General features: G+C 47.9%; 4 protein-coding genes across 4 annotated transcripts; 3 read left to right on the top strand and 1 right to left on the bottom strand.

The window, feature by feature from the left end:
• Positions 1 to 18,533: 18,533 nt before the first annotated feature.
• Positions 18,534 to 55,450, top strand: LOC119459232 (BTB/POZ domain-containing protein 3-like). Its single transcript, XM_037721051.2, has 4 exons — positions 18,534 to 18,596; positions 46,184 to 46,401; positions 52,545 to 52,836; positions 55,025 to 55,450. Exons 1-4 carry the CDS (start codon positions 18,588 to 18,590, stop codon positions 55,409 to 55,411), a joined length of 906 nt encoding a protein of 301 aa, XP_037576979.2. The 5' UTR covers positions 18,534 to 18,587; the 3' UTR covers positions 55,412 to 55,450.
• A 19,176-nt stretch (positions 55,451 to 74,626) lies between these two features.
• Positions 74,627 to 75,797, top strand: LOC119457353 (uncharacterized). Its single transcript, XM_049670068.1, has one exon. It carries the CDS (start codon positions 75,205 to 75,207, stop codon positions 75,751 to 75,753), a length of 549 nt encoding a protein of 182 aa, XP_049526025.1. The 5' UTR covers positions 74,627 to 75,204; the 3' UTR covers positions 75,754 to 75,797.
• Positions 75,798 to 82,984: 7,187 nt separating this feature from the next.
• On the bottom strand, positions 82,985 to 83,823 carry LOC125947230 (uncharacterized). Its single transcript, XM_049671637.1, has 2 exons — positions 83,683 to 83,823; positions 82,985 to 83,641 (listed from the first exon to the last, which is right to left on the bottom strand). The coding sequence occupies exons 1-2, from the start codon at positions 83,821 to 83,823 to the stop codon at positions 83,027 to 83,029; spliced, it is 756 nt and encodes a 251-aa protein (XP_049527594.1). The 3' UTR covers positions 82,985 to 83,026.
• Positions 83,824 to 89,305: 5,482 nt separating this feature from the next.
• On the top strand, positions 89,306 to 122,508 carry LOC119458501 (ubiquitin-like modifier-activating enzyme ATG7). The gene is made up of 4 exons (XM_037720339.2): positions 89,306 to 89,719; positions 102,100 to 102,391; positions 118,215 to 118,751; positions 119,120 to 122,508. The coding sequence occupies exons 1-4, from the start codon at positions 89,491 to 89,493 to the stop codon at positions 120,078 to 120,080; spliced, it is 2,019 nt and encodes a 672-aa protein (XP_037576267.1). The 5' UTR covers positions 89,306 to 89,490; the 3' UTR covers positions 120,081 to 122,508.
• The last annotated feature ends 21,671 nt before the right edge of the window (positions 122,509 to 144,179 follow it).

Below are 144,179 nucleotides of genomic sequence, written 5' to 3'. Positions count from 1 at the left end.
TAGGCACCTCGCTACTAGCCGCTGGCCCGCTGCGTTTGTGTTCGGCGTTCGCTTCTACGTCTCAGCGCCGCATGTTTGCTCTCGTGAATCTTTGCGATGGCAAAAGTCAGGAGCCCTGAATTTTGCCCTTTCTACACGAGCTTGTAGGGCCGACGCGGGCTCGCTACAAAGAAAAGGTCGGAATGTGCAACGGCGTGGACCCATACTAGCTGCACGTTGGCGTGGATACCACACCCGGCCACGACGTACGTGGATATTATTATCTTGTCCCGTCCACGAGCTACGTCACTCTGAACGAAATGAAGGCTTACAAATCGCTGAAGGCGCACAATTACTTCACGAGCGGTTGGGTGAGGAAGGTTGCAGCGAAGCGCCTGTCGTCGGGTCTTACCATCGTCCGCGGCGAGGTGAGTCAGTGAAAGCATATGTTCCTTGGCGTGCGGTTTTTTGTGCTGCTCCATTCAGGGACAGCTTTCTTGCCACAAAGGTTCACCGATATGCACTTTTTCCCCAAGCTTCAAAACGCGTGTTCGCTTCTTTCTGCGAGTTTTGGTTTACAGTTCGGTGCATGTCCGTGCATGTGAATTTTGTTGTGGTAAATAGAAGTAGCCCACTATATTGAAAGCATGCAGACATTCAAATATTGCTTAGCATATCGCTAAGCGAAGCACACATACCTAGAAATGACGATGCGAAGCAGTTTGTAGGCCGTTAAAAAAAAGAAAATTTGGGTTTTCGTTGCTAAAATCACGATCTAATTGTGAAACACGCGGCAGTGGAGGGTTCCGGGATAATTTTGACCGCCCAGAGTTCTTTAACGTGCACTACAACACAAGTACACGGGTGTTTTTCAGAGCGGTAAAGGCGACTATGCGTGTGGTAGCGGGCGGTCACCAACCAGTACGGGGCTTTCGCTGCCGCCCTTTTACGATCATGAGTGATGCGCAGTGTTTTGGCGTGTTATATACTCGCCCGAAACAAAGTGACGACACGCACGTTGTTCAGGTCCTTCCGATTTATTCGGGAAAGCCACAGGCACCGACGTTTCTCCTACAGCATTCTTGTGCGTTCGCACTGCCATGTTATTACGTTTGGTGTGGACCTACGCCCGGTTCTGCGTAGCTCGGCTTCGCGGCAGTGGTACTTGTTGTGCGGAAACCGAAAATCGCGCAGATTGGCATGATCACGACGCGAGAAGGAACTTCGGATCAACAACGCGTCAGCGCGCGCAGCCTGCCCCAGCACGCTTCCGCATCCCCGCAGGTGCCTAAAGATGGCGGACAGGCTCGCGGACCGGTGCGGAAGTGACGCACGTGCAAACTATGTATAGTGAAATGAGCGGATATATTATATATCCGCTCATATATTGCGCTTCCCGCTCACACGGAAGCGCACTTCTGCGAGGTTCCGTGTGAAGTCCAAACAAGGTAACATCGTCGCCGCGTGCCGGCGGTACGCTGTGTGTGCGAGTGAAAGCTTGTCGGCTTGCTGCTCAATCTCGCGCGCGCGAGGGAAAAGGCGGGACGGATGGGGGTGGGGGGGGGGGGGGGGGGGGTTGGGGGGGGGGGGGGGGCGTCGTAGTTGGCGGCGGTCGCGTGGGCTCGTATCTTGTAAGCGATCTGCACGTGAAAAGTGCGCGCCCGCGCGAGCCTCCTCTTCAAGCGATTCCCGCTTGGACAAATTTAAACTATAGTCGGGTACAACTTTAGAAGACAGGAGGAGGCCCCGCCCATATACCGAACGCAGCAGCAATTCCTCCGCGACTCAAGAAATAGTCCCGCTCAAAATTGTGACTGCTTCTCAACGCGTGATTTGTCGGTATAATAAGATTTGTATCTTGACGAGTGGTTGGTAAAACTATCATGATGGAAATGCTACCGCACATGCCGGATCGCGAGAGAAAATAACTCCGTGCCTTCTACAACGCTGTGCGTCGTCTGCTACGGAGCAAGATCGACGGCACCGGGCGGTGTAGTCGCTGGCTTAATAGCATAAGATTCTATATACTTTTTGTGTGTTTGCACAACCTTATTTTCTTAATGTGTTGGGCTTATTTTTAATTAATATTTTTTTTTTCGCGTTGCGCACCTGCGATCTCGTGATTTGCGCACGATCGCGCGGCATTCCGTGCCAGTTTTCAGCCATGGAGCCCAGCGAGGTGACATCGGAACGCGATCCTTTGTTGCCGAACGAGCCTTGTGTCGCCTCGATGACCACACCACAAGGAGCCTCGGCAAGAACAAGAGCGGCCACATCCTGAACAGCGATTCACGCAACATGATCTTCCACTGCTACACGTTTTGGCGTAACATCACCCTGAACGCAGCGTGGAGGACACGAGCAAGTTTGTCGCCGACAGCTCGTGTCAGCGAAAGGACTGTTGTTCAAGGTGAGGAGGAAGTTAAAGCTTCGCATTTTTCGGGTGGCAAACTGACGACGCCCCTCGCGAAGCGCCCACGCAATGCGGAGAAGAGAAGACGCAGCGCGAAGTTTGACAGCTTCACGTTGTGCGCGCTGAGGTCATTGTGCACGATTTCTTTCGCCGCAACAGATACCGACGGTCGAGAAGATAACTACCGAGTTTCCCCATCACTAAGGGGGTGTGCTGTGCGTCGCCTGCTTGCCGAGGTCGGCTTCAAGCACGAAAGAGAAGCCGCAACTAGCTGCTTATCGACCGGGATGACATCACCAATTGGCGGAATCGCTACCTCCGTGACGTGGAGCGCTACCGGGCGGAAGGCCGAAAGATATTCTACCTGGACGAGACATGGGTGACGGCGGGACACACTCGGTCGATCGTGTGGACAGACACCGTGGTGCAGAATCGCGGAACGCCTGTTCGCTCGAGCAAAATGGCCTGACGACGGTCTAAAACAACCTTCTGGGAAAGGTCAGCGCCTGATCGTGACGCACATCGGCAGCGAGGATGGTTTCGTCGACGGCTGCTTGGATGTATTCAGAGGCCAAAAGACAGGCGACTACCACGAAGAAATGGATGGCAATCGCTTTGAGGGCTGGTTCAATGACGTTCTGCAGAAGTTGCCAGCTGGCTCATTGTTTTAGACAATGCACCTTACCATAGCCGGCGAGAAGAGAAATTGCCGACGACAGCCTGGAAGAAGGAAAAGATACGGAGTGGCTCACAAGCAAGAACATCAACCGTACGTGAAATGATGATAAAGAAGCAGCTGCTTGAGCTGGTGCATCTGTAAAGTCCACGCTTTCTGAGCTAATCGTAGACAACACAGCTATAAGCGCCGGTTGCATTGTACTCAGGCTCCCCGGTACCACTGCGAATTTAATCCCATTGGGCTTGTGTGGGCCAAGGTCAAAAATGGCATCGCTGCGCACAACAGAGACTTCAAGTTGTCCACGGTTGACGTCATATTGAGGGAGAAAATCAAGCAGGTAACGGCGGAAGACTGGAGGAAGAGCATTCAGCATGTGATGGACTTGGAGGCAAAGTTCAGACTTTACACGTCTGGGATGAGCACAGTCAACCATCATCATCCAGCTGGGTGAAGATGACACTGAAGAAAGCGACTCCGACTGCGAGCTGTCTGGCATTGAGCCACTCGACGAAGCATAAAGTCTTCTTATTAACAAAAGAACAGCCCTTATTAGGGCTATCAAAATTTTGCCGGTGGGTTCGCACCAGCCAAAACCTCCATTCCGTGACCTCTCAAATAAATAAGCATTCCTTTGTGCATATTCCTTATAAGAAGCTCATTCTGATAAGCACACGTCCTGCACACATTGTTGCTCGATTTAAGAAGTGGCATAGAAACATTTAAATGCTGGCATATCTGAATTGAAACACTATTGTCAACCCTGATTCGTTGGCGGGCTCAAAATGCTCATTCGGGCAGCCACTGTCGAGTTTGACGCGCCCCATAGTGAAATAGCAGTAGTCAGAGCACGCTTTATGGTTCTGTTAGCAGTCTGCACTGCAAATCACAGTCATGTCATAGCGATGGTGGTGAAATAGCAGCAGACAACACGAAACTGACAGCCACTGTCAGCAGCTTGAATGCCAAAGCACATTCATGTAGTTGCATTGTTATTTTGTTATCTGGCTCACACAATATGCGAATAAGAGAACAATATAAGACATCATTAGCTAAGTGAGGCCCAAAATGCTCACTCAGGCAGCCACCGTCGAGTTTGACGCGCCCTTAGTGAAATAGCAGCAGTCAGAGCACGCTTTATGGTTCGTTAGCAGTCTGCACTGAAAATTGAAGTGTTGTCATAGCCAATTTTCAATTTATTAATCTGACTCGAGCAAGTAATGCGAATGCAAGCACAATTATTGTGATTAATTTTGCTAGCATTTTTTGTCATATTTACGTACCGGAAAAAATGCTCAGTAAAGTTGAACATGTTTTAGTGAGTCACTTTGTTCATTACAAGCCGTAGGCAAAGTGACGGACAGATTCAGAGAGTGGTATTGGGAAGTAATAATGGTTAAAGTTGCAAAAGCTCTCACAGCACTGCTTTGCTGGACTCCATTCACTAGAAAACTGCATTTGTAATGATGAAAGCGTCAAGACAGGAAATGATACCCCACTGCATAATGTTATATATGTGTACCACCACATGTGACGGGCAGCAAAACCATCTGTTTATTAAGACTGAATGCAACAACATAGCAAGGTGCTGTTTCACAATATGGCACCTTTTCATGTGCACTTCTGGCAAGCTACCGTATGCACTGATGCATAAACACATTACAGGGGTAAGAGACGAATAACTGTGCAAGCCACATGATGCTTTTAACATTTTGTATCTGTCATGTTTCTGTTGTCACAGCTGATAGAACTTTCTTTGGTGCAAGTTGATTAATCACGTTGCAACAACAGCACAAGAAGCAAGGTCAGAATAGTAGGAGAAAACAAAGCAAGGTGGCAGACTGAGGAGGCAAGGTAGACAAGAGAGAATAGCTTTAATGACATCAAGAGACCAGCCCGGCTATTCACAGGACTTGGTGCGTTGAATGAGACGAGTTAATGGAATTGTAAAGAAAGTCGTGGCTGCAGCATGCTTACAAGAACAAAAGCAAAGATAAAAGGATAGAAATAGGAATAAATACATACACGCACGGAAGAACTCACATATTCACACACATGAACACAAACGCGAGCACGAAAACCAAGATCTAAAATACAAAACAGGGCAAAATAACAAATATACATAACGCACAAGAAAACACGCACACACATTTAAAGCAGACGCGAGTAGAACTATTAGGAGTCAGTTCACAAGCAGCTGTGCCTACTTGTCGTACTTTTTTTTAATGTACATATTGGCTCTGTTGCCTTCACTGTCATGGGAATTTTTTAGTAGCGACATATCACGACAAAGCGCAAAGCTGTGTTGTGGGAAAGCAAGTCTAGCGCTGGCAGCACAACTTATGCGCGATTGTGTCCAGCAGGCTTTCTACAGCTGGCGGGTGCAGTGAGCGAAGAGTTCTAAGACACACAGCGACGCGAATTCATGCCAAGCTCCCTTGCAACGGCACCAGTGTATCAGTCATAATTTTATATTAGCATTCAGGCTGACATAAGGAAACAAACACTGCTTCCAAACGCCTGACCGTTAACTATCCAATGACATTCGCTCAAGCAGCGCGTGTTAGTCACTGATTGTTAGCATTGGTGGAAAGCAATCAATCGACGGTGCTACACAACACTCGAACGACGCCGCTAGACGCTCGGCTATCTTATCACACTGCTGCCAACGATCGGTCGTTTGCACGCTGAGCTGGCAGCAACGAATCTTTGCGTTGGAGGTTGCTTTCACAAATCTTTTCTGTTGAGAAACTCGCAGGTTGGTTTCATCCGCGCACGCTTTTCTCATTTATCCTGATAATGGTTTTGCTCCATCACTTCACCACGTCCGACGAGAAACGCAGGGGCACAGTACACAAACACACCCGCCGCTCACAGTAGGCACCAGACTTTGGCGAACTCTCGTCGTCGTAATTTCACTTAGGAGCAAAAGAACACCACGGAACAAACACGTACGATGTTTCTTTGCAGCGGGTATGTCGCCGCGGGATCCTGTTTCCACATAGGTGATGATGATGATGATTTGTTGGCATCCCCTTTGAAACGGGGTGGCGACAAATAGTCACCTAGCCTGCTTGATTTAATCAGGTATACTACACATGTTCTTTATCTCGCATTTTTGTATACCTTTTTCAAAATTTAGCTTGTACGCTGCCTATGATTTTAAGAGATCAGGTCGTATCCATCTTTTCCCTGCTTTTTTTCCACCAGTACTCTAATCGTCTCTTGCTGATCTCTACGGCTGATCTGTTTATGTTTCCTTCCACTTTAAACCCAAGCGCTTCTGGGAGTTGCACGTTACCTACGGTTCTCGCTGGGTTGATCCCGTCGCATTCCATTAGGATGTGCTGAGTGGTCTCTGGATCTTTACTGCAGCATACACATGTCTCATCTAGTTCCGAATATTTGTTCCGATATGTTTTCGTCCTTAGGCAACCGGCTCGAGCCTCAAATAGCAAGGCACTGCCCTTTGTGTTATCGTACAGATTTTCCCTTCTAATTTCTTTCTTCTCATTCTTGTAAATCTCCATTGCCCTTTTCGTTTCCATTCTTTGCATCCAATTCACGGTCTCTATTTCTCTCACTTTTTCTTTCTGATGACCCCTGGTTGTCTATTTACAGTTTCGATTATCCTGTACTTGGTTGCCAACTTCCTTGACCTCTTCCTCCATTCTGTGTCCACGCTTTTCATGTAGAGATACTTGTGCACTTTAGCCGCCCATTTATTTTCATCCATGTTCCTGAGCCTTTCTTCAAAACTAATTTTGCTTTGTGCTTCTCTGACTTCAAAAGAGGCCCAACCCATGTCTCCATGCACTGCCTCATTTGTCGTATTACCGTGTGCTCCCAAAGCCAACCGGCCTACTGATCTTTGGTTAACTTCTAAACCCGCCAATATCCGATTTTAAGCATATAATGGCATTTGCGAATGTTAGCGCTGGCACCATTACTCCTTTCCAGATTCCACGCACCACCTCATACTTATTGTGGCCCCACAGTGCTCTGTGTTTCATTAATGCTGCATTCCGCTTCCCTTTATTTTCAGATTATCTTGGTGGTTGCTTGAGTAATTCTTTCCTTCGTTTATGTGTACGCCGAGGTACTTATATTGCTTCACTATGGGTATTACTTGCTGTTGAATTGACACCACGAAGTTACTCGTGTGTTCATTAAAGATCATAATCCCTGATTTCTCTGTGCTAAACTTAAGGCCTAGATTTGTCGCTGCGTTCCCACAGATATTCGCAAGTATCTGTAAATCTTTTTTATGTCCGCTAGTAGCACAATGTCGTCTGCGTACATCAATCCAGGGACCTTCTGTTGCACCATTTGTCCATTACGCATGTAGGATAAATCAAAACCTAATTCGCTGTTTTCCAGTCGTCTTTCTATGCCCTTGACGTAAAGCGTGAACAACAATGGTGACAGAGGGCATCCTTGCTTCAATCCTTGGTGAATTCCCACCATTTCATTTCCTTTTCGGCCTTCCCATGCCACTTGTAATAGGGTGCCTCGATGCCAGCGCCACCGTTCGGACGGCGGCGCTGGGCATCGAGGCACCCTATTTCCACACGAAGCGCAGCGCAGCGTCACCGATGTTCGCTGCAATCTTTCTTCGCCGGCTCACGGCTCAGAACAAACGCACGCGGCACAAATTGTGCATCGTAAGCTCACAATAATATTTCCGGCATGACAGACCACCACAAACAATTCGAATTCACTCTGACGAAGGGAGACGCACAGAGCTGACGCGACTCAGCCCAGTTCGAAGCGAGGGCGGCCATGTTAGGCATTTCTCCGTCGGCGGGGACACCGGCCGTCCGGCTCATGACGTCACCTGAAGTGCGCACCTATTGGTGCCGGCTCGTATGCATCCGCCTTTGAGGGGCAAATGCCGCTGTCTTCTAAAGTTGTATCCGACTATAAGCCGGTAACTTCGTATGCGCTGTGTTTTCGACGTTTAGTTCGCTTTGAAGCGAGAGGCGGCAAGAAGTGCACGCCTCCTAACTCCAGCGTTCTGACAGCGAGTTTCCGCGGTCATCGAGCGAGATGTGTTCATGTTTACCTGTGCGCGCGTGACACCGTGCTTGTCTATTTAATGAATAGGCGAATGTTTACAAGTTTATACGGCCCAATAAACTACTATCCTTGCTTCGTATAGCTCTCTACTAATTTGCTAACGCAATCGAGGCTTCGCCTTTCGGGCGAAACTGCGACATTTTCTTTAATACGCCTGGGAATATGTATGGGCTGGAGCGCTGATTGCAGACATATCCAAATCATGACCGGCAAGTTTTGCCATGACCTCCACTGAGTGAAGACGCTTAAAACCACGTGATTTGCTACAGCTTCGCTCGTCATCCGCCTTCAGAGGGTGGATCGAATGGCTCCTCATTTTTTTTCCTCCTTCCATCTTCAACGTACACCTACAGGCTCCTTATATAAACAGGCAGAGCGGAAGAGGGACTAGCCAAGTTAGCACAGAGTAACAGACACGCACGCTCGCATACATGGAGAAAAAGCGAACATGCAATGATAGATACCGCTTTGTTCTCCCTTTTGTATGTGTTTGTTTCGGCGTTAAGTGGTTGACTAAGTATACGGACAGTCAATCTCTCCCTCTATTTCCCGCTATCTTGACTGAATCCGACCGAGGGGGAGCTTAGCGAGCATGGGCGGCAAGCATGAACACATCTTATGTCAATGACAGAGAGATATGGACAGACAGAGGTTGGGGTTGTAACGGTATTTATTAAAAACAGTGAAGTGGCCAGCGTTGAACTTCGGCAAAGGGAGATTTGGGTCATGATCTTTTTCATTTGAGTCGCGCAGCTGCAGCAGCGCCACTATTGCTCTCTTCGTCATTACTATGTCCCCACGAGAAACGAAAACAAATAGCCATCTTGACGACTCGGGCTGACGTGCACGCCGCTGGAACTCGACCAAGTACTTTGCCGGTGATCGTAGGAGTAGCAAGAGAGGGGGCTGGCTGGGGGGGGGAGGAGGGGTTCAACTCCCGACCCATTCCAAAAGTTTTGCACTGCTTTGTATGCACATACATTCACGCACACATGCAGACACACACACACACACTCGTATGGGAGGGTGCTACATGACATGTTCACGGACTCTGACCAAGATGTATCGGTGAGCTGGAGCTCCGAGCGCTATCATGACGTTTTCCCAAACTTCGCGCCCCGGAGACATCCTCTGTCGTTGAAATGATGAACAGCTCACACATGGCTCTTTCCGTGTATTTTTACTAGAAGCGAGAGCTACTCGCATATAACCATGCCTCTCATATTCCAACTGCCCGTGGCTATGTTGCCACCCCGAGGACACGCTTCTGGGAAGCTGCGGCCATGTCACATTATCGCCTAGGGGCCGAGACAGCGTCATCGAAGTGACGGATATTCTACCTCTGGCAGTCCAGCCGACGAGAGATGCTACTTGAGGGAAATCGGCTGCATTTTTAAAGGGGCCTGGTACCGAGTCGCGTGTTAAGATAAAGAACCTTGTATACCCTTCATAAAGACCGCATTCCGACACACCCCCAACATTAACCTTTGGTAGTTTTGGAGTGAACCATTTCGAAAGCAGATTTGATGGCAGATACAGCGATATTTCGAACTTGTCAGAACACAGCGACCGCATTTCCAATGCGAGAGGCGAAATCACAGGCAAACACCTCTGGCGTCTCGGAAACATTCACTGGAAGCCCGGAACAGCATGCTTGGTCTGTGCTTACTTGGACTGCCCGTCTAGCGACTGAAACGGTGGTCTCCGCCGCGCCGGGTGTAAGAAATCAGCGTCATGGCGCTAAGGACTCAAGCACACTGATATATCTTCGACGGAGACTGCAAAGCTGTTGTGACGCAACATAGCATTCGCGTATGCCCCAAAAGCTGTTATTGAATCTTTCTGGAAGTTAAAAGCAAGATAATTGCTTTTTGTTCATGGAATGCCTGGCATTAAGTCTTGAGTTATGTTGCAGTGCAAGCGGACCCATAACGCCTAACTGCAGTTGTGCTTGTCGGGAACAGCCATACTTCAGATGAGCAGCTTCGTCGGCAGTAAACACGTGGAAACAGTCCCGTCAGCCTTCTTCCTCGAAATGTTTGTCGAACATGCCCAACTGCGCTGTAAAGAGCTCGCAACCGACACAGGGCAGCGTCACTTTGTGGTGCGGTTATATTTTTAAAAATTCTTTCTCTTTGAATTAGTTTTTGCACTGCTCAAAAGATCAGAACGTTCAGGTAATCAAATAATGGAATGCTTAAGGAGAACTTGAGATCACGTCCTTATACCTTTATTAACCAGATTGATTGTAAAAAAGGGCCTTTAAAAGTATTTTAAAACTTTGGCATTTATGTTGCATGAATTACACATGATTGAGCGAACTTGACTAATATAATAATAATTTCCGGGGTTTTACTTGCCAAAACTACAATATGATTAAGCGGCACGCCGCAGTGGCGGACTCAGGATTAACCTTGAGCACCTGCGGTTGTGGCATTAGGCCCCCATCGAATTGGGGGACAAAATGGGGGCGTCCATTTGTGAAATAGTGAAATGAAATCTGCAAAATGTTCCAATTCACTAGTTTCATCGGGGCTGAAAAAAAAATAAGCACGGAGACATATCTCCTCATCCTGAACTCCTCGCGGCCCCGCTTCCTCTCGTCACTCGCCCTCCCAGTTTCGGCGCTTGCTCGGGAGGCGTGAAGCCGCTTCCATGGAGTTACGCGAGTTGGGACATTAAATAAGCTCTGCGGTTTGCGCATGGGTTTTGACCGTGGCTAAGGTTTCATACGTCCACTGGGTGGTTTCCAAGAACCTTTCAGGTCTCTCTTATGATTTTGGCGTTGATGATATTTGATATTCTGTAATACTTTAGAAACAACGAGAGAGCGCTGTTGACTTGCGTGAAGCAAGTGAGTTTAGTGCATTTCAGCAGAATATCTGCGCTTTTTTTTTTCGCATTGTGCTTGCTGTCTGCTGCAACTCGGAAGTGTTTGGAAGCCAGGTCACTTTCTGCAGCCCTGCCAAACTTGCGCGTACTACATTGATGTAGTTTATATTTCTGTCGTGTTCTCGGTATTTATTGTGCGAATGGCTCTTCCGCAGTATCCTTCTCGTTGTTAGGCGGGACAAGGGTGGGAAAATATATTTTTTTTTTCCTGCAGCGAAAAGAGCGCGGTTGAAATGCGCTCAAGCAGGCGAACAGAAGTCGCGTAGCGTTTATTTTTTTATTTTATGAATACTGCCGATCTCGAGGTCGTTGAAGGGAGGAGGGCATACATATAAATACAAAAGAAGCACAATCATGTAATTTATACATGGAAAGTACTAAAACACTTGCAAAATTAATACATGAAATTATTAGTAGCAATAAGCTTTGTATGAGTAAAAAAATAGCAATCGCGAAAATGACAGGATGCGCAATGATGCGATCAGATTACTCAACAAAAATCCCGATACAGGTTTTAAAAAGAATTGTTCACAGAAACTGCTCAGCATGTCCATTCGTTTCCACCATAGCTAATGTTACACTGTGCTTTTGTGGCAACCGTTAGCGCGAGCGCAAAGCGCTGACATAAAAAATCAGGCATCCGAAGACGTTTGCAGACGACGCCAAAGGGCCGTGATGCGTAAAGCCCAGACCACACGTTATGTACGCTTACAACGTACGCTTACAAACGCGCGCAAGCTCGCGTCCGCGCGCCCACGCATGCGCAGACGGTGCGGCACGGCTCGTACGCATCGAAACGAGGCGCGATCTCGGTGATCAGCTCCTCTCAGTTAACGCGCGCCTGATGCTGCCTTGCGTCGGCGCGCCTGGCTAAGCAGCGACTGCGCGGTGCATTCAACTCTCAGTTAAAGGGACACTAAAGAGAAACCGGAAGTTGAGCTTAAATGGTAGATTATTCTTTCACGATCACAGCCATACCATTTTTACTGCAAACAGATGTTTAATAAGCGAGAAAATAGCGAAAAACTGAAGGATAGGTGCTGACGCCCCTTCGAATTTCCCGCAGTACACGTTCGTGACGTCGGAGATTACAAATGCAGGCCGGTCGCGATTGGTCGAGAGCGATTTATCGCTGTTAATAAAACGCAAAATGAAATACACCTTAAACGTACATAGACAGCATTTGCCAACTTTTTAAACCGTTTCAAGCGAGGAAGTACAAGTTTAGCACAAAATTAAATAAGTAAGAAAAAATGACATGGTGATACATCCGGTCGTGATAGTTTCGTAGTTTCGTTTTTGGTCACTTCATCGTCGCGCGCGCCTGTTCCGCTCTACGGTGTTTGGTTGCGTGTTGCGTGGCTCGAAAAACGTTGACTTCGCGGGAAACAGCCGGAAAATGCCTCGTGTGTGTAGTGTTGAGGGCTGTATAAATGGCCCAAGGCGCTTGCTCAGGGGCAGCGGCAGTGTTGACTCGATTGTGTCCTTTCATGTGGTGTCGCGCGGTGAGCCCTGGCTCCCCGGCGTTCGCAATGGCACTGTGCTCTGCCGATGATAAAACGGCAAAAGAGCCAGAGAAACCGATGGTGTGCTCTCTGCATTTCTCGCCCTCGGATTATGTGTATAATCCTGCCCTCGGAAAGTATCTTGGCGTGCCGCAGAGGCCAGTCCTTTCTCGAGCTGTTCCCTCAATGCGGCCTTCATCAAACCCCCTTCCGGTGCCCCTGCAGCAGCAAACTGGCGGCTCGGTGAGTGCTTAATGTCATTAAATAAAGCCGCGAAATAACCATACCGTGTACGTGCGCAACTTTCTATATACGCTTGTTCTGTCGGGAACATCGTCGCCTGGCGGACCGGACGCTTCGCGTTCCGTCGACGAAAACGAAGCTCTGCTTTCCACCGGCGCGGCCGGCGGCTCACCGCCATCGCACGCGGAAACACCTACCGCTCGAGCACGGAGGATGATTTCGCGCTCCGTTTCACTGAATAACGCTGAAATGCAGTCCTGCTTCCCTGGCGAGCTCTTCGTTGCAAGGTTCAGCGGCAGCAATGGTATCCATCGCGGCGAACGCAAACGCAGCGACCATGCATGCAGCCATGATGCATCCAGTGCCTCGGCCGTTTACGCAAGCGGTGACGTATCATGGCGCATTCTGATTCGCTGAGAGCAATGAAATCTGTGATGACACTGCTTCAGCGCCAAATCTGGGGTGAGAGAAATTGAGGAAGAGATATTTGGTCTTTCTTTACGAATTTCTCCGCTAATAACTCATATTTCTGCACCCAACAAAAACTGCATGCATTCTGAAGGTCCCTCTTTTATTCCAGCTGAATTCCCGTTCTCTTTAGTGTCCCTTTAAGCAGATTTATACCATGCAAGAAAGTGCTTTTTCTTCACTCTTTGTGCTGATCTAACAGCTCCAAAAATATAACAATTACCTTTATAGATATCGAAGCATTTTGAAGCATGTCAACAACGAAATACGAAGTGGCGGGCTGCCAAGGCGTCAACGAGTGGAGGCCAGTGAGCGCGCGCTGTCGCGCGTATTTGTGGATACAACCGCCATTCCTCGCTAGGCGCGTAGCTACGCGCGTCCGCAAGCGTACGTGTGGTCTGGGCTTAAGGCACGTCGGGCTTTAGGGAGGCGCCGACAAGTCGGCGACACATGACCGTTGGAAGTCACGCGAGCTGTATGTGCGCGTGCGTGTGTGTACCAACAGCGCCTACTCCTCCTTTGAACGCTCACCCCTTCTGCCGACGCGACAAGTTGGCGCCGGGTGCTTGCAGGAGCGTGTATGGAGACGGTTGTGCCCATTTATGGTCCGATCTTGCGCCTGCGTTCCTGATTGAGCCAGACTGTCTCGTGTTCCAGACCGCCGTGGGAATCTCCGCATTCTCCCATTGGTCGCGTTAGTGCAGCCGCTCTTTCCGACGCTAGTGCCAAGGCGCCCTTAAGTTACGGCCCTTACAGGCGGGCGATACTGTATAAAAATGGCAGCGCACATGGTTGTTTACTTTGGCATGGCAACAGACAAGAAGCCGCGCGTCACCTCCTCCTCTATAGCAGTTCCTTTTTTATCTGTATGTTTTATTATACCGACTTGGCCGTCGCGCTACTCGCTCCGCCTCCCCCCCCCCCCCCCCCCTTGCGCGCGACAGGTTGTCCATGAGTTTTTTTTTTTTTTTTTTTTTTTTTTTTTTTTTTTTTTTTCCTGTGCTCGACGCGTTTTTTCTTGTGCGCGTGCGCTTCACCGCGAAATAGATTTTTTTTTTTTCATTCAAAGGAAACAGAATGCACGGAGCGCCACGCGCGTGCACACATATAATGCCAATCCGTCCTCAAAAGCATAAAGACGCATTGACATTGTTTGTTCCAGACTCCGTGCTGGAACAAGACAGAACTGAAGACAACCCCGGTCGGGATATAAAGGGAGAGCGCCCTCCACTGTAGATAAGAACTCAGCTTCACTTTTTTGCAGTTGCTGTCATGCAGTAGTCGCTCTGTTTCTCCATGTTCGCTCGCCCGTAGATGTATGAAACCAGTTCGTTTACGTCTTGTCTGCCTGCCGTTCCCTCGATGATCAGCGAGGGCAAACTTGAGCGAACGCTGTTCCAAGATGGCGGCGCTCGAAGTTATGAATAAGTTATTTAAAGATAAAGCGTTAGTAACGGAACTACTAAGTTCATTCCGTTCTCTAATTGTTTAAGGAAATTTGAACATTTAAAGCAATTTGAGTTAAAGGTATATTCTTTAGGTGTTCGAGAGTGCTTCTGGCGTGTGGACCTAGAATTATTCGAAGAACTTAGTACGGATACGTCAATGTTTATGTCACCATGAATAAATTGAAACAAAAACATTTGTCGTGCTAGTTTTGCTCTACTTTGCAGTGTTAATAAACCAGCTCTCTTTAATAATTCAGTCAATGACTCCGTTAACATGTATTTATTAAAACAGAAGCTTATTGCCTTCCTCTGCACCATTTCCATTCATGCAATAAGTTCATTTGTGTACGGAATCCAAGCAATATTGGCGTGCTCCAACACTAGTCGAACAAGCATTTTGTAGGCCAGCAGATTTGTATTTGGGGGCGCAAGACGAAGGCGTCTTCTCAGAAAGAAGAGTCGCTTTAGTGCTTAGCATGTACATTGGTTTCCACTTGAGGTTATTTTGTTAACATGGCTTTCCCATCGGAGAGCATATGTTAAAGCACCATGACCTTGACACCTAAGCACCTTGACACCTAAGTATTTACGCTGAAATGCACAAGTGAGAGGTGTGCCATTAATAATGTAAGTAAACTCAGATATCTGTTTCTACTTACTGTTAGCGTTACATATTTTTGGGCATTTAGAGTCATCTGTCACTCCTGAAGCAAGAATAGGCAGAATTTTGTATATGGTGATTTGTATATGGTGGTGAAATAGAATAGTCAGCGAATAGACGGATGTTACCATGTAATCGGGAAGGCAAATCTTTTATGTATATTAAAAGTAAAACTGGGTCCAAAACACTGCCTTGGAGCACTGCCGATGCAACAGGTGCTAAATTGGAAGCTTCGTTATGAATATACATGAATTGTGAGCGGTATAGATCGGCATAGTGACTCATGAGTGCACTCACTCACACTCGCACTCATTTCAAAGGGGTGAGTGCGAGTGCCAGGAAGTGTGAGTGGAGGTGAGTGCTTGTGAGTGTGAGTGGGGGGTGTGAGTGAGGTGCGTGAGTGAGTGTGAGCGCGAGTGAGTGCAGGTGAGTGCCAATGAGTGTGAGTGCAAGTGAGTGCCGGTGAGTGTGAGTGAGTGCCAGTCATAGGTCGGCGCACTCATGAGTGCACTCACTCACACTCACTCGCACTCATTTCAAAGGCGTGAGTGCGAGTGCGAGTGAGTGTCACTGAGTGTGATGGGGAGTGCGAGTGCGAGCGAGTGCGTGTGAGTGGGGGTGAGTGCGAGTGAGTGCCAGTGAGTGTCAGTGCAGGTGAGTGCGAGTGGGAGTGAGTGCCTGTGAGTGTGAGTGGAGGTGAGTGCCTGTGTTGTGAGTGGAGGGAGTGCCAGTGAGTGTAAGTGCCAGTGAGTGTGAGTGCAAGTGAGTGCGAGTGCCAGTGAGCGCAGGTGAGTGCCAGTGAGTGTGAGTGCGAGTGAGTGGAGTTGAGTGCCAGTGAGTGTGAGTGGAGGTGAGTGCGAATGAGTGTCTGTGAGTATGAGTGGAAGTGAGTGCGAGTGCTGTGAATGGAGGTGAGTGTGAACGTGAGTCAGTGCAGGGCCTGGAAAAAATTATGGTGAGTGAGTGTGAGTGAGTTTACTCCCACACTGCCGACCTATGCTCCTATATGGTGTTTGTGCCGTCCTGAAGTACACCTCAGAATTCCAGGACTTCAGAAAGTCAGACCTATCACCGTTTGCACTAAAACAATCGAGCTTGTTCCTGTTATACGAGAGATACAGTAGACACGTTCACGTCTATACGGACGGATCGACTACATCGACCAACTCCGACCTTCACCCGGGCTTCACCGATGTGAGGCATGGCTTGTATATCGGCTGTGGTTGGGAGTGGCTTTCAGGAAGGCGTACTGTGCTTTGATTGGAATGACCGACAGTGCTGCGTGCGAAGTCTGCGGAGGTGAAGAGAACATCGAACATTTGTTGTGTCACTGCCTCCGATTTCAGTCGGAAAGACATGCATTATCGCATTGCAACGAGTGGACGATAGGCCGTTGTCCGTGCAGGTGCTACTTGAAGACCGTCCCCATCGCTCGTCGGTTCACAAAGCTGTGAGGGCGTTTTTGTCCTTCTTGAGGGCGAGTGCCCTATGTGAACGCCTTTGACTTGTTCAGGCCCTCCGCGTGTGTGCGCGAGCTCACCGCGTCCTTCCTCCCCCCCTCCTCTTTTAAATGCAGAGCATTTCTTTAACTCACATGTAGCGTGCGCCGTCCGTCCGCAACAGCTCGAGCACAGGTGCGCCCTCTCCCCCACTCCTCTCTCCCGCATCACGCTTGCAGCACATTTGCAGCGCGCGAAGCGTCGAAGTTGAGTCGCGCTCCGGCGCTGCAAGCACCGTAGCAATAAAGTCCCTATATAAGAAAAGTACCGCCATCTACTCTTTCCTTCGCCGCCTCCTCTCCTAAAGTGCTTGCTTTTTCTTTACTTTTTGCTTGCGAAAGCCAAGTCGACGGTGGCGCACCTAGAAAGTCCACGTTGAAGCTTTCAGGCCGGGCGCGCGCCGCCACCGGCGACTGCGGCTGCGCAGAGGACTTTCAACATGGCTTTGAGGCGGAAAAATAGAAAATATAAAGAAGTGAAAAGCGCGCGCTATCATCGTCCAATAGGAGATACAGGATAACACAGGAGAGAGCGAAGCGGCATTTGTCAAAGGATGGCGGTACTTTTCTTATATAGGGACTTTACGTAGCCACAGCAGGTGCTGGCGTGATAGCGCGCCCTCTCTCCACCCCCTCTCCCTCTAGCGCGCGCGCTAGGAATATAAAGCGGGTTGGCGCGGGCTTCACTCGTCAACTCCTGCGCTCTCTTGCGTTCGTCGGCGGTCGCAGTTGATAAGCGATGGAAGCAAGACCTTCAACTAGTACCTCGATGCAATCCAACATCAGCGCCGAAGCACCAGTTCAAGACATCGTACCATCGTCTTCGTCCACGGCGGCAGAAGACGAGCCGGCGCGCTGCCGACGCCGAACTTCGTGAACGAGAAACCGCGGCCAGGCGTCAACGTCGACAAGCGGATCCCGAGCAGCGTGCACGAGAAGCCGCGGGCAGGCGTCAGCGTCGGGCCGCGGACCCTTCGAGTCGAGAACGACACGCGGCTGCGACACGTCAGCGTCGGGCCGCGGACCCCGGCGTACGGGAACGAGAGACGGCGGCGAGCAAGCGTCGTCGTCTGGAGGCCGCCGCCGCGTAGCCGTCGCCCCGGAGGGCGCTGGCGCGGAAGCCGTCGGGCAACGTCAACGGGACTTTGGGGGTGCCGACGCGCGCTTCAAACGCGAGTTCCTGGACCGGAGCTTCGGGCACAGTGATGCCAATAAAATAATAACAATATTACGTTACCTACCTACGATTCTCTCTTCTCTCTCAACCCAGACCAACACCACGGAACCCCACTATGCTCTGCATTTACACGTGTCCCTCGCGCGGGGGCATGCGACGGAGCTTTTTATCTCATCGTGCGATTCCCTCTTTCCCGTCCCCCAGAGTAGGGTAGCCAATCAAACGCATTTCTGGTTAACGTCCCTGCCTTCTCTCTTTCTTTCCTCCTCCTGCTATATTTTGCAATTTCAACAATATAAATAAAGGTTGACATCATAGATACAAAGCTTAACCCCTACAGCCGGTATAAATGAAGCTTTTCTTTTCGTGAAACAAGCTTTACGAAATCCGGTGCGGTAACAGAACGATTTCTCCATTCTCATGTATTCCGATATTGGAGTTTTTAAGGCGAAGCTTTCTCTTAACACTTGCACTTGCTTCGACGTTTGCAGGTTCGCCAGGACCAGTCATCTGTTCCAAGTGATCTTCTGAAAGGACGCTTACGAAAAATGTCTGTTGTAAGTGTGTTCATTTTGCTACTATACTATTCGTGTTAACCATGTTTTGTTGCAATATCAATTATGCGGGCGTTAGAGGCGCGTTTTCGCCGTCGTTGTTGCGGCGCGTACTGAAGGTCTTTAGAGACGCCTGCAAGAACGACGAATCCAAGTGGACGATCCACTCGTACGCCTCTTCAGCGGAGCCACGGCAGCGTGCTGCCTTCCGCTGGTGGTATCAGCGTTGTGTGCAAGAACAAGAGTCGTATACGTAAAACTATTCCATTGTGATTTTATTCCAAACTCCTGACGTCGAATTGATGAACCGCTGACGTCAGGCGCGTAGCCAGGGGACCCCCCCCCCCCCCCCCCGAAGTTTTTTCGTGCTGTCATGCACCGCCGACCAAAACAACCACCGGCGCCGGGAATCATTCTGGAGTTTGTCTACAATGTCTTTTTGACGCTCGAAAAGACATTTCGACGCGAAAATTGCGAACTCGGGCTGGATTTCGTGGCAACGTCCATGCACCTGGAGTCACATAACGTAAGGAGCCCCAGCTGATCACAAAGTTTCAAGGGCTTTTCGATAGCGAGCGGGCGCGTCGTGGCATCTTGCAGCGGCACCGGAATCTACGGAGCGCATGGATTTCAATTCCGAAACTTGATGGGTATAAAGTTCTCATACACTTTTGACGCGAAAGTGCACTGACATTTCCAAAGGCGTGCTTCTGATTTTTAATTCTGGAACTTTCTGGGTTTAATGTTTTTATAAACTTGGGCCAACATGCCCGCACTCGAACGCGCGTGTCCAAGCCGTTCCAGAAATCGAAGCACGCGCTCGCAATCTTGCACACACACGAAAATATTAAATATCATCGTGACTGTCAGCTGGCATCTGATAATTTTCTCCAAACATTTTCAGGAAGCGCGCCAAATATGATTGATCAGCTGGACCAGGGCAGGCCAAGTAAAGTAAGAGAAAATAGAAGAAACTTAATGGCCTATTATTGAGGCAGTTCTTTTTTGCGGGCGACAAGATCTAGCTCTCCGTGGCCATATAGGTAAAGTGGTCCTATGGATTGAAGCAAAGCCCCCGCTTAAAATATCGGTATTTTCAGAGCGATTCTTTGCATGGCGAGCTGATTGTGAACCAGTAGCGCACCCAGGATCTCTGCCAGGGGGGGGTTGACAGTTTGCCAATACCATCTAAACAGCACTAATTTCGATTTCTTCACGGGAAATTGTCAAAAAATGCGCTTTTTGCGAGTGTGCAGACGATTGCGCGTCTTACATCTTAGTTGCAGCACTCAAATGCGTAAGGAAAGAAAAGGGGTTAAACAAAAAGGGGGGTTAAGTCGGCCTCAGGGGGGGGGGGGGTTACAACCCCCGAATCCCCCCCCGTCGGTGCGCCACTGTTGTGAACATACATAAACGAAGAACCATTTGGAAAGTTGCCCCAATAATGCCTCGTATTTGAACGACACGTACAAAACAAAATTATAGAAATTTGTGGTGAAATTATCAAAGAAAGCCTAGATGCAAAAGTTAAATCTGCAGGCTGCTTCTCCGTACTTGCTGACGAAACGACGGATATTGCTGGAATCGAACAGCTTACTGTTTGAGCAAGGTACGTAAAAAAGGATGTCAACGATATCGAAGGAAGGAAGGAAGGAAAATAAGAGGTGAAAGGCAGAGAGGTTAACCAGGTTAGTGTCCGGTTGGCTACTCTCACAGGGGGATGGGGTAAGGGCAGAAAAGATTAGAAAACAAGAGAAATAAAAAAAAGAAACGTATCAGTCCGCACATTCTATAGTTTTTCACTAAGTCCTGTTTCTTTTAAAAAGCGTACTAGCGCATTTAAAGCAGTTCGTTCCGACGTCGGCTGGGACCAGGAACCAGGAATTGTGGCTTCCGTAAGAGGACGGCTGTCTACCTTGTCGAGCGTGGTGCTGAGGAAACGATATCGAAGTGTTTTTAGGTTTTAGCACAGGAATAGATGCCCCTCTCGTGGAGACTGCAGGTTATATGTAATGTGTACAAACTGCTGCAGATTCTAGTCACCCTTCCAGTGCCACTGCCAGGGCAGAAAGATTTGCAAACAAGAGATTACTAAAAAAAAAAAAAAAAAAAAACACTTGCGCTTTGCATGTCTGAGGAACGCATGGTTATGCTGGCGCTTCTATACACCACAGAGACGCGCATCAACGTGTCCGAGTTATTGAACGCTTCGCTAAACCTCCCCGATGAGTGAAGTTATCGTTTAGATAGCGAAGCAGCAAAAATCAATGCCTGTAAAAATGTATGTTCCTTCACGATCCTACATAAGCTCGTAATTATGAAAACGTAAACTGTTCATTAGCTTTTAAAACACAGAAGTTTTCACCGTTATTGTAACAGTTAGCATGATGATCAAAATTATCCTGGGAATACAAAATTACGGGGACATCAATAACCAATTTTGACAAAACTTGCTCATTGAAAGCCCGGCACACGAGGCGTTTCCCAAAAAGGCACTCGGATGTTGGTTAAATCAACTTACCGCATCATCGTGGCTTTCGTTGTCCTTTTCTTTCCTTTTTAGCTACATGTTCCTACTTCTTTTTTGAAACGAAGCCATACCCTTCTTTAATTTGGGGTGCAGAATAATTGTTGCCGCTGTGCAGGCAGTTAAAATACACATTTTCGTAGTCATTTCTGCATTGCGACATTTCTGCATTTCGATTTCTGCATTTCGACAGCCACATGGTGCTGTCGCGATCGCAGCATGGCCCAAATTCATATCACGATTCTGAGATCAAGTTTTGTTCTTCTTCAGGATCGTCTGTCTTTATGCTCGTATGCGTGTAGTTTACTATCTCTGACTGCGCAACATGTTATTTGTCTTGTTTGACGCATTATACAGTGATTTCCTTAGATACGTAGATTTATGCAGACTATACGTATATTTAAATATCTTGTTGCGAGGTTTGTGTACACAAGCAGTGAACTTGGTTTCACGCGACACTTTCTTGCCGTTTATCTGGCATTGTATATTCCATTCAACTTCGCTTTTAATGTATATTTTGCGGAACTTCTGCTTTTTATATTACTCACTGTGCGACTATAATTTCGGTGCAATTACAATATACGACGGTAACATTCTGCTGCTGCACAATCCATTGCAACGAAGGACAGCGTCATTTAGGTTTTTTCCTGGTCGTTGGATATGTACAAAAACGTAAACAAGGTTGTTGAATGACAAAGATTAATCAAAATATTTCTTCTTCTTCTTTCTGGGGTTTTACGTGCCAAAACCAGTTCTGATTATGAGGCATGCCGTAGTGGAGGGCTCCGGATTAATTTTGACCACCTGGGGTTCTTTAACGGCACTACAACGCAAGAACACGGGCGTTTTTGCATTTCGCCTCCATCGAATTGCGGCCTCCGCGGCCGGGATTCGATCCCGCTACCTCGTGCTCAGCAGCGCAACGCCTTAGCTGACTGAGCCACCCCGGCAGGTATCAAAATATTTGTCCTCAACTTGTTAATTTTATGGCCTCTACGTTTTTCATATCAGCTGCATGCACTGCTTTGCTGCTTTCGAACTGATATAGTTCTAAAGTTCGCTTGATATTTTCTTTACTTATTAGATAGACCAAAAAAAAAAAAAAACGCGGAAGCATTGATATCAGCTATTTCTGCCCAATTTTGGGACATACGAAGCTATTCTTTTATAAAACAAACACATAATTTACTTGTCTTGACAGTTCGTAGCGTTAAATGATTCGTTTTCAGTATCTAATATAGAATGGCATTGGCAATGGCAATGCAGTTATTATTCATGTATTTGATGCCTCGACAACTTTTACAAGGAGGAAGCCGCGTTGCAACCCCCCCCCCCCCCCCCCCCCCCCCGAACAAAATTTCTGGCTACGCCACTGGCTGACATGAGCATTATGCGGTGACCCGCAAAGTTCTTTTAACACCCCAATCAAGCACTTACCTCGTTTATAGGCGGTTACTTTCGTTTGCTATGAAAGCAAATAGCATTGCCTACCTTGCCAGGTGTTTCTTATCGAATTGGCTGACAACAGGCCAGCAGCGAGCATGTGGAGAGGGTTTTGGTGCGTCTGAGCTAGCGCTGCGAAAGTAGATAACCTGATGAGGGGGTGGTGCGGTGTCTGCGAATGGTCGCCTTCAAATGCGCTAAAGCGTATCCTCAGCGAAGGAGAGTTGGCAGGGCGATGTCGTATACCTGCGGAAGGGCCGAGAACGTTATAATGAAAACTAAAAAGTTTTGTTATATGCAGAAAAAAAAAAAGATCCATCTTCCATCAGCTACGAGTATTCAGTTCCACCACGATCACTGGGCAGCAATCGTTTATTCTTTTCGAAATTGGACTAAACAGGGTATATAAGGCTACGAGTCTACTATGTATGCGAGACCCCTTCATTCCGCTCGCACCAGCCGCCGCCGACGCACCTTTCCACCCCTCCACTCTATCCCGTCGGCGGCTCCTGACAGATATGGAGATCAGGCGGCTCACAAAACAACAGGGACGACTTCGGCCCGCGCTGCGCGCACGTCCCTCTGAAATTAACTCCGTTACTTGCTCCGAACGCCTTTTATTTCCGCTACCGCGGACATAACAACGATACATGTTACTGCACTTCAGAAACACTATCCAAAGCCATACGATGTCTTCAGCCGAGCTTGCTTCCAACGACGTGACCAGTTGGAGGGAGCGACGGCCGCCGACTGCAACTTCGGGACGCTACGCACAACAGATAAACACCAACAGCTACCGGATAGGACGGCGCCAACGGCATCACCTGTCAACGCAACAATGCTTCCCTTGAACATTATGGTGCGTGACCAATTACTGTGCGGACTAACGGGACGATCTCCAGCAGCAGAGACTGTTTGCTGAGAGTGACCTGACGTTCTCAAAGGCCTACGACATGGCTGTTCGAGCGGAAAACGCTGGCCAACAGCAGCGAGACATCCGAAAAATCCTCGAGCCGGTTCACCAGGCGAGTGCACATAGATCTAAGCCGCAACGCTGCTGGCTTGCGATGGGCAGCACAGCCCGCCGTCATGTAAGTACCAAGCAGCTACGTGCAATTTCGCCACAAGCGCGCCACATTGACAAAGCCTGCATCACGAAAAAGCAACAGGTGAAGGGGCCACCACAGCGAAACAAAAACATGAACGCCCCAAACACAATAACGCAAGTTAAAACGCATCACACTCCACCAGCATCAGCGGCGCTGTGCGACTTACATAACATCGTCAACCTCGGCACGCGACCAGGGATCATGGTCACCCTTACTGTCCACCACCAGCCCATACAATTTGAAGTTGATTGGGGAGCAGCGTGCACGCTCATCAGCGAGGATGCGTACCGCAACGCATGGCCACGGAACACGCCACCACTTTTCGATGAGAACACACACCTGAGAACATGGTCAGGACCATGGGCGTCGGCAGGATTTTGTCTTGGGGGGGTATGGGAGCTCGACAAGCTGGATCAGGGTATCATTGAGCCCACGCAACATTCAGACTGGGCCACACCACTGGTCTCAGTGAGGAAGAAAACAGAAGCCTACGTCATTGCGGGGACCACCGGCTCACCGTAAACTTGGCGACAAAATCGTCCTCGTACCCGCTGCCAACACCGCAGGTAGTCTTCAGTATACTACTTCGAGGAAAGATTTTCAGCTCCCTGGACTTAATCCAAGCGTGCCGGTAGCTGAAGGTGAGCGAGAAAACTTCAAAAGTGCTCACTCTTAACGCCATTAGAGGACTGTAAATGGTCAAGGGGCTACCGCTTGGTGTAGCGGCAGCTCCAACAATTTCCAAAAGTACATGGAATCCTAGCTTCAAGAAATATCTGCGTGTGCGTATACTTGGACGATGTAATCAGTAGCACAACCAGTGGACATGCAGCACGCCTAGAGCTTGTTCTGGAAAGGCTTGCTAGCGCAAATTTCCGCTTGAGCATGGATAAGTGCTGCTTCGCGGTGGCCAAAGTGAATGTTTTAAGTTACCTGATTTTAAGTTACCAGCGACAAGGGCGGGCCATCACAGAGGCACGCGCTCCAACCAACAAGCAGGCGCTGCAATCCTTTCTTGGGCTAACGTCCCATGAACGGTCACCGAGAAACGGTGGCCAGCGACTTTACGACATGCTGAAAAACGACGTCCCCTGGACTTGGTCGCCCGCCATCAGAAAGCATTTGAAGCCCTGAAGGAGCTGCTCCGTGACAGTGTAGTGCTCAGGCGCTACAACGAGACATTACCCTTACTCTTCGCATGTGAAGCGTCGCCCTACGGCGTGGGTGCAGTTCTTCACAAAGTGACAATCAAGGCAGAGAAACAGCGATCGCGTTTTCTTCCGCGCGCTATCGCCCGCAGAACGCAATTCTCAGCTCGGTCGCGAAGGACTGGCCGCCGTCTACGGTGGCACACATTTTCATCAGTATATCACGGACAGACGTGACCGTTCTGACTGATCACTAGAGGCCGATCTTTAGGCATTAAAAAAGCGCGCTTTAGGCGCCGAAAATAGGCAGGCAAAGCAACGTTTAGGCCTCCAACGTCGTAAATATAGGCACAATACATTTTTACATAAATGCAAATAATTTCAAACGAAGACGTGCGTGACCTGTATCTACGACAGGAAAACAAGAAATGTTATAGTTTATGATGGCACAAAGGCGCCAACAGTTCAACATAGCCGTGCAATTGTCCCATAAAACTGCGGGACTAATGACGATCATTTGGCGTAATTCAGCAAGCACACTGCTCATATTCATGTTCAATGGGTACTCGAGCGTTGCATAAAGTGAAACAAGCATGAAAAACAATACTTGAAAGCTGGGAATACTGATTAAAATAAGCGCTACTTTATATATGTCTGCCTGACGCAATTAAATTAAGACACAACAAAAACAGACAAATAATAAAAGCAAGAGAGACTACAATTTATTAAGAAATTAACATGTTCTTACATGAGGACTGTTAGGTACAACTCTGGCAATTTCCTCTTATACAATGACATTATTGGAATTGTACAAGCGAAACGCCCCAACACTGCCAAATACACTTCCACCTATTTGAAGTGCACGTGTTTGAAGAAAGAAATATGCTTGGAGAGCACGCGGAACGTAGTCTAAGAATCACTGTGAACATTGTGGAAACAATAGCAAACTACCACCATCTCCAGATTTCTGGATTCAAAATTGTTCCTCTTGTCACTGAGAATGATCTTGTACGCTGAGAAGGAACGTTCGACGGCAGTGAACACCTTAAAAGTAAATTACAAACAAAACAAAAGCCGCGTGCACATCACATTTTTCTTTCTTCTTTTGCTCTTTACTCTCCTTTCCCCTGACGGCTCTCCGCGGTTTCGCATTGCCAACCGCGGCGCAACAGGTGGATAGCAAAATCTCGGTTGTCACATGGGATTGTGGGGTACGGTGTATTCTGCTACAACTTCCGGTTCGGGACCACGACGCCATCTATGCCGCCGTCACTTCATGCCCGTGCTTCACGCGCTTTGTGTTTTATATACCGCGGCACTTTGGTGAAAAACCACGGTGCAAGCACCGCTGGCAGTTCCCAAACGTATAGGTGTGAGCTATCGCTCCTTCGTACTTATGTTGGCGCCCTTAGACTCGTGTATTTTTAAGTGGCAAGTATTTCATGCCCTAACGTGTTTGTGTCGCGTCAAAACGTTTATCTAGCGCAAACGTTTGTCGAGCGCAAATAAACGTTCGTTAACTTAAGAAGTAGTTTTTAATAAGTGGTAAGTCAACCTAATAAGTCGCTGTTTCTAACGCTTCCCATAACAAACGGTGCAGTCGATCGCTTCGTCCGCTGTTTTGTCTGCAGCGGTGCCCAGCGCGCGCCATGTCGTCGGCTGCTGTGCCTTCGCAGTAGTAGTAGTAGTAGTAGTAGTAGTAGTAGTAGTAGTAGTAGTAGTAGTAAACTTTATTATAATCAGAAACCGGACAGGCTCCTATCCACAGAGGGGGTAGGGGGTTAAAGACGGAGTTTGTCCAGCAGGGTGGTGCACCTATTCCAATTACCCACTAGCACGGGCCATCCGCTCGGTCGTTGGATCAGTCGTAGCTGATCTTCCAGGGCCGGGCTAGACGACAGCGCCTCCCATTGGTTCCATGTGCCGTTTGTTTCGTGTTCTTCTCCGTGTTCTGCACACTCCCACGTGATGTGAAAGAGTGTTGGTGTTGCTCCACACCACGGGCATATGTCTCTGTATGCCGTGGGGTAGATCAGGTGGAGTGTGTGCAAATTTATGTAGGTGTTCGTCTGTAATCTTCGCAACACGGTTGGTTCCGCAGCGCTGAGTTTACCGTGCGGGGGTGGATGCCTCAGTTGCCTTCGCAGTCTCCCGTTTTTTTTTTTTTTTTTTTTTTCTCAAGAGACGCATGTCGTGTATAACTGCAGAGACAAAGCACTGATTTAAGTATCTGAATAGAGCGTTGACGCTCTTTACGTTGACGTTACCTCTCCTCCCTCTTTTGTGCAGCCTCAGTTGCCTTTTCGTTGTACCGGAATGAAGACGGCACATAATCAATGTGCTGAGGATCCTTGCTGGGTGCACCTGTGCGTATTTAACTGGTTGTTAAAAAGGCGGGATTTGTACAAGAAAGTTAGTAGACGAAGTTATTCGCCAAAACACTTGCCTGTGACGAAATGATCTTCACATATTCTGGCTCCTACGTTCGGTATCCACAGCTCGCCGTTCACGGTCGCTCGTTTGACGGCAACTGCCCATTTACGTTTGTGCGCTTCATTCCATGGAAAACGAAACATTTTTTTTTCCTTTCACGGAAGAGTTCGCGCACCCTAATGCCGAGCAGCCAACCATAATCACGTTGCTGAAGCGTGTTTTCTTTGCAAACAGCGGGAAATCGCACTGTAGAAACTGCTGACAAGGCTGAACGAAGCAACAGAAGCGCTAACCCTCGAACCGGAAGTCGCTAGCTGACGTCATCGTCATTTTGCTATCCACCTACTGCTGCTAGCGGTTGTTTTCCGAAAGTTGGTTGAACTAGATGACTAGGTTGAACCCCATAGAGTTCCGAACCGTCAATGTTACCCAGTAACATGAATAATGGTCTCTTACTGCACTCGAAAGCGAAACTTGAGGCTAAATAGTGTTCATATAGGCGCAGGTATTGAAAATAGGAATTTATAGGCTTTTAGGCACAAACGCCAAAATAGGCATTTATAGGCACTATAAAAACACTATAAAAGCCCTTCTAATTCATGCTCATATATCAAAGTGGGGCGATAGGAGCGCAAGGAACAAAAAAAGCATTTGCCTAAAATCCGGTCTCTACTGATCACAGGTCGCTTTTGGGCATCCTGGGGCCCCGAAAGTATATTCCGTAGACACTGTCGCCCCGTACGACCCGATGGTGCATTAAGATGTCGGCGTATGACTGCGATCTCGTGTACCGCCCCGGAAGCAAGCACCAAACGCCGACATGCTGAGCCGCCTACCCCTCAGCGAAACCATCGAGGACCCACCTCAAGTTGGCATGGTCGCACTCAAGAAGTGCGCCCGCAGCTACGCGTAGCGGCCGGGAATAGACAAGGATATCGAGACACTTGCGGCCGAGTGCACAGCTTGCCAGACCAACCGACGCGCTCCGCCACGAGCCCCAGTTTCAGATTATGACAGGCCCAGCACCTCCATTTCGCAGACCCAATTGACGGGTCCACATTTCTGGTGGTTGTCGACGCCTACAGTAAATGGGTTGAAGTTCGCCATATGAACAAAACAACATCGACAGCTGTCGTCGATGTTGTTTGCAACGGTCGGACTACCCAACAAATTGGTATCAGAGAGCAGAACCAAATTCCTGTCGGCAGAAATCCAGAAGTTCTACAGTGACAACGGCATCAAGGCGGTAACATCTACTCTCTGCCATCCAGCCAGAAATGGACAGGCCGAACGCTACGTTGGACAGCTAAAACGCGCGCTTGCAGGACACCCTACAGGGTCAGTACACCAGCACGTCCAGAATACGACAGGCCATACCCCCGCAAAGCTCATGTTTGCCCGCGAGCTGCGAACGCGCATCTCGGCTGTTCTGCCAGAACCGTCTTCAAAGGCCGCACGAGAAATTCAAAACCCTCCGCGCTTCCGGAAACCCCAGAAAGGGCAGCAAATGCAAGTGCTTGCCAGCCAATTTCAAGGAAAGCCCGAGTAGGGGACTCTGCCACCGTTAAGAAACGCATCCGGCCTTAGATCTTGCTGGTCGACGTTAACGGGACAGTTACCCGCCGACACCTTATTCAGCTACGCCGCCTAAAACCACCTTCCCCGCAGTCTGACACCGTCGAAGGTGTCAGGCCCTGAGGATTATTTCAACATGGCTTGGCTGTCGTCCAAGTAACATGGCGCTGCTAAACGGACGCTCCCGACGCAGCCAGCGGCTCCGGAGGAGAAAACCAGCCGCAGGTGCGCTCCAGACAACACGGCGCCCTCCCAGCGAAAGTCGACGCGACAGCGACGCCTTCCACACTACTACCAAGCGCAGAACGGTGTGGAATTGCTATGTTCGTTGCGCTCGCACCCACCGTGGCTCGCACCAACCGCCCCCGTCCCCCTCTCCCCATCGGCGGCTCCCAACAGACGCGGAGAGCAGGCGGCGGTTCATGAAACAGGAGACGACTTCGGACCGCGCTGCGCGCATTTCCCTCTGAAATAAACTCCGTTCCTTGTTCAGAACGCCTTTTATTGCGATAGCAATTGTATGGAAACTCGCAAGCGCGTTTCTGCCGTCAGCATGGTCGTGGACGTCGCTGCGAGGTTCCGTATAAAGTCCAAACACGATAACATCGTCGCCGCGCGCCGTACGCCCAGATAGAGCTCTGCACGGGCCCGGGCCGTCCGAAGCGCTGTTCGGCAGGCTCGGGCCGGGCTCGGGCTTGAAGCCATGGGCCCGGGCTGGACTCGGGCCCGCTCATTAAAGGGCCTAACTCGGTCCTTCGAGCACACGCAAATGCTATGCATTGCATGATTCAAGGCATTCTGTGCCAAGCTGAAGTGACACGTGCAAAGGGCTGGCTCTTAGTATACCTTAACACAGAAAATCGTGTTGCGAGCCACCTATCCTGCGGACGAAGAAGACGTTTCGTTTCGTTTCCAAACACTGGCGTATACTTACTAAGACGTTGCATAGCAGACGAAAAAGAGGACGACCTATGCCCCGGCCCGCCATCTTTGTTGGGTTTCCACTCGCTGTCACTGTGTAAATATTGTACATAAACCCCCTTTTCACATCTCCCCGTAATAAGAGGATAACAGATGTTCTATTTCTTTCTTTTCCACACAAACGGACATTGTTTACGCCTCAGGAAAAATAAATTATAGAAAAAACCGCTCTTCAAACAATTTCCCTGTTACCGCTTTTGAGATTGCAATATGACTACTCCCGACACTATTATATTATTCTAGCGCTAACGCAAGGAATGCCTCTTTCTACTTGTGCGTTTATTTTATGTTGTACGCTCGTGAATTCACCGGTATATATACAATGGCATGCTAACCACATGTCCATTCTGATTATTGTATACGTTATCTATGATTGTACTCTACCCCCTTACACAATTCGTCTAGGGGCCTGTAAGGTATCTTAAAAAATGTGGTAGTTTCGCCCGAAAGGCAAAGCATCAATTGCGATTGCAAATTAGTAGAGAGCTATTCGGAGTAGGGATAGTAGTTTTATCGGCTGCATAAACTTGGACACATTCGCTTACTAACGGAATTACCAAGCGTGATGTCTGCGCGCACTAGCAAACGTGAATAGATCACACTCGATGACCGCAGACAACCACTGTCAAAACGCTGGCAGCAAGCGCAGCCGCCACAGCGAGCGAAGGTTCGTGCGGTATGTTGCTTCAACTCTCTGAGCGGCGAATGCACTGCGCATACAAAGATCAGAGCCGTGTGAAGATCGCTTTCGAGATACGGTGCGGGCGACCGCCGCAGCCGGGCAAACTACAAGCGCACTTGTTGGCAGAGTAGAAGCTGCCCCCCTCCCTCCCGCGCTGCCTTTCCGCTTTCTTCCTTTCGCGTGCGAAACTGAGTCGCCAGTTCCCCTTGCTCCCGGTTGCAAGATACGCATTTGGTGCCGCAGCACAGCGTTGCCCCTTCCTCCCTCCCTCCGATACCCCCACGGCCTTTCGCGTGACGGAAGTCGTGTTTGCTCTCCGCCGTGAGTTCGCTCTCCGTGATAGCGCGCGTCCCACGCGCGCTTTCACTCGCACATACGGCGCGCGGCGACGATTTTATCGCCATTGGACGTTATACGGAACCTCACGGCGACGCCGACGGCAGAAATCCGCTTGAAGTGTCCATATAATTGCTATCGCAATAATAAATAAATGACCTCGCAGCACCAGACCAGATCGTACGACCAAGGCTTGCGCACCAAGTAGAAAATAGCACAGGCTATGGGCCGGATCACCGATGTTCCCATGGAAGAAACAAAGATTTCGGTCTTATACACAGCAGCTGATTAGACCTCGCAAAGGTGAGGCAGACACGGTGCAATCTGTAAGTAAGAAATTGTATTTGATCCCGGCCACGGCGGCCGCATTTTGATGGGGGCGAAATGCAGAAAACACCCCTGTGCTTAGACTTAGGTGCACGTTAAAGAACCCCAGGTGGTCCAAATTAATTCGTAGCCCCCCACTACCGCATGCCTCATAATCAAATGGTGGTTTTGGCACGTAAAACACCATAGTTTACAAAAAAAATGAATTTTTTTTTTTTAGGTACAGGCCGGGCCTGGTCAAGTATACGCGGGCCCTGGCTAGGGGGGGGGGGGGGGGGGCTTTCTACTCCGGCGGCGGCGGCTGCTTACGGCGCTGCCGGAGCTGGCGCCGTATCTTGAAGGCGATCTGCGACGTGGAACCAGTGCGCGCCCGCGTGGGCATCTTCAAAGCGATCTGCGATATGGACGAAGTACGCCCAGTGCCGGTATCTTCGTATGTGCTGTGCTTCCGACGTTTAGTTGGCGCTGAAGCGAGAGACGGCACGAAGGTAAATTAGCTCGCTGCTGCTGCCGCGCCTCTTCACCAGAGCGTTTTGACATCGAGTTTCTGCGGTCATCGAGCGAGAAGTGTTCATGTTTACCTGTGCACTCGTTAAACCGTGCTTGTTAATTTAGTTAGCGAATGTTAACAAGTTTATACGGCCAATAAAACTATTACCCTTAGCTCGTGTAGTTGTCTACTAAAAAAACTACTAATTTGCTATCGCAATCGATGCTTCGCCTTTCGGGCGAAACTGCGGCATTTTTATTACGGCTACCGCGGACGTAACACAGGGCTCCAGTGGCAAAATTCAGTTTTGTTCGGCATATTATGTATCTTTAGTGCGTACACATACCCTTGAAGTGAGTTTGCGAGCCTTTAAAACGGCGCGTGACAGGCAGGCATAATGGGGCCAGCCCGAAAAATGTTTCACCCATCGCGGAGAGCTAGTGTCAGAAATGGAATAGAAACATGTTGGAATAGCTTTACGGCATAGCGCCCCACTTCTACTTCCTGCTGTGCATGCAGTGTGTGTATGCAGTGGCCGATTGGAACGCGCAGTAAACTTCAAGCTACAAACGCCGATGGTTTTACGAAAGGTGAAGTTCTGTCCGCGAAATATTTTCGCTCGGTGGTCTCCTTCTCCTGAACGTCTGCTGGTGGTGAGAGGATGGGTACCTGCTTCGAGAGAGTTTATTCAGACAAGCTCCTAAAGCTGGCAATATCAGCAATGTCAAAGTTGTTTAAAGAGTCGCTGTGATCTAAAAAAAGACGGATGTTTCGGGACTTTCCTTTCCGCCGCCGAACAGGCCGGACGTGTTTCGAGCGAGCTCCTCAACAACGACCACCACCAGGCCAGAGCAGGGAGCGAGCGGCGTCCGTCTCGGCTCCCTTTCTCCTCGACCTGGCGGCCGGCCAATGACTCCGACCATTTTCGACCTTTTCGAACCCTTGTGATCTGCTACGCCACCGACGCGCTAAGCATAGCGCGCAACGCTCGACTCCGAGCGCCTGCGCAACGCGCAGCTGCGTTCCACGCCACACCTGCGGCCGACGCCGCCCGTTTTCACCACCTCCGCCGAAACCGTTCGTGACCATCCAAGCCGCCGACATGGCATACCAAGTCGAAGGCGTCTCCATCACCCCTGCTGAGCTAGAAGCCGACTCACGATGGATCCGTGGCGTGAAAGCACACCGTGCCGCGCGGCCCACCAGGCCATCGCCTCAACGCCGCCTGCCTCGCCCCCATCCAAGACCCCTACTCCACCGCCAGCCATCACCCCCAGCACTACCACTCTCCGTCGTCACGCTCCCCTCCCTCGTCTCCCAGCAGAGGACTTCAAAATCGTTTTCAGACCGGAGGGGGGCTTGACCTCCGCACTACCACTAACGGAGCCCTGCTACAAATCCTCTGCACGCTTGCCACCATCGACTATGCCACCGCCCGCACCGCCGACCGTGTACGGATCAATCCGTACAACAACTCCCTGACTATCAGCACCCCATCTGAACCCCGCGCTCGTCTCTACCTTCGGTATCGGAACTCCGCCTGGGTCCCACCTCTTACCCTTTGCGTGCCTACATGGCAGCACCCGACAACGCCCTCCGCGGCATTATATACAACGCGTGGACTCCCAAACCCAGGACGAGATCGTCCAAGATCTACAAGCCATGAATGTCAACACCCCCTACGCCATCGCCGACGCACGCCAGATGGGGCGCTCGCAATCTATCCTAATCACCTTCGTCGGCACTACAACACTCCCCAGTGCCATCGTCTTCAACTGCGGGATCTACCGCTGCCACCCGTTCCGCCCGAAGCCGAGGCCTGCACTAACTGCTGGGCTCCCGGCCACCGCGCGGACGTGCACGAAGCCCAAATCCACCCTCTGTCACCGCTGCGGCCAGCTCACAAGGCAGTCGAGCCCCCGACCTGCGTCCCCTGCTGCATCTTGTGCGGGGAGCCCACGTCACGGGCTCGCGTCCGTGCAAGCTCCGGTTCGACCGGAACGGCCCGTCGTCACCTCCGGCCACCTCTAAGCCTCAGCCTCCCCCAGCGCCACCCACCGGGCCCATCCACAAGACCTCTCGGCCTTCCCGCCGCCGCTCTCCCTCCCGTGGTGCCCGGTCTGCCAGCCGCCACCGCTCCGTCTCCTTCCCGCCTCTGCCAGGTCCGAGGCGTCCACCCCCCCACCACACATCACCGGTAAGCTGGAAATCGCAGCCTCACACGTCGGACCCCCAAACCGCGGCCCTCAAGGCCACTATCGCTGCCCAGCAGCTACAAATTCAGGAGCTGTCGCGCCAGTTGCAGGCCGCGCTAGCGCGTCTGTCCTCCCCCGCTCCTTCTCCTTGCCCAGCTACCGCACCTTCACAAACGCCGCCTCAGCTGGCGCCAGCGAGGAGCCATGAACACGGCACCCTCGGCTGCGTCATCGCGCGCCTCCTCTCCCACCCGCCACCCCCCGCAAAACGCCGATCACCCTCTTCCGATGACGTAGCGCCCGAGCGTGACATCGTTCGCAAACAACCTCCTTCTTGGAGGCGTTTGAGCAGCGCGTCATGGCGCGCTTCGTGCGACTTGAGGAGCGCATCGCCATGTCGACAACCGCGTGGCCACCATCGAATCCCACCTTGCCGCCCTAGACACCAGGGTCGCGGTCCTAGAGGCCCGCCAGAGCGCGACTGAGGCCACCCTCGCCCCTCCGCCTCCCCGCCCCCCGGCACCTACCCCAACTCCGTCCGGTGACCCCGCCATCCATCATGGCCAGACACCCCCGCACCTTAATCTCTGGCAGTGGAACTGTGGGGTTCCGCGGCAAGCGGAGCACCCTGCAGCTCCACCTCCAGAACATCCCTCCCGACACTCTCCCCTCTGTCCTAGCACTCCAGGAACCCCTAGCTCCCGTGAAGCTGCGCGACTACACCTCCTTTCATCCTTCTTCTGAGACCCACCCAAACGTTGCCACCCTGGTGCACCGTAACCTTGCTGCCGTGCTGCACAGCTGGACGTTTCAGGCTGTGCCCATCTCCTCCTCGAAATCCTTCCCCGCCGTCGCACTGAGGCAAGCCTCTTTGTTCTCAATGTGTACAGCCCTCCCAAAGCCCCTTCAGCCCCTCTACTCCTCGTCCTCCGCAAAGCGCTCTCCTGCGCTGGCCGCAACGCCATGGTCGTTCTGGGCGATTTCAACGCACCTCATACTAGCTGGGGCTACCCCAGAACACCCGCAAGGGCCACTCGCTCTGGACTTTCATCCACAATGAATGTCTTTCCGTCCTTAATGACTTCGCTCGCCCCACCAGGATCGGATCCAGTGTCCAACGAGACACCAATCCGGACCTTACCCTCGCCAAAAATGTAGCCGATCCGACCTGGTCTAATACGGGAGTCTCCTTCGGTAGCGATCACTACATCCTCTGCACCACTTTCCCTCTCCCCTCCCTTGCTCGCACCTCTACTCGTCTCACCCAGATAGTTGACTGGGACCGCTTCCGTTCCACTCGTCTTTCTACTTCCTCCTCTGCTCCTATCACCGATCTCTCTGCCTGGACTGAGACCCTTTTGGCAGACGTCCATACTGCCACATCCACACTCCCTGCAGCACCACATTCCACCACGGCAGACAGCCGTCTACTGCACCTTTGGGAGGCCTATCACGCTGTCCACCGCCGGTGGCAGGCTCAGAAACACAATCGCCGCCTGCGCCTCCGTTTGGCCCGGCTCGCGTCGGACATGGAGGAGCACTGCTCCTCTTTCTTCGACAACAGTGGGGCCAGACATGCGACCGCATGGCCGGCAACCTGGGTCTCCGCGACACGTGGTCACTTCTCAGGGTGCTGCTAGACCCTACACACACCAAGCTTCCCAGCACAAGGATATATCCCATCTCCTTCACTCCTCCCCACTCACCGATACTGACTTCCTGGCGGCCCTCCGGGACCGCTACCTCTGCACCGACCCCCCTACAACTCTTCCCGCCTACACCGGTTCCCCCAACCCTGACCTTGAGGCGGACATCTCCCTGGGAGAGGTTCGTGCGGCGCTACTCACGCTCCGCACCACTTCGGCCCCGGGGGTGGACCGCATCACTAACAAGGCACTCCGAAACCTAGATACCCCCTCCCTCGAAGCCCTTACTGACCTTCTCAATGAGCATTGGCAGGCTGGTACTCTTCCTTCCTCCTGGACCCATGCACGTCTTTATCCCCAAACCCGGTAAACTATTGCCCTCGAGCACCTCCGCCCCATCTCTCTCACCTCCTGTCTCGGCAAGCTGTTCGAGCACGTCATCCTGGCTCGCCTCCAGACCTATCTGGATCATCATGACCTATATCCGGACTCTATGTTCGGCTTTCGTCCCCAGTTGTCCACCCAGGATGTCATGCTCCAGCTTTCCGAGATGTCCTACACCCCTCCCACCACAAACGCGCTCGAGCTCCTATGGCGCTGGACCTTACCAAAGCATTCGACAATGTACACCACACCGCCATTTTGGACGCTCTCTCCTCCCTTCATGTCGGACCCCGTGTCCATGCTTACGTGACCGCTTTCCTCGCCCACCGCACAGCCGAGATCTCGTACGGCCCACTTTGTTCTCCTTCTTTCTCCCTTGGCAACAAGGGTACTCCCCAAGGCTCTGTCTTGTCCCCTCTCTATTTAACGTCACCCTCTTCCCGCTGGCACGTGCTCTACGCACTATCCCAGCTCTGTCTCATGCTTTCTACGCCGATGACATCACCCTATGGGTGACCACCGGCAATCTTGGCGACATGGAGACCACTCTCCAGCGGGCGTGGACGCGGTGGCGACTCACGCCCGGTCTGTCGGGTTGAGCTGCTCCCCGGTCAAATCGGAGCTTTTGCTCTTTCTGCCTCGGGGGATGGCCCCCCTGTCGCCTTCTCCACTCACAGTCTCCCTTGACGGCACACCCATCCCCTCGTCTCTACTCTCCGCATTCTCGGACTCTTTTCTTCAGTCCAATGGCAAGCACACCACCCTCATCACTCGACTCACAAACACTGTACACCAGACCATCCGCCTAATACGCCGCATTGCCAACCGTCACCACGGCATGCGCGAACACGACCTCCGCCGCCTAGTCCAGGCCTTCGTTCTCAGCCGCTTCATCTATTTCTTCCGTATATTTTTCTTTCACGCACCGAGGAAGACAAAGTCACAGCCTCATTCGTCAGGCATATAAGTCGGCCCTGTCTCTTCCACATCTACTTCAACGGCTCGGTTACTGTCGATGGCGTCCACAACTCCCTTACAGAGCTGACGGAGGCCCATCGCACGGCCCAGCTCCTCCGTCTCTCCCGCACTCGGCTGGTCGCGCACTTCTCTCTACCCTTAAACTCTCCCTCTTACCCCTTTCCCACCTCACTGCCCATCCCTTCCCACGTCTACTCCCTGCTAACCGTTAATCCCCTCCCTAAATATGCACCCTGAACACCACCCTCCCGTAGAGCACGCGAGCCTCCGCGCTCTGGCGTCAGTACGAACGGCAACCCGCCGTGGCTTACGTGGATGCCGCCCCGTACCGCCACTACCCAGCCCATGCCCTTGCAGTCACTGACAACTCTTTTCGACCCACTCTTACTGCCTCAGTATACACTTCGACCTCGGTCGAGGCCGAAGAGGCAGCTATTGCCCTTGCCATCACGCAAACCTCCGCGGAATACATTTTCAGTGATTCCAAGCCTGCAGTCTACAACTACGCGGTTGGACGGGTGGCATCCCCGCCTCCGGTATCTTGCGTTCCGACACTGTTCCCTCTCGCCCAATCCAAATCATGGTGCCCGCTCACGCGGCCCATCCTGGCAACGAGGCGGCCAATTCCATCGCTCGCGATTCGACTGACCGAGCAAGCCCGCCCCCGCCGGGAATGGATACGCGCGATGCGCTCCTCACGTACCACGATATCACCTTGCACTACCGCCTATCTCGTCTCACCTTCCCCCCACCGCACAATCCCTTTCCCAGCACCACCAACACTTGTGGCGCCACCTTCAGGCCCACACCTTTCTTACTCCTGCACGTCTTGCCCTCTTCCACCCCGGACGTACTCGCCGGCCTGCCGCTTATGTGACAGCTCCCGCGCCGATTACGATCACATCTTATTCTCCTGCCCGGCACTTGCCCCTGCCTCTTGGCACCTAACCAGTCCGAGCAGTGGAGGCTGCTTTGTCCAGCACCGAGCCGGATCTCCAACTCCGGCTGGTGACCTGGGCAGAGGACGTCGCGACTAGGCACGGCCTGGACGCCAAACCGGCAGCCTGAAGGCCGCCCCAACGCTGTTTTAATTTTCATAACTTCGGGCCTTCTCAATAAAAGTTTTCCACCACCACGGATGTTTCGCTCGACAGTCTCTGGTGTTTGAAGTTTGCGGCTGCTTGTGTGCTGCGTCTAAAGGTAAAAAATTGTTACAGTAACGTGCGGTTGTATCCCACAAAAAAAAAAGAAAAAGAAACGTTATCAGGACAGCCCTAAAAGAACGCGTGCTATTCTGTAGATCTCCCCTCTCTCACTGCTCCGTGCCATGGCATGCCATATACGAATTTTAAAACATGCAGGTTGGCTGGTATCAGTAGAGAACAACACATGTGAGCCGACGATCCATTCCAGTAATCCGATATTTGGATTTGTAGTTGATGCTGATTGGCGCTATAGTCGACACCGCAAGTGAAGCCAGAGAGACGCCGATGGGGAACGCTCGCCCGGGGCCTAGCGGATTGCGCGATTACCTCGGAAGTCGGCCTCGGAAGTTTACTCGGAAGTACGCTACGGCCGAGGATGCTCGCCAAGCGAGAAACAAAGTGCGGCGGGAGCGAGGCGTTCGACAGCGGGAGCTGCTTTCCACTGCTGAGAGGATGCAACGTAAAGTCTGACCCCTCAGATCGTACAACTTAATGCATTACCAAGTGCGCAGCAGGCTTTCGCCTTCACGTGTTACAGGAGTGTAACATGTTGCCGATTTTGAAATATGAGCGGTATTCATGCTGCTTCTGCGAAGCCAGGACATTTGAAATGCTCACTGGGCCGACTCTGTTTCGAAAATTACATGCACTTAAGTGCACCACGATCGCAGCCAAAGAGCTGCATTTCATCTGCAGAATCGCAAGTCATAGTTCTGGAAATTTGACTACGAGTTACCCGAATCACTTACAAGTTACAGGATTGATGTGTCAAAGTAGACGAAGAGCGCTGCGTCTTCTTCTTTCCCTCTTTCAGATATACGTGGTCTGGTGACTGGAGTATGGACTGTATAGCCTCGACGACAGTTGTTTAAGGCGTGGCAATAGCTGCTGCTCTGCGCAAACTAAAACAAGCCTCCACAGAATGTGGTTCTCCTTACGGACTTAAGGCTTCGTTGCAAAAACTCTATTGCAGTTTACCGTCCATCAAGTTCCTGCGTAAATCACTAGCCTCGTGAAAGAACTCAGCAACAAAGGCTTCACAGTAAAGTTTCAGTGGATTCCTTCCCACATTGGTTTTGCTGGCAATGAAAAAGCTAATGATCTTGCATACGCAGTGCTCTATCATTCTCCCAAAGTCAAGGCCCCAAAGAGTAGCCAAGCTAAGAAATGTGACAATCGAAATCATTTTGGGTAACTGGCACGCTTCACGTTTCTGCGTGGAAAAAAAGTTCACGCAGAAACTCCACTGAAGTTGCTAAAGGCTCATTCACACCGGCGACTGACAGTGGTCGCGCGACCAAGTTGGTCGCAAAGCGACCAGTCGCAATGGTCGCAATGGTCGCTTTTCTCGAAAAGCGACCATTTTGGGCGAGTCGCTCACTGCGCGATTTTTCAGTCGCGCGACCGTGGTCGCAAAGCTGCTCAACCAATCAGCGCCGCGCCTTAAGTGATGTGTGTCGTCGTCCACGCCAAATGCAATGTCCGCGGTCACGATATGCAGGCTCAGGCCGGTAATTGGTGTCTTGTTTTGTGATTCTGGGACGAAGCAGTTGCAGCAACGTGTCGAATGTACGCGGTCGCATTCGCTGGAAGCTAAACAGCAGGAAAAGAAAGACACAACACAAACCCTTTTCCAGCTGCCGTTCGTTGGATGAGCACGCCACCCAAAGGTGAACAGCGGGTGAACAGCTTTGGTTTAATATTATGCACCGAAACACAATGCGAACTAGAAATTACAACTTGCTCTCGAAATAATCGTTGTCATGCGCACAAAGTTCGGCAGGACGCGGCTGGTGGCCGGTCACTTCACGCGAGCGGAGGCGGGCGCACCCACGAGCGTCGCGTTTCTCGGAGGCTTCCGCGCTGCCACAGCTGACACCCCGGCGGAGCACATCAGCACAGGGACGACGTCTTCCTGTTCGCTCGAATCAAAATCCAGCCATCGCTCGAATCAAAATCCATGGCTGTTGCCGGAACGCGAACCAATTTACACAGTGCCAGCGAAGTGCGCGCTAACTGCGTAGATCCCTAGAATTCTCGCTGAAGAACGAGAATGTCCGGGATTGCGACTTGCAGGTCGCGCTCAGCCGGGCTTGCCGGTGTGAACATCAGTCGCCTTCGGTCGCTTTTTGTTCGCGAGTCGCAAATGGTCGCGCGACCTCCTCAAGTCGCCGGTGTGAATGAGCCTTAAGTATGCGTAAGCATTGTGCAACTTGTCCATATCCACGCAGGACGGTGTCATTATCAATCTTATCAAACTTGATCAGACCACCATAAACGCTTATCAAGTTTATCGATTGTTGTCACCTTATTGGACTCGGTCCTACCCTTATCAACCTGTGATAGCGTATGTCCTGCGAAGCTGTGCAAAACCACCACTACAATTGTGAGGGCGGTATGCAATGCTTTATTGATGGTTCGGATGCTTGTTTTGTGCTTGTTCTTTATTGAAACGTATGCTGTTCTGTGTGTTCTACGGGTGATTTCAACGAGTCTATGCACTGCTCGCTTCACTTTGCTGAGCGCTTGTTGCCTCAGCCTTGCGGAGGTATGAGCCATTTCATTTTTGCTTCTTACGGGTACGAGCCATTGCATTCGTCTTACGGACAGATTTCTCGTTGGGTAGGCTTAGAAATACTTGCGCACTTAAAAAGGACCTTCCACATCGTGCCTGCAACACCTTGTGTTCCCCGAAGGATCAGTTTGTCACAAAAGAGCGCGTAATCGAAGCGCGCTCCGAGTGTCACGCAAGCCAGCAAGCCGGCCCCGCGGCTACTTCAACAGAGGGGGAGAGCGCATACGCCTCAAGCAACAACGGCGCCGAAGCGTCTGGAAGAGACTCGACGAAGCGACGTTAACCGGAGAGAGAGAGAGAGCACACGCGCGCGCCGAGACACGTTCTCACCCGGCGAGTCGACAGACATTACTAACGCGTGAGCATACACCAACAGGATGAGTCATCACCCCCCCCCCCCCTCGAGAATGCTCCGACAGCGGCAGCCGAAGGTACGAGAAAAGAGTAGAAGCTTCCTAGGCTTTGGCCATGCTACGGGATCACGACACCGATAGGAAAGTTCGAGAACGCCTGTGGAAGCTATTGACCCTTTTCGCGGAGCAGTTTGTTTTATGGCGAATTCCATTGGGAGAACAGGAGCACTCAAAAGCACGCTGAAAGTGCTCGTTCCAGAGGCGACGTGTTTCAGTGGTCGAACAGGAGTGGGAGCACCGTCATCCAGTGGTAGAACAAGAGCAGTTTCGCTGCGCCGAGAGCAGCCGGGAGCAGTCCGGACTGCTCTCGCCTAAAAAGCGGAGTACGGAGGAAGTCACGTGACTTAAACCGTCATATCCTCCTCATTTATTTTGCTTCAGCCGGCGCGCGCGGCGCGGCAATGGCGGCAGCCAAGTGTAGTTGGTGTTTTGGTACCGCTTTTTGACGTCGGTGATACGAGCGAGCTTCGCAGCGATTTAGCGACAGATCCTGGCATTTATAGTCCGCCTTGTCTCGTGGATGCGCGGGGGACAGCGGCAGCAAAGCGTCGTCGCCTTGCTGAAGTGCTTGAGACGCTCGACGGTGACAGCAGCGAAAGCTGCTGGAGCTCAACTTCAGATTCAAGTTGCAGTTTCAGATGATCTTCGCGGGCGGACGCTTTGTGGGATGCGTCGGCGCTGCACAAAAGTATGTAGTACGTGGCCGCAAACGGTGACATGATTACGCCCGACAGATTACAAGACGATCACGCGTGTTTTGCCGCTCTCCTGCAGAGAATGGGACGTCGATTGCTTTAGTCACATGGTGCATTTCCTCACACGTCCCCCTCCCACCTGCTCTCCGAACACGCCGTATTCCAGTGGCGGGTCGAGTGTGCCTGCTCTCACTGCGCTGTCGCCCGCCTCCGCACTGCGCGGCGCCCTGCTCCTGTTCTCCCAATGGAATTCGCCATTAGAGAAACGAGATGGCGCTCACGGCGGCGCACCATACGTCTCCTCAGCGACCGCACACGAATACGAAACCATTACCGCTTCTACCTTGTTTCTGTGCGATCAGCTGTCGGAAATGCAACTTATTTTTCGCTTACACACTGTGCTGCAATCATGCTAGATTAAATCATGTGGATTGAAGACGTGTGCAGTAGTTGGCTGCAAAAATAGTGACTGGCATGTTAAGGAATGGAATGAATCTGTGTGGCCAAGTTCGCGAACCGCTGCTGCAACTGTCCGATCGTGTTACCGGCACTTCCGAGATGTACGGCTTTCATCGAGGATACAGAAATTTGCTCATCCGCCAGCCTTGTATCGCTAACCTTCAAAGAAAGGGCTTCGTCCCCAGAACGTCGGCAAGAGTGAGTACCACTCGTTAAACAATGACAAAGACAGTAGCGTTGCTTCCTGTCATAGTAAGTTTCGCGCACGTTATCTATACCATCTGTGCCAAATGTCAGGAAAACTTATGCCCACTCTATCGCCGACGTATCAAGAATAAGTGATGGGCGCACACTTGAATATATGCGCACTGTATACGCACATAAATGACGGACTACACCGATGGCGCACGAATTAATGGTCGAATCTTAATGTTTCGTGACGGTCCACAAGGGTAATCGACTTTCTAGCTGTAATATATATTTGCTACAAGGTATTACAATGTACAAAACAGCTATCGTTTCAAGCCTTGTGCGCAGCAAGAACAAATCTATCGGAACTGAGCACAACCGCGAGCGATTAGACAGAAAATAATCAAATAGTAGCCGCACCGAGGAACTTCACTGAGTCAGAACTGACAAGCCACTGCTGCAAAATATTTCCCAAATAAAGAAGAATAGCAAAGCACACTAATACTGACTGAATTCATGAGCGGATGTTTGGATAGCTTGGATACATATTTAGCACCGCTTTTAGAACAAGCACCATATACGCAGCTTGCGCCGTTTGGACATAGCTTAATCAGCTCCGAAAGCCCTTTTGCATGTTCTCTGAAGCTGTGATCAAAGCTTCGTGTCTTCCACCTAGTCACCGTCTACGATATCTCCGAAAACAGAGGTTTTCTATGTCGCGCCGGCGTCATACACTTCCATTGTAAACAAGGAGGCAACGGAGGCAGTTGAGGCAAGCAATGGACACGTCACCACGTGATCAAACATGGTAGCGCCCACGGGATCGCCGCGAAAAGGGTCAATATAACCGCCGTGCGATAATCAAGGGTGGAATTCAGGAGTTCAGTCCGCCCGGTGAAGTGATGTAACGTGAAGACCGAGCTTCTGCGGAATAAGGGGATTCCTCGGCAAGCTAGTCGACGAGTTCATCGAGCGTCTGCATTTCCGGAAGAAGTTCTTTCTTCGAGATTTGCCCCCGAGTTACGCCGAGATCGTCTGACTCCAAGGCCAACCAGCACGGGTGAATACGATTGGACACTTAGTGTTCCTTTTTATTTTGTACCTTACGTGTTGGACTCTTAGTGGTTGTCGTTAATTATTTTCCTGTGTTTTGTGAATACCCATCTGATTTGTATTGTGTTGTGTCTACTAGCCTAAGTGTGCAAGTGTGTGTGTGTGCATGCCTTGTGTGAAGAATATATTTTGTTGTGTTTTGACAACTGGGCTCTGACTCGGTCTTTGGACAGGAACCGGCGTTCGCTGGCGCACCAGAGGGCCCATTCTTAATTGCTTGCTTTCGTGGGATTATTTTCGGAAGCTGATAATTCGGCTTTAGAATTTGGTCCGGCGTCTGCGCCTCGTTCACCGGGGTCTGTGACACAGTTATAGGCCGAAAGGAAGCTTCCCGTCGTCTTATTGCATTCTTAAGAGAGAGTATAGTCTGATGCACATGTGGTGAAGCACCACAGTGATACTGTAAGAGACGCTCGGGCGGAGCGTCTTAATGCGATTAATGCTGGCGATTAATGCCAGCATTAATCGCCAGGCTAAACCCACCTGTTACTACAACCCACCACCAAATATCCTCGATAACAATGTGGTGAGTTGGGATCTTTCCGATCACTCTCGTGAGTCGTAGTTCGATGTGTAATAAACGTTGAGGGTTTTTAAAGCCAAGCTTTATTTGCAAACTTTCGTTCGTTCAGCGAACTTTCTGTGCTTCCTGCTGTTAACACTAGCGCATGCGGACAACGGTAGCACTGTGCAACATTACGCGGTGGACTGCGCTTAACCGGTTCAGTGCTGTAAAGCTTTATAATTCTTAATTCTGGAAACCGGAACAAAATGGGAGCACGTTGAATTGGAACCAAACTGATATTTCTTTGGTTCGACACCCAACAGTTGGTCGCATCCTCCGACAGTGCAGTGACGTAGAAACCCTGAGTAAAATAAACTGGGACGCCATGATTTTGCATGCTGGCACGAGAACACCCCACTAGTGGTATAAGTCAGTGCTGCACGAGCACTGAGGCAGACAAAAGCCGATCACAGAGCGTGATCGCGCGCTGGAACACGGTAGAAAATGGCATAGTTTCGTTGTCAGCGCGCGCGTCTACCCGACATGGGATAGCAGATGAAACGGAAGTACATCTCTCTTGCTGCGGTGCGAAGTAAAACAAACATGCTGACATTCGGTTTGGGTGTTTTATTATTTCTGTAAACTTTAATTCGTCTATTGAAGCAACAGATTACACAGATAACAGATGCTGCCTTGAATAATTCTGGAAGTGTCACGTGTCAATGTGAAAAACGTCACCCCGCGTGGTTGCTTAGTGGCTATGGTGTTGGGCCACCAGGTCGCGGGATCGAATCCCGGCCACTGCGGCCGCATTTCGATGGGGCGAAATGTGAAAACACCCGTGTACTTACATTTAGGTGCACGTTAAAGAACCCCAGGTGGTCCAAATTATTCCGGAATCCCCCACTACTTCGTGTTCATAATCAGATCCTGGTTCTAGCACGTAAAACCCCATAGTTTTGAGCAACGTCACAGCAGATACTTGTACGTAGGCGCACTTGCGGATGTACGTCATCTATCCGTCTTGGAGCGCGGCTCCCGCGAGAAGGGCAAACGGCGTTTAGTTTGAAATTTCAGGTGTTTCTGCGGCGCGTAGCGATGTAATACTTAGCAGACACGATTGTGAGCGCGCATTGTATCCACTGCGCTTGTCAGCTCAATATGGCCAGATCTGGTGAGGGGTCCTTTAAAGGGACACTATAGGCAAACACTAAGTCGACGTGGACTGTTTAAATACCATTCCAGAAAGCTCGCAACGCTTGTTTTGTGCAAAGAAAATACTTAGTTTACGAGAAAATTGCATCCGAACGGTTCGAATACCCTTGTGGCAATTCAAATCTCCCGCTACGCCAAACTGGGAGTTGCATACGCCAACGCCGCCCTTTGCGGCCGTGGGTGGGTAAAACGGCGCCCGACAGACGGCGGTGCGTTCTGCCGCTGCTTTTGGTCAAGCGGCGTGGACCGTTCGGGCATCCCGCGACATCGCTTCTTTATTATATGATCACACGGAAGTGGAATCCTCTGCTACTTGCAGTTTGTGCGAGGTTCGCGAGCCAGGAAAACCAGCGCAGTACTACGCGATAACGAAACTACTGAAACGCGAAAGCGCGGGTGGCGCAGGGTCGAGCGAAAACGAAACCTTTCGACCGCCAGCGTCGTTGTCAACGGTATAATGTGAATGAGTTTTTTCCTAAAAATGAAGTAGAACTGGTCAATTAGCATTTTCTTTCGTCTTCTAATACAGTACAATGATGTTTTTATAACGAGTGTGTGGTTAAGTACTACTGACACAATTTAAATGAGGAATACCTTCGTCATCGGCCATGAAACTTGAATGTCCCGGGGGAGTCTCTAATCGTGGTCTGCATTTACCTCAATTTCTCGATTACTAAGGCTCCGTTCGCGATAATATTGACGCCATAGAGATACTCGAGCACTAATTCATCACTTTAGCTTTACTTGGTATTTATTTGCCTTTAGGTGTTCCTTTAAGACCTCAATATTTATTTTTGACACTACCCCACATATAACCAATTGGCATCAACACAACTGAATTTTAATTGAATTTGGTTGAGAAAATCTTGAAAAGTCTCCTTGTATATTGCTTCGCTCCGCGGTTATATTTCAGCGTTTTCATATGCCAAGTTATGTATTCTTAACGCCTGCACCCCATATACCGCAGTTCAACTTCAAGAAGTTCCTGGAAAGTGGCCAATACTCAGATGTGGAGTTCGCCGTAAAACCAGAGAAGTTTCCCGTCTCGAAGACCTTCAAGGCCCACCGGCAACTCCTGGCACTGAGGAACGAGGTGTTCGCCGCCATGTTCTACGGTCAGCTCCCCGAGAAGGACGTCGTGGTCATCACCGACCTCCATCCTGATGGCTTTTCCGGCCTTCTTAAGTGAGTTCGGTGAAATTGTGTCAAACAGTAGTCCATAGCCGAATCGGTTTGCTGAATTCACCCCGCGCGAATCAACAAATATACGAGGCATTTTTTAAAACTATTTTTAAAAAAAGAGCCAACCTAGTGTCAACATTGAAGAAGACAACGTCGACGTACACCCGTGAGTAAAGGTATACGGACCACAGGGTCGCCGAAAATTAACATGCATAAACTGAAACTGGCGAGTTCCCTGGAAAGTTCGCAATGACAAGTTTGGACTGTAGTACTCAATTTCAAGTTTCATTCACAGGCAGTTGAAAAAATCGGCTTTTTCGCGCAGTCCCTGGTACGTATACTTTTGCTCACGGTTGTACATGCATGGTGGTTTAAATGAATTCATGATTAAACGTTCACTATGCGCGGCCATGATACGATTCACGCATTTGGCCAAGAGACAGTCTTCGCGAGCTTCGGCCGTGTTCTTGGCGCGCGGTTTAGCAAGACGAGCTTCGCGCTTGTCGGCACTCTCACTTAACCCGTCGAGCACACGCAGCCTCGGCGCACACAGACCTGCAGACACGCGCAAAGCTACAGAGACTAGTAATCCCAAGGCTCCGGCCCGACGCACTCGGGCACTTCGCTTTATTTGGCGGAGGATGCGGCAGTTAAGTTACACCCCCTTTACACGGTCACCCTGAATGGCCATTGAAATAAACCGCAGTTGAACTGGCATTGAAGTGAATGACTGTTATGGCACGCGGAAGCGGCACGGCAGAGGGTGCCAGCTACGCAGGCAATCATGTCACTCCCCGTTTACGGCTAATATTTATTTATTTATTATTTATTTATTTATTTATTATTTATTATTTATTTATTTTTATTTATTTATTTATTTATTCAGTTACCTCACAGGCTCCCGAAGGAGTATTGCGTGAGGGGAGGGTACAGGAAATTAGCAAAAAGGAAAAAGGAGTACAAAGAAATTATACATTGTTAGCGGGTAAACATGAATCGTTCTCTTCTTGATTCTATGTTGATTATATCCTTAGCTGCTGTCTATAGCTATTCTCTATATGAGAGGCATCATTTCATATCATTCTCATGTTCATGCGACACCTACAATGTCGCCTTACCGACCGTTTACTTCTGGAAGTGATTACAAGATACCCAGACCCCCAGATATGCCAAACCTATGTGAAGCGAGCTAAGACGTTGTCTTCAAAAAAAGAAACATATCTTGATGGGATTTATTATTGAGATAGTAAATAAAAAAGGCGAAAGCTTGCACTAGGCCGCGCAAAGCTCAAGACACAGCGAAGCTGGCCGATTGATTGCGTCTCTTGCTTGTAGCTAGGTTGAACTTGGCAATGTCGAGGTTTAAACTTGGTTGTAGCTAGGCCTATAACTCGTGTACGTCATCTGTGCTAGTACTGGAAAGGTGCGCTGCGCCATCAATGCCACCGCCGCCGCCACAGCTGGTATGACGTCATGCTCCGCCGCACCTCCGCGCACCTTTCCAGTACTACCGCAGCCTTTCCAGTACTAGCGCAGATGACGTACGCGAGTTTAAACCTCGACATAGCCAAGTTCAACCTAGATACAAGCAAGAGACGCAATCGATCGGCCAGCTTGCTTCGCTGTGTCTTGAGCACGGTGTAAGTGGGGACACTTCTCGGCTTCTGGTGCTTGGCGGGAAAACCGAAATGATTGACTGACGCGCGAAAGTAGGTCACCGTGGTGAGGGGACAGCGTGGGGGAGAGGGCATCACCTTGACCACGGTGTAAGACTCTTTAGGTGGGGACACTTCTCGGCTTGCCTGCTAGACGCGATCGACCAGATAAAGTAGCAAGGGCGCGCGTCTATCTGGGGCGGTGACGGCAGCGGGTACCTATCGGTGGAACGACGCAACTTCAGTTAGAACGCAGGCGAGAGCTTGTGCCGACAAGGAACGCGCTCATGCCCTCTCCCCGGTCACCTACTTTCGCGCGTCACTCAGTCACTTCGGATTTCCCGCGAACCGCTGGTTGCTATAACAACGGGAGATTAAACCAATAAAAAGTTTTCTGTGTTGAAGTTGCGTCGTACTGCCGATAGGTATCCGCTGCCGTCACCGGGACGGTCGGCGCGCGCCTTTGCTACTTTATCTGGTCGATCGAGTCTGGCGAGTGTCCTCACCTAAAGAGTATATATCTTACACCGTGACCTTGACTAAGCAGATACGGCGACGCGACGCCGCTTGCGGACGTTGTTCTCTGGCTGCTTGTGGTATCCGAGCGTCCCTTGCCCTCGCAAGCTCTCGCCTTCGTTTTAACTGAAGTTGTGTCTTCCCGCTGACAGGTATCCGCTGCCGTCACCGAGCCGACAGACGCACGCCGTTGCTACATTATCTAGTCGATCGCGTCTCGCCAGTGTCCTCACCTAAAGAATATATATCTTACACCGTGGTCTTGAGCTTTACGCGGCCTAGTGCAAGCTTTAGCCTTTCTCTCTCTTTCTCTCTCTCTCTCTCTCTCTCTCTCTCTCTCTCCTGGCTCAGCGCGCCGCGGAGAGAAGACAGGCGGTGGTCGGGAAGGGAGGGAGCTGGGGAGGAGGAGACCGCGTGCGCTTGCGCCACGCCGCCTTCCTGGGTGTCGCCGCTCTCCTGGTTGCCATGGCTACGGTGCGGCAGTTTCTTGGTACGAAACACGAACCACACATTAAGGCTGGCTTAAACAGCTTCGCTGTTAATATGCGGACATTCCGGGCTCACTTTCGACGTCGACGTGCAGTCCCCAATGGAGTACGAATGCAGGAAAAAAAATGTCACAGTTTCGCCCTAAGGGCGAAGCAATGAATGCGATAGCAACACAGCAATGTCATACGAAGTAAGGTGAGCGGCTTTGGTAGCAATATGAATTGCAGTAAACATGAGCTGATTAAGTAAGCAGGTGTGCAAGTCGACCGACATGACGAGAGACTCGATGACCACGAGAAGGCGCGTGTGAAACGGTGGTGTTGATGAGAAGCGCTTCCCGTGGGCAGCGCGTGCGAAGGGACACACCTGTAGCGCTGCACTGCCGACCCGGGCAGCATTGCATGTGTAGCGTGCGTTGGAAAATGTGGCCCGACTATTACTGATTGAACAAGCGTGGTGTGAGCGCGCACAAACAAACATGAATAGATCACACTGAATGACTGCAGACAACGACTGTCAAAACGTTGGCAGCAAGCGCATACGCCGCAGCAGCGGGCGAAGGTACGTGCGGTCTATCGCTTCAACGAAAACTGAGCGGCGAATGCACGGCGCATAAAGGTCAGAGCCGTGCGTGTGGAGATAAGCGACGGTGCGAGCGAGGGACGAGCGCGGTTGTTGGCAAAGTAGAAGTGCGCCCCCCCCCCCGCTCCCTCCGGCGCTGGCTTCCCGCTTCCTTGCTTGCGCGTGGGAGATTGAGTGCGTTCGCTCTCCGTGATAGCGCGCGTCCCCGCACGCTTCCGCTCGGGCATACGGCGCGCGGCGAATATTTTATCTATAGGGAACCTCACGGCGACGACGACGGCAACGGCGACGCCGACGGCAGAAATCCGGTTTGAAGTGGTCCATATAATTGCTATCGCAATAAAATGAGCCGAATGCGCCGTATGTTCGCGGTCATGTAATGCAGTGAGTGGGCGGGCATGGAAGGGCGCGCCGTGATAGCGCAGACTTCTTACGCGCAAGCGTAGATGCCCCGTCTGTCAAATCGGCGAGTGAAGCGATCGCCGGAGGAGGAAGGCGCCTGGACATAGACAAGAGGATCGCCGTGTTCGCGCCATTTCCGTTTGTGCTTCGACGTCGTGGTGCTCGCTGTGCGTGTTCGCGGCGTCCATACGGTTGCACGTGACCCGCGTTCACGAAGTGAAACGTAACTGTAACTTTTAAGCATGGAAGGATTCTAGCTCCGTTGTCGGCGACCTTCAAGTGACCTTGAGCCAAAAGCCAGAGCCGTTATCGGGCACTCAAACGAGAACATCCGCCCATCGTTGCAAGAACAAAACGAGATCATCTGGGCAACCAGTCAAAAGTTAGGTAAAGGCGGTCTCTGGCCCCCAACCCTTTGTACAGCACCGCATTACATACGCTAGCGAGGCGATCTTCTGACGCGCTCGCTTCCCGTTCGTCTAGTGAGCTAGGTCGCGTTAATTATTCGAGTTTTGGAGACGCGGCATAGTTATAGTTAAAATGGGGAATCGATGAAACGTTCGCTTTAGAACATGCAACGCGCTTCCGCTGCCGGCGCTCCTTATCGCGCCAGCGAGTGCGTCGGTAATCGAGTGAGATCTGGTCAGTCCGTGGGTCACACATGCTTGTTTACTTCGTAAGCGAATGTTTACAGCTATTTACTCGGTCTATATATCTACAAACGTTACCTCGGGTAATTGTCGAATTCTTCGCTGTCACTATCAATGCTTCGCCCTTCTGGACTTTATTTCGGGTCTATTTTTTTTTTTTTTTATCTCTGAGGCAAGCAAAAAATTCGCGTCAGGCCACCATCTTTCTCGGCTCACTCCTCGCACCAGCAGTACTCACCCACATCACGCGCCGCGCGGGTCGCTCGTTTTTTTTTTTTTTTTTTTTTTTCGCCCTTGGACGGAGGTTGACGACCCCGGATAAAATTCTCCTGGAGTGTCAGTATAATTGTTGTCGCAGTCATATCAACAAAAAGATATACAAGCCTCAACAGTATCGGCAAGTTCTATCAACAGGTGTTGTCTGAAAAGGCTAGGGCGGATCGCTAATTGTTCTTGAATTCCAGGCTCTTGATTGTCGCGTTTATTCCAAGTGCGCGGTATCAGCTAAAGACTTCCTGTCACCGTTCTGAGAATGCGCCGCACCCCGGAACTATAGTGTTCGAAGGTCTCCACTGCACAGCAGTTCTTGCATGGGTTCCTGTCCGCGAGATCGAGGCATCGAAATGCACCTCACTGTGGCCGTGCACTGCACCTGACACACAAACCGAGCAATTCCAGGGGCGCTATAACGTAAAATGATTCCAAATTCCTGACGTCAAATTTACGTAACCACCGACGCAAGCATCGAGCGGTGACCCGCAGCGTTGTCTGAACAACCCAATCAAACACTCTCCTCGTTTATAGGTCACCTTTGTTCGCTTTCAAAACCAATAACATTGTCTACACTCAGCGGTTTTTCTTATCTAATTGGCTGACAAGAGGCGAGGAGCACGCTCTAGTGGAGAGGGTTTCGATGGGGCCGAGCCAGCACAGTGAAAATAGATAACCGCATAAGAGGGTGGTGCCGGCTACTCCGACTGGTCAGCTTCGCCTTACTTAGCTTGCGGTGGCTGGTCGAAAATCGCGGCGGCATGCAACGGAAGGATAAGAATGCCGCTAAAACGGATCCTCAGCAAGGAAGAGTTGGCAGACGATGTCGTATGCATGCCGAAAGGGCTCGATAACGTTTTACTGCCACGCAAAAGGTTTATCACGCGCAAATAAATATATGCTCACCGGCAGGTACGAGTAGCGAGGGCCTGAGCGATCGGCCGGCAGCATCTTCTGTTCCTTTCGGAACGGGGCAGTCTGTGGCTATTCAGAAAAGCTTTCAGTTTTGTTCGGCCTATTAATGCATTTTTTTCGCGTACACGTCACTTTGTCGTGGTGAGCTTTCGCGGTTTTGTGAGGTCGCGTGACAGCAGATGAAGTGGGCGTAGCCAGAAAACATTGGACCAATAGTAGAGGGCTAATGGTGAAAAGGCGTCGAACCAGGAATGATTATTTTTCTTTTGTGCGGTTTAATCATGCATAATCAGCGTGTACACGTTATATCAGATGGGGAGCTATCGCGGTTTACGTGACGTCTCGTGACAGACAGGCGAAGTTGGGGGTGGCCCGAAAATGTTTTGACCAATCGTGGAGGTTGATTGCAGAAATTGGAATCAAAACAGTTTGGAATCATTTTACGTTATAGCGCCCCGGCACATCGCTGCCGGGAAAGTTTGTAGCACTCGTCTCGGGCAGCAGCCCCCTGCACGCCGGCGGTAAACTTTGCCTCACTGCCTGCCACATCTAAGTTTAGTGCTCGTTAAAATCACTTGCGGAGGATGTTCAGCGGATTTTGGACGGCGTAATTTAGTGGGGTCCTTGCATGCAATATGCATCTCGGCTATTGCTTTCATCGTTCCAGGTACCTGTACACGGGTAAGCCTAAGATGAAAAGCACGGAGGAAGCTATGTACACGAGAACAGCGGCTGACAAGTATCTTGTGCCGTACCTGGCCTTTGCCTGCTCCGAGTACATAAGGAGTCACGTGACGGCCGAAGACGTATGTCGCGTCATCGACTACACCTTGCTGACCGGCGGCGAGGACATCGACAGCGCCGTGGGGCGCCTTCTCGAAGAGCGTCCCGAGACCGTCTTGGCGTCGGACGCTTTCACCGACTGCTTGGAACAGACGGTGCACTACGTTTTGGACAAGGTGGCAAGTGTTTACATGGTCGCATCGTTTTTTTTTTTAAACGCAGTGCTAAAGGAGCCTACAATCACCGTAATACTTTGCCCGTAACACTTTAAGCACATTTTGCTTCTCCTAAGAAGTGTGCTGGGAATTTTTTGGTTGGCACGCCCTGAATGGGGGAGGGAGGGAGGCTAGCTTAATGCGTTTTTTTTTTCTTTTTTTTCTTTTTACGTAGCATTCGGTATTTGCTTCTACCCGCCGTGATTGCATCGTTGCTTTGTTCCGCTGCTAAGCACGAGGGTGCGGGATCGAATCCCGGCTGCATTTCGATGGAGGCTAAATGGAAACACGCCCGTGTCTCGTGCATCGGGTGCGAACCCCAGGTGGTCAAAATTAATGCGGAGTACCCCCCTACGGCGTGCGCCTCATAATCATCTAACCTTCTTTTTTTTTTTTTTTTTTTTTGTGGATGTAGGCGTTTAACTGCGCAGGTTAGCTAAGGACGCATAATAAAGCGAACAATTGACTCTTTCGCCAGCTTTCGTGGTCGGCTGTGTGTGGCTGCAGCGGTATAGGCCGTGTCGAAACAGAGACGTCAAGGGCTCGCCTTACGGTGTGCGCTTGTTTCCTAACTCCACCTGTCATGGCTCCCTTGAGGCACACGTGCTGTCCACCAAAATAACAGGTTCAGATGTAACGGTTAACGGCTCTGTTCTTTGCGAATCACGCTATGGGACAGCAAACGCTACGTAAATATTTTCACTCTATCATACCTCTAATAAAGCCAAAGTCTTTCTTGAAGCGTTCGGGTATTCGCTGGCATATTGGCAATCATCGTCGATGATTTCAGCACAAAATTTAAATTTTGGCTGTATTTGTAAATCACGCTTCGGCAAAGAGCAACACAGCTGTTACCGTGGCGATAAGCTTAGTATGCCACAATTAAGCAAGTTATGAAATTCAGGCGGCGCCGTTGCCCTTTCGTTCTTGCTTCGGTAGCAATCTTGTCGGGGATTTTACTGTCTGCCAGTGTACAGGAGGTCTGTGTTGCATTTCAAAGCATCCAAATAAACAGCGTAGCAACTTTTCAAAATATCGCTTCACCAAACGGCCACAGTTAAGACAATGTCATAAACGTTTGTCCTGCAACCTGTTGATCAACCTTTTCTCATCAACAGTTTGCGATTATGTAGTATTTAAAGAACTCTTTACCACTAGGTACATAAACGGGTTAAACGTTGCTATTTAGTCTCCCTTTGGATGGTATTTTAAGAGGAAGCTTTAGCCCGGAGATCCTATTTAAATACATGGGAAAAGAAAGATTGCACTAAATTTTATTAGATTTGTTGCATTTAAAAGAAAAAGTTAAAGTATAGTCACTGTTGGAAGCGAAATTTTCACTTACGCCGGGAATTCTTCATTAAGAATGGTTGGAAATCGCACATTTTCAGATAATGAAACTACCAAGTTTACAACTCTGTAATTCAGCAATGAAAGAGATATCACAGTTCTGTAAAATGCCTAAATACTGGTAAATCTAATGCGTAGAAAATATGTGTATTATACCTTTCTCTCAATTACACCACTAGTATGTGAGTGGCCCTTTTTCAAAACGCTTGTAAACGTTGTAACAAATTCAGGTAAGCTGCAAGTTCATATATCGAATGTCTCTCCTTTTAAATCTCCTAAAACGTGCAGTTTACGGAACTGCAATATCCATTTTTGGTGCAGAGATACGATTCATAAACATCGCCCTTTTATCTTTCTTAAGCTTGCCAACTTTTGCTATTTATAAAAAAAAAACAGGGCCTAAATCAAATTTTGTTTCAATCAGCCACTAGAATTAAGCTTTTTCCCTGCTGTGCAAGAAATTTGGTTCAGATCGCTCCAGAGAAAACATTTCTGCGCGTTACATGTGAGTTGGCCCTGAGCTAAAGTTGCCTCTTGACTTAAGTTTTCCAAGAAAGTGCATCACTTTACCGTCCATAATTTGAAAGGTAGCGCCAAAACACGAGAAGAAGTGCAACGAAAAAATACATCACAATCGGCGGCGATAAAGTGAGAACAATCGGAAGAGATTCCCTTAACAACTGAACAACCCTTAACTCGCTCTGCCTTCTGTCTCCGTAAGAGTCAACCGGGCATAATTAGGATGGACTGCACGTTCTTTTTTTCTTTTTTTCCACAATTTTCGACTTCGTGACCACAGGTGACCAACGTGCCGGAAATGTACGTGATCCTTGCGGTGCACCGATGGGCTCAATCATTCTGCCAGAAAATGGCCACAACCAGCGACAAGCCCGTCGATCTCAAGACAGCCATGGCCCCGTTCCTGCCCAAGTTGCGGTTCCTGGCACTGACACCGGAGGAGTTTGTCACCTTCAACGCTTCCGCCGACACGCGCGACGTGCTGGACAAGGACGACGCCTTCGCGATCACGAGTCTGCTTTATGCAACAAGTCCATCGATATGCCATCGTGGGCTTGCCCGGAGAGAAAGCCGCGCTGTTCGGCCCCTCAAAATGAGTAGCCAGCTGCTTTTCGCCTGCGGCAGCGTCGAAACGTTGTCGCTACCTCGTTTTAATCAGCGCCGATAGTAACTACCGTGTGAAGTGCACATATAACCACACTGTTTAGCATACTGCGGATACTGCAGCATTTTTCTTTGTGTTGTAACCTTTGAAAAGTTTCACTACTTGGTTTCTTTCCTTTCTCTCCCTCTCTTTCGTTACCACAGCATGGGGCAAAAGCAAGGACGTGCCACCGATTTTCTCTGTATTTTCTATTGATATCATGCGACCTTCTTTAGTATGGTCAATGGCGTGTGCGCAAAATGTGTCGAGGTTGGTTATCTCGTAAATTGTAGACCGGGCTTCCTTTAGTCTGCTGCCATGATTCGGTGCTTGTCCGTGTCTCACTCTCCCGGTGTTCTCGCGCTTTCGTGGTCAAAATGAATGCTCTCCATCTAAGAGATGGCCGTGCTGTTCATCTGTTCTTGCAGTTTATCTGTTACAAATAGCTTCAGTGCCTAAGGGCATTACAGAAATTACTGGACAGTTGCAATACAAAACCCTGCAAAAAAAAAAGAACATTGCAAACAAAAAGTTATCTGAATGGGAGAGTATTACAGTGCCCACTCTGCTATTTGGCTCAGTGCAAAACTGAGAAGTCGCGGCTAGTTTCTTGTTCTAGTCAGTGGTGTCCGACTGCTTCACACCATACGTAAATCATTTTTATGTATTGTCACGAGTGTTTTATATATTTCAATATTTTTTTTCAAAGGCGGGTGCACTTCAGTTTCGCCACATTTCCCACAGTGCTGGCTTGCATATGTCATTTCATTTTTATGTGCGCTCATAAGAGCCAGTTCCATATGTAACGTCAGCTGGTGATGGTTCAGTCATAGAATATTTGCTATTCGTAGGCCCACTCGCCCATCCGCTTTGCGCAGTTGCGTATGATGGTCTTGTTCGTTATAGCATTTTGACTGTGATAATATCACAAATACGTGCACAAAATATGTGCGTTACTCATTTTGTTATATTCTGTGCTTCACTGGATTTCGTTTATCTTTTATATCCTGTGATATTGTCTCTGTAAGACAACTAAGTTAATGAGTTTCGAGGACTGACACTCATGATGTACTCTTCATCATTATGTTACCTGAACTACTCAATAAAGAGTTACATGTTCGCTTTGCAGTGTTTCACGTGACATGTTGTTTAACTCGATCACACGACCGTTCCCCGCAGAACTTTCAGTTCTTGGGAGTTCTCCATCGTCTACATCCACAGCTGTTACAGATACTTTCTAGTCGAGATGGGAACTTGCGTGAAATGGGAACCTTCGCGACGGCATTCTCAATTTCGAGCACAAACAAACGACAGCGACCGAACTTTTCGGCAGTCACGGTTCTTTCCAACGTGATCCTTGCATCACAGCAGTCCTTTAACATTGACCTATCTTTTCTAATAATAGCTCTCAAAGCCTTAGGCCTAAAAACGAGTGTATGGGGAATAAAGAAAAATCACTCGAAACTTGGAATATAGAACGCAGGAGTAATATATTGGTTAAGCGCTGTCTTTAAGGCGTTGACGTCAGCGAGCAAAGCAAGCAGGCAGGTATACGTTGTTGTGCAATTTAGTCGCCAGTTTTCAGTGCAAGGGAGTCGACATATAAAATGCTGCGACTTCAACGCACGCCAAATTTAAACATGTCATTGCTGGAGGATTTTAGGCGAAGAAGGGTGTTTCGGGGTGGTTAAAATGCTATATTTAATACGTGCACATGATGTTTTTCGGCATAAGGAAGGCATACCATGACTGTTTTTCATTTGGATGATGCTGGAGATACAAGGTTACAGTAATAAGCGTACAAATTTACCGTATTTATTGTAAAATACGCCGGCATTAGTGGGGCTCTTTTTTTTTCGAAATGGTACCCAAAATGCACTATCGACCTATATTTATGACCGGAAATCTAAGCCTATATTCGTTAACAAAGCTAGCAATAGCACCGCGCTAATGCAGTTTCATTGTTGCGGATGCCTAAATGTCAGTCAGGAGATTATCCAGACTGGCGTTAAGAAATGCTGCATTTATTTATTTATTTATTTATTTATTTATTTATTTTTTGTTTGTTTGTTTGTTTGTTTGTTTGTTTGTTTTATTTCTTTAAAATACCTTACAGGCCCGAAGAATGTACATTGTGTAAGGGGAGCTTCAAAATTTTACATGGTATAAAGAGCATACAATTATACAGAACATAAGAGCACTTTGTTAATAAGGTTAATTGATTCTCCCAATACATGGGAGAATCAAGTTTACACAAACACTAAAATCCTCATATCAAAATATTAAAAATGCATATAAGAAGCAAAGCATACAACAAGTTATCAAAGTAAGAAATGCGTGTTTATATCGAATTTTTCTTTGTTAGCTTCAGCTACCGGGATATCGGGAAGGTCGTTCCACAAGCACATGACACGTGGAAGCGCAGATGAGTTAAAAGCGTCCGTTTTACCATAGATGCGCGTGAAAGAAAGATGATTATGTAACCTTCGTGAGGTGAATGGGGAGGCTTGCACAGCTATTGGAGATAGCCCTGGTGGGTGAACGTACCTGTGAAACAGCAATAAAAGTGCTACATCGCGACAAGTGTTCGAAGAAGGAATTGATAAATTGTTTTTAATTTGCACTGTGCTTTCGTTCTAGGTGTAATTTTGCGAGATGAATCGAGCGGCTCTATTCTGGACTGATTCCAGCATAGCGATTAAACTTCATCCGTAAACTCTTCGTTTGTGCACTGTTCCCCCAGCCTGCTTAATATTGCTCTGCCCGATCGGGGTTGCTGAGGCGCTCCCTTTGCGACATCCACACTGCCGCCCGCACTTAAGCAAAGGTATGTAGGCCTAGAGCCAGTAGCCTTTCTGTGGGTGTCCCATTTGGGAGGCCCAGTGCCGCCTGTACTTATCATGGCGTCTACCTGCCCCTCTTCATCCTTACTGAGCTCATGGTACGGCAGACTATATGTTCGCCGGCTCACTACGAGGGCACTGCGTGTCTAAGCGTCTCGGTTTCTCGAAAGCATTTCCTATTTAAGGTGGCCCTATGCATCATACGGGATATTTGTTTTATCGTTGTGGTAAGCTTTGCCATTGCTCTGTAGCCAGAAGCCAAGAATCCTCGCTTTCTGGACTTCATCGGTACGTTGATTATCCAGAAAAACGTCTACGGTCCCGTTACTTTTGTATCTCAATATAAATATTGTTGGTACAGAGCAACAATTTTTGGAAGGAAACAAAGAGAAAGGAAAGAACGCTGATTTTCAACGCTGACTTACTTTCCTGTCTCTTTGTTTCCTTCCCAAATTGTTGCGCTGTATCTACGATATTTAGTATGAACCAACTCGCCCAAATCAAGATGTTTCTGCGGTTGGTTTTTATCGCCGTCCATGTAGTCTTTTAAGCTCGGACTTGTATGTCGGCTGCCTTTTGCAATGTCTGTTCTTTTTGGCCGAGGGAGCCGTATATTGTTCAAAGCGTAATGTTAGCGGCGTATATAGCATACCCTATAGGTTGGGTATTTCAGTGGCGCACCGAGGGGGGGGGGGGGGGGGGGGGATGTTCGGGTGTTCTAACCCCCCCTCCCCACGCGTCCAGCCCCACCAGGCCAACGTGTACCTTCAGTGCTCTGTTCTCATTGTCATTACAATTCAGGAGGTGGCTTGAGGTCGAATTTACCTGATTAGCAAAAAACACTCTATCACTACGCGCACTGTCTTCTATTTATTCACTCACTCTTAGATTACTTTGAGTAAAACGCTGAAGAAATAAACATCGTCATCATCCTTGGTGTCATTATTAGTATAATTATAAGGTTTTTTTTTTGCTGTTGGATTCCTGTGGCTAAAGCAAGGAAATTGCATATTATGCAAAGTGCTTGCTTCCCCCCCTGGCAGAGATCCTGGGTGCGCTACTGGGGTATTTGGTCGAAGGCTTTCGCGAGTTTCCTCATACCTATATTGAATAGGAGGGGTGACAGTAGTATTGCGCCTTGCGGTGTGCCTTTGTTCGGCATATCGACTGTGTTGGATATCGTCTGACCAGGGCCGATGGTGGCTGTGCGATTGGTTAGAAATGACTTGATATAGTTATAAATCTTCATGCTGCAACCAATCTCGTTTAATTCTGCTTAGATGGCGTCATGCATTATTGTGTCAAAAGCGCTTCTGACAGTGTCAGGACTAGGTGCTCTCCTCCTTGAGGTATGTTGTTCATGACCTCTTCCTTTAGTAAGAGGAAAACATCCTGAGTGGACAGGCCCTGTTTGAAACCGGACATGTTTCGGGGAAACAGATTTTGTTCGTTCATATGGGCGCTTAGTCGCGAATGTATGAGTTTTTCATAGAGTTTTCCCATGCATGACGGTATAGATACTGGTCACAGATTGTAGGGTAGGCCCGGGCTTTGCCTCGTTTCGAATGAGGATTATTTTAGCTTCCTTCTAGGTCTCTGGTACTGTGCCGGACGCCCAGACTTCCTCATTGAAGAAATTGGTGAGTTGGCCTAAGACTTCATCGCTCATGTTTCTCAGCGTTGCGTTTGTTAAATAATCCGGTCCCTGAGCCGTATTCCGCTTTGCTGCCTGTGCTGCCGCGAAAAGCTCCGCCTTCGTTATTGATGCATCTAGCGTTTGGTTCTCTCGTCCGTTATATTCTACGTTGCACGGAGGGATCTTCTCGTTTACCTGTTATCGCATAATTAGTGCTTGCAAAAGCTCCGGCTCCGTTCCTCTGAAATCACTGCTAAGTTTCTGAAGGGTGTGGCTGGTAGCCATCTTGGTCCTATCTGGTTCTGGCATGCTGCTTACGCCCGCCCCTATTGGGATTGGGGTTGAGACGGAGTAGCCGCTCGGTGATTAAGTTCGCGAGCTGGCGCTATCCGCTCTTTCGTTACCTGCCAGGCCCTGATGGCCCGGGCGCCAAGTCAGCTTCAGCTTGTGCTGGTGGTGTATACGTCTTAGGCGAATTTAGTGTATCGCTAAGGGAGTCGCAGAAACGAATCCAGCTATCCGCCTCGAGCTTCCGCGCATACTCATTGGCTTGCTCTAAAATAACCGCGATTCTCCTAAGGTGCTTACGGTGGAGGTTTTGTTTTTTCCATCTTTTCGTACGCCCTTGCCTGCTTTTCCACTTATGTAGAAGGCGGCTGTCGACAACTGGCGTATCTGCGGTTGTCGTTAGTTGCTTAGAGGTGTTCTTATGTGCTTCTGTTATGAAGTCCACCCATTCACTGGCGTTACTGGGGGTGCCATCGGGTATAGGGCATTTCCTGTAATTAACCCAATCCGTAATCGTTACCTGGCCTGTCGATCGTTTAAAGTTCGGAGAGGCTGTGTACATGCTAATGATAAAGTGATCACTACCCAGGTTTTCTTCTAAGTTCGCCCAGCTCGCTTTCCGTACGTTGCATGTGAAAGTAAAGTCGGGGAAAGTGTCGTTGCTGACACTATATACCCAGCCTTGTAGGCGACACCGGCAGTGTTACTAGCTGGAGCTCTTGCCTCTCAGTAGCTCGTTCAGGAGCCCTTCCTTTGGGAGAGTCCTTTTTGTACCTCCAGCTGGTATGCGGTGCGTTAAAATCGCCCTTCTACAAGCCAAAGTTGGTCCTGCGCGTTCATGCTGAGTTTTGCCTCTGTAATCAAGATATCAAAATCTACGCCCTTTTCAACTTGCTCCGCTTTTGTGGCAGTACTCTAATAATTTGATACTGAATGCTGCAATTCGAGATATAGTCTACGCTCGTCGCTTCATCCTTGGCCACCAGCGTCGTTACTCTAGGATAGTATGGGTTAAATATGGTGTAGTAGCCAATCAGTTAACGGGTCGGGTGCCAGTCTTCTGTAAGCAGATTATATCGGGTTAAATTGGCGCCGCTGTTACATATTGTTCGTGACTACATTGTTCTAGCGCGGCGGCGGAGCGTTTGTGTAAGGTACGGCAGTTCATTGCCAGATTTTCGACGTGTTCGGGGGCTGCCTATAGCGTTACTCGCCACTATCGCTGTCTGTCGTCTCGAGAGGCTGCGGACGACGACTCGCGTGTTTTTTTAATTATTATTATTAGTCGGGCTACAGCTTGCCCTTTTCCTGCGTCTTCGTTTCTTGTGTCCCGTGTTTTACGGCGCTACCCAGATACCATATATTATATATATATATATATATATATATATATATATATATTATATATATATATATGACTTCGCCGCAGTGTTGGCTTCGCAAATAGTGATGTCAGGGCCTCTCCTCAGTAAAGCATATTCGCTACTCCAGCCATTCATGCGACACCTAGCGGCGAGCGCCGGAAACCTCGTACGGAGGTCGGAGCAGACGCTCCGTCCTAGCCTTCGCACTGCGAGCGGGTGCGCGCCACCATCAACGAAACTCCGCACAGCCGTGGAATTATGCTGCGTTTTGCAGTTTTGCGGCGTCGAATAGCCACATGAATTGCGAATCTTATCATAAGCTGCGACAACGGCAATTGTTATGTGCTCAACATCTTGCTCGAAAAAGATTTCATTTTTTTTTTTTTTTTTTCAGGCGAGGGTCGGTTTGTTGTTTGTGTGAAGAGAACGCGATACTGTTGCTTGTACTATGTTTGCAGTAAAGCGCTACAGCGAACTTCAGGAAGTTTGCGTTGAGGTTGTTACTGCCATCGTGATAACGTTCAGCGTATGCGTGCTGCAACATGCAGTTTCATGTGATAGCCGGCGTGGTAATGCAGTTTTGATGCAAATGTCGCCGCCGTACTCAAGCTTTCCTTCATTAAAGCTGTTATATCGGATACATGCGGCGCACAACGTGGAACTACCGAGCATGGTACATCAGCGAAAATCGATCGTTACATCGGAGTTTCAGGTACTCCCGGGTAAAGTCGCTAATCGTTCTATGTATAAGCACAACATGTACGCGCCAGCATGCAAAATAACTATGGGGTGGCATAGCGTTGCGCCTTCCTTGCGACCTGGACACGCTACCCGTGTAACTAGTGCAAACTGCGTAATTATCAAAGCAATTGTATCTCTTATCAGTGTCTGAAGGAAATTGGCAGTTCAGAGGCGAACACAGTTCTGGCCACTTAAAGTGCAGGATACGTAAATTATAGAATAACATGAAAATTAATTGAATTCATAATGCAGTAGCTTAGTTAACATTAATTTACACAGAAACATTTGTTTTATTTCATTAGTTTACACAGCAGCCATAAGCGACATGTTCGTAGACAGCGGGGAGTAATCAATCATGGTCAGGCCACGCAGCACAAGCCATACATGTACATGGTGTGCAAATGTGTTTTTATTGTAGTAAGCAAATCTTTCGGTTTCTTATTTATCGTATTGTTCTCTACGAGAGAAACAATGCGCCAACTACGGGAATAACTACAGCTAAGCGAAGCAACAGTCACGTTGCGCAAATCATGAACGTAAAATAGACAACAGGAACGCAAAAGTAGCGAGAAAGGTTCGCCACAGATTCATAGTGCATGCTCGCGATAAAGTGCAAAGCTTGATTTTAATTAATTAATTAAATTATGGGGTTTTACGTGCCAAAACCAGTTCTGATTATGAGGCACGCCGTAGTGGGGGACTCCGGAAATTTGGACCACCTGGGGTTCTTTAACGTGCACCTAAATCTAAGTACACGGGTGTTTTCGCATTTCGCCCCCACCGAAATGCGGCCGCCGTGGCCGGGATTCGATCCCGCGACCTCGTGCTCAGAAAGCTTGATTTTAGGTTCGCTTGCTCCTCTCTGGACTGAAAATAGCCTGCAAAGTTTGCGCCTTCGCCGAACGAAAATGTGTTAAGGCAACAACAGTAAGAAAGTGCTCGCCGGCTGCGCATTTATCCGCATGTACAGCGGCAACAGCTGATCGAGCAAGTCGATGCGCTTGCTCCATCAGCTGTTGTTTAACGTACGCTGCTCGATCAGCGTACGTTTAACATGGCCCGCTGCTGCGGGCCATGTTAAACGTACCAAACTGTGCAGGTTGTAATATTTCGGCAATTGTGGCGAGGCCAGCGTGACGTATCCAACTTCGCCGGCCGCTGTCTCGCACGCTCGAAACACCGGACTATCTATCCGCGCCTTAACAGTGACTCAAAGCAGCAGAAACGTGCTTGTACTTTTCCGGCCATCCAACAGTGCACGAGTACTTCGGTTCCACGACCAATTGGTTCAAGAATACATTGGTGATTTTCATCAGAATCTCGCGCGGATCCGCTGTCACGCCAGATATGTTTGCACACACCGTGCGACCACTTCAGCCTCATTACCCACTGTGCCTCTCTCAGATCGGCTAAAATGAATTATGAATTTCAATGCATAAAACAGCGTTTTCTTCAAAAAGTTAACTGGAACGCCCATGCATTTAGTCGGACACTTTGAAAATTAATATCTCGACACTGGTTCAGTCCTCAGAATTTGTTCCAAGTGGATACGCCATGCGAACTCAGTGGCTATAATTCGTAGATTGAAAGATGTGCCGCAACATAATTAATAAAAAAGTTCATTAGCGTAACTGTGTTAATTATTCAATTAGGCGTTTTGATTTCTCGTGGAAGTAATGGCCGCCTCTTCGAGTAGTTTAGATCAAGGATTAGAATTGTGCTATCTAGCTGCCACAGGCAATTTTTTTCAAAATTTGGTGCAGCTAAAATGAAACACCCTGTATGTCACCCCTAGCGACGGCTCTATTCATGGAGGAAGGAAAGCGCAGGAGAGGCCTCGGTTAGCAGTGGCGCACAGTTACACCCTCCCCTGAGGCCGACTTAACTCACCGTTTTGTTTAACCCCTTTTCTTTCCTTGCGCCTTTGAATACTGCAACTAAGATGTAAGACGCGCAATCGTCTGCACACTCGCAAACTTGCGCAAAAAGCTCTTTTTTTTTAAATTCCCCGTGAAGAAATTGAAATTAGTGCTGTTTAGATGGTATTGGAAAACTAAGGCAAACTGTCACCCCCCCCCCCCCTAAGCTCTCCTTAGCTTGTTTCACAATTTAGTCCCTAAAAGCTTACAAAAAATTAACTTGCTGTGGGTTCCTGGCGACTGCGATTTATATCTAAACGAAATGACAGATTTATCAGCAAGAACGTCTCTAAGTGGACCTTTGATCCCTGTTTAATGATTTAAGCAACTTACCGCGGAAACCATCTCCAGACTTTCAGCATCTCGGTTTTTGCTGGAATAAACAGTGGTGCCCTTCTCGGCAGTTGGAAGTTACTTACACCAGACTCCGCTGTCGCATCCCGCACTTGAATTTTTATTTACATAGAGCTGGTCTCACGATGTCCCCTCTATGTCTCAACTGTAAGGAAATTGAATCAATAGAACACTACTTGTTATCATGCAGACGATATTCACACAACAGAAAGTTATTACTGGAAGCTCCACTTTACAAAATTGGATTAGGTTTAAACATACCAGTATTGTTATCATTTTGGGCCTCAGCTCTAGGCTATAGTCACAGAGACGTGTGTTGCGCAGTATTTAATTTTTTAACTGAAACAAAACGATTACCCTGCTAATTATTGTATTTGTATTCTGCACATCAGATGCATTCATATCACCTAAATTGGTTTCTTCAAATTGTTTTGTTAATATTACCTCCCCCTACGAGGCACGGAACAAATAAATGAGGACAAGTGGCTCTCCGCTATCAAGAGCCCCGATGCCGGGGCGCAACTATGGGCTTTCCAGAGGGTCCACGATGCGGCGGTCGGGCATGGCCTGACTGTCCCAACGTGGGAGCGGCCCGCTGCGCGCTGAGTCGCGTACCTCAGGACGTTCATTAAAGTTTTACATCCATCCATCCAACCTCCCCCTGGTTGTAACAGCTTTTCACTTTCACCTTTTTCAGTTAGTCTGACTGCTCGCTCGCATGGTAATCTGGTTATTGCGACATCTGCATTTTTTGTGTTTTACTAGGCGTTTCTTGTTTTCTAGTTTTCAAATATGAATTTTCTTTAGCATACCCACTGCCGCCCGATTCTTGGCCTATCCCCCTTAGTGGGTGCGAGCCATGACAGAGGTTCATCATCATCATCATCATCATCATCATCATCATCAACAGGGATGCAGACGAAATCAGCACTGGGAGGGAAAATATAGAACTTTCAAGCACGAAAATTGCGAGAGAAAATATCTATGATAATTTCAGGGGAAGCTCTTTGTTGTTTGAAGCCTGGACGGGAGTATTGCGGACTAAGATGTACCGAGTCAAGTACCAACGTATAGACACGTTGTGCTGTGCGTGTGGAGAAGAAGAGGAAACGGCTGAACACTTCATACTTTTCTGTAAAGGGCTTAACCCTACAGTGCAAAGCAATGGGGCTGATTTTTTCAAAGCATTGGGGTTTAGGGACAGTGAATGCAAAATAGACTTTAGCCGGGTAGAAATAACCAAACGGAGTTTATCTGATTGGTGGCTAAAGTCAAGGCAGGGGTGAAGTTTCACCCACCACAAAGTACAACATATGTTAATAGTCACGGCTAGGTGGCGTATGCCACCGCCTGATTTAAAGGGTTCAGCCTCATCCATCCATCCATCGTCTTCCAGACGGCTCGAAACGCGTTCCATTACTTGACCTCGTAGCTGTCTTCGCAGACGTCAAAGTAGAGTGTCTACGATGATGGAAAGAATTGGAACACAGCCTTAATTTCCCCGATGCTTTCCTTGGATTCATTTTCTGTTGGCTTTATGTGCTTATGATTAACAAAATCGAGCCCCTCGGTTCCCCTTTTTCTTTTGTGAAGCCAAGTGACGTAGTAAGTGGTTCTTGAGGAAAGGGAAAGGTTGACGCTATCTTCTGCAGCCCTTGAGGGAGCACGGCTCAGCGCCAACGGGGAGGGGTAAGTGGGAGCGAAAGAAGGGATAGAGTGGAGTCACCATGGCTAGGCGCAGCAAACCGGCAGGCATTGGCGGCACGTATCGGCCGAGGTGGTAGGCCGTAGAGTGCTGCAGAGTCTGCAGGGGTGTTGTGCCGAGCCTGTTGGGCCCGGTATGGGATGGGAGGCCGCGAGGCCTTCCCGCTTGCAGAAATGTCCTTAGAGGCGTGCGGAGAGCCCTGACGAGTCAAGGTACTCCACGACGCCTCGAAGTGCAGAAAGGTGGTGTCGGCCGGGGAAGAGAAGGTCTTCCTCCTTGCCAGAGGGGAGGCCCAAGCGGCGGAACTCCTGCAGGAGTGGGCCCCGCTGCTGGAGGTACGCCGGGCAGGCCAGCAGGAGATGTTCGATGGTCTCCGGCTCCCCGCAGGAAACTGCAGGCCGGGGACGTCGCTCGTTCAAGTCGATGGCTGCGTGCTGCCGTCCAGCTGCAGCCGATGCGAAGCCGCAGCAGGAGCGAGGTCTCCCTGCGAGCCAGGCCTCGCTGGGGGAATGGACGTGGGGGGGCGTCCCAGTGACACCCGTTTGTCTGGGTGGTAGGTCGCCAGGTGTCGCCGCAGCCGCAGCCTTGTGAAGTCGCCCTCCGTCACGGCCCGGCTGAGGGGCACAGTGGTGTGGTGGGCGTCCTTCGCCAGGGTGTCGGCAGCCTCGTTGCCCGGGATCCCTACGTGGGCGGGGATCCAGTGCAGGGACACCGGGTGGCCTGCATCCTGCAGCGCTGTCAGCCGGGTAGACAGCAGTGCGACTCCAAGGCTGGCGCTTTCTGGCCTCTGCAGGCCGAGGAGGGCTGCCTTGGAGTCGCAGAGGATGGCCGCCGGTACCTCAGGAAGCTCCTCGGAGAGTAAGTCGACGGCCAGGTGGAGGCCTGCCACCTCCGCTGCAGTCGAGCTGGCGTGTCTGGGCAGTCGACACTGCCTGTTTTTCTGCAGGGCTGGTGCCGTGCAGGCCGCCGTGGCGGAGCCGGTGTCCGGTACCACCGATCCGTCGACGAACACCAGGAGGTGGTCTCCGAGGGTCTCCTCCAGGAGGCAGGCGGCCGTCTGCTGCAGGGCGCAGGTAGGCGAACGCCTCTTCGAAGTCCCGGGCAGCTCCGTGGCGATGGGAACTGGAGGCCTCTGCGGTGGGGGCAGCTGTACCGCATTCGCAGGAGGATTGCCCACCACCTCCTCGTAGAGGCGGCACAGCTGACCCATCCTTGAGGATGGCCGGGACTGAAGGCGATGCAGCAGGCCTCTGCCATCAGGAGCGTGGTGGAGGCGGTCGACGTGCCTTAGCCCCTGCTGCAGGAAGAGGAGCGACAGGGGCCATGCTCCAGCCTCCGCAAGGGTAGCGGCGATCTGGGAGCTCCGGGGGACGCCCAGGCAGAGTCGGATGGCCGCCCGGTGCTGCAGCTCCAACTTTTCGAGGCGGCGTGGCGGCAGCGCCACCAGCGGGAGGGCGTATCGCAGGCGTGATGTGGCCGCCGCCTCGTAGAGCCGCAGGGCCCACTTGACCGAGCAGCCCTCTCCACGGGCAAGGAGCTGCGACACGGCCTTGCGGACCCTGATGGTCTGGGTCTGCATGGCCCCGACTGCCGGTAGCCAGGTTAGCCGGTGGTCGATGCGCAGCCCAAGGTACGACACAGTCGTACTCCATGGGATGCGCACGCCTTCCAGCTGCAGCCGGGGAGCTGAGCGCCGTGCCGCTGCTCTCGGGTGGACGAGGAGGGCCACCGTCTTCCCCGTCGAAACCGAGAGTCCGATGCTTCCCAGGTAGGCGGCTGTGGTGTCCAGGGCTCTCTGGAGGGCCAGGCGCACGTGACGGCTTGACTGCGGCGGTCCCCGCACCCACAGGGCGATGTTATCCGCGTAGATGGAGCACTCCACCTTGTAGTGAGGGTCGGTCGGCAGTACAGCAGGCAACCGGGCCAGGGCGAGGTTGAAGAGAAATGGGCTCACCACTGACCCTTGTGGTACGCCTGCTGCCACCGGACGGGGAGTGCTCCTCGCATTTCTCACGCGGACCCTGAGGGTGCGGTCGTTCAGGAACGATGACAGGAACCGCCGCAGGTTGCCGCCGATGCCCAGGAGGTCCAGAGCCTGCTGGACGACCGCATGTGGGAGGCCATCGAACGCCCCCTTGACGTCGATGAGGAGGAGCATGGCGAGGTCTCCGCTGGCCCTGGCATCCTCCAGGGTGGAGACGACGTCTGCAATGGAGTCCGCAGTGCACCTTCGGCGCCGGAAGCCTGTCTGCTGGTCCGCGAGGAACCCGCAGGCGCGGGCCACCCATTCTAGCCGTGCCAGAGCGATGGCCTCCATCACCTTGCAGGCAGCGGAGGTGAGGGAGACCGGTCGGTAGGAGGACAGCTCGTTGGCCGGCTTATTGCTCTTCAGAATGGGGGCCACGATGGCTGTGCGCCAGGCCTCCGGCACTTGTCCTGACCACCAGATGTTGTTGTAGCAGTCGAGCAGGCGTCGTTGCTCACTAGTGGCCAGGTTGCGGAGCATCTGGAGTGTCACTCCGTCTGCTCCTGGTGCACTGCGACGCTTGACCCTCCTCAGGGCCGTCTGCAGCTCAAGTGACGCCGGAAGTTGGCATTACTCAGCCATCTTGTCGTGGCAGATTCTCCTCTCTTGTTTACATTGCTCGCGAAACCACGCCGCGCTGCGCGCAACCGGGCTGGTTAGGTTAGGTTAGGTTCCGATAGGTTAGCGCAAAAGGTTTTATAGGTGGCGCGGCGTACTCTCACAGCGGTTGCAAAGGGTGTCGAGCGTCGCCGGCGGCGTTTCAGCCAATTTCGTTCAACCGCGGTTGCTAAGGGCCTTCTAGATTTTTAACATATGCGGCAACCGGGCTGCTCGGCAGCGATCCTGGTGAATGGTGCGCCGTTGCATGAATGCTGCGCTTTGAGCGCTACGGTAAACGTCAACGTGCACATCTAGGTCATGAAACACTACAGGCATTGAGAATGCCGATGTCGAGGGCAGCAAAATGAAGCTCATAATCTGCGTAAAACGCCACCGGAACATCTGTGCAGGGTATATATATGACCCTCGAAAGCGCTCTCCTCAAACGAGCTCGTGCTGTCGCCAGTACTACGAGAAACAAGTAACCGTTGAGCAACATGTGTTTTAATGTGTACAAAAAAGCAAGTTCTAAAGTTCTAAAGCCAGGATTATGCATTCTTGCATAACGTTCTACGTTATCATCGTTACTTATCATCACCCGCTGTCAAAAGCAGGAATACTGCACGGCTGTCACTGACCTGCAAGGCGTTATCATTGTACAGATTCTGAAACACAGTCGTTTCGGTCTACAAGGGCACGTTAGTACGATTCCGCGGAAGAGGGCAATATTTCCCGCAGATATTCCTTAGTCCGTGGCCATTGCCGTGGCGCGGTACATTGCGTACAGCGTTGCATGCGCATTCATCCCACGGGTTTGAGTTCCTTCACTCCCACCTGGCCGCAGCAACATCCAGGAGAGCACGGTCCAGATAAAACAGACTGGAACAAAACACAGAGACTTACGCAAACCTGCCCACACGACGGCTTTGCCACGGTACGAAACCTACGGCGCAACACGTGTGAGCGCACACACCATAACCCAGGCGCGGATCCAGGAGGGATGTCCGGATGTCCTGACTCAGATTTTTGCATCACCCCCTCGCTGACAGGGGGATGGCCCTGTCGCAAAAAATATGGCCACCAGCATTCTTCAAAAGTATTTTTCGTGAGTACCAGTGATATCAGCCATGGAGAAGTAAAGCTAGCTCGCTCACAAGTTGTATTCCGTCGGGGTGTGGTGTCGCGAAGTTGCCGTAGTTATTTTTTCTCGTGAACACCTTGGACCTCCTGGCGCCGGCGGTGCCTTACTCGTCCCGTCGGTGGCGTCGAATGAACGAAGGGACGTCCCTTTTTCCAAACACGCCTATGTCCGCGCGAGCGCCTTCGCGTCTGATCAACTTAGTTGCCCCTTTGGGTGTCATCGGTTTCCTCATTGGCTGTCATCGGTTCCGCGACCAACCTGCTTAATGAAAGAGATCACTTGCTGAACTGTTCATATACACGGTTTGTCCGAAAAGTAATGTGAGTGATTATATTGTGAAGCGACTAAACGTCGCAGCGCGCTAAGACCAGTTGGGATTGGTGGAAGGGGAAGTTAGCATACGCACGCGTGGTCGCTCAGTTGTATGCGACAATCTGGAGAGTAAGGACAAGGTTTTTCGTCAACTCATTTTTATTTACCGTGCAAGCCGTAATGCAGCGCTCGTTGGAACAAAGGATTGCCATCGAGTTTTGTGTGAAACTCGGCAAGTCTGCAGTGGAAACTTTTCCAATGATAAAGACAGCTTTTGGTGAAAATTGTTTTTCAGAACGGCAAGTTTACCGGGGGCACAACGTCTTTTTAGAAGGTTGTGAAGAGGTCAACGATGAAGCCCGCGCTGTACCGCCATCAACGACCATCAGCGACGAAAATGTGACGCGCGCGAGAGATCTTTTGTACTCAGACCCTCGTTTGAGGGTTTCGTTTAGTGGCACAGACAGTAAACATTCCAAAAAGTACCGTGAGCGAGATTTTGACGAATAATTTTCAAATGCGAAAAGTGTGCGCGAAGATCTTGCGCGAAATATTAATGGACGCCTAACAATCAAGCCGAGTTGAAACATGCCAGGAGGTTTGGGACTTGTGCGAAAGTGACCCCCACGTTTTGGACAATGTCATCACAGGTGACAAGACTTGGGTGTTTGAATACGACCCCGAAACAAGGCAAAGTGCCAAGTGGTACAGCTCGGCGTCCCCTCGCCCCAAGAAGGCCAGAATTAGCAAGTCAAAGTTCAAGACCATGCTGATTGTGTTCTTTGACATCAATGGCCGGCCTTGTCTACCACGAGTTTGTACCCAATGGCACAACCGTGAACGCCAAATTCTACGTGAAAGTGCTAAAGCGACTCAAACGAAGGATTCATCGCACCCGGCCTGATATAGGGGGCGATTGGAAACTTCACCATGACAACGCACCATGCAGCCTGCACCGCCTTCCTCGTGACCCGCTTCCTGGCCGATTGAAAGATGTCAACGGTTCACCAGCCGCCCTACAGTCCTGACGTGGCTCTCCCAGGCTTCTTCTTTTTGCGCTTGAAAATTCCCATGAAAGGACATCATTTCGCGACAGTTGGCAAAGTCGAAGAGGCTTGCACCAAGGCTCTAAAGGACATTCCTAAGGAGGCCTACCGTGACGTCTTCGATGGTTGGAAATCTCGCTAGAAGCAACGTAACGACGCAGGAGGAGCCTATTTTGAAACATTTTATTGTGTCGTACCGATCTGATCAATAATTTATTTCTAATCGACTCACTGACATTACTTTTCGGACAAACCCTGTATAAATAACAACAGCTCAACTAAGAACTACGCATGGGCAACTTTTTTTAACTGTAGCACTCATTGTGATCACAGTTACACGTTGACAATATCCAGTACGAGCACAGTACCGTTCGTACGCTACAAGTTTTTCATTGTAACTTCGCAGTTTTATTGCCGTACATTAGGCATAGTAGGGTCAAAGCCGCTGAATCCGTTTATCTGAGTGGGCGTTCTCGCGGAGCGGGGCGAAGTCTCGAGCAGCGGCTGCGAAGTGGGGGAGCGTGACGTCAGTGGTCAACGCCAGCACGCAGGCCAAGGATGGCGTCGCGTGGTTAGAGAAACGGAAGCAGATGCGCGCCTTGTGTAAAAGGATGGCGTCGCGCGGGAAACAAAACATGAAGATACTGGCTCGCGCTCTCGGCTACTAGAACACATCGTTCTTTTTGTAGGTGGCGTTGTGAGTCTTCATACGCGGTGATTCGCATATCGTGAACAACCGGCGTAGTGGTTGCCGCGTTGGAGCTCCAAAGCAAACGAAGGTGTCTCAGCCGAACACAAAGAATCTCCTTAAGGAAATCAATGTGTTCCAACAGAACTGCAAGGACGGGCGCGTGCTTACGCATTTATAACGAACCTGCAACAGATCATCCCAAATTGTATTTTAAGAAACAATACAGGCTAGATATACCAGGTGGTCAAAATTAAGCATTATGGTTTTCTTAAAGTTAAAAAAATTAAATTATGGGGTTTTACGTGCCAAAACCAGTTCTGATTATGAGGCACGCCGTAGTGGGGGACTCCGGAAATTTTGACAACCTGGGGTTCTTTAACGTGCACCTAAATCTAAGTACACGGGTGTTTTCGCATTTCGCCCCCATCGAAATGCGGCCGCCGTGGCCGGGATTCGATCCCGCGACCTCGTGCTCAGCAGCCACTGAGCAACCACGGCGGGTTTTCTTAAAGTTAGGCACTGGGAAGCACGTGAAGAGCACCTGCGCAAATAAGTTATGTGGCGAGGGGGACACAAAGTGAGGTGATAATTATCGCTGTCAGCAGCTGAATTGACTAAAATTGCATAATTAACTTTTTATTGACTGCAGTAAGACAGTAAGAAACACGACTACCTCTAAGTTGTCAATACAAACATACCCACTTACTGCAGTCGACAAAAAATACTTGTTCAATTTTAGTTAATTGGACTGTTGAAGGCGACTATTATCATCTCACTTTGTATCATCTTTGTATCATCTCGCTCAGCAGCGCAACAACGCCTGAGCTGACTGAGCCACCATGGTGGGCTACAGGTTTTGCTGTAGACGTATAAAACGCGGGTTTATCGTGAGCAGAAACGGTGAATTTCGATAAATAAGAAAGGCTACTATCATCATCATCATCATTGACAGAAGCTGACCCCCCCCCCCCCCCCTCAGAAAAAACCTGGATCCGCCCCTGCCATAACCAAGGAGGTTTAAATAAAACTTGCAGATTTATTTAAACCTCCTTGACGATAACAAAGCCGCCACGACAACATGGCCGCTACAGCGCAAAAGTCGTGAAAAAATACCATGCCACGTCACTTCCGCCCACTTTTCTCCTAGCGCTGAGAGGGGGTAGGGCCTCTTCGCAGTTTTAACAGCGAAGCTGTTTAAGCCAGCCGTAATTTGTGGATCGTATCAAGAAACTACCAAGAAATGAGCGTTCTTGCTGAGGCGGGATTCGAGCCCGCGTACCCCCGGTCCCAAAGCGAGCGTCGCAACCACTAAGCTATACAGTTCTTTTTTTTATTATTATTATTACCTAGGCTATACAGCCACGCTTGCAGAATGTGCATTTATGCAACGCCTCCTTTTTTTAGGAGGCGTTGATTTATGCGCACCATAAGATTGCGTTCGAGCGTCGTCGTCTTCGTCCACAGCTGAGAGAGAGAGAGAGAGATTATGGTTGTGAAGAGGAAAAGGCGCCACAGCTGGCGCGTTCGTACGCTCGTGCTCTGCGAGAGTAGTAGAGGTTGAGGAAAAGAGAAAAGATGCATGTTTCTGTTTTCTCTTTTCCTCAACCTCTACTACTACTCGAAGAGCACGAGCGTACGAACGGGCCAGCTGTGGCGCCGGTGAAGAGGTTTTGCGCGCTATGAGAGCGAGAGAGAGAGACGCATTCACGGAGCGGGTCCCCTGGAACGCGGTGTCGGTATTACAAGCTGCGCTATGCAACGCGCAGTCCGAGACGCGAAAAGAAATTATCAGCATCATGAGTAATAAGATGAAAAGTTCGCGCGCACTTCCAGAAAATGCTGGGCTAAGATCGCCCAGCGTCGCTGTTTCAAGCGTTGCGCGGCCGAGTGCCAGGTCAATGCCTCCTTTAGAAGATGCGTGCCGCGTGAGCTGTAGCTGGTTCCTCCTGCCCGTCTCCTCTTTCCTCTCCTCCACCGGATGGATGGATGGATGGATGGATGGATGAGGCTGAACCCTTTAAACCGGGCGGTGGCATACGCCACCTAGCCATGACTATTAACATATTGGCAGTGACTGCTGTGCCGCAGTGCACTCTAGACGAATCCACACAGACACGGCTCCAGCAACGCACGAAGTGACGTCACTAAAAGACAACGCACGCGTATTTCCGGTTTTTTGTGGGCGCGTAGTTTGATTTTATGTTATTCGCACGTGGCATTCAGTTGATTCAGTACGCATCCCGTCAGCCGCGCTTGCGGGTCGTGCTTTTCTGCTGCCACTGGTGCTGGTCCCAAGGCCTGGTTCTGCTGCATCCTCGCAAGCCTTGAACATCATCCTCTTATATGCGCGAAAGCTGCATTTGAGCGTTAGTTTATATTTACTGGCGTTATATTAATCTTTTCTAATAAGTATTTTGTTTGTATTTTGATTATTTTTGTCTCGTATCTGCCGTTCTTGTTGCTGCTGTTCGCGACCGCTTGCTTTGTTTTATATGTGCTAAAGCCGCATTGCAGCGTTATTTTATATTTGCTAGGGTTATATTAATCTTTTCCAATAAGTATTTTGATTATTTGTCGCGTATCTGCCGATCTTGCTGCTCTTGTTCGCGACCGCTTGCTTCGTTCATCCCTAGCGCGGATTTCTCGGATTTGTCAATATATATACTGCTGACTAGAAGGTAGCCTTCTTTCGTGTGTGAAGAAAGCTCAGATTTATTTTCTCGCAGTTTCATCATCTTTTCATTTTCTCGGTGTTATTTTAGATTGTACTGCTTGCGAAATGACACGCGTTTTGGTTGCCGGCGACTCGATGGTGAAATACTTGGACCAGTATTTCCTATCGCGTCGTCGTTTGTCAGTCAGTGTTGCCGCGCATAGAGGATTAAAGATTGAGGATTTGCTCTCAATGATTGCTGACAAGCTAGCTGGTTTTGATGTTGTCATCGTGCACGTTGGCACTAACAACACTGATAACAGTGTCAGCGTGTGCATCGACAAGTATCGCCAGCTCGCTCAGGGGATCATTGAAAGGAATTCCATGGTGCATGTAGCTTTTTCTGCCATTCTTCCTCGGAGGCAGAATTAGTACCGCCCATGGGAATATCAGTACTCTTTGTTGAATGACAACTACAAAAAGGTTAATGCTGCCCTGATGCAGTACTGCCACAAGTGTGGCTTCACTTTCCTGGGTGGTCTCGTGAACGACTGGCCCAGCTACCTGAGCAAGGATGGTGTCCACCCGAGCCGCTTTGGTAACAAGGTGCTGGCAGACTACCTGTACCAGGAGGCCTGCACCTTGTCCATCGATCTGGAGAGATGCCGCATCCAGCAGTGCTACAAGGAGACCCAGGCACCTTCTTCATGGACCGGCCGGACTCGCAGGACAGCATCCCTGCCATCTCAGAGGCTGACTTTCCCCCACTTGGTTTGCATATTTTCATTTCTTCTCAAGCAGCAAGTGGACCTTCCACAGCACCAGCTCCTGTCTGGGAAGCCAGCACTGCTCCCTTGCAGAGGCACGACACCAACCAGCCGACCAGAACCCTTCAAGGTGCTGGCTTTTCACTTGTTGGCGGTGTCCGTGTCCGTTGCAAGGGTAGCAAGGCTTGGTGGACCTGGGACAGCCTGCCTTCCCCCATTTTCCATGGCACAAGTGTACCAAGCAGGGGAAAAGCTGAGGGGAGGTCTGATGAGCCAATGATCCGTGGTCGAGGTGCAAGCACCACTTGTGTCAGGAGAACTAGGAGAGCCACGCAGAAGCATGAGAGTGCTCCTGTTCTGTGATCTTCTCTTCTGTGAGAGAAGGAGAGACCAGTGCTCGAGAAGCAGCTGTGCCAGAGGCTGTCTCCTAGTGTGGTGACAGTGAGTGGAAGCTGGTAGTATCGAAGAGACGGCGGCGGAAGGCTGCGGCACTGCACAAGCAAGAGTGGAGCTGTGACCTGGCTGCAGACAGGGAAGGCAAAGTTCTCGCTGTGACAGCTGCCAAGTTCCACAAGTTCGTTTCACCTTTGACAGCAGTTGTAAGCCAGAAACAGTCGCGCATTGACAGTGGAAGGTCTGAGTCTGCTTCTTCTACTGTCTCTGGTAGCAAGCTTGAAGGACAAGCTGTTGCCTCTCGGGATGCCATTTGTGACAGTTCTGGCAAGGTGCAGCATGTGGCTAGCAGGCAGAATAAAGACTGCTTGGTAGTTGCTACGGCTGAGTCAGACCTGTCATAAATAGTGCTCCAAATGAGGTCAATGTCTGCAAATGCTGTAGGCCAGGAACAATGAAGGATGGAGGGCAGATCACGAGCAATCCTGGCACAGAGGCTGGTGACCTTAACAAAGCTGGGTGCATTGTTTCCACGCGACGTAGGCGTTGTGAGGCTGCTTTGAGATCCAGCTGCAGGCCTGCCAGCTCTTATGCCCAGGCTGTTTGTGAAGGTGCTGGTGCCAACACAACCAGAGTTGCTAATCCTGTGAATGTATTGCATGGTGGAGGCAGCAAAGTTTATTCAAATGCAACATTTGATAATTTTATTTCTTTTAGGCAAAGCTTTGATGAGTGGTGCAGAGAGGGCAAGCACATAGTCACAATAAATAAGTCTCAGAGAAGTCCATTTGCAACAGAATCTAAAGAGTTTGAGTATATTAGGATTTCATATTGCTGTGTTCATGGTCGTCACATAAAACCAAAAGGCACAGGAAAGCCACCCAAGCAAGCATACAATGGTACTGGTTGTGAAATGGCAGTATCGGTGAGCCTGTGGAAATCGCCTACTCTGCACTATAAGATAATCAAGCTGCAAACTAAGCATAATCACAACGAATTATTATGACTTGTATCCTCATAGCAGGCTTCTGAACGATGCAAAGAAGGCAGAATTCTTTGATTTTGCCAAATGTAATATTGGCCCAAAGCATTTTAAAAATTTGGTCGAACAGAAAACAGGCAAGAAGTTAACTACGAAAGATGCTAACAATTACAAGCAAAGGTTTTCTATTCCTATTCGCAATGAGCAGGCTCACGGAGAAATGGTTTTGGAAAAAATACACACCTTGTTAGCAAATAATCCAAACTGGGTCATTCACTATGAAAAGAATCAAAATAATAAGCTGCAATTTGTGCTGCTTTAGACAACGCACATGCGTGAGATTTTGGAAAAGTATCCAGAGATTTTATTTATTGATGGAACATATAAAGTAAATATTGAAGGCTATATCTTGTACTCTATTTTGATTGAAGACGGCGGAGGTCACGTGAGACCTGTGTGCTATGCCTTTTTACGAAATGAAACGACTGAAATTGTGCAGGCTATGTTTGCAAGTTCGCAGATTTTAACCCGTTTGTTGTGTCGGCTTGCAGAGTAGTCATGATAGATAAAGATATGAATGAGCTACGCATTTTGACCAAGATTCTTCCTAATTCTGAAATTTTGTTGTGTACATGGCATGTACTGGCACTGCTTTCAGCAAAAGGTAAATGAGAAAGCTAGACTCCAGCGTGATCAGTTACTTCCTCTCCTAAAAAAAAATTGTTTTAGAAGCTATGGCTTCTAAAGATTTTATTTCTTATTACATGCAGAACTGACACTCCTATGAAGAAATGTGGGTACATGCATATCGGCAAAAACTGCCTACATTTTGTAATAACACGAATAATTGCATTGAGTGTCACAATCAAAAGATTAAAAGTTATCTCACTTCAAGCATGCATTTGGTTCAAGCCATGGAAGCATTAATAAGTTATATTGACACGGATTTCTTATCTTTAAAATTTTCCAAGTTTAAGGAAATGAAACTGAACCTAAATGTAAATAATGCCAGTGAGCCATTTCAGCTAGCCTTGTCCCGTAATTGTACTTCTGAGGCCACAGGTAAAGTACTAGAGCAGTATGAACGGTTTAAAAAAGTAGATTATTTGGTCACGTCCACTGCTAATTCTTATGTAGTGGCATCTGCAAGTTCTGAGCACAGTGTTTAATTATGCCTGACGCGTTGCATGTGTACTTTTTATAATCAGTACAGTTTGCCTTGTGCCCACATTTTAGCAGCTCGCCATTTTGCCCAGCAAGACCTTTTCCAAGCCAAGGAATGCATCAGTGAACCGTCGATCGCTCTTCATGGCAAGGAATTTTATTCTTCAACTTTTGATTATGCCTAGTTTGTCGCCACGACCGTGATGTATCACTGTGTCTTGCGCAAGTCATGGTTCTTTGAATTTTGGTATATATGTTAGACGATCCTTTAATAAAATATCAGTTGAGAGTCAGCGCCGTGTTGTCGTTTTTCCTTCCTTTTGTCCGTGTCTTGTTTGCGCTGTTACGATCCTTACGATGAAGACCTTTTCGACAAAGCATGCATACCGGACAGGTGGTGCAAGGATCATTTCCTGAGCGACAGCTGCATGGCCTCTGGTGCCACACCAGTAGTGACAAGCAGCATTCGGATGCCACCATCTGTGAAGCTGGACACTACAAGAAAAGTATTCTTACACCTACAAGAGACTTTGTGAAATGTCCAAGACTGTTGCTAATGTATTAGCTAATTGTGGTGAGAAGGAGCTAATGGAAAAACTTGCATCATGCGAGGCATTCTTCAGGAACTTGACCACCTTTCCTAGTAATCAAATTACGGTTAGCTTACAAGGTACACCAGCTCCATTACCCCAAATGACTGCTACAAGCAGCTACGGGCATTCAAATAGTACAAAGCTTGTTGTACCTTTGGTGAAAGCAACAAGAGGACGGCCAAGGAAAGTCGGCGCTGTTAAGCGCAAGGTTTTATCGCAAAAGAATATAGTAGGCCTTGCAACGGTGACAGCAGACATGTTAAATGTCTGCAAACGCTACTCTCTTTCAGATGCTGATTTAAATGCTTTAGTACAGGGCACCTCGATATCGGACAGCGTAATTAATGTAGCACAATACTTAATTCATGAAAAATTTCCTCATTGGTATGGCTTTCAAGATGTGCTTCTTGGTCAGCGTTTACAATGTACTCAAGTAAAAAGCCCATTTATTCAAATCTTGCATGTCCGAAACCCCGATCACTGGCTTACAGTATGCAATGTTGACGCTGATGAAAACACAGTGTTTGTATATGACAATTGACCAAGATACTCCTTCTGATGCCGTCAGGCAAATCTGTCACATGCTAAAATTGTAGTCTCCAACGCTGACCATTCGCACTAAAGGGGCACAAAACGAGTGCAACACACTTGACTGTGGCTTGTTTGCAATTGCAAATATGTATTATGTAGCATCAGATAGGCGTCCAGAAAACGTAAACCTTAATCAGAGTATGCTGCGCAGACATTTGCTGAAATGAATACAAAAAGGCAACATGGAAGATTTTGCACTCGCAAGCTCTCTCACTGTTCGTGTGCAGCCAAAAGATTGCATTTAGAAGTTGCATTGTGTGTGCAGGCAACAGCTATATGCTGGAGTAGTACTGGTCATTTCATGTGCATATTGTTCAAGAGGATTTCACAGAGCATGCCTTGGCCCTTTAGCAGATAAATGGGATAACAAAGTAATTGTGTGCTCTAAGTCATGTTTGGCTACTGCCAAGGAAAAGATCCATACTCATAGTACATAGCATTCTTCTCTTGGTACAGTGAAACCCGAACATAACAAACCAGACCAGCATAAACTGAATTCTCCTCTATATCACACACGCATAACTTGACTTTGATACTCATATCAGACACTTGCTCATAACAGGGGCTTTTCTTTTTAGCCTAAATGCAAGAGTAATCAGAAGCATTCCAGCAGTGTACTATAAGCAAGATCCAATCGAGTCGCAATTTTTAGCGACTGGGAAGCTGTTCAAGGCACAAGTAAAAATTGCTGTCTACTATGCGTAGTTCCGTTTACAAAAAAGCAGATATCTTTGGCTTAATTTTTCCACTGAAGACGAAAAATTTGTGTAGAACGAACACAATACAAAAGTTTTTCATTTTGTTAGAGATGGGTTGGATTTAAAGAGTTACCTAATATAGTGAACTATTTTTAGTGCATAGGCCTGCTTGTTCTAATCAGGTTTCAGTGTATCCACAAGCTACCAGTAAACAGTGGCACAACCCAGTGATGTGATTTTTTTTTATTGTTCTATTCAGTTTTAAATTCTAGTCATTCTAGTCAACTCTACTGGCAAAGAAGGGCAACATTTCATGTGAAGGTAGCAGAACTAGTTCTAGTCAACTCAACCGGCAAAGAGGGCAACATTTTATTGTGAAGGAAGCAGAGCTAGTTCTAGTCAACTCGTTTCTGGCCAAGAATTGCCACATTCATCGTGAAGGAAGCAGAGCGAGTTCTATTCTACTCTACTTCCAAAGTAGGGCACCATTTCATCGAGAAGGCAGCCAGAACTATTTCTAGTCAACTCTACCCAAACTAACCTAATATAACCTAACCCCGGTGGCAATTTACAATTTATTTGTACACTTCAATGCTGTTAAGAGGTTTATTTGTTCATTAACAATGCACTAACATAGTTCCATTGGTAGTTGTTTAACTGCTTTATGGTTGCCTGCGGCATCGGGATTGTTACGGCTCAACTGCAAGGAACAAGTTCCCAACATATTTTTGATCGGTTATTTGATTTGGCATGGGCAGACTTCAGCGTCTAAAGAGCGTCACCCCCAGTGTCTCATTGTTCTTGACACCGCCAGCTGGCGTCGACAATCCCTCGGAAACTTGTTTATGTGGGCAGGTTCACTTTGTATTATTGAATTTGAAAACCTGATTATTCTGCTTCTAAGTAGCCACAAGTATTTTGGATATTCAAGTATGTTACAAAATTTGCTTTCCATTGGTCTGATACAGCTTTAGCAAACAAAATCTGTACTTGCATTGCCCACATTACCTTCCTGTTGCCGCAAGTCTCTCGGCGGAGCCTGACCGCTACAGAGCGCATTCTCGGGTGGCGGATAGAGAAAAGTCTTGTCATGAAGCCGTGCTAAGCAGCTTCATGCAAGACAGGCACGTGTGCACGCGGACCCACAGGCTAAAAAAATATGCTACACAGCAGCACTCAGATTGTCACAGTGACATATTCATATTTGAGTGCAATTTGCAGATTCTTTTTAATCCTTTGTACTTCACTTGTGCTTTTTTTCCTCTTTTGTACAGGTCCCCTAGATGTACCACCTGCGTGCATTCACTACCATCAAGTCATCAGGAACGCGTGTACCTCTATGTGAATTGTACGCTATTTTGTCTAAGATGAAAAATCAGACTTGTATAGTTTGCTGTAATGGTTCTGCCAATAAAAGTTTGGTTATAAATGTTTACTTTTCCTGCAAAGCTGGCATTGTATATGTCACAGGCCAATGCAGCATATTACCTATATATAGCTTTTTTCAACATTTTTTTTGCAGGTGCACGATATTTACCTGCTATGAAATTGGGAGCATTGCTTCCCTTTGATATAGTGAGTGCAAAAGAATACACGAAAAGCACACAGCACAACAAAAAGACACTGGACTTTTTTTTTTTGTACTGTGTGTCTTTTGCATGGAAGCCAAGTTGCACTGCATAGTTGATACGAAACACACAAGATGATTGTGCACCATCTTGTGTGCTTTAGCATTTTTACTTGGGAGTATTTTGTATCAGCTATGCAGCACAACTTGGCCTCTGTGTTCAATAACCAACTAGCCTGTTTGTTTTTTGCCCTAACTGAGTTATGTGCTAGGTCCTCGGTTAGCCTTTTTATATACTACTACTCTTTGATCGGGTGCTTATCACTATCATATTTGAGGCAAGGTATAGCTTTGCCTACAATTTTTATTGGCCATTAACACAAGTGGACAGAGACAACAGCATAAAAAAATTCATGCTAAAGGGCAGCACTCGAATCCAACGCTCAAGTCCAGATTATGCTCTTTTGCAATGAACTCGTGTTAAATGCACAACACACATTTATTGTTGGACTGTCTTTCACATATGCTTTTACTGTTGCGTGGGTGATCAAGTATTGGGCTCCTGTACCTATACTGAGCATACTTAAAGAATTATAACACATTTCAGTGATCCAGATCACATTTTTGTATGCACTATACTTGTTTATTTTTCTAGAATGCATTCTGAGTATCCCACAGACATTGTGTTGCAAGACTTGTGCATTTTACGCAGATGTTCAGTGAACATCTAGAAAAGGGCATTGAAATGTTACCTGAAAATGGCCTCAATATTAATTCAAAGTTATTCATATTTTGTTTGAGTGAAAGAATACAGCAACTCTGGTTGTGTTGGCACCAGCACCTTCACAAACAGCCTGGGCATAAGAGCTGGCAGGCCTGCAGCTGGATCTCAAAGCAGCCTCACAACGCCTACGTCGCGTGGAAACAATGCACCCAGCTTTGTTAAGGTCACCAGCCTCTGTGCCAGGATTGCTCGTGATCTGCCCTCCATCCTTCATTGTTCCTGGCCTACAGTATTTGCAGACATTGACCTCATTTGGAGCACTATTTATGACAGGTCTGACTCAGCCGTAGCAACTACCAAGCAGTCTTTATTCTGCCTGCTAGCCACATGCTGCACCTTGCCAGAACTGTCACAAATGGCATCCCGAGAAGCAACAGCTTGTCCTTCAAGCTTGCTACCAGAGACAGTAGAAGAAGCAGACTCAGACCTTCCACTGTCAATGCGCGACTGTTTCTGGCTTACAACTGGTGTCAAAGGTGAAACGAACTTGAAGAACTTGGCAGCTGTCACAGCGAGAACTTTGCCTTCCCTGTCTGCAGCCAGGTCACAGCTCCACTCTTGCTTGTGCAGTGCCGCAGCCTTCCGCCGCCGTCTCTTCGATACTACCAGCTTCCACTCACTGTCACCACACTGGGAGACAGCCTCTGGCACAGCTGCTTCTCGAGCACTGGTCTCTCCTTCTCTCACAGAAGAGAAGATCACAGAACAGGAGCACTCTCATGCTTCTGCGTGGCTCTCCTAGTTCTCCTGACACAAGTGGTGCTTGCACCTCGACCACGGATCATTGGCTCATCAGACCTCCCCTCAGCTTTTCCCCTGCTTGGTACACTTGTGCCATGGAAAATGGGGGAAGGCAGGCTGTCCCAGGTCCACCAAGCCTTGCTACCCTTGCAACGGACACGGACACCGCCAACAAGTGAAAAGCCAGCACCTTGAAGGGTTCTGGTCGGCTGGTTGGTGTCGTGCCTCTGCAAGGGAGCAGTGCTGGCTTCCCAGACAGGAGCTGGTGCTGTGGAAGGTCCACTTGCTGCTTGAGAAGAAATGAAAATATGCAAACCAAGTGGGGGAAAGTCAGCCTCTGAGATGGCAGGGATGCTGTCCTGCGAGTCCGGCCGGTCCATGAAGAAGGTGCCTGGGTCTCCTTGTAGCACTGCTGGATGCGGCATCTCTCCAGATCGATGGACAAGGTGCAGGCCTCCTGGTACAGGTAGTCTGCCAGCACCTTGTTACCAAAGCGGCTCGGGTGGACACCATCCTTGCTCAGGTAGCTGGGCCAGTCGTTCACGAGACCACCCAGGAAAGTGAAGCCACACTTGTGGCAGTACTGCATCAGGGCAGCATTAACCTTTTTGTAGTTGTCATTCAACAAAGAGTACTGATATTCCCATGGGCGGTACTATAATTCTGCCCCCGAGGAAGAATGGCAGAAAAAGCTACATGCACCATGGAATTCCTTTCAATGATCCCCTGAGCGAGCTGGCGATACTTGTCGATGCACACGCTGACACTGTTATCAGTGTTGTTAGTGCCAACGTGCACAATGACAACATCAAAACCAGCTAGCTTGTCAGCAATCATTGAGAGCAAATCCTCAATCTTTAATCCTCTATGCGCGGCAACACTGACTGACAAACGACGACGCGATAGGAAATACTGGTCCAAGTATTTCACCATCGAGTCGCCGGCAACCAAAACGCGTGTCATTTCGCAAGCAGTACAATCTAAAATAACACCGAGAAAATGAAAAGATGATGAAACTGCGAGAAAATAAATCTGAGCTTTCTTCACACACGAAAGAAGGCTACCTTCTAGTCAGCAGTATATATATTGACAAATCCGAGAAATCCGCGCTAGGGATGAACGAAGCAAGCGGTCGCGAACAAGAGCAGCAAGATCGACAGATATTCGACAAATAATCAAAATACTTATTGGAAAAGATTAATATAACCCTAGCAAATATGAAATAACCCTGCAATGCGGCTTTAGCACATATAAAACAAAGCAAGCGGTCGCGAACAGCGGCAACAAGAACGGCAGATACGCGACAAAAATAATCATAATACAAACAAAATACTTATTAGAAAAGATTAATATAACGCCAGTAAATATAAAATAACGCTCAAATGCAGCTTTCGCGCATATAAAGGGATGATGTTAAAGGCTTGCGAGGATGCAGCAGAACCAGGCCTGGGGACCAGCACCAGTGGCAGCAGAAAAGCACGACCCGGAAGCGCGGCTGACGGGATGCGTACTGAATCAACTGAATGTCACGTGCGAATAACATGAAATCAAACTACGCGCCCACAAAAAACCGGAAATACGCGTGCATGTGACGTTGTCTTTTAGTGACGTCACTTCCGTGCGTTGTTGGAGCCGTGTCTGTGTGGACTCGTCTAGAGTGCACCGCGGCACAGCAGTCACTGCCAAAAGTATGAGGTGTTCAGCCGTTTCCTCTTCTTCTCCACACGCACAGCACAACGTGTCTATACCTTGGTACTTGACTCGGTACATCTTAGTCCACAATACTCTAGTCCTGGCTTCAAACAACAAAGAGCTTCCCCTAGAATTATCGTAGATATTTTCTTTGGCAATTTCTTGCTTGAAAGTTCGGTATGTTCCCAGTGCTGATTTCGTCTGCATCCCCGTTTTCCAGAGACCCCTCTCTGTTTCCCTAACCTTTTTCTTAACCACTGTTTCCTGGTTTGCACCCCTCCTGCAGTCCAAACATTTGATTGACAGTTTTCTGAGGCTCTATTCTGGACACGCATGGCGGCTGCACGGCCGCCATTATCCGCCATCTTGGCTGTCTTATTGGCTGTCCAGAGGTCACGTGTTTTGAAATTTGTGCCGGGAAACGGAAGTTTTGCTAAATGCAATTTTGCGTTTTCGTCAGAATGATGAAACATGACGTGGAGCTGCAAACTTTATCGACTAATACTTTTTTGTGGTCCTTGGCACCTCTATTGCGACTTTAACGTTTTGAAAAGAAAGTGGACGGTAGCGTGCAGAAGCTCGTGCAATGCATCTGTAATTTCGCGAATACGTGGTGGCGTTCCAAGATAGCCGGCATGTCAGCTTGCTGATTGGCTGAAGGAATATCCTGTGAAGAGCGTCACAGGAAGGGCTGTTTCGTAAACGTCAATTTGACGTTGCGTGACGTTGCGCTCGGCCGCCATTGCAGAGATTTTCCGCCATAATTTGTGGTGCGACGAGCCACGCGAATTATGGTAATGAGCGGCCATATGCAATGACAGTGGAGAGGCATGCGTATCGCCGCATTTTCCCTGTCATTTCGGGTCATAAAAATCTTTTGTTCACAACGCGTGCTCATAGCATTTGCATCGCTCTCGGGTGGTGTTAGCATTTGTGTTTTGCACCATCATTTTTATTAAAAACACGTTTATTTGAAATAATATTGTTTGAAACTAGCAAACTTTCTGCGAGATTTTGCACTTTTCACTATTGCGTTTGTATTGTAATTAATGTTAATGACTTTTCGCGTCATTAAAAGCTATGACAACGGTGACTTTTTAATTTATAAAAAGAAATGTACGCAAGGCGGCGCCTTGAAGTTTCCTCTCGCGGTTCGAGTAAGCAGCGAAGTGCACAAGAGATGGCAGTGCCGGCGCTTGCGTCGCTCAAGCGGATACCTGAGGCGCGCGCAACGCTATCGATGATATTCGGCCGCTTCTCAGCTAGCCGAGTCGGGCTGAGTGACTTACGGTTCACGAGATAGCGATAACGCGGCCTAGAGCGTGCGCCGATCCTCACTGGCAGGTCGCGTATGTTGTCTCAAGGTAGAAAGCAAGCGCGTGGGCGCCAATATACGATGACTCATTCCGTTTCCCGAGGACACGCATCCTAGCTAATGAAGCAGACGACAGCCTGCGCGCATGCAGACGACGGAAGCGAGAAACGATTTTGATGGAATAATTGTACGCTTTGAGCTAGCTGCTTTATTTTTACTGGGGAGGAAAACTGTTTTGCATTATCAACCACGCTAGTTTAAATGCCTACATTACAGTTTCTTAGGCGAAACGTCAAATTTGCGTCACGTTACGAAAGCAAAACGGGGCCATGAGCGCCATTTTGTAAGCGTCGCGCCTACGTCACGCCTAGAAGAAAATGGCGGAATGTCCAGAATAGCGGCTCTGGTCAGCTTCCTCCATTTTGTATCAACATTCCTCATGTACAAATAACTGAAAACTCTCCTTGCCCACCGCTTTTCTGCCATTTCTCTCAATCGCTCCTCAATTTCTATCTTGCTGCTGGCTTCCCTGCCCACGAATGACGTCCATCCCATGTCACCCTGTACCCCCTGATTTGGTGTATTTCCGTGTGCTCCCAGAGCCAGTCTACCTACCCCTCGCTGCTTAACTTCCAACCTTGCTCGAACCTCTGATCTCATGCACAGGACCGCATTGCCGAAAGTCAAACTAGGGACCATCACCCCTTTCCAAATCCCTCTCACCACTTCGTACCTATTGTAATTCCACAGTGCCCTATTTTTCATCACAGCTGCATTTCTGCTACCTTTAGCCGTCACATATTTTTCATGTTCCGTTAGGTACTCAGCCCCATTGTTTATCCACACTCCAAGATATTTGTACTTATCCACCACCTCCAGCGTAACCTCCTGTATCCTATGCTCGCTGCCCTGATTATCATTAAAAGTCATGACTGCCGATTTTTCTTTACTAAACTTCAAACCTAAGGATTCCCCCTCCTAAATCCTCCCTCTTTACCACAGATGTCCATTAATCTCTGCAAGTCTTCCTTGCTGTCAGCCATAAGTACAATGTCATCCGCATACATCAGTCCTGGTAATGACTGTTTAATCCATTCTCCTTGCTTGAAATAGGAAAGGTTGAAGCCAAGTCCGCTCCTCTCTAATTTTTTCTCTAATCCTTGTAAATACAGCATGAACAACAGAGGTGACAGAGGGCACCCCTGCCTAAGCCCCTGCTGTTGTTTTCCCATTTTATAAGCACCTTGTTACTTTTATAGATATCTTTTAAAAGATTTCTTACTCCATCTTCCACCTCTAGAGTGCCCAGTATGTCCCACAAATCCTTTTGGATTACACTGTCATAGGCTCCCTTGATATCCAGAAAGGCAAGCCATAGCTAGGGGCCTGTGTTCCTTTTCCGCTATTTCAATACACTGTGTCAATGAGAACAGATTATCTTCTAACCTTCTTTGTTTTCGGAACCCATTTTGTAGTTCCCCCAGCACCTCCTCGCTCTCCACCCACGCCTGCAGTCTGTCCTTTATAATCTGCATCACCACCCTGTAAACCACTGACGTCACTGTTATGGGACGGTAGTTGTTTATGTCGGCTTTGTCCCCCTTTCCCTTATATATCATGCTCATCCTGCTGTCTCCACCCGTCGGGGGCTTTACCGTCCATTATCATTTTGCTCACTGCCTCTCTTAATGCTTTCTTAGATTTTGGGCCCAATGTCTTTATCAACATAATTGGGATGCCATCAGGACCTGTCGACGTGCTACTAGGAACCCTCTTCTCTGCCCTTTCCCACTCGCTTTGTGCCAGTGGAGCCACTGCACTGGCTAGTCCATCCTCACCTGATTGAGAACATGCTATGTTTCGTTCTTTAAATTTTTCTGCCATCATTGTTCTTATGTGTTCCATTGCCTCATCTCCCTCTAGTCGAACACCTTGAGCTGTAACTATAAACCTCTGCTCTAGGCTAGTCTTATTACTCAAGGAGTTGAGATGTTTCCAAAATTTCTTCGCTGCTTTTCTATCCTTTTGTAGCGTTAGCTACACTGGCCTAACCAAGCCCGTTTCGCGTGGCACATCAAGAGCCGTGCTGCGCATGCGCAAGGATCAGTGATGTCACACGGCTTGCGCATCACCGGAGCCACCGGAGCCGGCACCTCTCGCGCACTCCGCCGCCGCCGCGCGCGACTCACCGTCGCCGGTCTGCGCATTCCAGAGGAGTGACATCGTAGCCGTGGTAGACGCACTGGCGCCGGCGCGCGTTCGCTCGCTGTGCAGTCGCCGTCTGACACTGCGCTGGAGCCGCTGCGCTTCTGACTGGCGTTTGCCAGTGTGGTATAGCCATGGAGAAGGAGAGCGCAAATGCTGCTCAACAGCGCAGAAGAACGGAGAAGCTTGACTCATCGGATCCCGAAGTAGTTGCCTGGCAATTAGCGGTTGAGCGTAGGAGGAATGAATACATGTGCCACATAATGTGTGTCATTGGAGCAGCAGTAAGCATGACAATCAAGCTAATCCTTGACAATCTAGACAACCAGGAAAGCTAAGAATAATCAGCTGAACCTTTGCTAACGCTACGTATATCCTGGCATAGCCGAGCTAAGCCACTGCAACTTTTTGTTTACTTCTGACAACCATTGGCTCCCCTTTCTTCTGATCTTCTCATTGATCAAATTGGATGCTTCCCTTCTACAGTTTAATAAGTTATTCCATTTTCTGCCTACATCAGCTTCTGGTTCACCCCTCTGCTTTGATTATCTGTGTTCCCTGGATGCTTCCTGACGTTTCTCTATGGCCTTCTTAACCTCCTCATCCCACCAGCTCTTGGGTTTACGTCTTCTGTTCCCTTTTGTCCTGACTCGTACCTTAGTAAGCTCTAGCTCAAATAGTCCTAAAAAGTAGGGTCGGCATCGAGCGCCGTCTCTCCGCGACCACCCTGAACTTCGGCAACCTCCGCTCCAATGCGAAAACGAGCGACGCGGCAGGCATCTAGTAAAGGAGGCATTGGCCAAGTTAAGCATGAAGTTAAGCTTTTTCTTCTTCCTCCATGCGTCAGGGCTTCTTTCCTGCACGACTCTCTTAACGGAAGCGAATCTGGAAGGCTATGTTTTTGTGCTTTACAAAAATAGTGTGGAATGGAGTTGCTATGTTTGCTTTTTTATTATTGTGCTGCGGTCTTCTTTTTTAGTGTACAATTAATTTTTTCTTTCTTTTTGTGGCGTTTCATGCAACTTATAAAATTTATTAGAGTGCTCCTGCGTCATCATCGTCATCGTCACATGCCGGCTTGCTTTGTGTATTGACATTACCGTATTGACATCATCGGATGCCTCTTGATGTTTGGTTGTCAGGTGCGGTTTAGCCGGCGCTTTCCAAGCGATATGATGCATCAGCTGTGAAGTGGGAAGACGCAGCGATCGCACGAAACACCGTTTGCGCGTCCTTAGCTTCGTCGGATCAGTGGATCACACCGCTTCTGAGCTGTTTACGAGTGCCGGACCATGTCGTCGCCGTCGTCTTCACCGCTGCAGTTTGTGCCTTTCACGTCGACCATGGACGGCACTTTCTGGAGTGAACTGACAAGGCGGAAACTCGTCCAGTACCGGCTCAGTCAGGGACCCTTTGAAATCAGCGCCGCGTACAGCTGCGGTTTGGCCGTCGGTCTCCCAGCGTTGGCGAACCTCGACATCGGATCGTTCGGACGCGCCAGCGGAGGCCTCAAAACACCAGGTTAGCCCATCTCAACCGCACGAACACACCGCGGGTGCTCATTGCGAGATTTGCATGGTCCGATAGCGAATAGTCTACCAACTAGCTGTCGTCGTGCAAACGGGCGTGTAGTTCGCCGGCATCGCCGGTAATCTCGAGTGTTCGTCAAGTTATGGAACGCTCCAAATCGGGAATTTAGAACGCGGCCTCGCGATATCATCTAGCGCTTAAAACTATTAATTACAGCCGCATCGACAGGAGAGCTTAGGACAGCTGCCTTCCCGTGGCCGTTAATTGCAACGGTTGAACCTAGCTGAACTTGTATGATCTGAGCCGCCTGATCTCCTCAGCACTAGGCTCGAATCCAATTAGGGGGTGGCGCTGAAAGGATGCGGAAACAAATGCAGTGGATGCGTGGCGGTCGTTCGGGTACTGGGCAGACTGTCCGAACAAGCCGTCTAATTATAATTACGTAAGAAATATGTGCGAGCATGTTTATTCGGTTGAGAGGTCTTGACCATTGTGCAGTCACTGGTTTCTGATGAAACTATTGATAAGTACCATCTGAAAAAATTCCGGCAGAACGAATCTCACGGTGAATGTCTATGCGATTAGCATTAGAGTAAACACCCTATGTATTGCCACTGCCGAGACATGAAGTGGCAATTTCGCTGCCAACCACAGTAACAAATGATAACACGACACAGTATATCTTGTTGTAATCATTGCACCGCAGTTGAAGCTCCCTAGTATCCTGGCTGCAAATTCATTGTGGTTATTCAAGTGGCCACGCTCAATGCAGAGGTGTCTGTTGTGTCTGTCCCTAGCAAAAATTGTTCTATTAGTGTATCACTGGACACAGAAATACACACACATAGAAATATTTAAAAGCAGGAGTGCTAGTCCTATCACTAAAATTGTGCTCAGAGAATAGCAAGCTGGCAATATTTGCTTCCAAATTGGAATAATGTGGCTCCGCTTCTACCAAACTAATTTAGGACAAAGTGGGATATGCTAGCTCGAAGTGTTCAACCAGAATGAAAAGCGACAGCGCCTGACACGACAGAACAAATAAAAAGCATACGAAATCAACTTAAGGTGTTTTGTGTGTTACATCAATACTGTGTGCAGATAAGGGACAACTACAGGCAGAAATTTTGCACTGCATTGTCGGAAACAGGTATGCCATTGCTGCAACATGCACAACAAACATGCATTATCACACTGTATTGCACTAGAAGCCTAAATAAGTAGACTACCTCCAAATGCTAGAATTGGCTCAGGGGAAAACACCGGGCATCGATGCACACTGATGGGTTTACAAAGTGATGAAGCACAAAGGTAAAAACAATTTCATTGTTTTGAAGTAACAACAGCATGCACAGGCAACACTATCAAAATATACTATTGCACGAATAAAATGCACAGGCACTAACACCACGGGCTCCTTAAAAACGCATTGTTCATTCACTAACAAACTCGCACACCTCGCTTTGATACGGCAGCCAATGCACACGGGCTGTGCACAACTACAGCTAACTACGGTTAAAGCTTTATGTTCTCCCCGCCCACCGTGTTCCCTTCTCTGTGATGCTGCTCCTTGGTCTCAAAAATATTACAGCCTTCTATATACGGTAACAAGTTAGCAATTTAAGTTATAAGTGCAACATTACTATATGCTCCCTTCAAAAGAAGGTGCACGACTAATGAAACTTCAGCTGCAAACCATGGTGGCAAATATGATGAAAACTTACAAATATGGTTGCCACTATTGCGCCATCGTTCGTAAGCTTACCGGGCACCGTGACTCTGCCTTGCAGAATATGGCTGTTTTTGTTTTGTTTTTTTTAATGGGGAAGCACTCGCTGAGCTGTGAACACTAGCTGTTTCCTCAACGACTCATTGTGACGAGGTTGCACAGAGGCCTAGTTAAGCGACGAAACCGTGTAGGCGCACGTCACTTTCGTGCATGTGGCTGAGAGATAGGTGCCATTTTCAGTAGCTTAGTCTGCTAAAACTAATGCAAACATGCGAATGCAGTGTGCTGCACACTTGCACAGGAGATTTCTTAATGATTCAGCGATAAATTAGAAACGTTCTCCATGCAAGGTAGTGGTCTCCAGGTCTAATTTTTTGTCAACTTTCACCTTACCATTAAACAAGCAGCAGAATCTAGCAGTAATTGTTGTCTAAGAGACCAGCAACAATTTGTTTAAGACCAATAGGATTTAATTATCTGATAGAGAAGCTAGTAGACATGCAACACTGATACAAAAAAAAAATTATGGGGTTTTACGTGCCAAAACCAGTTCTGATTATGAGGCACGCCGTAGTGGGGGACTCCGGAAATTTGGACCACCTGGAGTTCTTTAACGTGCACCTAAATCCAAGTACACGGGTGTTTTCGCATTTCGCCCCCATCGAAATGTGGCCGCCGTGGCCGGGATTCGATCCCGCAACCTCGTGCTCAGCAGCCCAACACCATAGCCACTGAGCAACCGCGGCGGGTAACACTGATACACTGATTGTATAATACTTATAAGTCTAATAGACAAGATAAATTGGACCTTTAGGTAAATCAGTACAACTAATAGAAATTTCTATTGGTCTAATACAAAACTTCTATTGGAAATTTTGCTAGCAGTGGCGCTATTGCTTTAATGCACCTAAAGCTACATACATCTTGGGTCACCTTGGCACGTCGTCCTTTCGGGAGGATTGTGCAAGAATGGGCACATGCCAATATCACAGACTTGAGAAATATTTAACTAGCGAAATAAATACGTGGGACGAAATCAAGAAGCACACGGTGCTGGCATCGTGCCCTGTGTGCTTTTTGATCTTGTCGCATGCCTTTTTTCACTCGCACGCCATACGCAGACATTGTGGCAGCACCACTAGGTGGCACAGCACATCCAGAGGGATGCATGAAAGATGACCCCAACTGCGTACACGTCTCATACACGACTTGTTTCGGCGGTGGCAGTAGGGTGTGTTGGGGGCTACAGTGCTTATCGTATTAATGCCAACATTCATCGTGAGATGGGTTCTGCCAAAATTTTAGTATGTTGCTATCAAATGCTGAGTAGGTTTACTGTATCATCATCATTCTATATTTATGTCCACTGGAGGACGAAGGCCTCTCACTGTGATCTCCAATTACCCCGGTCTTGCGCTAGCTGATTCCAACTTGCGCCTGCTAATTTTCTAACTTCATCACCCTGCCTAGTTTACTGCCGTCCTCGACTGCGTTTCCCGTCTCTTTGTATTCATTCTGTAACTCTGTCCACCAGTTATGTAACTCTGTCCACCGGTTATGTAACTCTGTCCATCCTACGCATTACATGGCCTGCCCAGCTCCATTTTTTCCTTTTAATGTCAACTAGAATATCGGCTGATCCACACCGCTCTCTTCCTGTCTCTTAGCATTAGGCCTAACATTTTTCGTTCCATCGCTCTTTGTGCAGTCTAACTTATTCTCGAGCTTCTTTGTTAACCTTCAAGTTTCTGCCCCATATGTTAGTACCGGTAGAATGCAGTGATTGTGCAGTTTTCTTTTCAACGACAGTGGTAAGCTGCCAGTAAGGATTTGGTAGTGCTTGCCACATGCACTCCAACCCAATTTTATTCTGTAAATTTCCTTCTCATGATCAGGGTCACCTCTGAATAATTGACCTAGGTGAACGTACTCCTTTACAGACTCTAGAGGCTGACTGGCGATCCTGAATTCTTGTTTCCTTGCCAGACTATTGAACATAATATTATCTTCGTCTTCTGCATATTAATCTTCAACCCCACTCGCACATTTCTCGATTAAGCTCCTCAGTCATTTGTTGTAATTCGTCCCCATTGTTTCTGAATAGGACAATGTCATCTGCAAACCGAAGGTTGCTGAGATATTCGCCGTTGATCCTCACTCCTAAGCCTTCCCAGTCTAAGAGCTTGAATACTTCTTCTAAGCATGCAGTGAGTCGCATTGGAGAGATTGTGTCTCCTTACCTGACACCTTCCTTGATAGGTAACTTGCTGCTTTTCTTAGTGTACATCACCAACCTATTTATGAACGGCATAAATATGCATGTAATGAAAATTCACCTTTTTACGCTCTTAGCATAAGTGCCGAGGATTTTCTAAAGTACACGAAACTCTCCTTTATTTTATTATTAGTCATATACCGTGTTTGTTAACCTAACTTTGGCCGTAAGTCCGCAACAATAAAGGTGGACAAAATGCAAACATATGAGTAACTGAAAGAAAACACTGTTCATGTTGGAAAAGGCACCCAAAACAATTAGCAAAAAATGTTGTAGTAATGTTACATTTTTTGAAAGTAATATGTAAAGCTCTAGCAGTCGCTGAGAATTGCAGCTCTTGATGTTGAGATGGGTACAAAATGCAAAGTGGAGAGATACTGATTGAAGTGGGGGCTTTTTATCGTGATAGCAGTGTACCACAGATGCCGACAAGATTACTGGAGCATTGCATTGATAAGACGTGGTTAAGTATACATTTCAGCTTCGATCTTTGATGGACGCAACAAGAGAATGCATTGCTGTGTGTTTAGAGCATTATGAGCATCTTCGTGATCAGGCATTGGTCAGAAGAGTGAAATATGAAAGCAGACAAAAGTTTTGTATGGGAGAAAAAAAGTGGGACACTATTCACCTGTGCCATTGTCATCATTATGAGACCTATTTACGTGCTTCTATCTGCTCATCACTTTTTGTGAAATCATAAGCAGCAAGCTGTGCACATTATAAAAGCAGCATGGGCATGTGTTTATGTCCTCGTGTTAGTTGAGTATCCCTTGAGCAGCATTTTCTTTCAGAACTGCCCAGTATCACAACAGTTGTCAGAAAGCATATACTTTTTGGAAAGCTTCAAAGGATATGCATTTCTCATATATTGGGCTGGGTTGTCTGCATGAGGCCATTATAGATCATGACGATGAGTAACACGAGAACAAGGTGAGGGCAGGAGCCAACGTTTCGACAAGTGGAGTTGTCTTCTTCCAGGCGACATATGCTCTCCTCGGCACTGTATATATATAGGCAGAGTTCTTCTAAAGGGAAGAGAAGGTAAGGCGGATGAGTGAGGTAACGAGCGAGAGTGTGTTAGTGGCGAGGGGGTTGAATTGATGATTTCCCCCTCGCCGCTAACACACTCTCGCTCATTACCTCACTCATCCGCCTTACCTTCTCTCCCCTTTAGAAGAACTCTGCCTATATATATACAGTGCCGAGGAGAGCATGTCGCCTTGAAGGAGACAACTCCACGTGTCGAAACGTTGGCTCCTGCTCTCACCTTGTTCTCGTGTTACTCATCGTCTTGAATCGCCATCTCCCGAATTCCCCTTGTTTTCCCTGCATTATAGATCATGTATTATTAGTATGTGTGCATAACGCTAATTGAGAGGCCTAACCTGATCAAAATTATAGAAAGCGCACAAGAGTCATAAAAAATGCCTGTAGGTTATTTCAATGAACAGCTATGGGGGAAAAGGGACTTGAGCTGTTTTTTGCATGTTTACTGAAGTGAAATAAAGAAATTCTGTTCAGAGCAGTCTTTATTTATGGTTGTGGTGGTTTCAAAAAAGAGAGAAATAACGAAACATGGTGGGGAAAGAAAGCTTGGGCTGGTTGTTGAAACATTCTTTAGTCAACAGTATGAGCTCTGGCCTGTCGCCTTCTTTCCTTCCATGTGAATTATGCACTGGGTAAGGCTTTTCCTCGATGAAGCAAACGGTCGAGGCCACCATTCCACCTCATTGTAAATATGCAAATGATTGAAAAAATAATTTTTCGAATCGAAGACTAGGAACATGGCTACATAGAGAGGTTCAGTTGTAGTTGTTATATGTCACCACTACAGCGTGGTGATGTTGCCTCTAAAGCGGTGGTTGATTCATTCATTCATTCATTCATTCTTTATTTGTTTCTTTCTGCACAAAGGACAGAAAATGGAGCAAAAGCAAAAGGCTTGAAGCCTGACAGAAGGCCTTTGCTCCAATACAGTGCGGCACGCAGGCCATATTATATACTACAAAAAGAAGGAAGAAAAGAAAGTTACGTATATTGAGTAATGTAAGGTATATAATACAGAAGCGTCATTAGATATATACACATATATACATAATACCGCACTTGTCATATTGAAACTTGTTGACGATACACTAGATGTGATTGCTCATCACTCCCAGGTCAAGCAAAACAAGAACATATGCACGAAGTATAAAAAAAATTTAAAAATATAAAAAACAACGTATGGATAGAGATACAACAGAGCATATAGTATATCCCTGGTATTGACACACGCTAAACGATATAGGCAAATAAGAACACATAACAATAATCAAGAAAATTCAATGTTATTATTAATCAGGAACCTCCTAAGAACTTTTTTGGAAATGGCACTTTCTATATCTATGAAGCCGTTGATTTTATTTAACAGAGTAGGCACCTGAAATGCAGTGTGTTGCCGTCCATAAGAAGTTCTGATCTTTGGAGTTCTTCATGTGTATGTACGAAAAGGATACGAACAATCCCGAGTATCTTGCAAACAATAAAGCCTGTTGCGTTGTATATACTGGAAAAGCTTGAAATAATATATTTGATTAGCTTTAATCATAAGGTGCTTCAAGAACAACGGTTCTGTCCGCAGGTCTCGTATAGGACCATGAAAATCTTCAAAGATTCTCAGAACCCTTTTTTGCAAAACAATCAGTTTAGAATAATTCGTTGACGTTGTAGTCCCCCACACAAGCGCACAATAAGATAGTCGAGAGTAAAAAAGAGTATAATAAAGCGTGTATTTTAGCCACAGTTCCACAGATAGCGTGTATTTTAGCCACAGATATGTTCCACTGTCCATTAAAAAGTTTAAGGTGACACTACGGAGAGAAATAAGCCGAGCTGTAGTGTAGTAAATTACGCTCCTGCAACACTGCAGAATCCACCTTGAGGAGAGGTCTGTTAAGCCAGAAAAGATGCAAGAACAGGCAGGTAATGATACTGCCTTGAAATTTCCACTTCAGGTCGCCGTGACATTATCGATTCTGACAGTGCCTAGTTAATTTTTTATCACTACAGATAGACTACATTGGGGTCTACAGGAGCGAAGGACTGAACTTAGCAAGTTATGAGTAGAGATGTAAAATTTACTTAAAATCTGAAGCGTGAAAAAAAAAAAGCATGAAAAAAATTTTTTTCTTAAATTTTGGAAAGGCGAAAAAAAATATCCTAACGTTTCTCTGTATACAGAAGTAAAAATAACTGCAGACGAGAGGGGCATGCAACGACATGTTTTGAAAAGTTATAGCAATATATTCACATTTCATAACAAATAACCCCTTTTTTATTCACTCAGACGTTCCTGGTACTTTCGGAATTCTTGTCTACCGACTATGAAAGCTGCGCTCTTTTACTCTATTAGGGAGGGAAAGGTGATGGTGTACATTCTACATATTTCTGGAAGTTTAGTTGCTCAGATTGCTAATGTCACGTGGTCAATTACATGTTGCGAGTTCACAATGACAAAAACTGTGGGTCAAATTTGTGGGTGCATTTAAATGTGTTGAACGATTGGGAAGGAGCAGCCATAAGTAAATTTTTCTGCAAACTGCTTCAAGCCAGTACACTATGGCAAAGTTTTCTTTCATAACTTTTTTATTCATTGTGTAACAAAAACTTTGTAAATACCAGTTGAAGAAATGAAGACTGAAATTTCCTTTCTGAATTTTTTGTCAGAACCTCACAGCCATCATGTAAATGTGGCCTTACGAATTTGAAATTATGTTCTCATATTTAGGCTGTTTTGACACCAGATCAGTTTTAACGATTGCGAGGCTAAGCTTTTCTTTATTCAAAATGCTATGTAGACTTAAGAAACCTTCTTGGGCAAGTTGGTGCGATTTGGAAAACATGATTTTAGGGCTCTAAATTTGCAGGCGCAAGTTGGAATCGGCTAGTGCAAGACAGGAGTAATTCGAGTTTGCAGGGAGAGGCCTTCATCCTGCAGTGGACATAAATACAGGCTGATGATGATGAAAGGGAGAGACAGGCAAGGGAGAAATACACCGAGGCAATGTAGGACTGTATCTCTTCCTTAATGAAAAACTGTTAGCTATTGATCGATGCGAGCACTGTCGAAATCCATGACATCTTGGCAAGCCAGTGCAGGGAACGTCAAAGTGCAACCCAGATTTCAATTGTGCTATATTATTGTGCTTTACTACTCACGGTAAAATATGGCTTTTTGCAATTTGTGAAGCATAATGTACTAATACCGCCTAATATTTGCCTTTGGTGTACCTTTAAAAGTTAAAATTGCCTGCCTGACACAAAATCTAGTGAATAAGTCAGAAGCAGCACCTCCAAATTGTTGCTATAGAATTGTGCAAGTTTACGCATGCAGATAGTCTACCACCTAGGCATATGACAGCATAGAGGTTTGCATCGAAATTGAGAGTCAAGGGGAAAAAGAGGAACTTCTGTCGAGGGCTTTACTTCTTATAATGAGACAGAAAGCCAAGCCATTCTTTTGAAGAGAACAGCTATTGGCAGAATAATGTCTCAAAGTGCAGTGAGGGGAAGGGAGGAGGTTGTGCCAACACAGTGAACATCAGGTGTAAATATGCCACAGGACTTTCTTTGACACCAACAAATGCAAGCACAGAGTAGGTACTCGAAAATGCTGCACTCAATTGCCCTGCCTCAGCTCACGAGCACTGGTTAAGGTGATGGCAAATGATGTTCTTCGTGCCGACTCACATGTCCATTGGCAGACTAGGCTAGGCCCTCTGATATGGCTTTCAAAGCCTTTTTTTTTTTTTGTTTTCATTATGAAAAAGAGCATTACCAGGACAGTTCTCGTTCCTTTTTATTCATAGAAAGTTGGATGCTGTGTCCCGCAATATGTGACATATGTCGAGATTGCATTTCTGAACCAAGGACAGAGATGCAGCACATGACCATAATCAAAAACGTTGCACAAACTGGAGGAAACAATGTGTCACCTGAATGTTGCACATGTTGCACACTTTTTCTGAGGTGGGGGAAAAAAAGATACACTTTTTTTTCCAAAATTCTCTATTTCTTTCTGAGCCCCCACATCTCTAGTTTTGAGAACTTACTATGCCACAACAACCCAAATACGAAGAACTCTATCATGTCGCACTGATGCGGCAGCACTGGGGTTTCCGTGTAAAATTCAAAAGATGGATGTTTGGACTTCATTTACATCTCTAGTAAACAACCGTTGGTGCAAAATTAATGACAGGAGTTTTGAAAAGACTATTTTGTCAGTATGAACTGATTCGTTTGTTTGTTTGTGTTTATTGTCTTGTACCCAAGGTGGAGTATTTGGTGTTTCTCTTGAGTGTCCTTTTAAAATGCTCATACAAGTATGCTTCATGATCATGCCTTATTATAACCATTACAGAAATGTTTCTACTTTAACTAGAGGTGGGTGAATATCAGCTTTTTAAAGTATGAATAGTGAGTATCAAATATCAAATCGAATATCAAATAGTCAAATGCAGATGCACATGTTTACACAAGGAATATTTATTTCAGTAAGGTTAGGTACCACACCTGTACTGACTAGTGTAAAAAATGGATTAGTTTTAAACAGTTTTAATTGTCACCAAAGAACTGCATGAATAGCCTCTCAACATCTTTAGAGCCTGGTTGCAAAGAAGCTTTCCAAAAATTAATGGCTGCTGTGTAGAATGGAGCTTTCCAAAAATGCTAAATGAATAGTTTCCGGAAAAAAAGTTGGACATTGCGGAAAAAAGGGGGAAAAAAGGTTAGAAAAGCTGCTTGATAACTTCTGTGCCATACAGAAATGTAAAAGGTCCCATTGCAAGAAAACCATCACAGGTTGTAGCTTAAATGAGAGGAATGCTACATGACTAGACTGCCAGAAACTCTGAATGTCACACTGCAAACAAACCTCCCTGGTTGTCATGTAGGCTTCCGCCGTGAAATAGATAACAGAACGAATACTTCCAGCGTCAGAAATTTTTGTGAATGTGGGCCTTGGGTCATTGCTTGCAGTTGGGACAGGTATGGCCTTAGATGGGGGGTGGTTTGTGTATCGTCGTCGGCATGCACACCTTAATGACTTGCCTTCGCCCGACATTTGCAAAAGGTGCACCACTTCTTCAACATGCCTGGCATGATGGGAAGCCCACACTGAAACTGGCGTGGGTTAGACTAGGATGCAGTGGGTGCAGGTTTGGGGGCACAGTGAAGATAAGAGTGCAGCTATTAGCTGACATCAGCTGATGAGAGCAATGCAGGTAAGCAGCATTGAAGATTTCACCTGAACGAGAAGTACCTGCTTCACTATTAGAGGAATCCACAAAACCGATATGGCTTTAGGCTGTCATAATCCCATCAGAGAATAGAGAAGTGCTCAGCTGTCACTATGCTTACTAGGACACAGTAAAAAATATTTATGTACAATCGATTTGCAATCCAGACCACACTGTACAACAGTGTGCAGTCACTGGCAAAAGGATGTTCAATTTTTCTGGGATCTATTTTGTGGGCCACACTGAAAACTCAAAGTATAGCTCACTACTTTCGTAGATCCAGATAGTGTCTCTTTGTGTTGTGACTCAGGATTGACTGGGTCTGTGTGTGTGCAGTTTAATGGCACAATGTCAAGGAGATGATGTCCTATATCAGCCTGTTGGGCGAAAAATTGCATGCAGGCTCCAAGTGAACGCTACTCTTGTACAGAAGTTATTTTCATAACAAGTCAATGTCATTTGTCTGGAAAAATTACAGTGGAACCGGTTTGATATATTTTTGATGGGACCACGAGCTAAGCACGGATTATCCAGGCGAACATAACTGGTAACGCTTGCGGCAGCACTCCTTATGAGACAACAAGGTACTCTCACACAAAACTTTAGGTGAAGTTGAATTGGAAGCCAACTAGATATTGAAAACCTGCTCAGTAAAGCTTGTTATTGCTGCCTCGCAATTAGATTCTGCTTTAAACACGTTTTGAAGTACACATAGCTGTGAATCGCACTAAATGAAAGTTGTCCATTTCCACTTGTTGCTTTGCTCAAATATTGTTACCAGCCTTTTTTTACTACTTGCACCCTCTTTTCAGATTCTGCGCAGCTTTGTATATCTGCGCAATGTGTCGAAGGTCACCAAACAGTGTTCGCGAATGTGGATGTGGGGTGACTACTTGTGCCTTCATCCACCTCCTGTTAGCTCTCGGCTTCAGAAACTGTCTTGAGATCAGTGACAATCAGAACACAGTGATAGCAATTCTTCTATGGGGCACAGCAGTTTCTATGAAGCGACCACTTTCAACAGTAACTTATGGCAGTCAGCATAGGCACCATCAACAGATGATGTGTCAGTGGTGCACTGTCACAGTTTTTGGATGTAACAACCAGAAAGAGGAGTGTAACAAACAGGAAGCTGGTACACATGATTCCGTGCACGTTTAATGGGACCAGTGCTTCAGCGTGTAAGAGATGCGAAAACATAACAGGAACGCAATGACCAGGTTCTACTGTATATCATCTACTTACTAGCTCAAAGGTGCAAGCACTGTCAAGGTCTTCATGGAGTAGGGGGACATATATTCTCCACAGCACAGTGTTTGATGCATCTAGCAGTTCATGCTATGATATAGGTGAGACAGCTGTACTGAGCACATCTTGGCCCTGCCTTAGCTCCTCTAGATGATGACACTCATTGGAATGCATCGAGGTGTTCACCCTGTGGTCGGAAGATTAGGTGATGCTGTGTGTTTTCAGGGCCTTTAAAACCAAGTGCCTGGCACGTGGGTACATAATTTCAGTCTCACAAGCTTTGTGGTCGTGGTAAACTTGGGTCGGCTACCTATTGAGCTTTTTCTGCAAGAAGGAGCTTGCAGAAATTGCCTGGGCGACTTTAATATTCAACCACAGTGTATCCTTCGCCATTTGTTGGTGCTATCAAAATAATCTAAGACAAATACATTGGAAGCTTGTTGATATGATCTTCACGGGAACCGGAAAATAAAGCGTACCATCTGAAAATCGTATCATCCATCGTATTATCCAACCAAATTGTATCACTTGGAAAAGAAAAAAAAATGTATTACGCAGAATTGTATCAGCGAGGTTCCACTTTATTGCACTACTACTCCCCGTACCATGGGATCATATCCCAGTACCAAAGTTTATTCAGAAGTACATCAGTGCCTAAAGTCAGTATAAACAGGACAACGCTGTTGACTTGTTTCTAGTTCATTTCTTAATTTCAAATGCATGCTTCATCGCATTCTACCAATTTTGTCTGACTTACTAATATTTTTTCTGTCGGTGCTGCTTTTGAAATAGCATCAAACTTGGCATTCATGGTTAATTGGGCTCCCCTGCCTTGCAGATTCATGTCCTCTGCAGGGCCTGCTGTACCTGCCCAACAGCCTGGCCGACATGAAGAAAATGGACAAGTCTGAAGTGCTGCGCACATCAGGCAAGCTCGTGTGGGCAGCCCTGCTTGATGGCCAGGCCATCAGGGACCCAAGCCTCCTGAACCGCTTCGTGGCACTCATCTACGTTGACCTGAAGAAGTTCACCTTCTGCTACTGGTTTGGCTTCCCTGTTGTGCGCCTATCCAAGGAGGTGACCCTTGCCAAGCCACCACAGTGCCTTGGTGACATCTTTGATGACAGCAGGTTTGAGAATTCACTGAATAACCTGAAAAAGATTCTGCATAAAATTGCTTCAAAGTTCACTCTGCATTACAAGAAATGGACATACAGGGCAACCGAAAAATACTGTAATGCGAAAAAACAACCATAACTCTTCAACTAACAAACAAAATGAGGCACGCTTTATATTATTCGAAAGGCCATTCAATTCTGTACAAGGACTCCAATTTTAGTTTCAAATTGTCCACCTTGTGCTTCAATACAGGCTTGAAAACTCTTCCGGAAAATCTTCAAGATCGCTGTGATGTCTTCTCGAGTGATTTCATCTCAGGCCTTCTCCACAGCACATTTGAACAATTCAATGGATTTGTACTTGAAAGAGCACACTTTTTGCTACAGGATCCCCCAAACAGCGAAGTCCATCGGATTCATATTGGAGGAATTCGACGACCAAACGTCCTTCCCCTACAATGTTCGCCTCACACCACGCAAGAGTCTTCTTCGCGCTGTGGGCAGGGACCCAGTCCTGCTGCAGCCACCAGTCAATGCTTTCTGCATTCCCAGTGGTGGGACTCCTGCGCCAATTGCACCATTTTGATACCAGTGCAAATTCCTGCGCCAAACACAGGAAATTGACCGCAATTGTGTCACGCTGCATTAGAATGGCTTTGGCACGTGTGCCCCAGCAGTGGCCGCGAACAGCGAGCGGATTCGATCTCCGAATAATTGCGTAGACGTTCACATTCTGCGCGCACCGCATGACGGTGCGCGCAAATGGACAAGTCTGAAGTGCTATGACAGTCCCATAGTTTCTCGTAATTTTTGCGCTTATAACATTGCATTTTTCGGCGCTTCCGGAAAGTGGCCGCCCGCGTCCCAGTTGTTGTCGCTGCTGTCGGAATGGCCAGGGCGGCTGCATTTATAGCGTACTAGAATATGGTTAAAGGGCCGAGTGGCACAGTGCTTCCTAGCTGAGGTGAAACAACGAAAAGTATGCTGAAAGCGCAGTGAGTAAACTAGATATTAGGGAGGTATGCGCTACTGCAGGTTCAGAGGGCAGGTGTCTCTGTCCCCAGGGCCGTTGTAATGTAGGACTATTCCAATCTGTTTTTATGCCCATATGGGCGAAGCCTGAGTCATTTTGACCGATCAGGAAAGGAAGGGCTATTGGCAGATTTAGAATGAAAAAGCCGCAGTTTCACCCGAAAGGCAAAGCATCGATTGCGATAGCAAATTAGTAGACTGCTGTACGGAGCAAGTTTAGTAGTTGTAAACATTCGCTTACTAACTAAATTAACAAGCATGGTGTCACCGCACACTACGAAACATGAACGCATCTCACTCGATGACTGTGTACACTCGCTGTCAGAACACTAGAGTGAGAAAGCACGGACTGCCGTGGTGGCTTGGCGGCTATAGTGGGTGTTGCGCTGCTAAGCACGAGGTCACGGGATCAAATCCCAGCATTGGCGGCCACATTTCAAGGGTGGTGAAATGCAAAAATGCCCGTCTCCATACAGTGGGGACGGGCGTTAAAGATTCCCAGGTGGTCAAAATTAATCCGGAGTCCCCCACTACAGCATGCCTCATAATCAGATCATGGTTTTGGCATGTAAGACCTCTGAATGTAACGAGAAAGCGCGGCAGCAGCAGCGAACAAATTGACCTTCGTGCTGCCTCTCGCTTCAATGCGAACTATGCGGCGAGAACACAGCGCGCACGAAGCTGTCAGCACTGCGTGGACATCGCGGATCGCTTTCAAGATAAGGTGTGCGCCATATGCAGCCATCGCCGAAGCAGAACGCCCCCCTCCCCCCGGCGCCTGCTTTCCTCCCTTGCGCGCACGCGATTAGGCCACCATCGTCGGTTCACCCTCGCACGCTTTCACTCGCACATACAGCATACGGCACGCGACAACGTTGTTATCGCCCTTGGACATTTTATGGAACATCTCCCCGACGACGACGGCAGAAATGTGCCTGGAGTGTTCATATAATTGTTATCGCAATAAAACAGGTGGGGATAGCTTTACGTTATACCAACCCAGGGTCAACTTCAGCTCTGGGTCTGCTGTGACATGGTGACCCAGAAATTGGTACCACGTCGATTGGATCGTATAATTTGAGAACTTTTCCCGCTGTCATCATGAGCATCGGCGTGGGAATATATAGTTCGATCGTAGTGCCACCGATGTTTTCGGCATTACAGAAAAGCATTCGCCGTGCCGCCGCTCGACCCCCTCTTCCACATTCTAGTACGCTGTAGCTACAAATTGCGTTTCTATGCACTTTGTGTTGGTTTGTTCTGTTTGTCGTCGTGGTTTCGAATTGCGTTGCCATATTCCATTATTCCACCAAAATTCGAATTGGCCTGCTCCAAACTGCTTCGGAATGAAACTTTATTGGCTCCAAATTGCTCCAAAATTAAGTTTAGTCTCCTCCAAGCTGCTCGAAAATGGAAATGTATCGGCTCCAAACAGCTCCAAAACGCAATTTTACATGCACAAAAAATTGCTCCAAAATGACTTTGGGCAGTCCCACCCCTGCATTCCCTTGAACCCAGGGAATGACAGCGCCCTCCAGGATCAGCTTCTGGTAGGTCTCGGCATTGAGTTTGACCCCTTTTGGCACAAAAACGAGCTTGGTCTTCCAAGGCCTGAAATTGCGGCCCAGACCATGATGCTCTGAGGAAAATGTTTTTTTAACACTGTGACAGTTCGTGAAGAACTCTTCGGCAACAACTCTCGGCGATTCTCTGAATTCCAAGCCGGTTTGATGTGGAAAATCGTCTCATGAATGAGCGCAATCTGGTTCAGGGCGTCACCGTGGCTGAGCTGCTTTATCCTGCTGCACTTTTCCAGCCTGGAGGCCTTCATTTGGTCCATGAGCAGGTGTTCTTTCTCTGGTCTACGCACCGTGAGCTTGAGGTCCTCTTTGACGTGCAGCTGCATGGTCGAGTCACTAACTCCATGCCCTCTGGCGAGTTACAAATTGGACGGCCAATTTCAGCTTATAGGTTCTTGCCTTTCGAGGCCTCCCACTTCGCTGCTGGTCCTTGATGTCCCCTGTCTCCTGAAACCATGTGACGCCACTGTGGACTTGAACACGCTGCAATTTGAAAATCTTCGTGATTTCTGGAATTGTCATCCTCTGCTTGTGGTGGGAAACGATTGTGTGGCGCAATTCTTCACAGACCGTTTTTCCTATAAAAAAACAGGGCACTGGGAACAGTAAAAATAGCAGTTCTACTATATCAAAAAAGCACAAGGAACACAAATTGAATAATTTCGGTGCTAAAAAATGCGAATATCAAATAAAATAAAATTCAAGGTGTGTTACAGTATTTTTCGGTCACCCTGTAGACTCTCTATTCAACAATTAGATCATTTTTTATTCTATCAAATGTATTCCTATATCATTTATATATTGTACACGTTGCAATCGCGCTTGACCTTTTCCATCTCCCTCTATGTAATGCCCTTATTTAGTACTCATATAAATAAATAAAAAACAACTTGACAAAATGCTGCATGACAAAATCATAGAGCCGTTGAAAAGCCGGTAGGTGTCTCCTGTCAGGCTGCGCACAGCTCCTTGAAATTCTGGAAAACCCTTGAAATCGAAAGTTCCATTTTCAAGGCCTTGAAAGTCCTGAAATTTCTTTTCCGTCCTTGAGAACCCTTTAATTCTTGGGGTTTTTCACGGGGTCCAACAGTGCGACTCACATTATATGGCGGTTGAGGGTGGTCCCGGCAAACTTTATTGCGTTTCGCAATGCCGGGACCGCGAAGTTCGCCTCTTCCTGCGCGAGGAAGAGGCGAGCGCGTGTCCGCCGCGCAATTTTTTTACCCCTCTGGCTTGCTTCGACATCGGGGTTAGCCAAAAGCCATAAGTTGCTGGCCACAATGAGGCTAGAGTGTCTCGACCTCCTCGGAAAAAATACAAGTTGTGCCATCATGCTTATTTGTAATGAAAAGGCAATTACATGAATCTTAACAGTTGCATTTGGTAGTATTTCACTTTTTTGGGGGGGTTTGCCTTGGGCTGGATTTATTGGCAACCCACTAAAAACAGGTACAGCCTCATAGCCTGAGCATTGTCTGTTGGCCTCATTGTGCTATGTTTATCTGTGCGTGTTCACTCCAGTGCCATCGTTGCTTTGTTTGCTTTTTCCCTCATTTCGGTTGTGGTGCGCATAGTTCAGAATCATGCCTGGGAAATGTAAATTCTAAAACGGGCTTGGCTCAGCAACGACGATTACAAACTTACATCAGACCTCCACCGCGCGAAATGCACATCCTGCAGAAAGACCTTCAACATCGCTTCTATGGGTGAATCTGCTCTCAGAAGCCATGCGAAAAGTGCAAAGCACTGTGGAATCGTGCAAATGGCAGCTGGAAACTCTATACAGAACTACCTGACACCAAGCACAAGTGAGCGGTCCCCTGGGTTGGCTCCATCATAGGTGACTCATCTAAACAGTACCTGCAAGTCACACGAGGTGGTTACCAATGCAGAAATTCTGTGGACAATGAAAGTGATTACCTCCCACTACTCGTACAGATCATCCGCACAAACCGGCGACTTGTTCAAGCGGATGTTTCTCGACAGCAACGTAGCTAAATCGTTTTCCTGCGGAGAAAAAAAAGCGCGTATGTTGCGTGCCATGGGCTCAGGCCATTTTTTTTGTCGTCCTTGCAACAAGAGGTACAGAAGTCTGACTATTACGTCGTGCTTTTTGACGAGTCAGCAAATGAATTCCTGCGAGAGAAGCAAATGGACATGCATGTGTGCTTTGCGACTTGTCACATAACGTCGCCACCAGATATTACACATCCGCTCTTATGGGGCATTCCATGGCAGAGGACATTCAGGAAATACTTTTAAGGACTTTGGAGCCTTTGCCACTCGGCAAGGTTCTTCAGATCTCGTTGGATGGGCCGAACGTTAACCTGAAGTTCTTTAGGAATATGCAAGTGCACTTGCAGGAAAACCATCTGGTCCAATGTGTTGACTTGGGGACTTGTGGCCTTCATACCATCCACAATGCCTGTAGGGCAGGGGTAGGAGCCAGCAAGTGGGGCATTGGCGTTCTGCTGTCAAGCCTGAGTGCACTCTTCCGAGACTCACCAGCACGAAGAGAAGATTTTTCAACTGTGACTAACCAGGAAACATTTCCACTGCAGTTTGTGTCTCATCGATGGGTGGAAAACACAATTGTCATTGAATGAGCTTTGCTTCTTTGGAATGACATAAATATGTTTGCAAGGAGTAAGTAGGTGAGCTTACCAAATTGTGCATTGTTTGAAAATCTGTACAGCTTTTGTCGCGATTCCTTGATGCTGGCCAAACTGAACTTCGCTTAGTGTTGCTTCCATTCTTCAGTAATTCTTGTAAGACTACCAGTCTGACAAGCCAATGATCTTTCTTGCTAGAGACCTTGAGAGTGTTGTGCGGAAGCTCCTTGTGAAATTCATTAAGGCTTCAGTGTTGTCTTCATTGACAGGGATTGGTGGTTTGCTCAAGGTAAACGTTGATAACCCTGATAACCACACTCTGCTTGAAAAAGTGGATATCGGCCCCAAATGTGAACAAGCAGTGAAAGATTCAAGGGCAAGTGCAAAGGATACATTTCAATTCAGAATGGAGTGTAAACTATTTTTGGCAGCTGTGACCAAGAAAATACTGGAACGGAGTCCCCTTAAATCATCAATGGTTTGAAACCTGGCATCTCTAGACCCCCGGCTCATGTGCTCGAAGCCGGATCAGTGCTTTGTGCGCCTAAGGAAGGTGTTGGACGTCTTGACCGTGGCAGGAAGACTGAGTGACTGCCAACGGGAATGTGTAATGGCAGAATACACTGAGCTACTGCAAGAGGTAAAGCACGAGCTTCGCCTGTTTGAGAGGAGCCTTAGTAGGTTGGATGAGTTTGTTCATGACCTCCTGAGCTTCAATCCCTCTTACAGAGAGCTGTGGAAAGCAGTCAGGCTGTTGCTTGTTTTGAGCCATGGGCAAGCAATTGTCGAACGGGGGTTCAGCGTCAACCGCCAGATCTCCGCAGAGAATCTGAAAGTTTTGTCATACATTTCACAGTGTATCATATGTGACGCAGTGGGCAGGGCAGGTGGAATTTTAAATGTTCCTATAACAAAAGAACTCAGAATAGATGTGTCCGCAGCGAGGCAGCATTACAGTGCACACTTGGAATCAGAAATGAAACGGTACCAGGAAAACTCAAAGCAGACAAAAAGGCGCACGATCATGGAAGAAGTTGAAGGGTTGCAGACTAAGAAAAAGAAGCTTGGGGCAGTTGTTGCCAATTTAACGGCCTCTGCAGATGAATATGCAGAAAAGGCTGAGAGAACTGGTGACATCACGCACATGGTGAAATCAAACAGCCTGTATCCGCGTCGTACATCTTGTTTCGTCCCTTTTCGTGCGCTAAAAAGTATAACACATGAAATCAAACAGCTTGAAAAAAAAACACAAAAGCGAAGGCTGAAAAGAACTCAGCAGCATTAAGACGCAAATAGAAAAGAAACTGAAAGACCTGCCCTGAGCTTCAGAATTTCATCTAGTCGAATGAAACTTTACGTGCACTGAATGAAATCACTTTCCTTTGTTTTGTCCAATAAAATGTAACGTGTGAACTACTGTATTAAATATTAAAATTTTTGAACGGTCCTTGAAAAGTTCTTGAATTTTTTTTCTTGGAAATCTGTACGAACCCTGCCTGTTGTTTTGGTCAAAAGGAAGGGTTGAACTATGTTTTTTCATCGATTATCGTCACCTCAACGAAGTCGCAAAGGACGTATGCCCCCTCTCACAGATAGACAACGCACCGGACTGAGATCCAGTTTTAAGATTTAGGTATAATTACTCAAAATTCGCAACTGGCAAATCGAAGTCGACACGAAAGACCGTGAAAAGACTTCCTTTATTATGCTGGATGGCGTATTCCAACTTAAGGTCATGTTAATTGGCCTTTGGTCAGCACCTGCAACATTCCAGCACGTGATCGACATGGTGTTGGCAGGCCTAAAGTGGCAGACGTGTCTCGTCTACGGGGATGACGTCTTTTCTACCAACTTCGATGATCACCTGAGCCGACTTGGAACTGTACTAGAAGCTATCAAGTCGTCCGGACTCACCCTGAAGCTGTAAAAGTGCTGCTTTTTATATAAAGAGCTCCTGTTCCTGGGCCATATCATCAGCAACTCCAGAGTCCATCTGGACCCACAGAAGACAGCTGCCATAGTGAAATTCCCGCAGCCTGTTGACAAGAAAGCAGTATGCCGATTCCTTGGCCTCTGTGCCTACTATAAGCACTTTGTCAAGGACTTCACTTGCATTGCCGAGCCACTGACTCGCATCACGAAATCGGACGTCGAGTTTAAGTGGGAAACAATGCAAGTCAAGGCATTCCAAGACCTTAAACGACACCTGCAGTCCCCAACAGTACTTGCACACTTGGACAAAGACACCGCAAGTAGTGTAGGCCTCGGCACTGTCGTAGTTCAAAGGAAAGATGGACTTGAATGGGTCATAGCTTACTCTAGCTTTGGCATCATTTTGTCTATCGCGAAATTTTGCCCTTACTTATATGGCAGGCCCTTAAAAGTCATAAGCGACCATCATGCATTGTGTTATCTATTTAAAGGACCCTTCAGCACGCCTAGCACTGTGGAGCACCTAGCACTGTGGAGCCTCCAAGAATTCAACATCACTGTGATTTACAAGTACGGACAGAAATACTCTGATGCCGACTGTCTGTTTGGCATGCACATCAACCCGTCGCCGCAGCACAACCAAGATGAGGATGCCTTCCTAGGAGCAGTAAGTGTAGACTTCACCAAGCAGCAGCAAGCGGACGTGCAGCTAAGCAGCCTTGCTGAGTACTTGGAACACAAGACCGACTTTATCCCAAGGGTAGGCGCAGACTGTCTTTTTCTTGCGAAACAATGTCCTGGTAAAGAAAAGCTTCTCCCCAGTCCGTTCCAACTACCTTCTTGTGCTATCAGCACTGTGGTCAGAGGTTCTGCATGCCTTGCATGACGCTTTACCACTGGAAACTTCGGGTTTTCCTGCACGTTCTCGAGGGGACAAGAGAAGTATTACTGGCCGGTGTCGTTCACTACGTCAAAATCTGCCGAGACTGCCAGTGAAGCAAGACACCACCAACAAGGCCAGCGAGATTGCTACAGCCTATTCAGCCTGCTTGCTGAATGTTCCAGGAGATTAGGATGGACTAATTGGGGCCCTTTCCGACATAAAATCCGGAAACAAGTGGATCTTTATGACCAGCAACTACCTTACCTGCTGCACCGAGATTAAAGCCCTGTCCGAAAGTAGCACGGCAAAATTCTTTCTGTGATATGGTGCCCCAGAAGTCTTTATCACCAACAGAGGAACGGCTTTTACAGTGGAGCATACTCAAGCCATCTGTAGTACAGCCCACGGAGAAAGAATAATTCAGGAGGCGCAACTCGGCTCCTTCCCGTAATGTCTTAATTTCACACAGGAGTGCAGCAGCCATGCTACGGCGGATGTGTGACGTATGGTAACATGACGGTTTGTCAAAGCGATATAGCAGATCCGTGCCGCGGCGAGCGTGCTCTTGTCGTTTGCTCGCGCGCGGCGGCTTGATGCCAGTGCGCCGCCCTGGCTATTATCGCAGAACGTCTGATCTTTCAAGTTCCTTAGTCTTATTGCCACATAAAAAGCGTGTGATCCTAAATAATAATCTGGAAAAAATATGTACGCTAAAACGGTCTACAGGTCTTTTATCCCTGGAGTGCAAACCGCACTAGAGAAAAGCTTTTTGGGCGGTATCCGACAACCCAGCGCTAGCGGTCAGTAGCAGACGACGCCGGGCGCCGTCAGAGACCCTGGCCAACATGGCGGCCACGTAGGAACGAGCGTTTTGTTTTGTGTTCTCCTCTATCACGGCGGCTCTACCACGGCCACGGTAGAGCCGCTGACCGCGAGGGAAGTAGTTCGATGCGGCGCCATAAGGGGCGCTGCACCAACGTTTGCCACCCGCGATAGAACCTCTGAAGCTATGCGTTTCCTCCTCACCCAACGTGACATTATCACGACCAGTGCTGGCGCTGGCCCAGAGTTTCGCCTCCTGTTATTCTTTCTCCGTGGTACAGCCAGACAAGTCACCGAAAGAAAACTGCCTGCCACCTGCAGACAAATGGTCTTACGGAAAGCCTAAATAAGACCCTCGCCGACATGTTGGCGATGTACGCCGACATTGAGCACAAGACTTGGGATGCTGTCTTTCCGTACACAACTTGTGCAAGAAACAATGCAGATGCTGCCGTTAAAGCTAGTTTACGAAGGAACCTGGTGATGATGCTCAACGTTGGCCTTGTTACCAAACATTAGCGACAAAGACAACCTCGACGTCGCTGCCTATCTCTAGCACGCCGAACCCACGCCAAATCATGTTAAATAGCTTATGCCACCTGACCTGTAAATCAGATTTTAATAATCGATTCATGTGCTCGGCACTATTGTTCTGCCCAAGTGTCACTTATTTTCGTGGGCACAGGTTTACCCTATAAAAAATTAGTTTGGTGACTGATAATTGTACCACGATCTGATTCTTTACTGTCATGACAATATAACGAAATCCTTGGTGCAGCAAGTATTTATTTTGCATAACTTTGTGTCAGTTACGTTTCCCTCCGTGGTCGTGGGGGTGTCGCCGTTCGAAGTTCATGCCGTTGCTCGTCCGTCGCTCCTGATGGCACCCTTGTTGATCCGGGCTCCTAGCCCTCAATCTTTGGTTCGTTGTCAGGCTACACGTTGCATACAAGGCTCGCAACAACTCCTCCGTATGTACACGTTTATTTACATATGTACATTTCGCCAACAGCTCGCGGAGTCATCGACTCCAGCTCTCTCATCGCTATCCCATCGCTCTCCCCCCAAAACATGGCCGAATTCCCCCTTTTAAGCAATTCGGTTCACACAAAAATTTCATTCCTCCGCCCCTCGGCAGCGTAGGGCGGAGCACTCTCACAATCACAAACAGTTTTACAAGCATACAACTGTCACGACCCAATGGTTAGCTCAAATCAGCCCAACAGTTTTCTTTCAGTCACTCCTATTGGTTCATTTCGCTCTTTCCCGTTTTCCTCTGGCCAATCCTTACGTTGTATCTTCACTTCAAAGCAAACACGAGCAAACCAAAATAAACAAACCAGTAACACAAAAACAGCACCAACAAAGTACACAAACAAAAGCCAGGAAAAGAATTTCCCTTCCACTTTTAATCCCCTTGTTACCCGGCCCATGCACTCGAGCAAGCCGCAAACTAGAGGATGCGCCGCGCAATTGCTTGAACACAGGTGGCGGCCTGCTCTATGCGACGAAGACCACCTAAGCAACGCGACTCCCACCTGCCCATTAGCCTCACAAGGAGCGCTGCCGGCGCGTGCCCTTTTATCCTTTGTCCAGCTCCCCCGACACCGTGGGTGGGGGGGGGGGGGGGGCGACAACAGTGACGATCGGCAAGTGACGCGTTTGTCGGCACCCGTTTGCCATGGTTGATGGTTCAAAACATCCGGCACATGTGGTCCATGACCATCGGCTCAGTGGCGCCCGCCACCCCGCTCTAAACGGCCTATCTTGCTAGTCGATAGCGCGCGGCACTCCCCGGGCCTACACACATATGGAAACGTTTCTGTAATACCCCCCCCCCCCCCTAGTTAGTCTCCATATATACAAATAAAATATCCAAAGGTCGTCGAACTTAACACCTCCCCACCCAGAATGCTGTGGGGACACCTGATGTACACACGGCATTGACACAGAATGTTCGGCGACCGCACAGGTAATCCGCAATCATGCACGCTGTCAACATCATCAAGACAGGTGTATTATTAGTATCCCCAAGCAACAGGTAAGAGGGAGCCAAAAAAAAGAAGGAAACTGCTCCTGCCCGGAGTAGCAAAACAAAAATACCACACACACATAAACGAAACAAAAACAATTCGCAAGAACAGTTGAGCATGAGTGCATGCTCCCACTCGACATGTACACAGTCTGGGTACCATCTCGCCTGTCTAGTGGAACACCATGTCGTCACTGACACATCTCCCCTTGGGCAAAACAAACCACCCGAGCAAAACTATATGGTTGTACCACTCGTCTCTCGGCGTACATGAAGTTGAGAATGTACACCACCGTCACTCCGCTATGATGTGGCGGACTGCCTACTGGCGCTCCCACCTCGACAGAGCATCCGCACATTTGCTTAGCGTCTGTTTAATGTGAAATAATCCCAATTCATACTTTTACAAGGCCAAGCTCCACCGTGTGAGGCACGCTGCCCCTGCGCCTTCTGAGACTCGCCAGTCGATAGAAACTCCTCTGCCCATGGAACAGCCAACTCAGTTAACTTGCTTAGGGCTTTCTTTACTGCGCCAAGCCACCACTCCGCGTCCTGATTCCACGGTATAAGGTAAGGCACGTCCTTGTTCTCGAGGTCGCTGAACGGACACCCCAACTTGGAGTAAGATAGAATATACTTGCGATAGTAGCTGAACATCGCAAGCATGCCTCGCAAGTCTTTCTTTGTCCTTAGAGATTTTAGCTGCGCTATTGTGCTTATTTGTATCGGATCCGGCGATTGTATAATGGGCCGTGCATGCTCCCATGCTTCCGCCAGCGACCCATCACTCATTTGCTCTTCTGCAAAATTAGAATCAACGGCAGACGCTGGCTCCACGCACACAGCCATCTCCTCACCACTTTGACTTTCTTGCGATTGCACTGCAAACGCAATATTTTCCTCCCCGTTACGCCGTGTTATTTCGCCCTCCGCCTGTACTATTTTCACCGCAAGATCGGCTGCATGGTTGCTCGCCTGCTTTAAGGCATCGTAGACGTCTGGCGTTAGCAAGGCGTCCACGTCTTCAGCCAACTCGTCAGTCATAGCACATAGTACTGACAAGCACGGGTTAGAGCCTACATCGCCCGCAGCCAACGCCAATGGTACACACCCCATCTCTGCTGAGACTGAGTGTCCAAATGCCCCTTGCAGGTGAACCGTTTCACTGGTTTCGATACCTACCGCTTTGGCGACAAAGCTTTTTCGAAGGACAGTTATGGCGGCCCCAGAATCTACAGAAGCTCGAAAATGGCGGCTACCGCACATAATGTCTATCCCCAACAGGTTCGATGCCCTGCCAGCATCGCTTTCTCTGTGGTCATCTCTTGGCCTCTGCTCGCACATAGCCCTAGCCGTCAACACCTTATATAGTTGGCTACTGGCCAACTCCTTCGGTTTAGTTGTTGGGCTGTTCCATTGCACATGGCCAAGTTCCTCCGACTCTGGCATTGGCGACCGAACAGCCCTGAGCTCTTCCGCATAACGCCCAACTTTTGTACGATCACCACGCTCCCTCCCCTCGGTGCCTTGGCCGTGCAGTTTCAGCTTTTCCAATTCGATTTGTAACTTGAGAGATTCAATCTCCAGCTCTTTTACTTTTAATCTGATGCTAGCTTCATGGCTGCCACTGGTTCGCGGAGTGCGGTGGTCGTCCGAGGTTGGTACACCTCCCTGATTCCCAACTTCTGAGTTTACCCCCGAAACAACATCGACTCGAGTTTCTGAATTTCCCTCGGTGACCGATACCCTACCTGCCCGTAAAGCCTGAGACCGTGTAGCGACAGACATGACGGCCCCCAAGACACAACAAGAGGCCCACCTGAATATGCTGTGCCACGAACGTTCCGCAGTCCTTCAGTTGATCCCACGTTCTCGACCACGTCGATCGGTCACTGGACAGGCACTGGTCCAGGGAAAGTTCAGGCCACCGTCACTCGGCAACACTCGACGGGTCGCTGAGTAGCTCGCATCCAATGTCTCGTCTTTTCTCTGGACGCTGAATCTTGCTTTCGAGGCCTCTCTCTTGGATGTCGCCTCGTCGATGTGGTTTCTCTCCCGTGATTCTTCCTCTTTACCAGCTCTAACTCACAGAACTTCGCTCTTGCATGTAAAGGGAAGGTTTGATGCTTGTCGAGCCGCAGCTCTCGGGACCTCTCACTTAGATGTCGTCCCGCTCACTTTTCGAGCCGCAGCTCTCGGAACCTCTCGCTTAGATGTCGTCCCGTTCACTTTTCGAGCCGCAGCTCTCGGAACCTCTCGCTTAGATGTCGTCCCGCTCACTTTTCGAGCCGCAGCTCTCGGAACCTCTCACTTAGATGACGTCCTGCTCACTTGTAGCCGTAGCTTTCGGAACTTCTCACTAAGATATTGTTCCGCTTACTCCAGAGCTTGCATAAGAGGAGTGTCGCTCACCGAGTAGCAGAAAGTTGCCTTGACGATCCTGTCCGACTGCGCCAGTTACGTTTCCCTCCGTGGTCGTGGGGGTGTCGCCGTTCGAAGTTCATGCCGTTGCTCGTCCGTCGCTCCTGATGGCACCCTTGTTGATCCGGGCTCCTAGCCCTCAATCTTTGGTTCGTTGTCAGGCTACACGTTGCATACAAGGCTCGCAACAACTCCTCCGTATGTACACGTTTATTTACATATGTACATTTCGCCAACAGCTCGCGGAGTCATCGACTCCAGCTCTCTCATCGCTATCCCATCGCTCTCCCCCCAAAACATGGCCGAATTCCCCCTTTTAAGCAATTCGGTTCACACAAAAATTTCATTCCTCCGCCCCTCGGCAGCGTAGGGCGGAGCACTCTCACAATCACAAACAGTTTTACAAGCATACAACTGTCACGACCCAATGGTTAGCTCAAATCAGCCCAACAGTTTTCTTTCAGTCACTCCTATTGGTTCATTTCGCTCTTTCCCGTTTTCCTCTGGCCAATCCTTACGTTGTATCTTCACTTCAAAGCAAACACGAGCAAACCAAAATAAACAAACCAGTAACACAAAAACAGCACCAACAAAGTACACAAACAAAAGCCAGGAAAAGAATTTCCCTTCCACTTTTAATCCCCTTGTTACCCGGCCCATGCACTCGAGCAAGCCGCAAACTAGAGGATGCGCCGCGCAATTGCTTGAACACAGGTGGCGGCCTGCTCTATGCGACGAAGACCACCTAAGCAACGCGACTCCCACCTGCCCATTAGCCTCACAAGGAGCGCTGCCGGCGCGTGCCCTTTTATCCTTTGTCCAGCTCCCCCGACACCGTGGGTGGGGGGGGGGGGGGGGCGACAACAGTGACGATCGGCAAGTGACGCGTTTGTCGGCACCCGTTTGCCGTGGTTGATGGTTCAAAACATCCGGCACATGTGGTCCATGACCATCGGCTCAGCGGCGCCCGCCACCCCGCTCTAAACGGCCTATCTTGCTAGCCGATAGCGCGCGGCACTCCCCGGGCCTACACACATATGGAAACGTTCCTGTAACGTCCTCCTAGTTAGTTTTCATGCATACCTACACACATATGGAAACGTTTCTGTAATACCCCCCCTAGTTAGTCTCCATATATACAAATAAAATATCCAAAGGCTCGTCGAACTTAACAGTGTCCATAAAACACGTATTTTTAACCTCCAACGAAGTTTGTATCCACGATTTCAATATAATTAACTTTCACTGCTGCCGCGAGTGACGACTGAGGTCATAAATGAAAACTACTGCGGGCGCCAGTGGTCAAATAGTTGAATTAGATCAGGTTGTTTTGAACTCTCCTTTCAAATCGGATGCCATGGGGCGAAGAGCTGCCGGCAAATCAGTTTGCCGAATAGCCAGCCATAGCCTTCGATACCTGGCAGTGCACGCTGCCCTATCTCAGAGGCCATTACCTGGCTAGTTCAGTGTCAAGCAGAAGCACTAAAGCGTATAGATATCAGTGCATCATACCGCGCAACTATGAATTTGCATCCATGCATTTTATGCAATATATGACTGTATTCTGCATGTGCCTTGTGTTAGCACCTGATATGATGTTTTTAGTGTGTTAGCATTCTTTGGGTATTTCATGAACTTCCTGGGGGCTATTTATTTATGCTTGTATGTTTGTATCTAACCGTTCTCCCGCAAGCCTGGGTCACTGAGTAGTCTGTAATCGAATGGTTAGCGCATCGGGCTGCTGGGCTGAGGTAAAAAAAAAATGGTTAGCACATTGGGCTGTTGTGCCAGCTGCAAAACCAACCATCTAACTTGGGTCACTGAGTATGTGGCGGAGGAGGAAAAAAAAAGAAGAAAGGAAAGGCAGGAAGGTTAACCACACGCACGTCCGGTTTGCTACCCTACACGGGGTAAGGGGTTTAAAGGGATGAAAAGAAAGAAAGGAGAGAGAGGGAAGAAAGTACTCTCAGTATGAACACGTGCGATTGCCCAACACTTCACAATCGGTCACTGAGGCCAGTCGGCTTCATGAACTGTAACAATGCCCGCAATGTGTATATAGGTGCTGCTCTTCAATGAACCTCTTTCACACCGACATGGGTCAATGCTCAACTGAGTAGCCATGGCTGTTCAAAGAAACAATTTGACGCCTACTTTGAACACTGCATATGTGCTGCTTGGTCTGTGCTGGTCTTCAATGAACCTCTTTGATGCCAACTTGGATATCTCGATATATGCCACTGGGAATCTGCCGATCTACCATGATGAAAAAAATCCCTTAAATTTCTTCTAAGCTGAGTAAAATCAAACCAATGTCACAAAGGTTCCTCAAGGACAGCCATCCGGCTCATTAGCAGGCTGTGCCACAAATTAGGGTTCTACTAATTCTCGCGCCTTGTCCTGTCATGCCTCGATCTTCCATCCTTTTTGTTTCACTATATAAATGTTTTCATTCCAATGATGATCCCGCTTAGTTTACAGACGGCAGAAGTGTACATTACGGCTGTTCTTTGTTGTCAAGGCTGGCTTGCCTGAACGCCGCATACGCTGCCCTGGATATGCCCGAGAAGCGGGTCGCCTTCCTTGTGGTGTTATCGGAAAAAGACGTGGAGATTCATCCCTTGGAAGAGCTTCCCACGCTGGTGGCGCACAGTCGGTTCTTCTACCTGGCCTTCTCTGACCCGTCAACGTCCGCCAGCCACCCAGGCTGGCCGCTCAGGAACCTGCTGGCTGTGGTCGTCCACCACTGGGGTCACCTGGTCTCCCGGTGCGATGTGCTCTGCTACCGGCGTGAGGCTCGCCACGGACGCGTGGACAGTGGCCACAGCCTTGTGCTCGACGTCCAGCTGGGCAGCAATGCTGCCGCTGTTGACGACAGAGCACCAGTGTTTGTCGGCTGGGAGCGTAATGACGCAGGACAACTGGGTCCCCGGATCGTGGACTTGAGCATGAGCATGGACCCAGCCCGGCTGATGGAAAATGCGCTCGAGCTGAACCTGCAACTGATGCGGTGGCGGCTGGCACCGACGCTCGACTTGGAGATTGTAGCATCCACAAAGTAAGAAAGGTTCGACTCTCGTTGAAAAAGTGGGTGCGTCATGGATCGGTTCATGGAACAACGTTCTGTAATAATGTAAGTGTGGAAGGCACATTCTAACCAGTGCTAGTTATTACAAAGGCAGGTGGCGATTGTGTTATCCGGGTGAGATTTGTGTGCTCTTAATAGCAGTTAGCAACAGTAATACTATATAATATAAGCTTGGAGTTCGCCTAATGGTAAATTAACAAAGGGTAAAAAAAATAAATAGAGCGAAAATTTAACAATAGAAGCATGCATGCACATCACGATGCATAGCAGTGCAACACCTTTGGGACAAAAACAAAATAGCACAAATATAGCACGTGTTGAAATCTTCACTCATGCAGGTGCCTTCTGCTGGGTGCTGGCACCCTGGGCTGCAGTGTGGCCCGGTGCCTGGTCAGCTGGGGAGTGCGCACCATCACGTTCGTCGACAATGGTGTTGTGTCGTACTCGAACCCGGCGCGCCAGTCGCTGTACACGGTGCAAGACTGTCGAGACGGTGGCCGACCGAAGTGCGAAGCAGCTGCCAGTGCCCTGCGTGCCGTGTCGCCCGCAGTAGATGCGCGGGGCGAAAACTTGACGGTGCCCATGGCAGGCCACAGTGTGCCCGAGCAAGCCGAAGACCACGTGCGGGCCGAAGTCCAGAGGCTTGAGGCATTGGTCGCCGAGCACGACGCCGTCTTCCTGCTGCTCGACACCCGCGAGGCCCGCTGGCTGCCGACGGTGGTGGCGGCCGCACAACGCAAGATCGTCCTCAATGCGGCTCTGGGCTTCGACACGTTCCTCGTCATGCGGCACGGCGTCGCAGCGGACGAGGCCGGAGACGACGCCGAGAAGCTTGGCTGCTACTTCTGCAACGACGTCGTCGGGCCGGCCGACTCGACGCGCGACCGCACCCTCGACCAGCAGTGCACCGTGACGAGGCCAGCTGTCGGTGCGATGGCTGGTGCCCTGGCCGCCGAGTTGCTGGTGGGCCTTCTGCAGAGCCCCCTGAAGGGCCGGTGCCCCGCACTGGATGATCCAGAGGCCCCTGGCGAGAACCCCCTGGGGCTCGTTCCGCATCAGGTGCGAGGTTTCCTGGCCCGGCACGTGTACATGACGCCCACGTGCATGGCCTTCCCCATGTGCACAGCTTGCTCGCAACCGGTGCTCGAGGAGTACGCCACTCGGGGCTGGGAGTTTGTGCTACAGGTGCTCAATGACGCTGCATACCTGGAGAAGCTGACGGGACTGAGCAGGCTGCACGAGGAGACGGACCTTGACCAAGTCTGGGCGCTTAGCGACAGTGAGGACAGTATGTCGTGAAGACGCCTGTTTTGCACACCACAGCAGCACACCTCAGCTGGAACATCTTGCGTCGCGAAACAAATAGCAGGAGAACAGTGGAAGCTTCACAGCGTATTTAATGTGATTGTTCACACATGGATGGGGTATTCTTTTTTTTTCCACAGCACTGCAAACGCAGCCGGATAGCCAAGTTTGATATCATACCGAGTAAGGTTTGGTATTGGTTTTATCCGTGGCATATTGTTCATTGCTAATACACTGGCCATTTCAGGTATTCATTCTGCCTGAAATGTGCACTTTCTAACTGACTGTATCTGAAATTGACGTAATATTTCAAGGATTTGTGTGCTCTTGCTCTTAGTGCATACCTATTTGAAAATATGTGCATTATGCAATAAATGTAACTTTAGGATGCACAAAGAATAAAAACACTGGCTGCTTGTTTGCTAGGTATCACATTGCACCTAAGTTCCAGGCACCGTAGATATTTTGCTGTGAAAGTGATTCTTTTCTACTCTGGCTGTGAACTGACAATGGCGCACAAAGCGAGACTGTATTTGGGAGGATGGCTTGCCATTTTGAAGTAATGTTTCTCGACAAGGCACGACTGGGCTGTAGCAGATTTCTTTAATACCTTTTCTTTTTATCTAGTCATGAAACTTCTATGGTAAAGCTTAATATGTCACCCAAAGTAGCCGTGATGTGGTGCAAAGTAATTTACAGGGCATTTGCCTTCAGCCACGGTAGGCTAACTCGTGTGCATGTATTCCAGCAAGCTCTGCAACCTTTCCGATTGTAGTGTTGACCGAGAACACAAAAGAAACTGCATTTATGCGAATGCCACTGACCACACAATTCTTTAAAAGTACAATTGCTAGAAGCACGCTAAATGCGGAGATTTTGTCCAGTTGCGTATTAACAGTGACCAAACATGTGCGCTGTGACTTTCGCTTCAATAGAGGCCATTATTACAGACAGCGAAAAATTCCCTACTACAGCACTGCCGCAATAGTTAACAGAAGACCAAGGTAATGTAACAACTAAGCTTTAACAACAGGTATTTATTGTGCTCCCAGCAGTTTAATTGTGCAGTTAGTGATAGTCGCATGAATGCATCATTTCATTTGTATTCTTGTGCAAAGCTGCAGTAGGAAAGGTCGCACAGCTCGCCGCAATATATGCATGGGGGTTTGCCTACCACGGCTGATGGCCGAGTCCCCACTGAACGACCGCTTATCGTCGCAGCTAATTTGGGCAACATACCAGACTTTCTCATAAGAGATCTGTGACCAGAAGAACAATGCAGGACTTTGGCACTAGTATGCACATTTCTCTACTGCATGTCCTTAGCGTGCCGCTAGTCCTGGGAGTATATACGTATTTTAACTATCTTCCTTTCACTGTGTAGATAATTTTTTTGGCGTTATTTTTATTCCTCTTTTAGAGGGGAGAAGGTGAAAATATTTGAAATTTGAATATAAATGAACCAATCTCTTACCCCATTTGCATTCGAATTGAGTATTTGATTCTGAAGATTTTCAAACATTTGTTAGTGGCTGAATATACTATGGTTTTGAGTGTACAAGAAACTTTGCAATGCTGATTGAAATGTTACTTATTTTTTCACTCAACCGTAAATACTCTAGGCCATTTCTTCGAACATCGTTATGAAGCACTACGCTTCAGGCACCATCTTTTTTGTGCACAGGTGACACTTTCTGAGCTACTGTACAGATTTCAGTAAATATGCGAATTCTGTAGTGAAGAGACAGTATTCATATCCAAAATTTGTACGATCGCACAAACAGAACACGTACTTGCTGTTTATTTGCTTACTTTTATCGAAGAAAGTCTGTGATGTTCCCACGTGTTTTCTTCCTTGCTAAATGGGTGAGTAGGCACTTCTCAGACGCATAGAACTGCACACCAGCGGCCGAGCTTGCCTCGCGACAAACTTCGCCATGTGGCAAACTCCACATGTTGTACCATCTTTGCTTGCTTGACATTGATGTTGAAGCGGTGAATATTCCAGTTAATCAGAAAAGGTACAGGATAGAGACATTCATAGTTTGGTGAATAATTATAGTAGGCAGCTTACTATAACACAATGTAAGCAGAAACTTCATTGGCTAATCTTACAGGAACGTGGAAACAATCTAAGACTTGAAATACTGCATAATATTTATCATTGCAAAGTCAACACTCAAAGGCAGATATACCTAACTGAGCCAACATACATACCTCAAAGACTGGATCAAGCATAAAAAAAAAGAATTTCCTTCTATGAGTGGCACATTTGGAATAAGCCTCTCCTTCCAAGTTGTTTCATATTCATCAGATGATGGTTTTTATTGCACGCTGAAAGCTCAATATGTTTGTTTTGTTTCGTTGTTACATCCCCATTGCTATAATGCCTGTACAGGTGATGCATGTATATAAATAAATACATAGTAATGAATGAAACACGTCATTATCTTGCCCTGCTGACTCACAATAGTACCGAGCGTAAAGAGGGCGATGCTTAACTCTGGATAAGTCAATTCGCTTCTTCTTGCGGTCTTTATTAACTCTTCTTAGTACTTCCAGCCTCTGTGTGAACAAGGATGCCTTCCACTTCCAAGACATTGCTGACAAACACGGCTGATTGAGCTTGACTACACTGTGTACTCTACGAAGGAATGGCAAGTGGTTGTAGCATCATGGGCAGTTTCCAACCGATGGAGCTACTGTATCTGATGATGGCCACTTCTCCTCCAACCAGGTTGGTGGAGAGTGCCCCCAAAGTGGCTCCAAAGCACTGGAAGTGCTTGTTCTCTGCCGGCAGCTTGTTTGTTTGTATTATGCCCTGGTACCCGAGCGCACACGCAGCAGCTCACTTGTTCGTATCATCCATCACAGCCACGTACAGCGTTCGCATTATCCAAAACTTTTGTACGTATTGTATTTGGGCCAGGACTACAACAAATTCATACCACCCTTAAGTTTGCAACAAGCATGAAGGATTTTTCTGTAGTCACCCATTGACACAGAGGGGACCACCACAATGTCCAAAATATCGCCGAGGCCAGAAAAGTGAATTCTTAGGAAAAAATAGATGTCGTTATCTTTTACAATGCCAGCAGTGCATATTTACATTCATTTACTTTTGCTCAGTATTGTGATTCAGTAAATATTTACTTGAAATTACGTTACAGTTGAGGTCAGGGGAGAATTATTGCCACGGCATTGCAAATGTCACTGTGGTGTGTGGTAGTGCGCGAAGACAAAGTTCAGCGAATTGTGCGCGTGTGAACGTGAGCATGGTGAGCGCAAGACGACGACGATGACAAAGAGCGTCAAGCACGAGGCACCGCGGCACAAAGAAAAAAAAACAAACGAAGCATCCAATTGGAAAGAACCACGGCGCTCACGGGGGCCAATGACTGATGCACACGGAGCCCGAAGATAACCAATCCGAAAGGAACACACGGACCAGAGGGAAGAAAAACGAGGCAGTGGCCGAAGAGAGAAAAGGAGTTCCAGAGGCGGCACCAGGAGAAGGTCGGCCACCGGATCGGGGGTAGAAGACGGCCGTCGGGTTCTGGACCCGAGCCACCAGGACTTCACCCGGCCGGGGCCTCCTGCCAACCCATTCCTGGGCCTCGCTACTCCATCTGTTCGGGAACTGCTGCCCGAGGCCGGCGAGCGTCTGCGCCCGTGGGCAGAACGAGAGCTGTCGGGCTACGGGCCCGAGTTCCATGACTAGCTGCCCAGCCAGAACGCCGCCGCCGTCTGCCCGTATCGCCAAGCCGTCTGCCTTCCTGGGCATCGCCACTCCACTCGGTCGCAGACTGCTACTTGAGACCGGCAAGCTCCTGCGTCTGTAAGCAGCGGTCGAGCTTTCGGGCTACGGGCCCGAGTTTGCGCCCAGCTGCCTGGCGAGAACGCCGCCTCGCTCTTCACGTGCCGCCAGCTGCCCGTGTCCCCTCCGCGAGCCGGAGTCGATGCGATCGGGCGCTCTACCCAGTCGTCGACCAACCCGTCATCCAGTTGGTGAGACGAACGCCCTTCTTTCGTCGCCTTACCACCACCCTTCCACATCGAACTGTTACGCGCGCTATCATCTACGCCAAGCCCTAGCTCTGTGTGGTGTCTAACTTGGATTTTACTTGTGCCTTCCATTCTATTCATTTCTTCTGTTCTTCAATTCATTTCTCCTACTTGCCTTCATAGCATGTGTATTAAATGTCTCGTTCTGCTCTTTGAAACCAACGGCTTCGTCCTTTGATTTGGTCCTTGAGGCTCTGCCTCAGAGACCTGCTTTGAAACAAGAACCTGCACATCACAGTCACACATGACCTTGACTGTACGTAGCTAATTCAGAAGGGCAAGCCTACTGCATTTCAACCAGCAGGAGCAGAAGAGTTCCCTGGGTGCGTTCACAGTGGTTGCCAGCGGGAGGCCCCTGCAGGAGGTAGTCAGCTTGTGCGCAAGGTCTTGGGCCCAATCATCATTGAGCCACACTTGAGAACACAGAGTGGCAAACATTCGACGCTGGCTTGCCATCACACCAGCCAGTAAAGGATTTTAATTACAGGCACTATGCTTATACTCCATGTCATAAATTGCAGGCAACACTATCAAAGGCTAAAAGCACTTGTTTTCTGCCGGCAGCTTGTTTGCGTAATGTCTTGGTACCCAAGGCCACACGCAGCAGCTCACTGGTTCTCATTGCTCGCAATTGAGACCAAGAATTCGTACGTCGTCTATGAAAGAAAGATGCAGATCATGTAATTCGATGTAAAGCCTTGATGTCACAAAATGTGACATATTTTTTACTCTGAAGGCATTGGAGATCTAAATGTATTTACTATCAAACAAGCAGAGTGACCAGCACACCACTTTCTGTTGTAACCAAAACAGCACATCACTTAATGTAAGCACAAAGGGATGTTCACAAGTTGCAGTTGTAATTTATTATATGAAGTAGTTATTCCTCAGAAGGTGTCAGAGGTCAAAAGCAACCTGACTGAGACTTCCACGACTGGACCGGTTGTGTAGCTTCCACAATGTTGCCTGCTAAGCTGCAATTGTTCAGCCACCACAGGAATGATCGGTAGTGCATGGATTCGTCTGATCTTTGTGATTGGGGCTTCAGACGTTCCTATGGCGTCATTTATCTGAGCCTAAATTTATGCTCCGCTTGATGCAGGAGGTAAAAAGACTATGCAAGCATGCACAATCGCTGCTAATTGCAGGGGTTCCGCTTGTCCATGCATTGTGGCGTAATGATGTCAATACCAGTACCTCTGTTCTAGACGCCCTGTGTTTGAATCCTGCCGTCGGCAATTTTAACAATGTTTATTTAATTATTTATAATGCAGTACTTTCTTAAAAATGGTCACCTTGCAAAGTGACGAAGGATTTAAAGCCAGAAGGACGATGTTTAGGCAAATCCATGCAGACTACCCCATTATTCCTGATGCTGGCTGAACGCTTGCAGCCGCTGTAGGCGTTATAGCACCACAGTTCCGCAACCTCTAGTAATTGTATGAAACTCTATGGTGGATACGGGATGCCGATTCTGCATTCTTTCTTCACCGCCCCAAAGCAGGTGGCTGGTACAGCTTATGTGTGTGTGCATTATATATTGAGAGCTTTCTCTTTCTTTGCACTTTAGGTTTAACAAAATCTTTAAAATTTGAGAGCAGTATTTTAGACCTTGTGTTGGACAAGTCTAAGCGGACATTATTTGCGCGAGAAATTAAAATGTGTATTCGACTAGCTACCAAAATTTATTTAATTAGCTTTTAACCCTTTAAGCACTTTGGACAAGCCCAGCTAGTCAACGCAATACTGATAAACTTTGCTTTGGATGACAATGTTCCCGTTTTCAAAGTGACCTGGACAAACTGAATGCATGCACCTGATTTTTCATCTTCTACATAGTTGGCAGCACTTTGTCAGCGCCCAGAGGCCGCACTTTCTAAATTGCACTCTTTTGGCAGGATGTTTTTAACAGAAACCAGGACCTGGTGTGAACCCTGCGGCAAAGCTCTCTGCACCGTTCCGTGCTTCACGAAATTTCACACACTTCGTGACCTGCCTTGGGGGCAGAATGGGTGAAAAACTTCCTTTCGTGCTGAACTTTGCTTCGCAGAATAGTTGATTTTGAAGCACATTAAAATAAAGCATTTTCTTTGTTTCCGGCCGTATTGTTAGTGGGAATGACAAATACATATGTATTGCTTAGTGAAGAGTTCAATTACGTTTGCATGTGCAAAGTATGAAACAAATGTTGGTTGAAAGCACTTCAGAAGTTTAGAGGAAATGAAGCTCGAAAACATGCCATAAAAAAAGAAGCATTAAATAAGGTCGCTTTTGGTCAGAATAAATAAAGCGCTAATTCCTTAAACACTTTTTGGACATAGTAAGAAAACATTGCTGATCTGTCGTAGAGGCTGCTGTAAACATGCAAGCTCAGAAGGTGCTGCACTGCATGCAGCAGGTAATTTACAGTCTGCTGTCAAACACAACAAAAGATCACTTGGTCCTGCTTCCGCAATGTCATCATGCAACGTCATCGAAAGCAGCTGACCGAACAATGCTACTGACTGATGTCGTGATCACGAGAGCGTTCTCAGTGATACATAATTGCTCGTTTTTAGTTAAATAAATGAAAAATGCATGTCTGCGATCTCAAAAAGACGGAAAAATCATTTCATCTTTTCACTCTGCATGTCTGCTGCGGCGTGCTTTGTAGCGTAATCTACTGCAGCCACCACGGGGTGACCACGGGGCACGCTTGAAGAGACGAAAGTAGAGAGAAATCCGAGTATGAGTATGATAACTCCATTCATAACTGAAGGATATGAAAATTTTTTCTAGCATCATTTAATAGTGAGGCCATTCTATGATTAGGTAGAAAAGTGTTTCAGGGCCCGGGGCTTTAAGCGGGTGAAATTTATTACTTTAGGGCACACATTGAAATTTACAAATTGTAAAGCAAGTTTGATGGTGCTTGTCTCAGAACTTATGGTAGCTTCGTGCTGTTTGTTATGCTTCTTTTTGTAGCACAAAATGGGCTTACATTTCCATCTGGTGCAAGTATGCATACAGCCTTGTTAATGACCCTGGAAACTTGGAAGCACACTGCGCCAGGTACAAATGTGAGCCCATTATCCTTGACACTGCATTAAAAAAAAGTGATATTTTTTAAGCGTATCCCATGTTATCCGGAACTGCAGGTGAATGTGTCAATGCCCAATCAGCTTGACAGGACAAAAAGTGAATTTTCTGAGCAGTAATTCAAGACAAAATCAAATGGTCCACATTGTTGACTACTTTTTCATCGTTCATTTTTAATTCTGACGCATTTTAAACCATACGGCAGTTGATGGTTTGCACGTCACTTGTCCTGTCTAGTTCCACTATGTTTGTCATAGCCCAAGCTGTTTGCTTGCACTAGTGCAAGAAAATAAAACTTCAGATGGAAAGAAGTTGGTTACCAGGGGCAACAGTGAAGGACAAAGTTTCATTTCTTGAATTTTACGTTGGTGTAACATTGTAAATTTCAAACATGTTTCAGCCATTTTCCTAGGGAAAATGTTCTGTAGTGAAGAGGAATGCCCGGTGCTGCAGACACATCGCCAGTCATCCGGGAGGCGCGAGCTCGAAATTGCCTGAGCTGCACTGGTTGAGACACGCTGCCAACGCTGCCTGCTGTATTCTCTCTTGCCCTGTATTCACATCATTAGATTCTGGTGGAGGTGTTGCGGCTTTTCCCCAACCTGGAATTACCCACCCGAACTCTGCCGTCTGTCATGCCTGACGACCCCAGCCCGACATCCCCAGCGGTTACTCCAGCCATCGTATGCGCCGATGCCCAGCATCAGCGGGATCCTGACAACTTCAGTGGCACCGATGAGAAAGACGTTGAAGATTGACTGGAATAGTATGAATGCTCCAGCAACACCAATAAATGGGACGATCCCCTCAAACTCAACAACGCAATGTTCTATTTATCGGGTGTCGCCAGGCTGTGGTTCAAAAACCACGAAGCCGATCTCCGCACGTGGGCTAGCTTCAAAACCAGCATCGCAGAAGTTTTCGGCCGCCCTGGCATGCACAAACTTCGCGCTGAACAATGCCTACGAAGCCGATCCCAGCAAACTGGTGAAACGTTCACCAGCTACATAGAGGACATTGTCGACCTCTGCCGGCGTGTCAGCCCCACGATGGCGGAGGCGGACAAGGTACGTCACATCATGAAAGGCATTTCCGACGATGCCTTTCATATGCTGCTGTCCAAAAACCCAGGCACTGTTTCTCAGGTCATTGAGTTTTGCCAAAGTTTTGACGAGCTCTGCAAACAGAGCCTTCTCACGCCGCGCCCACCTGGGTCCGACGACACCTTTACAAGCATGGCCGCGGCTCCTGAAATGGACTCCCTGCTTTGCCAGATAAAAGAGTTCATCCGTGCTGAGGTCGCTCGTCAGCTTTCGCTGCTGTCCTCAGCCACACCACCACCCTTGCCTTTGCCGGCCAACCTTCGCCAGGTCATCCAAGAGCAAGTTTCCGCAGCTGTCCCTCCTGCCCGCGAGACTCCACCGGTGCCGACTCTCGTTGCTTTTCCCAAGGTGACTGCACCTCTCAGCTATGCCGAGGCTCTCGCATGGCCACCACCTCAGCCCTTTTGCGCCATTCCCATCAGCCGTGCCACTGTGTCCAGCTCCTCACTTCATTCAGCCACAGCACCCACACAGCAGTGGACAACGGCGCACTCCTGACAACCGGCCAATATGTTTTGAGTGTGGTCTACCTGGCCACATTGCACGATTTTGTCGTCACCGTGCCACATCCTACCGCCGTAGCTTCGACACCGAACCATACGTTTCACCATACCTGTCGTGCTCCACGTTTCTGTTCGTTTCAGAACAGAAACGCGGAGGACGTCTTCTTACTCGGACCACTGCCCTGTTGTTGACCGCCGTTCGCCATCGCATCGATACCGCTCACTTTCGCCGATGCGTCGTTGTCCTTCTACGTCGGAATGGGAAAACTAATTGCTGCAGTTCCAGAGGCAAGAACTGGATCCCCCACGAACAGACCAAGGCCTCTCCCTTCTCCAACTAAAGTTGATGTATATGTGGATGGCGTCGCTGCACTCGCCCTCGTTGACACTGGTGCCGCAGTTTCAGTTATTAGTGCGAAACTTTTCCGTTTGTTCAGAAAAGTTACACCACTGTCAAACGTACCACTTCGTACTGCCAGCGCAGACCGCATCACGCCTGCAACTGCGTCTACTGCTCGCGTTGTGATCAACGGCCTCCTCTACATCATCGAATTTTTGGTGCTGTGTTCTTGTTCCCACAATCTTATTTTGGGCTGGGACTTCCTTTCCGCTAATAAGGCCGTCATCGACTGTTCTCGTGCTGAAGTGGAATTTCAAACGCTGTGCGACGCCCCGCTCCTTGATGCTCGTGAACCTGAAGATAAAGTATTTGTTGCCGAAAATGATACAATTCCACCACACTCCTCTGCCCTTGCCACAGTGTCATGCAACATTGTTGCTGATGCCAGTGCACTTTTTACTCCATCTGCAATTTGCGCTCATCGAAAATGTTCCCCGCTACCTTTCGCTCTTTTGGACGTTCATGCCGGCGTCAGCAGACTGTTCCTCTCCAACCGATTGTCCTGTTCTCTCACTTTGCTTCATGGGGAGTGCGTTGGCTGTGTTCAGTGTGTCGACCCTGCTGCCATCATTGACATGCCAACTGGTTCTATCGCCACTCATGAGGTCGGCGGAGTGACCTGCAACCCCGTGCAAGAGCCGACTTCACCCGATGTTTTCCATAGCTCCATCGCGGAACGTTGACTGTTTCCCAACGCACCCAGCTTCTACGCCTTCTTGACAAATTCCGTTAGTCTTTCGACTACCAGCATGTTCTTTTGGGCCGCATGTCAACTGTTTGTCACCGCATCGACATGGGTACCAGTGCGCCACTGCAACAAAGACCATATCGTGTATCCGCGACAGAGCGCTGTGTTATCGACGACCAAGTAGCTCACATGCGCAAGCGTGGCGTCATTCAGCCTTTGGATAGCCCCTGAGCATCGCCCATTGTTCTTGCTAAGAAGAAAGATGGATCGATTCGATTCTGTGTCGATTACCATCGTCTTAACAAAATAACTCGTAAAGATGTTTACCCTCTTCCGAGAATTGATGACGCCCTTGACTGTCTCCAAGGCGCGGAGTACTTCTCTTCTATCGACTTACGCAGCGGCTGTTGGCAAGTCCCCATGGCACCCGAAGACCAACCTAAAACGGCCTTTGTAACACCAGATGGCCTATATGGGGGCTTTGCAACGCCCCCGCAACATTTGAGCATATGATGGACAACCTTTTGCGTGGTCTCAAGTGGAAAACGTGCCTGTGCTACTTAGATGATGTGGTTATTTTTTTGCCCGATTTTCCCACCCATCTCTGTAGGCTGGAGGAAGTGTTACGGTGCCTAACTTCCGCCGGCCTTCAGCTCAACCTGAAGAAATGCCACTTTGGCGCAAGTCAGCTCACCATCCTTGGGCACGTGGTATCTGAACACGGTATTCTTCTTGACGCCGCCAAGCTCCGTGCAGTTGCTGATTTTCCCACACCTTCCTCCGTAAAAAAACTTCGCAGCTTCCTTGGCCTGTGTTCTTACTTTCGTCGCTTCATTCAGAATTTTGTGTCCATCACTGCTCCCTTGAATCAGCTTCTACAAAGCGACTTGAACAATTACGCCTGGTCATCCGCTTGTGACGATGCCTTCCAAGAGTTGCGTCGTCTACTGACCTCGCCGCCTATACTGTGTCACTTCGACCCGACAGCTCCAACCGAAGTACACACCTACGCCAGCTGTGTTGGACTCGGTTCTGTGCTCACGCAGCGCAAATCTGGATTCGACGAGCACGTCGATGCATACGCAAGGCGCACCCTCACCAAAGCCGAGAAGAATTGTTCCGTTACAGAGAAGGAATGTTTGGCCATAATCTGGGCACTTGGTAAATTTCCACCCTACCTCTATGGCCGCCCCTTCGACGTAATTGCAGACCATCATGCCCTTTGTTGGCTGTCCACATTGAAGGACCCCTCAGGTCGATTAGCTCGCCGGGCTTTGCGGTTGCAATATTTCAACGTGCGCATTGTCTACAGGTCTGGCCGCCGCCACACCGATGCCGACGCGCTTTCCCGTTCGCCCATGTCAACCGAAAGCGATGCCTGGCTCTCTGCCGTTGACCAGGTACTTTGGTTCCCAGCAGGCTGCGACATCGCTTCGGAGCAACGCAAGGATGCCTGGATTAGTGCTCTTATCCGCTTCCTTTCAAACCCGTCGACTGTTCCTCCACCTTCTCGGGCTTTGCACCATCAAGCATCCCACTTCGAAATACGAGATGGACTTCTCTATCACCGGAATTACATCTCTGACATCCGCAAGTAGTTGCTCGTCATACCTCGACATCTTCGTGGTGAAATATGTTCTGCCTTCCACACTGACCCGCAGTGTGCACATGCGGGTGTCTTCAAGATGTACACCCGGCTTCACTCCAGGTTTTTATTGCCGTGGCATGTACACCTTTGTGTGCAAGTACATTCGGTCATGCCTTCAGTGCCAACGTTGCAAGGTTCCTGCTCAGCATGTCTCTGGTCCACTCCAGCCAATCCCGTGTCCTGCCAGGCCCTTCAATTGCATTGGCATTGACCTACAGATGGACCCCTTCTGAGCACAGCTTCGGGAAACCGCTGGATAGTCGTCGGCATCGACCATTTTACGCGATGTGCAGAAACAGCAGCTCTGCCTGCTGCCACTGTTCGTGATATAGCATCCTTCCTCCTGAAAAACTTTGTTCTCTGTCATGGTGCACCTCGCAAACTTTTGAGCGATAAAGGACGTGTGTTCCTCTCCGAAGTCGTAAACGCGCTCTTTGCCGAATGTCGCATCGTTCATTGCACCACCACCGCCTACCATCCTCAAACTAATGGTCTGATGGAAAAATTTAACCGCACCCTTGGCGACATGCTCTCCAAATAGGTTGATTCTGATCACACTGATTTTATTTATTTATTTATTTTATTTATTCAAGAAACCCCTAAAGGCCCTCACAACGAGGGTATTACATAGGGGGTGACAAAAATTGTATGGCAATCTAGAGAAGGAGTAGGCAACAAGAATAAAATGTGGCAGCACAGCAACAATCAATGAGCCATAATGAGAAAACGCAACATAATAAACAGAACACACACACACAAAAAAAAAAGAGAAATCAAACATTGCGGTAAACGGAACAGAACTAGACGAAAAGCTACTTATCACATTCATTTTTTAGAAGTTCTTGAAATTTCGATGTGTTTATTTCAGTTGCGATTGTAACAGGCAGCTGGTTCCACTCAATAATGGTTTTGGGTATGGATGATTTCGCAAAAGATGAAGTGCGGCAAATGATGCGTTTGATCTTGAAAGGATGGTCACGGCGGGGAAAGAAGGCCGATGGTGATTGAAAGAAATCGTCATGAAGCAACGGCCTCATTAGGACCTCATTTTTGCCATTCATCACGTTCGCCTACAACACTGCACCACAGGCGTCCAGAAACTTCTCCCCATTCTTCCTCTTGTATGGCCGCGAACCTTCGGCTACCCTCGACGCCATTCTTCCGTACAGACCCGACTCATCCGAATGTACACCCATCTCTGAAGCTGCCCGCCGCGCCGAGCAATGCTGTCAGCTCGCCCATTCCTTTACAGCCTTCGACCAATGGCAACAAAAATCTCGACATGACGACGATCACCCACATTGTCACTTTCTTCCGGACTCCCTTGTGTGGCTTTGGGTTCCTGCTGGCCTCTCATCCAAGGTCGTCTCCAAATATCAAGAACCCTACCATGTTGTAGCGCAGCCATCACTTGTGAACTATATTGTCGAGCCTGTCACGCCACCTACAGACCAGTGCTGTTGTGGTCGTGAAACCGTCCACGTACAACGCCTGAAGCCGTATTACGACCCAATCATTCTATGTTCACCATGAGTCGCCAGGATGGCCCATTTTCCGATGGGGAGCGATTGTAGCGAAGAGGAATGCCCGGCGCTGCAGACACATCACCAGTCGTCGGAGAGGCGCGAGCTCGAGATTGCCTGAGCTGCTCTGGTTGAGACACTCTGCCTGCTGTATTGTCTTGCCCTGTATTCACATAAGAGTTCTCACACTTGTTAAAGTGAAGTGCTTTGTTTCTTTGATATGCATTTAGGTAACCTTCATTTGTCAGCAAATGATTGACTAAACCCAAGAACACACTATTAAAATCGATGACATCGTGGGAAGCTTGTGCAACACCTTCAGTGTGGCATTGGCGCATGTCTTACCACGCGGCACATTAAAGCAAAGCTTTCTTTGCCTCTTATCCTCTCGTTGCGGGTCTTGCAGATCATACAACAACTTGGAATACTGGGTATATGTGCAACCGGGCACGTGGCACAAGCAGAACACAAGAGGCAAGTGGTCAAGAAGTCGTCGTCAAGAGCAGCCGAGCGTGTTGAATAAATTAAAGGGAACAAAATTGGACCAGAGTGTGCATTAAGTGAAGAGCGTTGAGCTACAGAGAAATTAACAAGACAGAGAATTGAAGACATTTCAGTAAGCATGAAATAAAGCTTCGCCCATCACCAATTCGCACGAATGCGTGGGGCTACCAAGTTTTCTGGGGGGCTAGCAAACAACTGGTCACTCGGATTTGCCAATCACTCTTGCCACTTATGGAATAAGCGACCTATCTGGTATTACAGAACTTGTAATTTGCCAGTCTAGCTTCACACGATATATACATCACACGACACCTTTTTATATTTAATGCATGCATGTGACCAACACATACAGTTTGCACTGCACCAAGTTTAATCGCCAATGATTATGTCATCGTAAACAGTCTTTCACTACAATAGTCGTGCAACCTCAACAAGAAACTGACCTGCTTTCTATAGAACATTGTTTCACTGTATACAATGCTTGTACTCCGTATTGTGTTCAAACATATACGTACCACTTGTTTTTTTTTTTGTTTTTTTTTGCTAGTTCGAATAATTTCTTCTTAATCGCTGTTGGCAAACAACGTTGTTCAGCTTTTTCAGCTGCATTTACTGAAAGGGCAGATGTAGCTTTCATGACAGACTAGTGCGCAGGTAGGTAATTAAAAAGAATCACTAATGAACTGTTTAATGAATTTCACTTGAAGGCACATGTTGCAATTACGAAATTGTAGCCGGGCAGTATGCTTGCTTATCAAAAGTCTAGCATCACTTTCGAGATATTTGGCCTGAAAGTCTGCTGCTACGAGATACAGGGGCATTCCATCTAACAGCTAGTTTCCTAGAAGCATGGGTCAAGCTGTTGAGAATGCTCATAACCACAACGGCTAAGTATTTTTTAGCAGGTTTTGACGGCAGATTTCTCAAAAGTGGCGCTAGTATTAAGATTTTCGCTAAGTAGGCATACTTCCACTACTCCTTGGCTTGAATATTGCTGTTGTAGAATGTGCCCTAAAGTGAATAGCTAAAAAATAGTGAATGCTTTAATTAGCCATTTGGACATTGTGATTTGTCACACATATAACTTCTGCTTCTTGAAGTTATTCACCTCAATGGGCAGAATCGAGCTAGATTCTCCATGCACTCTTTTTTTTTTTTTCAATGGCATAGTAAAGCATCATTTTGAAAAGCACATTTAACCTCCTGGGTACCGAGAAAAACCCTGCGGTAGTATAAATAATTTAATGGTCGTATATTCATTGGAGGGGCTTAGGTAGACCACTTATCAAGCAATATTTTTTTACTTGTTTGTAGTTCAAACAGAAATTAATGTCCACCCAGGACTAAAAAATAGTGGCACAGAAAAAAAAAAAATTTACTGCACACGCATTGCATTTGTTCCCGTAGTTTCATGCCATATGTTTTTTCTTTTGTTACTTTAGATAAAATAGATTTCGAACTGAAACATGATGGGGCTTACTTCGAGTGAAATTGCAGGGAACTGTGATCAACTTGAATACAGAGATGCACTTAACAATTGATGTGTAACGGCATTGTGCAGCATTCTTGATGTCATCTTTTGTAGGCAAAAATTGTAGCACCTTCAACATTCGGGCTGTTGACTCAGGTTATTGTGTGAAAGAACCAAGACATTGTAATGCTCTCGCTGCTCTCCAGCCAGATTACAGGGAGAGTCGCAACTTTGAAGAATGCAGATGAACACGTGGAACATTTGATAACGCTCGCATCAGCTGGTGCAGTATTGAGATAAAGCAGTATGATCTGAAGTTCATCATCATTATGCATAACAAAGGAACATACTTTGCTCGAGGTGCAACTCAGCACTTCACCACTGAGTCGCAGATCATTAGCAACGGTAATCGTCAAATGGCACAAACAGCGGTAATACAGCTTCCAAAATTAGAGCTTATGATGCTCAATGGTGACAGAACAAAGTGCCAGAAATTGTGACACCGTTTCTAGATGGCAGCCCACTGAAATAATAGAAAATCTGAAGTTCACAAACCTTCTCATTACTGACTTGTAAAATGGCAGCAACACCCACAGACCTACAGTTACGCAACAATAATTATGGTAAGGCCATCAACCTTCTCAAACAGAGATATGGAACAGATGATGACAAAACTCCAGGGCTCATGAGAAAGCTAAGCAACTCGGAAGGTTGCTTAGCTTTTGTTAGCTAACAAAAACATAGAAAGTGCTTTTTATAGTACAGCAGGAGTCAGTTTGTGGATTGACTCCTATGCACCTATGACTGTTCTTATTTCGAAGATAGCTTTGCCAGAAGAGATCTACATTGACTTCAAGTTGAAAAAAAAAGAACTAAATATCTGGCATGTCCACAACACTGAACCAAAATGTTGCTGTCGTCAATGTGAAAATGCTGAAGCAATCGCCATAGACAACCAGGTTAACAGTACAAAGGAGATCTTGCATCGATGTCTGGCCAGAAAAAAAAAATTGATTACAAGCAGCAGTCAAGATCATCCAGTTTCCACAGCACAGCAATGAAGGCTGTGTATTATGTGGAAAGGCAAATGATTATACTGAACACTAGAAAAACATGGCCTCACAAAGAAAAGAATCTGACTCAAGATAACAAATATTTCTGTTGTATGGCATCTTTTGATACAGTGCAAGTTAGCGAGGCAAAATTAACATGCACTGCAATAGAAGTAGCAGCATATCTTCAATTGCTGTTGCTTTTCAATGGCAGTAGTGATGTGAATCAACAGTCACTAGAAATTAGGATAATTATGAGCAAAATAATGTCCATTTCTGACACCCACTTTGCAGCAGAAGTGCAAACACCTTGGAATACAACTTACTGCTTATCCACATAAAAGTAGATATTGTGAGACAAATGGCTGTCTATCGGTTCAGGCAATCACTGGTCAGATGTCCACAGGGTTCATGGAAAAGTCTACTGTCATGGCGCTTCACGTTCAAGCAGATACTTTTCACAGAGCAAGGAAACTTCCGGGATATTAGGGATAAAAAGACGGTGATGTTAGTGCAAGCAGGGACCCACAAGTTATGGGAGACTTCCGCAAGCGCTTGGAGTTTAAAGAGAAGCACTGCTCTGCCAGAGAAATGTGGGCCGAGATTAAAATAATAGCATAGTTGTGTCATGGCTGAAGCAATTAACACGACAACTGGGGAAGTGTAAATGTGTGTACTACAGCAATATGACAGTGCAATCAGAGAACACTTGAAAACTGGAGTTTGCATAAGAGGTGAACAATAAGCAGTGGATCACGAATTGGAGCTGTTACTACAACATGCTACTTTAGTGATTAGAGAAGATCAGGAAGCTACCAATAGATCAGAATAGCCTGTGGTGCATCTTCATCATTAACTGAAGTGTCAAATGACAATCTCAAGGCTGGACCAAATCTCAACTGTGACTTGGTTGGTGCATATGCTTATCAAGTTCCATCGTATTGCCATCTGAAAAGACAGGGAAAAACTATTCCTGCAGAACACAGGTGCAAAGCACTTGGTGGGAAGCACTTCCCACTGACAGCTTCAATGGAACTCGCTTCATGAGTGTGTTTTTGCGTCGAGTGACTTTGCTACAGAAGTTTATTTAGGTTTTAAATCTCCTTGTTACTTGAAATTCTTGTAACAATATTGTTCATGTTTTGTTTGTTGTTTTTATGTGAATTTTGTTCTTTTGACATTTCCTTTATTATGTGCTATTGTAGCCTTTCCTACTTGGGCCAAATCATTGACTCGCAGTATTTTGACATAAAAATTTAAGAAAAATAAAAATGTAAAGACCTGGAGAATGATGACAGTAATGTTTGGTACATCTCCAAGCACTTTCTCGCTTGCAGTTACCACACAGCATCACCTCGGCAAGATCGAAGCTAAATTTCCAATAATTTGCAAGCGGAAGAGTAACATTTACGTTGACAATGTGGAGAGAGAGGATTTTATTCATAGAAAGGGTAGAGAGCTTTGGCCTGATCTTGTGCATTCTAACTCGCTGTTCCATGCTAAAAAATCAGAAAATGGTGGGAACGACCTTCACAATGTCAATTGAAATCCAACTTGGAGATATGGCCAGTTCGCCCATATCTCCAAGTGGGTTCGACTCCAACCAAAGGTTGGCGGTGCGAGTGCCTTAATTAACTTATTTTAATTAACTACCTTAATTAACTTTGCCTTAATTAACACCACAAGTCCTGATGCTTCTTCTTCGCCTTGAAGCTTTCTTATAAAGAAATTGATGGCCTAATGCGCCCTAATTAACTCCAAAGATCGTGGATTCGACTCCCACCAAAGTGCCGATGGTTCAACATTCACCAAAGGTCGTGAGTTCGACTCCCAGCAATGAGGACATCCAGAGCACCTATATTGGATTTTCAGAGCCTATGAATGCCTTTTTAAATGTTTTAAGTCCTAGCCTTGTTTCGTTTATAATGTTATCATATCACCCACTGGGGAACTTGGCTGAAGGTAGCCGATTATTACGACGAATACTTTGCCAGTGTAAAGGCTGTTATCAACAGCTTTGCTGCAGACAAGAGCATAGCTGTGAGCAGGGCTCCATCTGCACAATGCGACGATAAACTTGAAGGTTAGTTAGCAAACTTGTGCGCACACTTCACATTTCTAGCCGAAATTATCAAGAAACGTGGATGGTCGAATGCAACTCTGACCGAGAATGTGTGACTCATCTTGGATGTTCAAGAAACTTCGGATGGTCTCAGAAAAACATCCCGGGTTTTCGCGGTACTGAAAGAACTGTCAGAGGTACTGACCGGAGGGCGTTGGATCACCAAATACTCGGTGGAAAAAGGTGCAACACAAAGCCCAAAATTCTTTAGATGGCACGTGCTTGTTTAACTCTCACTGCTTTCACAACATTTCTCATGGTGTCTAGTCATTCTAAATTTCAGATAATCTTGTACCCACACAACTTGCCTTATTCCATTTTATCGAGAAAATAAAGCGAATTTCACAAAACGGGTTTAGTGTCCTGTGTTCCTCAGAAAATCGTAATTTTTCCTCGGATGCACAGCGGAAGTTTTTTCACCCCTTGCACTCTAACAACTAAAAGAGAAATGTGAAAAGGGGACAACACGGGATGACTCTTTGCTTGAAAAAGAAACGTGCATTGTCTTGAAGACAATGGATGAAAGACCTGAAGCTCGCACAGACCGAGATTTCAGAAGAAAGCAGGGAAAGCAGCCAGCGTGTTCAAATCTTTTTTTTTTTTTTTTCATATGCTGCTGCTTATCTGGTACGTTCGAGTAGAGATATAAAAAAAAAATCTGTTTTTCTGGCAGCTAGGACTAATTCTGATATGGCCGCGCAACATATCTGCAGCTTTTGTCGCAAATATGAGCTATGTAAAATGCTGCACGAACTCATTGTCAGCACAAGATCATTGTGATAATATTGAAGTGCAAAAAAGGACACACTGAGATCGAGACACAACATGCGCGCGTCTTGATGAGTGTGTATTTGCCGCTGTCGCACTGGATCACAATTAATTTGACGGAACGCTCACAGCTGTGGGAGTTACAGTCGCCGGGAAATTTATCAACATGGACAGGGCCGTAAAAATAGCAATGATCGCGTTGTCCAAGAGAAAACAGATATCGAAAGTAAATATAATCTCGATGTGTAGGCATGCATGCTGGTGTTTTACAACGCCAGCGACTACACGTACATTGCTGCTCTACGTAGTTCACTGAAAAAAACGTGGAAATAACGATCGAGGCCAGCCGGTTTTCACGTTCGCGCGTCATGCTAGCCTGTGGCCTCGATTTTGTAACGAAGAAATGCGTGCGCGACGCAAACTTCGTAGACGTTATCGCCCGCGGGCTTTTGACTCTGCCGTTTCACGTGCGCGGCCGTGAGGCTGTGCGTGTGATCTCGCTCTGCATGATGCTGTCTACGGGACCGTGGTATGAATAGGTCGTGGGTATGAACGCACCGAGCTTCCCGCGACGTCTACCTACGAGCTAGGCCTAAAATAACTAGCGCCAAACTTTGCAGAGGCCGTACGGCAAGGGATCGCGAAGCCGATGTGGAACCACGTCGACAACAACGCTGAGGGCATGGACGTCGACATCGCGCGCGCAGTTCTAGAAATCGAGAGACACGTATGTATTTACACTATGCAGCGGCCGAAATGATCTATAGTCCGAAACGTGGCGAACACGATTCTACCGTCGATGCCGCGTACGATCGATAAGCACCCAGTTCAAACTTATTCGATAACTAGAGATATGTGAAGGCACGCAAACGTCCCGAAATTATCTGCGCAATGAGTTATGATCGTGGTGGAGGGCTTCGGCTTCATTAATTTGACCACTTTCTCTAGCGTAGTACAGGATGTGGTACGCACTGTACACGATTATTTTTGCATTCCGCCCACCTCGGAATTCGGCGCGCGCCCGCGGTGGCTGGGATTGAACCCGCGACCTCGTACTTCAGCATCGTTAGCCACTGCGGTATCGCGGTGGGCGCAGGCACTTGTATGCAGACATGCCTGGCACTCACACAAAACCCTCTTTTCCTGTAAAGTTGAACATGTAATGTCCCTCACGTACGTGTTCCTCACGGGACCATTGAGGTATAATAAATAAATGTCGGAATCGCATTTACCAGCAGTGTGCGCTGGAGCAATGGCGGCCTCATTTTTAGAAACTAATTAAAGGAACAACCAGAAATACAAAAACCCAAAATCCATTGAAAGGACAATGATCTGAAACACGGGGCGTTCTTCTGGCACCGAAGCTTTTGAGGACGAGTGATCGAGCCACTGATTAGGCCTCATTTCCAACAAAAGTGACCCAAACTGCAAAAGAAAGCATGTGCACTACAGTGCTTCCAAAGGGGAAGCAGCAGTGCGGAGCTGCTGATTCGAGACATTCATTTACCTGCACTTCATGCATGGTAAACATTATCCTGACTTTGAATGACACAACAGTTTCCAATGGTTGCATCTTAGTACTATTTGGAAAGAGCACCGCTTCCTGCCCTCCAAATTTGATACGATAGGAATAAATTTTGCTGGTACACTGCTCGCAAAAGATACGTTGAAAGGAAGGACAAAGTATATTGCGATATTTCTGTGTGCCAACACATGAGCAGTGCATTTCAAGATTGCTGAGTGCTATGACAGCTAAGTCGTCCTGCAAGCATTTTGAAGATTCACTGCAAGGTGAGATTCTCATAGACAATTATAAGGCAGCGTGGCAAGAACATATTTGAGGAAGCCAACAAAGACATCAGTTGTATGATTATCATGTTACAAAACAAAGAGGACAAGCCAAGGACATGAAATCAAGTAGAAGCAAGTGTGGTCCTTGTCAGGGAAGTTTTTATGAAATGATGATACGAAGCCTGAAATTCATACTTTGAAAGGTTATTGATAGGGAGCTTAACTGTTATCTCACGAGTAGACGAAAACTATAAATAACTGAAGCGGAAGCTGTTCTTAACAAGCCATTGGCTTCATCATCATCATCATCATCAGCCTATATTTTATGTCCACTGCAGGACGAAGGCCTCTCCCTGCGATCTCCAATTACCCCTGTCTTGCGCTAGCGTATTCCAACTTGCGCCTGCAAATTTCCTAACTTCATCATCCCATCTGGTTTTCTGCCGACCTCGACTGCGCTTCCCTTCTCTTGGTATCCATTCTGTAACCCTAATGGTCCACCGGTTATCCATCCTACGCATTACATGGCCTGCCCAGCTCCATTTCTTCCGCTTAATGTCAACTAGAATATCGGCTATCCCCGTTTGTTCTCTGATCCACACCGTTCTCTTCCTGTCTCTTAACGTTAGTCCTAAGATTTTTCGTTCCATCGCTCTTTGTGCGGTCCTTAACTTGTTCTCGAGCTTCTTTGTTAACCTCCAAGTTTCTGCCCCATATCTTAGCACCGGTAGAATGCAATGATTGTACACTTTTCTTTTCAACGACAGTGGTAAGCTCCCAGTCAGGATTTGGTAATGCCTGCCGTGTGCACTCCAACCCAATTTTATTCTTCTGTAAATTTCTTTCTCGTGATCAGGTGCTTAATTATGTCAAATGAATTGCAGTGGGAGCCCTTGCTTTTATTGTGGCTGATATAATAATTGATAAATAATATTGTGGCTGATAATATTACATATATAGTTGACTACATATGAATTCAAGCAGATGCAAGCTTAGGTGAGATGGTGAGAATCAGGCAGACAATCATGAAAGACGCGGAAATGACGGTCATAAGCAATACATGAACTAATTAATACAGCAGGCAAATGAGAGAAGTAAAATAGGACATGTTATTGTCTTGCTCGGTGGGTGTGAGGAGCCTTCAGGGACCTGGTTAAACATATGGAAGTAAATGCAGAAATTGAAACGGCACTCGTGCCTCTTGAAGTCATTCTAACTTGTCCAACAACCAATTAATTTAACAGATCTATTCCCTTGAAGGCTGCGTCTCCTAACATTGACAGAACCAATGTTTCTTCGGCCCACCTTTTTGCATCTTAACACCTAATTCATGCATATGCCAGTGCACCATCCATCCCACTCGCACTGGAACTGTCGTGTTTCAAGTGTCTTTGTTTCCCTTGGGCAGCTAAAGACGGGAGCAACCTTTCCTACGATGTTGATGCCATCGCATATGCCACCCTGATTTACTGGGGAGCTGTTGCCACTTGAAAATCAGCTTAATCTCCTGTTTTCATTCTATGTATATATGCCGACCTAACCCTTTGAACAAGGAGTGCTCGTGCCCCCGAAAATGCTTTTTTTCTACAACACTTAGAAACCACACACAGATTGCATGAGCATCAACTTCTGTTGTTGAATATCTCAGGAACCCAACGCCCCCCCCCCCCTCCCCCTTGTGGGGGGTTGGCCAAGAAGCAGGAGGTGCATATTGTGCTAGCACCAACCCGCTCTTTGAGATGATTGCTGTGTGCTGATGATTATTAGAATTTCCTATGCAATTGTATTCACTGGCAAGCAGACATCTCACTTATTTGACTATTTGCCAGTTCATACGAGACCATATTTTAGTATATATTAGAGGTGGTCGAACACAAATTTTTTCAAATATGAATCAAATACGAATGGTAAGTATTTAATAGTCAAAATGCTGATGCATATATTTACAGCAGGAATATTTATTTCGGTATAATTAGGTATCACACTTGTACTGATTAGTGAAAAAAAAAAAAAAACAGCCAACTATTGTGGATAAGTAAAAGCACTTTTAAACGCAAAACTACTAATTGTCAGTAAAAGAGCTACACGAATACCTTCTCAACATCTTTAGAGCCTTGTTACAAAGAAGCTTTCCATGTAGCTAGACAGAACCAAGGTGATCTTGTTTGCCATTGCTTGAAGCAAGTCAAACTACTTTTTGCGTTTTGCCTAATTTCATAATTATTTATTATTAATCAACTGCTCAAAAATTACATTCAGAGCAAAAGTGTCGTTAAGAAAATTGTTAGACCAGCCTGAAAAATTCCCGAGCCAGCTTTCTGTTCCTATCGCCGCAAAACAGTTTAAGTGGTTCTGCTTCCAAGCACGTCGTTCATTCCTGGCCATGGAAGTCGCATTCCGATGGGTGCAGAGTGTCTCGTGTAGTACTCCGCTTGGGTTGCTCGTTGAAGAACCCCTGAGTTATCGAAGTTAGTCTGGAGCTCTCCACCAGACACTTCTTGTAGTCCCTCTGTTTGCATTGGGTCATTATGCGCTCATATTAGGATTCTTAGTTGCACTTCTTTGAGAAATGCTGAGGTTGTTAGAAGAGAAAATGGAGGCCAAACTTATCCGTCCTTCTGATACAGTCAACCGCAACAAACACGGATGCAATCAATTATCGGATATAACAAAGTAAATGTGAAACGTTTCTCACTAATATCAGCGGATAATGCATGCACGCTTATAACGAATATCGGATGCAACAAAGACATTTTTACATCAGATGCAGCTTCATTATGACCATGTCTGACTGTATTATCCGAGCTCTTATAATGTACCCTTATCACGAGCCAAATAATGTCGGTGTCACATTCACTGCACTTTCTCAAGTACTCCGACAGAAATTGTGTGCAAGAAAAAAAAGCTGCCAAAACTTTCCAGGTGCAGTCTCGGTGCACTTTTGAACACCGCTGTGAACCTTTTGTGATAAGCGCCAAGCAGAGTGACATGGATGCTACCAAGTCAGTGCCACTGTGAAGAGCTGCAGTGTGGGGCCTTGACAGCTGTGCTGCACCATTGGTCTTCTGTGTTGATTCTCGCCTAAAAAGTGCAATTTACCAATTTTGCCTCACTTAATAGCATTATACTCTTCAGTGTTCAGATATAAAATCCACTTACATGACCAGCCTACTCAGAAATGCAAGTTTTTATCAGGTGTCGTAATCATAAGATGGCACGCCTTTTTTTTTTTTTTTTCTAAGGCTTCCCCGAGCACACATATTTTCAGGGATACATACGCAGTTTAGTGACGAGGATTTAACTTAAAATGCAGCACACCGAGTAGCAACAAACTTGGAATGGCAAATAATGACAAGCAACAAACTGTTTCTAGACCA

Source organism: Dermacentor silvarum, chromosome 7 (assembly GCF_013339745.2).
Source record: "Dermacentor silvarum isolate Dsil-2018 chromosome 7, BIME_Dsil_1.4, whole genome shotgun sequence".
In the NCBI taxonomy this organism is placed as follows: domain Eukaryota; kingdom Metazoa; phylum Arthropoda; class Arachnida; order Ixodida; family Ixodidae; genus Dermacentor; species Dermacentor silvarum.
The sequence above is the reverse complement of the archived record's forward strand: the minus strand, read 5'-3'. Positions and strand labels throughout refer to the sequence as shown.

Bases quoted from the DNA above. Each gene is read 5' to 3' on its own strand.
- LOC119458501 (XM_037720339.2), top strand. From the start codon at position 89,491: ATGTCGTCGCCGTCGTCTTCACCGCTGCAGTTTGTGCCTTTCACGTCG. The intron at 89,720-102,099 runs GTTAGCCCATCT...CCTGCCTTGCAG, and splicing joins CGGAGGCCTCAAAACACCAG to ATTCATGTCCTCTGCAGGGC. The intron at 118,752-119,119 runs GTAAGAAAGGTT...TCACTCATGCAG, and splicing joins GAGATTGTAGCATCCACAAA to GTGCCTTCTGCTGGGTGCTG.
- LOC119457353 (XM_049670068.1), top strand. From the start codon at position 75,205: ATGCAGTACTGCCACAAGTGTGGCTTCACTTTCCTGGGTGGTCTCGTG.
- LOC119459232 (XM_037721051.2), top strand. The intron at 46,402-52,544 runs GTGAGTTCGGTG...TCATCGTTCCAG, and splicing joins GGCTTTTCCGGCCTTCTTAA to GTACCTGTACACGGGTAAGC. The intron at 52,837-55,024 runs GTGGCAAGTGTT...TCGTGACCACAG, and splicing joins TGCACTACGTTTTGGACAAG to GTGACCAACGTGCCGGAAAT.
- LOC125947230 (XM_049671637.1), bottom strand. From the start codon at position 83,823: ATGATTGCTGACAAGCTAGCTGGTTTTGATGTTGTCATTGTGCACGTT. The intron at 83,642-83,682 runs GTAGCTTTTTCT...GCAGAATTATAG, and splicing joins AAAGGAATTCCATGGTGCAT to TACCGCCCATGGGAATATCA.